The sequence below is a fragment of the Peromyscus maniculatus genome, chromosome 3 (genome assembly GCF_049852395.1).
Source record: "Peromyscus maniculatus bairdii isolate BWxNUB_F1_BW_parent chromosome 3, HU_Pman_BW_mat_3.1, whole genome shotgun sequence".
NCBI lineage: Eukaryota > Metazoa > Chordata > Mammalia > Rodentia > Cricetidae > Peromyscus > Peromyscus maniculatus.
Window position 1 is genome coordinate 157443992 of NC_134854.1, and position 144179 is coordinate 157588170.

Consider the following 144179-nt stretch of genomic DNA (forward strand, 5'->3'; position numbering starts at 1 on the left):
TTCCATTGTATAATTTTAGCTTCTTTGTCAAGAATCAAGTGCCCATAGGTGTGTGGATTCATATCTGGGTCTTCTATTAAATTCCATTGATCCACCTGTCTGTTTTTACATCAATGGGCTGGTTTTATTAGCTCTGTAGTACAACTGGAAATCAGGAATGGTGATAACTCCAGAAGTTCTTTTTTGTTCAGGATTGTTTTAGCTATTTCAAGTTTTTTTGTTTTTCTGTATAAAGTTGAGTATAATTCTTTCAAGGTTTGTATAGAATTGTATTGGAATTTTGATGGGGATTGCATTGAATCTGTAGATTGCTTTTGGTAAGATGGTCTTTTTACTATATTAATCCTACCAATCCATGAACATGGGAGAGCTTTCCATCTTCTGATATCTTCTCCAATTTCTTTCTTCAAAGATTAAATTCTTGTCATACAGGACTTTCACTTGCTTGGTTAGAGTTATACCAAGATATTTTATATTATTTGTGGCTATTTTGAAGGGTGTTGTTTCCCTGATTTCTTTCTCAGCCCATTTATCATTTCTAGATAGGAGGAAGGTTACTAATTTTTTTTAAGTTAATTTTGTATTCAGGCACTTTGCTGAAGGAGCATATTATCAGCTGTAGGAATTTCCTGATAGAATTTTTGGGGTCATTATGTATATTATCATTTCGTCTGCAAATAGCGAAAGTTTGACTTCTTTCTTTCTTTTGTATCCCCTTGATCTCCTTTCATTGGTCTTATTGCTCTAACTACAACTTCAAGTACTATAATGAATAAATATGGAGAGAGTGGACAACCTTATCTTGTCCCTGATTTTAGTGGAATTTCTTTGAATTTCTCTCCATTTAATTTGATAGTGGCCGTTGGCTTGCTGTAAATTGCCTTTATTATGCTTAGGTATGTCCCTTGTATCCCTGATCACTCTAAGACTTTTATCAAGAAGGGGTATCGGATTTTGTCAAAGGCTTTTTCAGCATCTATGAGATGATCACGTGGTTTTTTCTTTCAGTTTGTTTATATGGTGGGTTAAATCGACAGATTTCCATATATTGAAGCATCCCTGCGTTTCTGGGATGAAGCCTACTTGATCACGGTGGATGACCTTTTTGATGTGTTCTTGGATGCAATTTGCCAGTATTTTATTGAGTATTTTTGCATCAATGTTCATGAGGGGGATTGGTCTATAATTATCTTTCTTTGTTGAGTTTTTTGTGTAGTTTGGTTATCAGGGTGACTGTGGCCTCTAACATGAATTTGGCAATGTTCCTTCTGTTTCTATTTTGTGGAATGATTTGAGTAGAATTGATATTAATTCTTCTTTGAAAGTCTGGTAGAAATCTGCACTAAAACTGTTTGGCTCTAACCTTTTTTCTTTGGGAGACTTTTTTAAAACATAGTTTTTAATTGATTCTTTGGAAATTTCACATCATGCACCCCAGTCCTGCTCACCTCCCAGTCCCTCCACATCTACCCTTTATCCCTGCAGCATGCCCCCAAAGAACTCTTTCCCCAAAATTAACAAAACCAACCAACAAACAAAACACCTCACTCGGTCATCTTTCCAGCACCTCTTCATTCATCCTAGTGGCCTCAGGAGCTGTGGCGTGTCACACAGTATCCCTTTTGTCCAATCAACTGCACCTGCAAGATGTTCATGGTTTGGTTCAAGGCCTCTTGCACACCATCATCACTGGACCCTCACCAAAACTCCTCTCTGATACCCTGCTATTCCCATGAATCATGAGATTCTGCAGTTATTATTCTGCAGGACCAATTCCTTAACACATTCCAGCAGGTCATAGATGGGGTAGATGTTAGGGTGGGCCAACCCAGAGCCCAGGATGTGGGTCTAGGTGGTAGCCAAGCTGGTTGTTTGGGCCACTGGTATCATCCCCTTAGTCAAGAGGCAGGACCAGCTCTCCTAGACCCATGCCAGTTCTCCCACTTGTGGTGGGGTATGGAGCATCTCTCTGGAGTGAGGGGGTGGGGTTTAGGGTGGGAGGTGGGGGATGGTGGTGGTGATGCAGATGTGGGTGGGTGGCGGGACAGCTCTGCTTGGGAGACTTTTAATGAAATGACTGCTTCTATTTCCTTAAGGGTTTAGGTTTATTTAAATTTTGCCTGACCTTGATTTAACTTTCATAAGTGGTATCTATCAAGAAATGTATCCAATTCTTTTAGATTTTCCAATTTTGTGGAGTACAGGTTTTTAAAGTATGAACTGGTGATTTTTTGGGGTTTCCTCGGTGTCTGCTGCTATATCCCCTTTTTTGTTTTTTATTTTGCTAATTTGGATATTCTCTCTCTGCCTTTTAGTTAATTTGGATAAGGATTTGTCTATTTGGTTGATTTTCTCAAAGAACTGACTCTTTGTTTCATTGACTGTTTGTATTGTTTTCTTTGTTTCTATTTTATTGATTTCAGTCCTCAGTTTGATTATTTCCTTTTACCTCTTGGGTGAGTTTGCTTCTTCTTGTTCTCGAGTTTTCAGGTGTGCTGTTAAGTTACTAGTATGAGATCTCTCTAATTTCCTTATGAAGGCACTTAGTGTTATAAACTTTCCTCTTAGCACCACTTTCATTGTGTCCCATAAGTCTGAGTATGTTGTGCATTCATTTTCATTGAATTCTAGGAAGTCTTTAATTTTTTTCTTTATTTCTCCTTGTTCTAGTGGTGATTCAGGAGTGTTGTTCAGTTTGTAGGCTTTCTGTAGTTTTTATTGTTGTTTAAACCACAGTGGCATGATAAGATACAGGGAGTTATTCCAATTTTCTTTGATCTGTTGAGACTTCCATTGTGACCTCATCTGTGGTCAATTTTGGAGAGAGAGTTCCATGAGATGCTGAGAAAAAGGTATATTCTTTTATGTTTAGGTGAAATGTTCTGTAGATGTTTGTTAGGTCCATTTGGGTCATAACATCTGTTAGGTCCATTATTTCTCTGTTTAGGTTCTGTCTGGACGACCTGTCCCTTGGTAAGAGTGGGGTGTTTGTTGAAGTCTCCCACTATTAATGTGTAGGGTTTGATGTGTGATTTAAGTTTTAGTAATGTTTCTTTTACAAATGGAGGTGCCCTTTTATTTGGACATGGATGTTCAGAATTGAGATGTCATCTTGATGAATTTTTCCTTTGATAAGTATAAAGTATCCTTCTCCATCTCTTTGATTAATTTGGTTGGAAGTCTATTTTGTTAGATATTAAAATGGCTACCAGCTTGCTTCTTGGGTTCATTTGTTTGGAAAATCTTTTTTTCCAGCCTTTTACTTTGAGGTAATATCTGATGGTGAGGTGTATTTCTTGTATGCAGCAGAATGATGGATCCTGTTTTTATTTCCATTCTGTTAGCCTGTGTCTTTTTTATTGGGGAATTGAGTCTATTGAGAGGTTTCAATGACCAGGGGTTGTTAATTCCTTTTACTTTGATGTTGGTGGTGGCAGTGGTAGTGGTAGTGGTTGGTGGTAGTGTGTGTGTGTGTGTGTGTGTGTGTGTGTGTGTGTGTGTGTGTGTCCCTTCTTTTGGTTTTGCTGGTGTGAAATTATTGATTTCCTATGTTTTCTTGGGTGTAGTTAACCTCCTTGCATTTGAGTTTTCCTTCTAGTATCTTCTTTAGGGCTGGATTTGTGGATAGATATTGTTTAAATTTGGTTTTGTCATGATGTATCTTATTTTTCCCATCTGTGGTGACTGAAAGTTTTTCTGGGTATAGTAGTTTGGACTGGCATCTGTAGTCTCAGAGTCTGCAAGATATCTGTCCAGGTCCTTCTGGCTTTTAGAGCCTATGTTGTGAAGTTGGGTGTAATTCTAATAGGTCTGCCTTTATATATGTTACTTGGCATTTTTCCATTACAACTTATAATATTCTTTCTTTGTTCTGTACATTTAGTGTTTTGATTATTATGTGGCAGGGAGACTTCCTTTTCTGGTTCAATCTATTTAGTGTTATGGAAGCTTCTTGTATGTTTATAGGTGTCTCTTTCTTTAGGCTGGGATGTGGAGCCTAGGTGGTGGCCCTCCTTACATATTAAAAAATATTGAAATGAGGTAGATGATTTAGTGGAGAACCTCCTTGCTAGTGAGCCTAAGGACCTGAATTGAATCCACAGAACCCATGTAAAGTTGGTGAGGTAGTACACATTTTTAATCTCATCTCTCTTATAGTGATGTGATATGGAGACTGAAGATTCCTGGAAGCTCATAGGCCAACTAGCCCGGTGTTTGTGGGGCAAGCAATATAGAGACTTTGTCTCAAACAAGGTGAAATGGGCAGGACTGATACCCACAGTTATCCTCCCACCTCCATGTATGTGCTGTGGCGTGTGAGTTCTCCTACATAGACAGATACACATACACATGCAGACATCATACACACACACACACACACACACACACACACACACACACACACACATATATATTCATTGTACCTGGTATTGCATTACATAAAGGCATTTTTATATAAGGACATACTATACATTAAGCATATTCCTCCTCTCTCTTTTTCCTCCTCCTTCTACCCACCCATTAGTCTTCCTTGTTCCTTAGATAGTCTCTCTTCTACTCTTATTATGAGACACATACATATGTAATTTTATATACTTATATGAAATCTAGAAACCATATATAAAAGAAAACCCATGATATCCATCTTTCTGAGACTGGCTTAATTCACTAATATGACTATTTCCAATTGTATCCATTTATTTTGCAGATGACATGTTGTTGGAGCCCATCTAGACTTCCTAGTGTCTGTACCCAGCAGGACTGCATAAGAGGATGATTGGATCACAGGCCTGAGTACCAGGTGTTTGTAAGGGTCTACACTTGGCTGTAACTAGCAAGGGGGAGGTCATTTGCCCTGCCCCTTGGCATTATTATAAATAGTCCTTTGGAATAAAGTTCTGGGCCGGTGGATTAGGATCCAGGCCCACCTGAGGCTATCCTGCATTTCTCTCTCCTCTTTATTTCTATCTAAGTCTCTTATCCCTCACATACAAGAGTCCCTGAGGTAAATAAATGCAGGAGCTGGTGTCCCACAACATGTCCCCTGTTGATCCTCTACCCCTTGTCTTTTTTTGGGACAAGCTCTCTCTTTGTAGCTCTAGATGGTCTGGAACACACTATGTTGTTTGAGCTGACCCCAGACTCACAGAGATCTGCCTGATTCAGCCTCCTGAGGGCTCCAAGCCTGCCTTTCCATGCCCTTTTCAATGTTACTTGGTAGTGGTATATACTCTCAGAAAGTTACCTTTGGGAAATGCTCGTGAATTGGGCAGTCAGTGAGTCCCATGGTCTCTTCTACATCAAGATACACTTGCTTTGTGTATATATGCATCTTTTCTAATATATATCACCCTCTACTTTTCCATGCTATTTGAAATAGCACCATGATCTTTAGACATTTCTAGCCTGAGACTTCTCCCAAATGAAGGTGTTTAGTCAGGAGTTCAAGGAAGGGCAGCCTGGTTATGTCAGCAGAAAACTGAAGGATGTGTGAGGGGATGATGAAAGTTCTTTTTATTCTTTTTGAGATGCTATAGTTGATGTATACCCTGAGGAAAAGCAATGTGCTTTATATGGCTTAAGTATGCTGCTGCTGACTCTCTGGGGGAACTTAGATGAGATTTACAATATTGTTTTCCAGGGAAATTGCATTCAGCATTCCAAAAAGCTAATTTACCAGGAAATGTTAGGAGCACAAATTGTAGGTTGGATGTCAGTGGCACATAGATTGACTTTGAAGCTCAGGGAACAGATTCAGTCTTTCTATATTTGTATCTATGTAATACTTTACTTTTGCAATAATCTCTTGGCTCCCCAAACTCTGAGAAGATAGGGATAATGACAAGATGAAAGTTTTTATGAGCATGTTACGGGCTATCATGGAGGAACACCACGGAGCCCTCATCATTAAGAATCTTACTAGGTTACAATGGTAACCTTTGTCCTTCAAATCTTCCTTGGGGTTGGGTAGATGGCTCAGTGTATTAAAATGGTCTCTGTTCAAGCATAAAGACCTAAGTTAGGAGTTCTAGCACTCACATAAAAAACAAAATCTGGGCATGGGGGTATGCATCTGTCTTAGTCACTGTTCTGTTGCTGTGAAGAGACACCAAGGTCAAAGCAACTTATAAAAGGAGGCCTTTAGTTGGGGGGCTTGCTTACAGCTTCAGAGGCTTAGTTCATCATCTTCACTGTGGGAGGCACGGTAGCAGGCAGGCAGGCATGGTGTCGGGGAGTAGCTGAGAGCTCACATCTGATCTATAAATTGTAAGCAGAGAGAGAGTGAGGCTGGGTCCAGGTCAGACTTTTAAAACCCCAAGCCCACCCCAGTGACACATCTTCCCCAACAAAGCCACACCTCCCAGTCCTTCCCAAACAATTCCAATAACTGAGGACCAAGTGTTCAAACATTTGAGCCTGTGGGGGCCATCCTCATTCAAACCACCCCAGCACCAGGAACCCCAGTATTGAGGAACGGAGACTAGGAGATCCCAGGGTTCCACTGGTCAGCCACTACAACTAAAATGGTCAGCTCCAGATTTAGTGAGAAATGCTGTCTCAAAAAATAAGTGGGTATAATAGAAGAAGACATCTATCGTCAGCCTCTGGCCTCCAAACCAGCATGCACCAGTGAGTGCACCCATAGCACACACGCATACAACACACACACACACACACACACACACACACACACACACACACACTCACACACACACACACACACAGCTCCTTCATAGGAAAGTTATTTTCAGCAAAGGGGATTTAAGTAAAATTATTACTTTAGTTTAAAATATTGATCTGAAAAGATGTAAAATGACAACCCATGTGGATCCTTTGTTTCCAGCAGGTGTCAGGAGGCTGGCTCATCCAGCTGGCCTCACAGCAAGTGCCCTGTCTGGAGCCCTCTATGGGCAGAAGGTGCCACCGAGTCTCTAGCCATGGGCATGGACAGTGCAATGGTTCATTTCAATTTTCAGTTTGAATCAACCTAAAATCACCACCTGTGAACAGAATCTCAGCAAAGGGTTAGCTAGGTCAAGTTAACCTGTGGGCATGTCTATGGGGATTATCTGGATCCAATTGATGTGGGAATTCCCAGTCTACAGGCGGCACTATTCCCTGGGTTGAAGCCGTGGACTCTAGGAGCAGAGAAAGTAAGTTTGGCACCTTGGATAAATGCATTCATTTCTCTCTGCTCCTGCCAGTGGATGTCATGTGACCAGCCGCTTCATGCTCTTGCCTTGACTTCTCCGCAATAAAGGCCTGTAACCTGAAATCTCCCCTAAGTTGCTTTTTGTTCAGTATTTCATTGAAGCAGCAGAAAAGACACTGGGACAGAGAGCGACTGCATCCCCAGCACAGTTCATGTTCTCTGCAGATGCACACTGCTGTCAGCATATCCCCTTCCTGCCTGAAGACACCCTGCAACTTTCCTCATAGATAAACCTGTGGGCAGTAAATTCTCGTTGATCTCGTCTTCATGGGTGATAGTCTTTTCTCACCTTGGTTGGTGAGAAAGACTTTAACTTGTAATAGCATCCTAAGCTATTTTTCTTCTAATAATTTAAACAAAACACACCACTCCAATGTTCCTCCTACCCTTGTTCCTCTGGAGGTAGTGTGGATCTTTACTCCCTCAGCTTCTTTTAAAATTTCTCCTTATTGTCTTTCATCAATTTGATTAACAGTTATGCTATTAGTATTTTTGAATATTTTACTTCTGGATCCTTTTGAGTTTCTTAGATTTAAAAGTTTATAATTTGGGGTTTTTCAGCGATTATTTTTTCAATTATTACTAGTTATTTTATTTATTTATTTATTTATTTATTTATTTATTTATTTATTTATTTATTTATTTATTTATGTGTTTTTTTGTTTTTTTGAGACAGGATTTCTCTGTGTGGCTTTGGAGCCTATCCTGGAACTCACTCTGTAGACTAGGCTGGCCTCAAACTCACAGAGATTCTCTTGCCCTTGCCTCCTGAGTGCTGGTTTTAAAGGCGTGTGCCACCACTGCCCAGCTAATTTTTATTGTTTTTGTTGTTGTTAAATTATTTTATATGTATGAGTGTTTTGCCTGCATTTATGTCTATGTACCACTTGTGTGTCTGGTGCCCACAGAAGTAAAAAAGAGGATGTGGGATTCTGTGGAACTAGAGTTATAGACAGTTGTGAGATACCATGTGGGTGCTGGGAGCCAAACCCGGGTCCTCTGGAAGAACATCCAGTGCTCTTAACCACTGAGCCGTCCCTCCAGCCTGCTGCTAGTTTTTGCCCCTCCACTCACCTCTACTTCTGGGAGTCCAATCACATCATCTGTTGTTCTGCCAGTTCATCCAAGAGAGTCTGTGGTCAATGCCCTTTGTAGCTAGAGTTTTCCTGACTTGCCCACAGTCAGGACAAATCTCTGTCACCCACCAGTCCCACAGCCGCTCAGACCCAACCAAGTAAACACAGAGACTTATATTGCTTACAAACTGTATGGCCGTGGCAGGCTTCTTGTTAACTGTTCTTATATCTTAAAGTAACGCATTTCTACAAATCTATACCTTGCCACACGGCTCGTGGCTTACCAGCATCTTCACATGCTGCTTGTCCTGGCAGTGGCTGGCAGTGTCTCCTTCTGCCTTCCTGTTCTTTTATTTCTCCTCTCTATTAGTCCCGCCTATACTTCCTGCCTAGCCACGACCAATCAGGTTTTATTTATTGACCAATCAGAGCAACTTGACATACAGACCATCCCCCAGTAGAGCCAAGTGCAGACCATCTCAGACACCTGCACTCAGGCCCATGGTCCTAATCATCCTCTATGCAAACCTGCTGGGTAACGCCACAAGGAACCCAAGAAGGGCTCCCACAGGACATACATTAACATCCCACAGCAGCCCTTTCTTCCTCATTGTTTCGTTTCGGTTGTTTCAACTGCTGTGTCTTCTTTTTGATTGACATTTTTTCAGTATCCAGTCTGATGACAGTCGAACTCAGTACAGTACCTTTCAGATGAAAGTCACCTTCATCTCATGCTGATCCTTTTCATCTGTCCTTTCTATGCTCAGACTTTTCTTTACCTCCGTGAACACATGGAGCACATATCTGGAAAGCTGTCACAATTTCCTTGTTTGATAGTGACGGTGTCTCTCATCTTGGTCTGTTTCTATTGAATGCTTTTTAATCCTATATCTAGGGCATATTTTCTTACCTCTTTGCATATAGAATTTTTAACCTGATAGGAGTTTCAATCTTGTCAAATATAGAATTTGCTCCTATACTTCCATAATAGGATGTTGGATATTTTTTCTAGGACAAAGAAACGTTAGCTGGATTAAGTCTGATGAGCTTCAAACTTTTTAAAGCTCTATTAGAGTGGTGGTATGGAATGATTTAGACTCATAGCCAACACACCGTTCTTCTAATTCCCTGTGTGTTGACACAATGGTTTTCTCAGCTCCTGGGTGTGGTTTGTATATCACCAGGTCCTTTCAGTGTGGTTGACGTGAACACAAACTGTTTCCAGTCCTGTACATGTTTCTCCCCACATTCCTTGACACCCTGCTCTTGTTCTGGTTAATTTGCACTGTGAACTTGATTGGATTAAGGAACACCAAGAGCACACCTTTGGGTGTGTTCCTGAGAGCAATTCCCGAGTCCCCAGAGAAGATGAAGAAAGGATTAACTGCAGAAGACCACACTGAATATAGACAGTGTCATCCCGAGGGTTGAGGTCCAGATGTGAACAAGGTCCAGTCACATTCCCTGCCATTATGGACTGTATTCGCTTAAACTAGGAGCCAATAATAAGTCCTTTCTCCCTTGCATTCCCTCTTCTCGTGTGTTGGTCCCAGTGGTGAGGAAAGTAACCACTGACACCTTCTTCACCTTTTATTTCAGGCTGAGTCTGCCTGTCAATCTTTAGCATCTCTCTTGGGCCACAGATTCTGATGAACTTGGCCTCCTCCAGTTCTGATTTCTATATCACTGAGCTCTCAGGATCTATTCTATTGTTGGAAGCCATACTCTGTTTTTTGTTTGTTTGTTTGTTTTTCTGGAGTCAGTTACTTGACATTAAGTCGGAGCAGTCACAGGCATTTACCTTGAGAGTCTTCTTCATTCAGGAACACTACTAGCACCTGATTGCTCATTACTCAACGTCAGTAAAATTGTTATTACATATACTTTCTCTGGTTCTTCCTAGTAGTGTGAAATGCCAAAATAAATAGGGCTCTTGTCAGCCCCCTGTGGCTACACGGATGGCATCATTTGATGTGGAAAATCATCCTTACTAGTAAATGAAGCTTACGTCACTAGCGTAATCAAAATGAAGCTAACCTTCCAGACAATTGGTAGCATTAGTCTGTAATCTTTCTTTGTGGAGAAGCTTGGAATATGAGACAAGTTACAGTGGTGAACTCACGTGATCTTTAATTAAAAGATGGACTTTTTATGTTTGCCTGGATTTACTGCCCATGTCTATCACAGTTACTGCACCGACCGTGTGTTTGACTTCCTTACTTTTGTTTTATTTATTTTATTCCATGTGTTTCATACTTGCGTGGTGGCATGTATGTGCACAACATATGTGTAGTGCCCCTGGAGAGCAGAAGAGGGATTTGGATTCCGGGAACTGGAATTACAGTCAGTTGTGAACCTTCATGTGGGTGTTGGGGACCAGACCCAGGCCCTCTGTAAGAGCAGCAGGTGATCTTAACTGCTGAGCCATCTCTCCAGCTCCAACTTCCTTAATTTTTGACTCAAGAATGACATTCATGTTTTCACTGCCTTAAGAGTAGGCTTTAGTGGGGATTGCCTGAGCTACATTTCTAGCAAAGATACGTGAGGATGAAAGAGACTGGACCTAGAAGTTCTGTCCAATAACTGTCCCTGTTTCCTTTCCCTTTGGATTGTCCAAATGGAAACGATCCCCATGGCATTTACTCACTTCATTTTCAGCAGGTATGCTTGCTGGAATATGAGTTTTTGACTTCTTTCTTGCTTCCTACTCTTTGCACACTTTTAATTCTTTCCTTCACCTTTCCTATCCCCTCTTCCTCTAAAAATGATAATATGTGGCCCTCTGAACTCCTTGTGGACTCTGCATTCACCATAATATTCATGTCTCCATATTTTCATTCCAAGCTGTTTCCACTACTGAGAAGATTTTGCCATCTTTGTTTGGTTATTCTAATGTATTCCTCAAGTTTGGGTCATGCACCATCAAGTGGGCTATATAAAATTATGTATTTGGCATATATAAACAAATATGCAGTGAATAGATGAACAAGAGAATAAAGAAGGCATTTTCCCTTAATCACTTCATTTTGTGTCTTCACTCTTGCAGCCAAGGTTAAGAACTGTCCAGTGGGCTACAGTGTGGACCACAAAGTTTGACTTCCTCTAGTTAGTGTTCTGGATTTGCCCTATAAACACCCAGATAGGCTTGGTGACATCACTTCCTCTCTACCCTCTAAACACCAACGTAGACTTAGTGACATCATTTCCTCTCTTGTCTGGCCCAATATCTGTAACTCTACCATGGTTATCACAGCACTGTCTTAGGATAATTGTGACGATTTGGGGAGAAAATGAACAAAGTACCCCAAATAACCCTGAGTATTCTAAAAGTAGCAGCTATTATTATTAGCAGGAGCTAATTTCTCTTCCAATTGGGTTCACTGACTTTTCATTCTGCAATTCAATTGCTTCCCAATCCTCCCCTAAACTTACAAGCTAGTCCCAAAGAATTCTGACAGATTTTGAAAATTATATTTTTTATTATAGTCACATAAAACGAAGTCAGTTACACCAGGTTGTTCAAATACATTGGTGAATTAAAGCCTCCAATGCTTACAAATTTTATACACACTTATATGTATACATATAAATACATACATATGTAAAAGATATATATTTTCTTCTAAAATAAAGTGCCCAAATATTAATATGTGGGGCAGGAAATGGAGAAAAGAGCTGTAAACTCTTGGCAGTCACAGAGTTCCTTTTACCAGCTGAGCTTCCACATTACGTATACGCTCGTTCAGGGATAATGATTTGAATCACCCATTCTTTTCCCCAATTCTTCCAAGAGAATTAACCTTAGCCAAAGGTTAAAAGGCTAAGAAAGCATGTGGCCAACTTATTGAATCAGAGGTTGACTCTGCTGCCTGCGTGGGATTCAGCCTTGGTTTCCAATGAGGACTAACTAGGCATCATAATTGTCTTATTTAGAGGATTATCTTCCTGCTACAGTGTTAATAGAGTAATACACAAACCAGGTGTCTCTAATTCTAATTCCTCTACTAACATGCAGTGAAGTCAAGCTTTGGTACAAAGATTCCTGCTGTTGTTTTTTTTTTTTTATCACCCAGGCTTCAGGGAGCCAAGACACAGCAGGATGTGTGTGAATTGTGGGTCTTGTTTTTTTTTTTTTTCTTGTTATTAAGGAAATTATAATAGAAGTGGGAGTGTAAGGACTGATAGAGATCATTGAGAGAACCAACTTGAATTGAAATGGGCAATTACATTACAGAACAAAAATCAGTGATAACATTTCAACCTAAAAATGAAATAAAGGGTTAAAGAAAAACTGTACAATTTAAGTAAGATAACATTTTTTTTAAAGTCCTTACTTCAGATGGGAACTAGAGTTCTATTCCCGTTCCAATCACGCAACTACGCTTCTCAAGTTCTCACTAGACACCACAAAATTTTATGGTGACCCCTGTAGTATTCCATAAGAAACAGAATCTTAAAACGCCTTTGAAAAGACTTCAACTTATTAAAGCAAGGCAGGGATGCCTAAAATTAGCTTCCGTGAACCCAGCCACTTCAGTATCTTTGGTGGTTACATTACAAACTATATTAGCACGGATCCTACGCAAGCGGGAAAGGGGGAGACGGTTACAGCATCAGGACCGAGAGGACACTGGAGAACTTCCCAGCATGTAGCAGACCAGGAACCATGAGAAATCCCGACATTTCCCAAAGTCAGAATAAGAGTGGAATATTTTGCTCATGTTTGGAAGGGCAAAAGAAGAGCCAGGAAAGACTTCTCAATTTTCAGCACATCTTGGCAGGGCCTCTAACTACTGATCTTGGTGAGCATCTTGTTAATCGCTTGCTTGACGTGTGTAGTGGAGCTGCGTCGCCGCGTCTTGCCTTGCACCATCCTCCTGCGACGCACCTCTCGACAGAGCTCGTAGAAGACCTCGGTGATGTTCCCTTCTCCCGTGCAGGCAGAGCATTCGTAAAATGCACAGGCCAATTCTGTAGCCAGCTTCTCCCCTTCTTCGGTACTCACTTGTCTGGAGTGGTCCAAGTCGGCTTTGTTTCCGACCAAGATGAGAGTTACGTTTTTGGGCTTTTTGACTTCATCTAAGATGTTCTTGAGTGGCAGCACTTCTTCAAAGCTCCCTCGATCAGTGATATCGTAGACCAGCACGAAGCCTTCACCCCAGCGCATGTGCCCTTCCCTCTGGATGGTGTCTTCCTGTGGGCAAAGAAAGACCCGCAATCAGGAGACCTGGGCCTCACCCCAATGTGTACACTGCTATTGCCATACTAATCCCTTAATTACACCTCCTCATATCTGCTTGTCATTAAATGTCTTGGCTGTTTTCCTGGTCGAGCTTATTTTCTTCAGTAGTTGGAAAGTAAGTACAACCCACCCCCATTTGTTTTAATATCCTCTCTGTTCTGATTAGAGACAATTGGTAACCCTAGGGACAGAAAAAAAAAAAAAACATGACATGTTGTATAAAGTACACTGCTTAAGCTGGAAATTAGGATCCCCACCCACACACCCCAATGCCCTAATTTGTGTTGTATGGTGGTAGTAGTAATGATGAAAATTCTCCTGCAGTGACCCTCAGAGGGGCGACTACTCCTTCCTGAGAAAACCTGCACAGTTTGAAAGGTGTTGCTCGCTGGGTCTGGAAGTACACACACCTGTGGTCCTAGTGCTTGGGAGGCAGGAGTGGGAGGATGTCATGTTCAAGGCCAGCCTTGGCTATGTGGTGCTGTGGGATGGTCTGTATGTCAAATCTGTTGCTCTGATTGGTCAATAAATAAAACACTGATTGGCCAGTGGCCAGGCAGGAAGTAGGTGGGATAAGGAGAGAGGAGAATTCTGGGAAGCAGAAGGCTGAGGCAGAGAGACACTGCCAGCTGCCACCATGATCAGCAGCATGTGAAGACACCGGTAAGCCACCAGCCACGTGGCAAGGTATAGATTTATGGAAATGGATTAATTTAAGCTATAAGAACAGTTAGCAAGAAGCCTGCCACAGCCATACAGTTTGTAAGCAATATAAGTCTCTGTGTTTACTTGGTTGGGTCTGAGTGGCTGTGGGACTGGAGGGTGACAAAGATTTGTCCTGACTGTGGGCAAGGCAGGAAAACTCTAGCTACAATGTGGTGAGATGGCAAGACATTGTGTGTGGGAAGAGAGACAGAGGAGGAAGAGGAAGAAGAGGAGGAGGAGGAAGAAGAAAAAAGATGAGAGGGAAAAAGAGAAAAAAGCTTTGTTTTCATAGGTTCAGCTGTCTTCTAGAGGCTTCTGCCTCTCTTGGTGTGTTCAATACTGTGTGAAGGTCCATGTATACGGAAGGAGTACTGAGAAGGATAGGGTGTCATTAATTTCAGGAGCATTTCTTAGATTAAACACTTCAAGTCTTCTTGGAGGTCATGGGTCATTGTCTCAGTACCATGGAAATGCCTGGCCACTCAATCATCATCCCTATAGTCATTTCTACATTTGGGAACTGAGACTATGAATCCTTTCTAAGACTTGATCTGACTAATGTCAAAGGAAATTTGCCAGCCAGATTTACAGGCAAGCATCTCCACATAGGACAGTGTGAAAGGCACAAACAAACCTGAATGTGGTCATAGAGACTTGGAATGCAGTGTAGACCAGAGCTCTTTCTCAAGGACTCAGCCTGCACATGAGGATATTAGTAATTCCTTTCAATAGAGATGCTTATTTAAATTCACTTGAGCATTTCCAAAGCATGTTTGGCTATAAAAAACACATGAATACATTGGCATCCCCCCAGATATAGAGGGAGGTCTATGAGTTTTGTAATATTTCTAGTACCTTCTTGAAGCACAGGGTCACTTACACAAGGATCAAATTACATATGCATTAATGTATAAAGTGGTGAGATAATGAAAGGTATAAGCTTTTAGTCATATACAGAAAAATTCTTTGGCTTTATTTTTTTACATTATGCATATCTTACATATCTCTCTTTTTATTTAATGTAGAAAATACTTAGCTGAATTCATATTTACCTGACCAGCGGTATCTAGGATCTCCATAGAAACAACTTCATCATCGATGGTTGCCTGGTGTCGGTAGGTTGACTCTGAAAGAATGAGAGAATGAAGATGGCATAAAAGGCACATGTGAGAATTAATTTGATCCTTGAAGTCAGAAATTAGGCAAGGGAAGAGTATTTCTGCCTTTGTAGCTGTGGGGGGACTGTCCAGGGAAGAGAGGAAGGACAAAGAAACAGCACCATGCTCGCCAGAGCTTTACAAGGCCCCACACTCCAGCCATCAGCCCCTTGGTCCTCTATCTTCTCCTCAAGGCTGCATCTTGTTCTCCTGTGAGGCCAGCCCCCTAGCACTCTTATCCATTTTAACTGGATGAGATACCTACATTCCAAAAAATTAAAAAGTCATTTTCCATACAAAAATACATTCTGCCTTGATATTCCTACAATTCAGGGTTTTTTGTTTCTTTCAGAAAACCCCATTGTGTCTCTTTCTAACATCAACCCTGTAAAGATCACAGACATTAGAGGGAGGTGGATAGGACTGAGAGACAGGGACTTAGACAGACAGAGTTTACGACAGGCAGACAGACAGAGACGGTGAACTTCCAGGCTGGCTGGCTTCTTCCTCCTCACCCTCCTGACCTGAGACAAAAGCCTAGCAGCTTGAAACAAAGGCTGGCACTGGCTGATGGACCTGACAAAGCCAGACTGATCAGAACATGTTCACATAACAGTTGTGGGCTCACCAGCCATCCTGTCCTGTCTTTGTTCCCCTCTGCTCTGCAGATAGCTGGTCTATGTTTGCTGTGTTGTGTGTGTTTCCTCACCTCTAATAAAAGCTTTTCTTTACTGCCTGATTCTGTCCGCTGTGTTTGGGAACTTCCCTATTGCCTCCTGTCACACTTGAGCTTCTGGGTGTTTTATTTCCTTAACTTACAGATTTAAAAAAAAATGAAAATACAAACCTGATCAAGACCCCTAGACTGTAAGAGGCTGGACATGTGCTGTGAAACTGCCGGGACCTTGAGACAGTGAGAGGCAGCTGAGCTTGTTTTTGGTGGCTGGTGAAGAGCGGTAACCCGAAGTATAAAGGTTCTGAGCAGATGGAGGGGATGGAATAATGCAGATTCCTCCTCATGTTGCCTGATCAAAGCAGGACATAGCAGATGTTCTGTACCAGCTGCAATTACTGGGTCCTTAGTGGTCCCCAAACCCCAAGAGATGAGAAGGTAGCAGGTACAAGAAGCCCGGGCAGTCTGAATACATCCCTCATCGTGTAAGTGGAATCCCAGAGCAGAGCAGTGTCAGCCGTAGCAGCAATCTTAAATGGTCTTTTTAATAAAAACAAACCTAGAGCCAGGTATTGGGGTTAAAGCTGGAAGATCAGAGAAGCAGAACAAGCCACAGCCACCTCACCTTGCCAACTCCTCAGCTGATCCTGTTTTCTCAGACTGGAAGCCTCTCAGTCCTCATCCGAATGGATCTCAGCTGAACTGTGCTTCTCGAAAACCTGAAAGCTTAACCAGCTATAGTTCCTCATCCTCATGCCTTAAATACCTTTCTGCCTCCTGCCACTGCTTCCTGGGATTAAAGTCGTGAGTCACCATGCTTGGCTGTTTCCAGTGTGGCCTTGAACTCACAGAGATCCAAGTGGATCTCTGCCTCTGGAATGCTAGGATTAAAGGCGTATGCTACCACTGCCTAACCTCTATGTTTAATATTGTGGCTGTTCTGTTCTATGACCCCAGATAAATGTATTAGTGTGCACAATATTTGGGGGAACACATTATCACCACAGTCAGCTGCTGCTGCCATCTATGAATGCAAGGCAGGCAAAGGAGCCAAGAGTGACTGACTGAGTTGGTGAAGGTCACACTGAGGGGTTTTCTCAGGAGGCATCACTAGCTCGTAAGAAGGAAAGCAAGACTGGAAATTTTAATAAGAAATATGTATAACACATCTATAAATCTTATTCTTTACAAAATAAGCCTTGGCAAAGAGAATAAAATCTCCAGGGTTGTAGAAACAGCTGAGGTTGTAATGACTGAGAATTTCCAGGAACAAGAGCCACTGAAGGTCTTAAGATAAAAATATCCAACAGAATGTACCCATTACAGTGAAATTTAAGGACATTGATAATGTGGGAGGAGAGCAGATTAATACAGTACACTTCCCACGAAAGGGTGTGGCTCAGTTAACGCTGAGCTTCTTCTCAGTGAAGCTGAATTCAGGACGCCAGTGGCAGAACAAGTCAATGAAACCACATCAGGAGCAATCCGGAATTGTGGTTCACGCCAGCTGATGCTCATGTGTCCCTTCAGGATGGTGAGGTAAAGATCAAAGGCAAGTGTAACTAACAAACATGTCAGGAAAAAAGGGGTGGGGGCCTAGAAGAGGTGAGCTAAGTACTCCATTCTACAGAGTCGGAGAGAAACCAGGATGAATCGAAAATGATGCGGGCACAGAACTCAAAGACAGCACGGCACAGGTGCCCACCCCACCAGATGCTGGTACAAAGGCAGCAGCAAGAAAACACAATTAGAAGAAAACTGTAGGCTCCTTCTGTATCTGATCATAAAACTAAGAATTCGAACTTAAAACATTTTGTTGAGGGTGCTGGAGAGACGGCAAGACATCTAATACAATTACTAACTGGGTATTTGTGCACACTGATCACCGGAACATCTACCCAACCAAGTGCACGAGCCTGGCCTTGCCTCTCTTGGGGACTAGACCAGAAATCAGCACACCTGATTCTTCATTTCTTCAGTACACCTCCCTCCCTCCCTCCCTCCCTCCCTCCCTCCCTCCCTCCCTCCCTTCTTTCTTCTTTCCTCCTCCCTTCCCTTCCTTCCTTTCTTATCAACTACTTTTTGCAGCCTTTGGGGACCACTTTTCCATTTTCTTACAGTAAACAAGTGCCTATCCAAGGTATACAATGCAGAAAGGAAGCTTGCTATGGGCAGGGCTTAGCCATCCAGCAGCAATACTGTGAATGGTAACTACTGGAACCTGCATAATTCAAGCCTTTCTGGAAAAGTTGTTGCTGTCAATATCACCCTGTATAAATAAAATGCTGATTGGACAGTAACCAGGCAGGAAGTATAGGTGGGACAAGCAGAGAAGAGAATTCTGGGAACAGGAAGGCTGAATCAGGAGATGCTGCCAGCCGCCACCATGAGTACCAACATATAAGACACTGGTAAGCCACGAACCATGTGGCAAGGTATAGATTTATAGAAATGGGTTAATTTAAGATATTAGAACTAGATAGCAAGAAGCCTGCCATGGCCATACAGTTTATAAGTAATATAAGTCTCTGTGTGTTTACTCGGTTGGGCCTGAGCAGCTGCGGGACTGGCGGGTGAGAGATTTGTCCTGACCGTGGGCCAGGCAGGACTAGAGAAAACTTCAGCTACAAGTTGTCGTTTTAGAATGAGACTACATTCAATATACTTGAATAAACGTGCTTTGCATCTGCTTCATGTCCTTGACCTCATGATCCACACATTGAGAGCATGTGGACTCTCATCTGCAGAGCGTCCCAGGCCTGCCCCCTTTTATGCTAAACAAGAGGGTATAGTTTGGGTGACTCAATGCTCCACCATTTACAGGAGTGACCACTTTGCAAGTGTTTCCCCAATAGTTTCCTTTCTTCTTCTTGAGTCCTTGGGCCTGAGGAGAAGTCCAGCTGGCCGCACACATGCTGGGCATCCACGCCCTTCTGTTCCTCCCCCCAGGCTGTTCTTCTGTGCCTTTTGTACTGACTTCCCCTTTTCAAATGGCTGGTATCAGCCCTGCAGCCTGGAAAACAGAAACCCGGGCTCTCATCCATCTCTTTGCTCCACAATCTGTCTCAGAGAAAAGGACATTGCTCTTTGTGGCTCCCGTGATAAACAGGCTGTGGGTCTCAACTGCAGAAGGCCACCACAGGGGGGAGTGGAACAGAATGAAACATGCATGAATTTGTGCAGTTCTTCGGCTGTTTGTTAACTGAAACGAAAGGGATGAAATGCAGGAAATGAGGGAATGTCTGCTGCAGACACAGCAGCGGGTGGCACTGAACCAATTTCATCCAAGATAAGCACTCTTTTCACACTGTTTTGAGCATTTCCCCCACTTCATGTGTCTTTCTCTCATTATGAATTCATTTTCTCTACATGCAAGACATTGAAAATATTAGATATATATAAAATATCTAATATAATATTATAAAATATATAATATATATAAGATATATTATAAAATATAAATATAAATAAATAATATATATATAATTATATAAAATAAAGAGGTAAAATATTAGATATGAGTTTGTGAGCTTGTTTGAGATAACTAACAAAACACATAATTTCTGCTCTTCATTTCAAAATGCAAAAGAAATCTGGGTTTGGTGAGGCCAGCTTGGTCTACATAGTGAGTCCCAGGACAGCCAGGGATATTTAGAGAGACCTTGTCTCAAAAATCTAAAAAAAACAAAACAAAACAAAAAAAACAATCAAAGGATGCACATGTGTTTGGAATCTTTACATATGTTCTCTTTTCTTTATACTAACAAGAATGGTAACATGAGTCCTTTCTTTGGAGGGCTGGGGGTATATTTGACTGATCTATGGCCAAAGCCATTCAAGAATGTATATTCTAAAACAAACACCAGTTTCATAATTAAATTAGGTATATTAAAATTATCTTTAAGATTCCCATATATGAAGGAACATGACTTAAACGTGCCTTCAGGGCCCTGGAGAGGTAGGTAGCACAGTGGTGAAGATACTGCTTTTCCAAAGTATCCCCGTTTGGTACCAAACCCCTACTTCAGGCAGCTGACAAGCTCTTTTCCAGATCAACCTGATGTCTATTGCCTCAATGGGCACGTGCACTCATGTGCACATTCCAGCCTCCCCAACGGATAACTAAAAATAATAAAAATAACCTTTGAAAAACATCCCATGACATTTCTGTAAAAAGTATATTTTTCACACTCTAGCAAGGTTGGACACTCGGCTGTTTTGGACTAAGCTGTTTTGCCTATTTCAACATATTGGTATGGCCTCCTGGCCAGTGCTGTAACAGTAGTAGTAAGCAACATGGCTTTCTGCTAGAGTGGAAACTGTTCTGAGTTGGATTCTGGCCGGATCACAAACCCATCATGTCATCTTGGATGGAGTCTGGTTTCTCTGGTCCAGTTCGTCAAATGCTCATCTCCCATTTCCCTGCAGTATTGTTACTAAACAGTTCTGTGGCATGCCTGCACTTCTGCTTCAGCACCCGGTTGAGAGAACTTGTCTCTGCCTGAGCCTGTCCAAGCAGAAGCACCTATGAGGCAAGGAAGAGGAACCTAGAACAGAATCAATGAGCCAGGGGGTTCTTACATCTCCTGACTCCTTCCCCTATTCCTGGCTGAACTTCTCCCAGGCACAGGGACAGCAACCCTGCATTCAAACACAATATGCATCATCTCTTTTTGTCCCAGGACAGTAGTACTATACATTAAGAAGCGCCCTCTCTTTTGCTCTCTCCAGGCCTCCACCATGCACCCATGAGCAGGGACACACACACAATTACGTGGTGTTACAAGCCTCCCTCTGCACTCTTGTGTCCCGCAACATTCTTTGAGGGTAACATGACTCTAAAAGGCAGGGATTCAATTCTTGATTGGGACTAGACATTTATAGATTCTGTTTAGTCTATAGCCAGAATCCTCCTCCTACCATCAAGGTCGTTTCCTGATTAAATGGGCCACATCCAAAATCTGATGAACTTCAGGGGTAGTTTCTGTTGTTATTAACAAACCAGGGCTGAATCTGGCAAAGAATCCACTGATGAGATGAGAAAAAGCTAAGGGAAATGAAAATCATTCCATATAAAGGATTGTGAGATTTTCTGAGACTACATCCATCAAAACACACACACATATATAAAATCCCTCTTTGTAAAATGGGACTTTAAATCGGTGTAGGTACAGTTCCCTTGCTTGTACCTCTAATTAGAATCATCATGAAAGATCCTTTCATAAACAAATTCAACAAAACCCAACAGCAACAAAAAAACACATAGAAAATCACTGGGTCTGAAATCTGGAAGCCTGGAACCACTGGCCACTATAATAGTGCGCTGATTAGACATTGTAAAATTGACACAAACCCAGCTGTCTCTAGGGGGAAACTCCAGTTGAGGAATTGTTTCCATTAGATTGGCTTATGGGCATGTCTGTGAGGCATTTTTTTCGATTGCTAATTGATGCAGGAGGGCCCAGGCTACTGTGGGTGGTACCACCCCTAGAAAGGGGGGCCTAAGCTATATTAGAAAGGTAGCTGAGCAAGCCATGGGGAAGGTTTATGCTTCAAGTTTCTGCCTTGATTTCCTGCCTGGCTTCCCTCAGGGTAGAATGTGATTGGGACACATATGCCAAATAAACTCTTTCCTCACCAAGATGCTTTTGGTTATGGCGTTGATCACATCAATAGAAAACCAATCTAGCACAAAGGGCAAAGTGTTTCTTTGTGGGATCGCTTCAGAGCAGTAACTATTACATTTTGTTAATATGTGGGGTGGTGTTCATAGTTTCCAGCTTCTCTCAAAACAACAACAAAAGTCCAAAATCAAGAAACCCACTTCCTCAAGTTCTGAGGAAGGGGCTGAATTTCGAATTCAAGAAGACAACTCCTGAATCCTTCCTCTTCCTCCTCCACAAACAGACCACGCTGCTTTGTAACGTAGCTACCTTGGTTGCTGCTTGTTTTGGAACTTGTAAAGTAACCATCACTTCCACAGAGATCCAGTCTTTCCCTATGGGAGTGCGAAGTTAAGCCCAAGAAATGCTAATTTCTCTTGAATCCACTGGATTGAGGTTTCCTGTATGCTGGAAAATTAACGGGCTTTCAATGTACACGCCCACACAGCCCCAGTCTGCAGTGTGCGAGCTAATGACAGCATCACCTGCCAGTGAGTCATGCACCTGTTCCTGCTGAAGTAGAGGAAGGGCTCTGGTTGCTTAGCAGCCAGGGTCCTCACTGAGCAGCCCGGGGCAGGTTACTGTGTGGTGTCAGGCTTCCTAGAGGAGGATGCCTGCAGATAACCAGGGCAGGCTCATCCCTATTTATAGTTGTGGCTGTTCAGAATGAATAAAAGAAAAGGAAAAGGCTTCACCAAAGACTAATTAAAAATAGTTACGTTAGTTACTAGAACACGCCCAGAGAAAGTTAAAAATGTCATTTTTTTGTAATCTTGATCTTTTGTTGTGATATGTGGACAGAATGGAGAACAAGCAGCTTTCAACTGAACTCCTATGGATTGTGGAAAGTATCAAATAATCACTATAAAACTTACATAAAGGAGAAAAACACGAGAGGGACTACGTACACAGCTGGCGAGACAATGGGTAGTGGCTCCTTCTTAAAGCCAGGTTCATCTTTACAGCCAAATAAACCACCTCAGACTCAGACTATTGTTATACTTGTACACATGCTGAAGAATGTGATGAACAAGGTATTTAAAAGCATCTTTTCTCAAGAAATAATTATTTTTCTCCTTCCTAATCCCTAAGTAATATCAGAGAATATACTGGGAAGAACATTACTAATCAAAGTGTACTTTCTATATGTTCCAACTGATAATTATTCCATAATGCATGCCTATAAAATAATTTTAGAAATTTAAAATATTAAATTTAATTCTTTTTATACTTAAGCCAGGTAAGTATTGTGTGGTGGTTTGAAAGAAAATGGCCCCCCAAAGGGAGTGGCACTATTAGGAGGTGTGGCCTTGTTGGAGTAGGTGTGGTCTTGTGGGAGGAAGTGTGTCACTGTGGAGGTGGGCTTTGAGGTCTCATATATGCTCAAGCCACACCCAGTGAGACAGACCACTTCCTGTTGCCTGTGGGTCAAGGTACAAGGACTCTCAGCTCTTTCTCTAGCACCCATGTCTGCCTGCATGCTGCCTTACTTCCCACCATGATGCTAATGGGCTAAACCTCTGAAACTGTAAGCTACCCAATTAAATGTTTTCCTTTATAGGAGTTGTCACGGTCATGGTGTCTCTTCACAGCAATATAAGCCCTAACTAAGACACATTGTATTTCAAATGTGGGTCTTTTTGCTTGTTTCTTTTCCTGTTTGTGTTACAAAGATACATTTAGATAAGCAAAATCAGAAAATATTATCTTGTATTCTCATCTCATTCAATAGCTAATGTTACTGTCTTGGCATATAACCTTTCATTATTCCTTACATCTTCACAGAGGTATCTGGTGATATTTCTATCCAGATACAAATCTGGATAAGTATGATTATGTATTTACTAATAAAGTCACTTGTGATAGTCTATTTAAAAGCAAAGGCAGAGGAGGACCCTTAAAAATGGATATAAGTCAAACTCCTGTTTAAAAGATTGACTATCATAGAATATGAAGCTTCAAAAATAATTTATGATTTCAGTCAATTCCAATCAGTCATGCCATGCTGTCACAATTTCTGAAACTGACCTAGATAATGTTGTCAGAGAGTGGAGGAGGAAGATGCTCTCTCCCATTTGTCAAAATGCAGAATGGAGCTGTAGAGGGGCTCAGTGCTGTCAGCAATGGCTGAGTCATGGGAGCAAGCTATACACAAATAGCTTGTGTATATACACAATGGGATGCTTTCTGCTCACCCAGGAGAACAGAGGTATGCCGTTTTCAGGAAAATGGATGCAACTGGAGAGGACTGTACTAAACAAACCAAGGCATCCTCAGAGATAGAGCCATGTGTTTTTTTTTTTTCTCACTTGTGGTCCATGGATTTTATATAGATGTATAGAATCGTGTAGGTCGATATGGCGTGGAAGTAGGGGTAAGAATGTCCAGAGGAGTGAGGAACGAACGGGAGACAGGAGTGCTTACAGAGAAACAAAAGGAGGAGAGGAAATCTGGTGGGGATATGGTCAACGCAGTGCGTAGACCTGTGGGAATGTCCACAGTACCACAGCCAAATAGCACGTTGATGAAAATCAAGAGAGATGAGCAATAAGTAAAGAGGATGGCATTGGATGTTTAGACTGCATCCTACTACAAATGACTTGGTATCTGAAGATGGCCTCAGAATGTAACTAAAGACGGGAATTCTGGTCAATGATTCACAAACAACTGCTGAGTCCTCACTGTCTACTATTCACTAAAGTAAGTTTCAGATAGATTCTAAAGTTGACACTAAAGAAATAAAGCAACAGGAGGGTCTATCCCTTCCTTGTTCCCTTCCACCACAGAATCTGACTCAGTGGATGAAGTGTAGACCTGTGATTGTATCCCTAGAACCCATGCAAATATCCAGGCACAGTGGTGCAGTTCTGTAATCCAAGCACTGGAGGATGGGGGACCAGGCAGGAGGATCCCGGGGGCTGGCCAGCTGGTCTAGCAGCCGTGGTAAGCTTCAGGTACAGTGAGAGATCCTGTCTCAAAAAACAAAGTGGAGAGGAATAGAGAAAGACACCCAACCTTTGACCTCTATGTGCATAAGGAAGTGCACCCCGCCTCAGATCAGAGTCTGCTAACTGGTCTCTCTATAGCACCTGAACTACAGGGCAGATGCAGAGAGGGCAGGTTATAATATTTGTGGAATGAATGACTAAAACAAACACAGGGTAGGGGGCAGCCTTCCTTTAGAACTGCACACGTAATCTCACGCATGACACATCTGCAGGGAATTGCCATGTGAAACTCAACACTATGCATAAGGCATAAGCATCAATAAACATGAAATCAAAACTGTGGGACTGGCGAATGGCTCAGGGGGTGAAGGCACTTTCTACCAAGCCGAAGAACCTGTGTTTGATCCCTGAAACCCATATGGTGAAAGAGAGAACTGTCGCCTGTCAGTTGTCCTCTGTCCTCCACACATACACTATGACACATGGACACTACCACCCCCAACACACACACACACACACACACACACACACACACACACACACACACACACAGAGAGAAAAACATCAGAAAAAAAAAAGTGCCTAGGAATAGTCTTTACCCATATTTCTGCATAAACAGTTTCTGCCTTCTTTACCCATAAATACCGCTTTGGTCTAACCATTGGAAGCTAAAGGGATGGGATAAGGTTTTCTGCTTACACATCCCCTGATCAGTGTGCAGATGTTTGCTTTTACAGTGACACTCTTTTCAGCATACCCGTTGGTCCCACCCCAAATGCTGCCGGAATCACCCTTTCTCCCAGTAGGGCAAGGTTGCATATTGAATGGGAGAGCAAGCAACCCGCTGAACCCATTTGCTTCTCCTCTGAGGATGGATTTAACTTCTTCATTGCTGCACAAAGTCCTGCAGGGCTCAAAACAGGATGTGCTGCACACCACAGGCCTCTAGGAGGGCTTCATGCATGACAAATGAAACATTATGCTTTCAAAACAGTCAAAAGGGGCTTAACAAGAGTGCCACAGACTTGCTGTCCCCTTTTCAGGGTCCTATTGAAGGAGGATGTGGTAAGGACACAATGTGTAACATACCGAGTGTTGGATCATATTCCCAGATGAATCGTTTGGTCAGAAATCTCACTACAATGGCTGTGGAAGAAAGAGAAAGAACATGTCAAACGTCAGCTCTTGCTAGAGTTCTTGTCCTTCGACAGGAGGAGGAGAGATTCATACAACACCATACCCATTCGGTATTTCCTATAGGAGGAGGAGGGATTCATACAACACCATACCCATTCGGTATTTCCTACAGGAGGAGGAGGGATTCATACAACACCATACCCGTTTGGTATTTCCTACAGGAGGAGGAGGGATTCATACAACACCACACCCATTTGGTATTTCCTTGGCTACAGACCCAGCTCACCTATGATTACTTCAATGCACTTTGCATTCATGTGGTGGCCTCAAACTTGGGTGGTGTTTTAATATGCTTGTCGTTCACAAATCTACAGCTTAGATTTATTCTTCTCGTCACAGGCTTAAACTCAACCAGCACAGTGAAAATGCATGCACAAAAATGTCAACAAAGCCTTTAATTCAGATGCAAATTGCCACATTACAAGTCTCTACAGTTTGAATATTAACAGAGGTTGACAAAGGTGAGTTAAAATAAAAGAGATCACCATTACTAGGATGAAAGGATATAAGCTGACAATTATTGTTGGTTGTTATTTTACTCTTTTGGCTCTTTAGAGGACCCACCATCCAGCTTCCAAATAAACCACACATGGAGGATTATTATTACTTATAAATGCCTGGCCTTAGCTTAGCTTGTTTATTGCTGTTTTTTCTTAACTTAAATTATCCCATCTACCTTTAACCTCTGGGTGGTTTCCTTTTCTTACTTCTATGTATCTTAGTTTCACTCTTATTCCATGGCTTGCTGTGTAGCTGGGTGGTTGGCTCCCGAAATCCTCCTCCTTCTCTCCTTCCTTGATCTTTTCTTCCCAGATTTCTCCTATTTATTCTTTCCAGGCTATCCTGAGCTAAATAAATGGATGCTATCTTAAAACAAAACAAAGGAAATATGTTTAAACATGTGGACATGGTTGTCCTGACAGTTGATGAGACTCCTGTCAGAGCATTGCACTCCTCTGCAGCTCGTGAGAGCACTTGTCAAACTTGAGAACACTTTTGAAGGAGGCCGTCACAGACACTAAGAATAGACAAAGAATATTGGATCCCTTCCCCAGAAAAAAAAAGTGCATTCGTACTATTTAGCAAAAAGCTGCAGCAGCACAGAGCTCTCTGGAGGTCCTTGATGGCCCATCTGAGACGCCATTGAACTTAACTCAAAAACCATGGCTCCTAGTTTAAAATGTCGATTATGTCTTTCCTTTTACAGAAATGCCTTGAATGAGCTGCTTGCAGGGACAAAGGTGGAAGGCTATGGCCACTGTGTCTGTGATCTCTTTTAGGATCAGCAGAGAAGCGTGCCTCTTTCTCCCCTCCTTTCTCCTGTGAGCTGTCACAGTGGACATCGCCATGTGGACGCTGTCAGACAGACCACAGCTGTATGGGACCTCGCTGCTGGTGACTAGAAGGAAAATGGTGATATTCTTTCTAATTACAGAGCGTGAGACTTAATTTGAGCCAATATATGTTCAGAGCCTGAAGTAGTGTGACCACTGCCCTGTCATCCTTCCCACAGGGCAGGCATTTGTGGTTCCAGCTGTGCCCTCAGTCTGTCACTGCGAATGCTCTTGAGAATAAAGCTTTTAGTTTTAAGTTGGTTTTTTTTTTTGCATGTATAAAATAACAAGTACAGACAGATACTTTTCTCTTTTAAAAATAAACAATGTTAGCCAGGTATGGTGGTGCATACCTTTTATCTCAGCACTTGGGAGACAGAGGCAGGTGGATCTCTGTGAGTTCTGGGCCAGCCAGGGCCACATAGTGAGAGCCTGTCTCAAAAACAAAATGATGTTAGTAAACAGAGCTGGCCAAAGTATTTAAAGGGCCCCATCTTTAGTTAAAATGCTTATTTTAACTCTAAAGGCCAATCTATAAAAAGTGTTTGTGTCTGTAAGGAATGACTTATTCAACTGAGCTACTTAAAAAATATAACTGGTGTTTCTCAATTCCAAATCATTTAAAATTCAATCATTTTTCAAAATATTTCTGAACTATATTAGACAGTCCACTGCCTTTCAAAATCAAATATACTGAGTATAATTGCATCATTTGATGATGTCTGGGTCTGGCAATATGGTTTGAACACCAAGGAAGATGTGCAAAAGACATCCAGAATGCTGGTGCTTTTGAATATTTGAAGGTTTTGAATATGTGTACATGAATTTTACATAATTTTACTTTGTCCTTCAGCTATGGTCACTGGGACCATTCTTAATGACAAACTGCAATTCCATGCTGTCACTTTTATTACCAACCTATTAAGAAACTTGTATATAGTACAGGAGGAATTTGGATGTGTTAACTCCAAAGAAATTTCTTTTTTTTTATTATTATTGCACCTTTATTTTTTTATTATATTTTATTTTATTTTACAATACTATTCAGTTCTATATAACAGCCACAGATTCCCTTGTTCTCCCCCTTCCTGCCCCCTCCTATGATTTTATGATTATAAGAAATTTCTTTGATATCCAGAATATACAAAGAAATTTCTTATAATCATAAAAACATAACTGGGCTGGCAGATGGCTCGGTGGATAAAATAGCCTGTGGCCCAAGCCCCATAACCTGAGTCTGATCCCTGGATCCCACGGTGGAAGGAAAGAAACAACTTTGGAAAATTGTCTTCTGACCTCCACAAGTACACCATGGCATGTGCATGCACACACACACACACACACACACACACACACACACACACACACACCACACAACAGCAACAGTAATAAAGTACAGCATTCATCTACCTTCAGGACATCATGTTTGGTATTGGTAAACTGTTCCTGCTGCCTTCTGGGATACTGGCTGAATTCCTACTGCCAACCCTACAGAATAAGCTACCTCTGGTAGTGTAACCAATCTCAACAATGTCACTATTATATTCACACAGATGCACACTGTGATCATTTCTAATGACTGGAGCATGCATTTAAAAAAATTATCTACTCAAATACAGTAAAGCCCACAGAAAGAGTGGCAGGCGTCCTTCAGTGCTCTCAAGTGCTTTTCCTTCTTTTCTTATAGATTACTTTCAGGAATGACAAAATGATACATTTTAGATTTATAGTTCTATAATAGTTTAATTTGATTAACATAAAGAATAAAAATGATAATTTTACACTGTGCTGTATTGTCTGTTAAATGTTTTATTATTTTTTCAGCTATGTCCAAGATGCTTCAGTCACACCACATTTCAAGGGTTACCAGTATTATTTAGCCCCAAGATTTTTTTTACATATTTCATTATGGAATATGATTTTTATATACTTTTACATGTTTGTGTGTGGGTCTGCATGTCTGTTTATCACAGGCATGAAGGTACCCAAAAAGACCAGAAGAGGGCATCAGATTCCTGGAAGAGGAGTTATAGGCAGTTGTGAGCCACTTGATGTGGGTGTTGGAAACCAAACACAAGAGCAACAAGTGCCCTTACCCACTGAGCCCCTGTAATCCTTGTCTAGAGGGATATTTGAAATGTGTAAGAGAAGATACATGAAGGGATAATACTCCAGACAGAAAGAGAGCAAGTGCAAAGGCCCTGAGACAGGGAAGTGTGGGTGGCCTGATCCCATAGCATGGACTGGGCAGGGTGGCTGGTGCCAAAGGAGCAGTAGTGGGCACAGCTGGAGGCAGGGCAGTGTCGTACCATTGTCCCATAAGGCACTGCTGCTCACGACAGAGCCATAGCTGCCATGAACTACCACAACCACCTACTAATATTCAGAGGACCAGAACAACTGGGATCCTACACAGCTGTTACTACTGTTACTATTATTGTTGTTGTTATCTTGCTTGGCCATTTCTTTAGAGATACATATTCCATGAGAGCATGGGATTTGTTCTATCCGTTTTCCGTTGTCTAGAGTCGTTCCTGGTAGACTAAAAGATACTTACTAGGTAGATGAATAACAAGGATCAGTGATGGTAATAATGACGACTCATTCTTAACAGGGAAATAACAGCCAAGCATTGAAAGACAGCAGAAAAACCAGCCTGAGAGAACTCCAGGCAGTACCATGCCATCTTTGTATAAATCTTCCCTTAAGAAGTGACCTGGATATATATATGATGGTGGGGGCTCTAGCAGCTTGGGGGAAACATATAAGGTCTTTTTCATGATCATAAGAAAACTTGGTATTCTATAGTTTATTGATATGTACTGTCTGGGGCTAGAGAGACAGCCAGTGGGTGAGGGTGATCGCTGTTCAAGGCTGGCAAACTGTGGTAGAGCCCTGGAACCCACTCATGAAAGTGGAAGAAGAGAACCAAGTCCACGAAGTTGTCTCTGACCTCCATGTGTGCTGTGACAGGTGCCCTGACACACGTGTGTACACACTAACAATAAATAGCATTGAAATATCTTTTCAATGTTGTGTAAGAGTTGGGGGTGTGACTCTGAGGTAGAATGCTTTCCCGGAATGTGCAAAGCCCCCTGGACATAGTTCCAGCACTGCCTCCTCTCAAGAAAGCTACTATAAAGATCAGTTTAATTTTCTTGATTTCTCTATTCTCACTATCTCAGGCAGAGTTTGAGTTTGTTTGCTTTTCTGAAGCACAATATGACACTGTGACCTTCGCTTCCCACAGAAGTCTGATGGAAGACTTTTCCTCCTACAGTTTTGTGTTCTATGTGATATATCTTTTTAGATGGAAATAGGCTGATCCAGCCACATGCAAGCTAACACTCATACTTACAAGAGTTCAAGTCAACAGCAACACAGACAGAACCTTCAGATGGTACTGTTTAGGCTCCTGCTAAACAGTAAGTTCATGAAGTGACCCTGATCGGCAGTGTCCGCACTGTGTGTTGTTAAGATGCACAAATGCGGGCAGTCTCCTCCAAAAACGTGATTGCTCATCTCTGCAGGGCCTCAGGTTCACAGCTGTAGCTATGCAACAAACGGACTCTAATCTCAGCAGCAGGGGAGAATAAGCATTTATTATAGAGTGGCCGAGAAAAATAACACAGACTGATGGCGCTGAAAGTGTTCAAAATACCAGGCCAAAGTTTTGAAGGTTTTCACTCTTATCTATTTATGGTGTGTGTGTGTGTGTGTGTGTGTGTGTGTGTGTGTGTGTGTGTGTGTGTGTATACACGTGCCACACAGCACATGTGAAGTTCAGAGTGCAGCTTGTGGTAGCCAGTTCTCACCTTACATTCATGTAGGTTCTGGGGATTGAACTCAGGTCTTCAGGTTTGGCAGAAAGCACTTTATCCACCAAGCCTTCTCGTCAGCCCCCAGGTCAAAGCTTTTATAACTGTTGCTGCTTTCTGCTTCCCCCTGGTCACTGTGCACCCCAGTGGAAATCCTTAATTTAATTTAGGCTCTCACATAGTGTTTATACTTTCTAACTCAAATAATGGTGAAAGGTTTGGTTATAGGGAAATGAATTCTCATATTCATTCTATAACCTGCAAGACCTTCCTGAAAACACTCAACCTTCTGAGACAACATAATATCACATCACTTTGTAATGGCTTTTACACAGTTTACTAACTGCCATCATAAAAAACCTTCAAATGTTCTTTAAAAAAACACATTTTTTTTGTTACACAAAATAGAAGGGAAACTTGTTTCCCAGCACCTTTTGTGGTCCATCTGTCTTGGGGTAAGAACTCTTTATTATTTTTTATCAATTTTTCCCAGTTTAACTTACAACCAAGTTTGTTACTGTTCAACAAAAGCCTTAAGTTTAAAACTACACGAGGACATTATAACGAGTTTACACAGTATCCCAAATGTGGAGTTTCTTGAAATGAGAGTCTGCCCACAGAGGTCCTCTCTTCCCAACTCTCCTCCTCAGCACCTACTGCATGATTATTTGACTTCAATGCAGCAAATACCTGAGGCCATGGTGTCTATCACCAAGCCCACATAGGTTGCAAGATCAATTTGAAATTGTTTTCACATTGAATCTATGATTTGTAGTTACAATGTCATAATAAAGCAAGTACTAAAAATAATGTGAGAGAGAAAGCTGAGTTTCCATATCACCCTGAATTGTTTGCTCATTTCACAAAGCACAACCTTGATTGAAACAGTGTCATAAAAATTCTAATGGGGAAAGTTTAAGAACGCAGCAGTATTAACATCACCCCCTCTAATGTACTGAGCATGCCCTGTGAGCTCAGACGCCATGCGAGGCCTCTGCAAGCACGTCTCTCCTTCCTACTTGCTCACGGCAGAAGAATATGGATATATGGGGCTATGTAGCATGAAGAATTAGTGTTCAGATCATTTACATATTTATTTTTACAGTTTTTAATTACATTTTATTTATTTCTATTTGTGTGTGTTCTCTGGCTTCCCTAAATGCACACACGCACACACGCACTTGGGGAAGCCAGAGAACTTTTGAGAGTCAGATCTCTCCTTCCATCATATGGGGCCTGGGGATTGAACTCAAATTTTTAGTCTTGGCAGCAAGCTCCTTTACCCACATCAGCCATTTCACTGGCCCCACATTCCTTTCTCATATAAGGCAGGACCATCGGCTTCATTGGTCCTCGATTTTCCAGTCACTGGGGTTCAGAAAAAAAAGGTGCTACCAGAGATTGCTGCTGTCACTGTGTTCTCTGGATGGAAAGTTTCTGGAGGATGCCATATGTAAGTTATATGTACAAGTGCCTTACATGCATGCTACCTGCATACACTGTTCCATCTTGCTCGGGGGGGGGGGGGGGGGGGGCAAAACATTGTTTGGTTTTGCTCAACACGGCTTTTGTTACAAAAGAAACAAACCCATGATGAAAATAAAGCCTGAAGTATCTCTAAGAAAAGTCATTTTTCTAGACATAAGGTTGAGTATTTGTTATCACTGTGTATTTTCAGTGTGGAGCAAAGACATGGTTTTTCCTTCTGTAACCCACAGTGCACTAACACACACACAGGTGGTGTGACCGTCCTTCCACACTGCTTTGCCTCATCAGCTTCATTCAGATGACTCAATTTGTTTTCTTTGGGGTTGAATATTTTAAGTATAGCGCAAGAGAACTGTGGTGGTGGAGGGGTGGGGGGTAGAGGGGTGGGGGTGGGAGTGGAGGGGTGGGGGGTGGAGGGGTGGGAGTCGGGGTGGAGGGGTGGGGAGTGGAGGGGTGGGAGTGGGGGTGGAGGGGTGGGGAGTGGAGGGGTGGGAGTGGGGTTGGAGAGGTTGGGGGTGGAGGGGTGGGAGTGGGGGTGGAGGGGTTGGGGGTGGAGGGGTGGGAGTGGGGGTGGAGGGGTGGGGAGTGGAGGGGTGGGAGTGGGGGTGGAGGGGTGGGGAGTGGAGGGGTGGGAGTGGGGGTGGAGGGGTGGGGAGTGGAGGGGTGGGAGTGGGGGTGGAGGGGTGGGGGGTGGAGGTGGGGGGAGCGGGAGGCTGGCGTCCAAAGTCCTCTCACGCCAACTTTATTTTAGCTTGGCTTCCTTCAAATTCCAGCAAGCTAATAACTGATTAGCATGATGAGTAGGCTGTAATGAAGACAGGACCATCACCGACGAAAGGAAGACTAAGGACAAACAGGACCCAGGTGACTCGCAGACAATGTTATTATACAGCAGACAGCATGTCTATCTACAGGAGGGCTGAAGCAGTCATCTCCAGCTAAAAATTTTCCCTGGCCTTGCCAGGACATCACTTCCTCTCCTCTGCCACGACGTTGTCATTCATTTCTTCCCTGTTACAGAATATACCCAACAGCTTCGTAAATATTTAGTATTCTTATGTCCTATTGAGAGTGAATGATCTCGTTAAGTCAGAGATGAAACCTTGTGCACATTCATCTCCACTCGTTGTAAATGTCTAACATAACATTACCTATTTAAGAAATGGATGAGGATACAATTCATAACTTAAATCATTGGTTTGGATAAGTAGGTCTGTATTCTGGTGTGTTTATACTGTTGGAGAAACATACTCATTAAAGAGGAATTTCCATTTATCAGCCCCTTCTCAGATCTGATCCCTGGTTCCGATGGCCATCTCGTCCACCTCCTTTGCAAATCTAGTTGATCTGAATTGCAGGACCCAGTGTGCCTCTTCCTGTAGGTCAGAGAGGAACCACCATCATTGCCACCCACAGCTGTTAGCCTTACACCAGCCAAGGGTTTTCAGAAAAGAAAAAAAACTGAAATGAGTGTTCATCACAAAAAACTCCCACCGAGGACCCAGGGGATGATTGATTGTGGATTATCGTGACTCAATTATGTGAAGCTAAATTTCCATTCATTAATCAGATTAGCTGGTGGGCTGAAGTGTACACACTCCTTGAACATAGCATTAGAGAGGTTCTAGGAATGTTTTATATTAAACACCAATGGCACTTTCTGAACATTCAAGGGGAGCCAAGCACATAATGGATATTGATTATAAGTGTATTTATTTATCATACAAACTCTTGAAAGTAGGAATTAATGGCCCTATTTTATACAGAAAGAACATGAACAGTAATCAGATTAACTTTCTCTGTTTGTTAAATGGAGGAGCCAAGGCGAATCCAGTAACTTTTTAAATCTCAAAGCACATACTTTTAGCAATATGCAATAGTTCCTACTATATTTTAATATTTCCACACATGACTTAATTCTACATGGTTGATATTTTTTTCTCTATGAGTGGACTCCCTATTGAGAAGCAGGCTTAGGGAATTGCATTTTTGGTTCATGACTGGATTTCTTCTTGACTGGAGAAAATCACCATGACCCAAAACCATGGCAACACAGTGAGAGATTATAAATTTTGAGAAGCAAAAAAGGAAACTTTAAGATAAGTAAAATTTTTGTTTCTCTCTTCAAATGGCCTTTTATTTATGCAACAGACCAGGAAGACAGGAAGTACGTAATGGTGCAGCTATCAGGCAGTGTGGGGTAAGCTGCTGTCTCCTGGCCAGTTTCTTTCAGAAAGAAAAAATGTCAGGAACCATCTTAGGCAACCATCTCAGCAAAGGAAATAACACATGGTTTTTATTCTTAAAGGCATGCCTGGGGAAAATCTAAGATAGAGGTGATGGTGGGGAGGCGTTGATCTGGAATATGATCAAACTAAACCCCACCCCGAGTCCTGCGGTCACGTGTTCTTATGGAAAAGACTGAAGACAAGAAGCAAGGGCAAATGGTGGAGAGCTTGACTCACAGTGGTGGCCCAGAGGAACGACATTGTGTTTTCCAGAGCGTAACACATGAGAGATGAACCTGGAGTCACACTTTTAGAAGGGCTAACTGATGCTTCTGCTCTGGCTTAGAGTCAGAGGCCGGTGACTGGTAATTCTCTACCTACAGCTTTTGGTACTGTCACATGTTCAGTTCAGCATCAAGGAGACTTAATTAATTTCCTTATTATACTTCTCCTCAAATAACAATAATAAAACACCTTCATAGTTATTCCTCTCCTCTCTTCTCCTCTCCTCTCCTGTTCTCCCCTCCCCTCCCCTCTTCTATCCTCCCCTCCCCTCTCCTCTCCCCTCTTTTCCCCTTCCCTTACCCCCACCTCCTCTCCTTTTTCTTTGGAGGCAGAGTCATGCAGGAAACTCAGGTACAGCAATCCTCCTGCCCCAGCCTCCTGTGTCCTGGGATCAGCATTTCATTCTATGGAACGCATCCACTCACCTCTTTCCTCCCCTCTCCACATCTAATTAGTGCACATCTCAGGGCCAGCTCAAATGCAGCCATCCTCTACTCAGGACCCCTGCACACCCATAAACTTCAGATCAACATCTGAAGCTCACCTCCCCTTCCCTTTCACTTGCACCTTTGACAATCCCGGTCAAACCAAAGCTCCAGATTGAATGCTCCTGCCTCCTCCTGCTCTGGGCCTGCTAGGTCTTCTCTTCAGACCCGGGTCTTTTTTCTGCCCCACCTTCTATACGCACATTCTTCCTTTGGGTGAGACTTTCTATGGCTGCTCTTTCTTCCTACAAGACATAGCAGCCACTGTGGCTCATCGGGAGGACAGAATTACTGATGTCCCAGCACAGAACCTGGTGTGGGCTGCCATGGAGAGAGCTAGGGCAGCTCTTTCAAGTGTTGGGTTATCAGGCATTGGCAATGGTTGAGACCAATGTTATGCCAGTTTGAAATCTCATAGACTTTTGTCAAAGGAAAACAAAAAATAATTTCTGAACTGATGAACTGTTCTGGAAGGAAACATTTGCTGGGCTGGGGGTAGAACGGTAACAATTGCATGATTTGAAGTGTCAGGACTTAAGGAGAAAGGCTCATCGAAAAGATATAGGCATGAAAATCGAATTTCAGATGTGTGTACTGATAACTAATTTCAGTCCTTTAAAAGTTCTTTAGGTGAGTGGGGCAGTGGTAGCGCATGCCTTTAATCCCAGCACTCAGGAGGCAGAGCCAGGCGGGTCTCTGTGAGTTCAAGGCCAGCCTGGTCTACAGTGTGAGATCCAGGACAGGCACCAAAACTGCACAGAGAAGCCCTGTCTTGACAAAAACAACAACAAAAAGTTCTTTAGGTTTGGGAAGATGGCTTTGTAAAGTGCTTGCTATATAAGGATGAAGACCTGAGTTCAGATCCCCGAACTTATACGAAAAGGTGGTACGCCGGGTGGTGGTGGCACACGCCTTTAATCCCAGCACTTGGGAGGCAGAGGCAGGTGGATCTCTGTGAGTTCGAGGCCAGCCTGGGCTACCAAGTGAGTTCCAGGAAAGGCGCAAAGCTACACAGAGAAACCCTGTCTCGGAAAAAAAAAAAAAAAGGTGGCATGGTGGCGTGTGGCGTCTCTACCTCTATCACTAGGAAGGCAGAGGTAGGTGGATCTCCAGAGCTTGCTGGAGACCAGCCCAGCTTAATCAGTGAGCTCCAGGCTCAGTGATAGACTCTCTCTCTCATTCTCATTCTGTGTGTGTGTGTGTGTGTGTGTGTGTGTGTGTGTGTGTGTGTGTGTGTGTGTGTGTTGGGGGAATCTGGAAAGATGGCTCAGTGGTTAAGAGCACTAGCTGCTCTTCCAGAGGAACCAAGTTTCATTATTAGCACCCAGACGGCAGCTCACAACCATCTGTAACTACAGTTCCAGGGGATCCGATGTCCAGACATGCATGCAGGTAAAATACCATACATATAAAAATTAGAATAAAAATTAGTAATTGAGGAAGACATCTGAGGAATGCCATACATTGACCTCTATATAGACTCAACACACATGAGCACACAGATGTGTATTCATACTCCCCACATATGCACGTGAGCACACACATGCACATACCTTTTTATTAAACTTTTCTTCTTCCCATATGCAATTTTCACATTTAATCAATACACACTCATTGAACATCATGCAAAGTACCAAAAGAAAGCAAGACAGAAAATTCCACAGGCAAGATGACATCATATTAGAGCTAAATTGTGAGCTGAGGCTTGGATGAGTTGAAGCTTGCTGACTTCTAGAGAGAAAGTCAAGTAGACACTTGTCATGTCTAATGATGGAGACGAAGAAGAGCCAAGCTCAGCTAGGAATCACATGTTCAGGGATAGGTAAAGTGCTGTGTGGGTGGAGCTGTGCATGTGTGTTGGGGGTGGGCTGTGAAGTTCTCTGAGCCCAGGATATGAAGAAACTCATATGTCACATCAAGGAGCTTTGGTTTACCCTGGAGTTATGGGCATACACACAAGTTCCTGGGGATGAAGATGAATGGACTTGATCTAGTCCAGAAATGTTCACTGATTAGAGTTGAGAGTATTGGAGAGGAATGAGTACAAAGATTTCATAAAGAATGACATTCTGGAAGATCAACGAGTCTTTTAAATAGAGACATCAAAACTTGAAGATGATGGGCACGTGATGTTAATGAAAATATTAAATAGAGTTACCATCTATGCATCATTTCATACACACACTTACTCATGCATCATCTCTTATTCTTCCATTCACCCACCCATCTGTCACATAGTCAACATGTGTTTATTTCTTTGCTGTCTGTCCTATCATAGTTACTGTCAGACTTGTCCCATAGCTGCCAGCCAGCCCTGCAGCTGGAGGGAGTGAGCCTTGTCATGGTACCACTCTGCTGAGCTGTGGTGGGTAGTTTAAAAGAGCAGAGACTGTCCATAATGCTGTCTTTTCCTAACTATGGCAGCCCTCTGCTTCCTGTGTTCTCCACCTAATCTCAAATCTAACTGCACTGAGAGAGTGAGTGAATCCAGATCAGGGTAGACATTTAAATAATCCCGTCTATGACTGTACTCTTCGAAGTGGCCCCATTCCCTCCCCTTATCATTTTGGCCCCTCGCTGTCTTTCCTGTGAAGCTCAAAACAAATTGACACAAAAATCCTCAAGCCTCATAAAAAATCGAAATGCAGCAACTTAGTGGCTGTGTAAAATGAGTGCAGCATAAAGACGCATGCTTTATAAGCTAGGAGTGGAAATGTGAGGTAAATTAGAGCCAGATGGGGTTGAAGAATAGCTTTGAAATGACTGTTTGTTTAAGCCTGAAAATGTGGACTTGTCCTACATTCTGAGAAGAATACCACCCCAAAGGAAAAGAGTTATCAGGGAAATGTGAGTTTTCTGTGAAAGGCTCTTCTTAATACAGTTTCCAAGAGCTGTCAGAAAACATTTTGTTTATGAAACCCGAGCTATGGAGTCTCACTTCAGTACATTCAAATCATGAATAATGACTCACACTGCTGTGGAAGTGTTGAGGTGAGGATTAATTTGATAATGGTAACTGTGTCTTAGAATGACAAAGGAGAGTAGAAAAGACTGGAAGCATGACTCAAAATTCCCAACATATTTGATAAGAAATTTGGGAATGTTTATGAAGATTATAAGATGAAAGCAATTAGCTTCTCAAGAGCAAAATTAATATGTAGTTTTGCCTGGCGCTCTATTACTGCTCAAATGAAATGGAAAGAACAAATAATGGAGATCAGTTTGGAATATTGTGGTGAGGTCACTAGGTTTTGCCTTTGAATCTAAAGGTTAATTATATCAAATTTCAATCAAAATCTACACATTCTTGGTCCAAATCTTCCAACTAGCTTCATACAAATCAAAAATTATTATTTGCTTTGATTATAAGGATGGCAATTAAGAAATAATGGCAACTTTCCAATATGGGGCTTGTATTTACAATTTTTCTAGTTTGTTGTATGTTTATTAAAAAACAGAAAAAACAAAAACAGAAAAACAACATTTCATTCCAAGGCAACGGGTTTCACCAAAATCATCTACAAGGAATTAAGTATTTGTTTATGTTATCAAAGGAGTTGAATAAAAACTGAGTTTTTAACTTTTACTTTTTTGCTAGAAGAGGAAATACATGTGGTATTGACGTCTATTTCTTTTTCTCCTTGTGTCTATAGCTACAGAACAGTAGAAATTGACAGCTGGAAATATTCAGATTTTACTGCAGGCATGAAAGAGATTCCGAATGACTAAGTGCCCCAAGGAAGCCGAGGAGACTCTGGCACAATGCTCATGGGAACACCAGTTACAGAAAGACCCATGGGCCTCACCGGCTCTGTCCAAAGAAGTCCTTTGGCCCACTCTGGTCTTGCTTCTTGTCTATGTGACACTTTGTGGTTTTAACTGGCTGTGGCTGGTGATTAGGTATAACTGTAGGCGGCAGGGAGTCTCCTGTGAGCCTCACACGATCCTGAAACTGTCTTCACAGCTCCATAAAAACTGGATCTAAAGGTCCACTGTGAAGGGAGCTAGGGCTCACAAATCTAAGAGTGTAGGTGAGAGAAACTGTGGGCCACAGGGCTAGAGAACCACCCATGAGGAGCTTGTAAGACAAACCACAGTGTGCTCAAAGTACATCATCATGTGCTTGCATGAAGATGTTGTGAGAGTCCGTTCCATGTACACTGAGTAAATGCCAATTAAAATTATAAAAGTAAAGAAAAGCATCATAAACGCAGAGAGGACATGGTCGTATTTTGATTAAATCCATGCGGCTGCTCTTTCAGCACCAAGGTGAACTGAGTGGGGTGAGTGAGACTGAAATGCTCCCAGCACTACATAAGGACAACGAAGCTAAGATGGAGTGGTACCCGCTTCCCCCCATTATCAGTAACTGCAGAATCGGGCTTAGAAATAGCCACGCGTGTCTTTATCAGACTAACTCCCTCACTCCGCAGCAACACTAGGATTCATCCACGTCACTGTGGGGCTCCACAGCTTCCATCTTCCCATTGCTAATAATCCAGTCTATGAACGCACAGGCCTTTAAACCAGCCCTTATTTGAAGAATACCGTAATTGATCCCATTTTGGGACGGATAGGGTTCAGTAAAGGGAATTCACATACAAGAACGTCATCAGAATGTTTGGGTAAATATTCAAGAGCACAGTTGCTGGATTATGGTAAGACTATACATTTAGTCTTATAAGAAACTGCCCAAGTGTCCTCTAATGTGTCTGCATCATTCTATATTTTCAAGAACGTGATTGACAGCACCCTCGGGTCTACAGCCTTTTCAGCAATAGGATATCACATTATCTAAGTAGGGCAAAATGGCTAAAACTTGTAATCCCAGCACTTGGGAATCCGAGGCAGGGGAATTTCTGCTAGTTCAAGACCAGTCCAAGCTACATTATTCATGACTCACACAAGGGCACAGCTTCTGCTACCAGTGATGAACCTCCTTCCAGGCCTCGTCCACTCAAATCCATACTCATTCACTCCTGCAGATCCATGTATAGTCTATGCATTTCTTTATTCTATACATTCTGTGGTGATATTTCATTGCACTCTAATAAAACTTGCCTGAAGATCAGAGGACAGAGCCAGCCACAGAGCTAAACATAGAGGTCAGGCAGTGGTGGCACACACCTTTAATCCTTGCACTTGGGAGGCAGAGATCAGTCTGGATCTCTGTGAGTTCAAGGCCACACTGGGCTACGTGAGATTGACTCAGTCTAGGAGAGAAACAGAGCCAGGCAGTGGTGGCACACACCTTTAATCTCAGTACTGGGAAGCACACATGCCATTAATCCCTGGAAACGTTGAGACAGGAAGTGAAATGGCTGGGCGGAGAAAGGCACATAAGGTGTGAGGAGACAGGAACTCGAGCCCCCTTTCTGCTGAGGACTCAGAAGCATTCAGTCAGAGGATTCATAGAGTTGGCGAGGTGAAAAGTGGCTGTGGCTTATTCCTTTGTCTCTCTGGTCTTTCTGCATTTACCTCGATATCTGGCTCCGGGTTTTTATTATAAGACCATTTAGGAGTCGTACAACACATTCTTCCTTCCCCCTTTTCATAGAGTCTTTGGTTCAATTAAGCATCTTGCACCATTTTAATTTTGAGTCTCAGGGTTGGAGAGATGGCTCAGTGGTTAAGAAAGAGCACTGGCTGCTCTTCCAGAAGACCCAGGTTCAATTCCCAGCACCCACCTGGCAGCTCAAAACTGTCTGTAACTCGAGTTCTGGGAGACCTGACACCTTCACACCAATGCACATAAGATAAAGTTATATTAAAAAAATTTATGAGTCTCTCTTAGTATGTCAACTATACTTTTAAAAAGGGGGTGCTTTTCTTAGAGCTTGTAACATACAACACCCCTAGGTCAGCTTCCGAGCAAAAAGCTCTTCCTCAAGTGTAGACTGTCATCCACCCTTCCCCTGTGTCACTACTGTCACCCATTTTAATTATACACATTGTTACTATAATTGTTTGAACAAGGGTTATCATTAGATCATTTAAAGAATAAAAACACAAAAGATTTCATCTGCATCTTCTCCCAAGTTTCAACCTAAACACATTTCTTTTTTTAAATTTATTTTATTTTATTGTGCATATATGAGTGTGTATGTGCGCGTGCGTGCGTGCGTGCGTGCGTGCGTGCGTGCGTGTGTGTGTGTGTGTGTGTGTGTGTGTTGTGGGTGTTTGTATGTGTGTGCGTGTGTGTGTGTGTGATAGGTGTGTGTGGGCACTCACAAAGGCTGGAAGAAGGTATCAGATCCCCAGTAGCTGGAGTTATAGGAGGTTATGGCCCAGTGGGAACCAAACTCTAAATTGCAGTATCTTGATTGATGAGTGATGTGGGAGGGCCCAGCCCACCGTGGGTAGCGCTACCCCTGGACAGGTGGTCCTGTTGTATAAGGAAGCAGGCTCAGTAAAAGCAAGGGAGTAAGCAGCATTTCTCCATGAACTCTCCTCAGTCCCAACCTCCAGGTTCCCGCCCAGAGCTTTTTCCCTGGCTTCCCTCTATAATGGACCATAACCCATAAGACAATACACCCTCTCCTTCCCAAGTTTTATCACAGACACAGGAGCCTATTAGGACAACCATTATTTTTGTTAGGTTTATTCCTATCTTTTCACATTAAGCTTAACATCACAAATAGTATTTGAATACATGGTTGGTTAATATATCTATATCTCTCTCTATCCATCTATCTTTACATATCTCTTTATATAAAACCAATGACTATGTTTCATAATGGACATGTGTTATATTTTACACTTCATGAACCATGTGCTGCCTTTTAGCCATTACAACCAGAACTGTGGCTTTGTTCAAATCGGAAGCTTCGCTTCAGAGTCACACAGCTAGCTTTCTTTTCAACACAAATAACACCAAAGATCCTCTTTCTAGAAATTCAGAGGGCAGGTTTATTCCAGGGTAAGTCACTAGGATGGAACAGCTAGAGCAGCATCAGCAAAGGGCGTGCTCCGTGTGGTCCTCTGGAGTATTGGGAAGATTTCACTTCACGCCCCATCTGTTCGCCTCCTTCCACTTCTCTAAAACTGAATGGTAAATGAATCAGGCCGCTGTTGTGTCCATTCACGGGATCCTAACATAGATATGTTCCTGATGAGACTCATGTGGTGTGATGCAAATGTCAATGTAGTTTCTCGGTGATGGTCTGTCAATCAGTCTCTGAGTCATTTTGCATCTGTTTTCCTTAGCATTTCTCTGAATAATAAGACTATTTGGGATCTCAAGGGAGAGAGAAATAAGAGGGAAAATAAATATGTAACATTGATCTCTCTCATTGGGCTTTTAAGGTAGTTAAGCCCCCTTAACAATCCATTGGAATATATGTATGTATGTATGTATGTATGTATGTATATTTACCCAGCTTTTCTTTTGACTGTCTGAACACTCTTTTCATACTATGAGGTAGGAAAGCAAATTGCACTGAAGGAGAATGTTTACACACAGGAGAGTACCATGGGACTCTTTTTTTTTTTTAATATAAGCAACAGCCCAGGCTGTGCTGGGGTGTCTCTGGGGTGCACACATGTGCTGGGCACAGGTAGCTAGCATACATCCTCTTGCCTTGTATGCATACCAAGGTTTTGTTTAAACACAGTAAAGACTATCTCCATGAGAGTAAATGAGTCCTTTCTGAAAAAAAAATCAAAACACAGACAAAAAACCTACAGAAAATATATATTAAGTGCTCTGTGTATGTGCATGTGCTCCTGTGAGTTTTTGAGTTCAAGGTAATTGCTCATATATTTAACCCATTCTATCCATTCATCCAACACACAACACATTCTTACAAGTAACAATTGAGTAACCACTGGAATGGTTGCTGAGGAACTCTGCTGGCCCTGAGTCTATTTTGCTTATTCATTCATTCATTCATTCATTCAACATTTATCAAGCAACTATCATACACCAGGCTCTGTTGGGTCCTTGGGGTGTAAACAGACAAAAGCTTCATCCCAGGAGTTTCATGATCCTTAGATTTCAGGAAAACACTATTAAATCAGAATGTAAGTTTCAAAATGCTGTGCTTTATGGTGACGTGTGCAGAAGAGGAAAGGGAAGAGGAAAGGGAAGAGGATCAGGGAGAGCTGGAGCAGTGGACGGATCCTAGACAGTCACAGAGTCACTTTCCAACACGGAGAAGGCAATCCAAATCCTGGCTCCACAGCTGACAGAACACAGGTGCACACAGATGTGGCAAGAGTCAGCCCTGTGTTGCTGTAGCCCTAAAAGGTATTAGTTACTTTTCTCATTGTTGTGACAAAATCAATCTAAGGGTTTGTTTTGGCTTACAGGTCAAGGGGAATACAGTCCATTATGGAGGGGAAGGCGCTGGTTGCATGGTGCCAGCACTGTGCTAATGGGACCCCTCACTTCTGCACGTCTTAGGCGAACAAAAAGCAGAGAGTGATTGGGCTATTAAACCTTCAAGACCAGCCCTCAGTGATCTAACTTCCTCCAGGAGGTCTCTACTCACTAAAGGTTCCACAACCTTCTAAAATAGTAACACCAGCAGGGTCTCACGTGTTAATAAGTCAGCCTATGTGGAATATTTCATATTTAAACCATAAATGTTCCAACAGATGTGCTCAGAGTCTGCAGCGGTTGGTGGCATAAAGGGCAGTGAGGCCATTTTGCTGCTGAGCATCAAACTTCAGGTTTCACAGCACCAGTAAAGAGATGGCAGTGGGAACTACAGTGACTGAGTTATCATGTCAGTCAAGAGGACCCGGAAGCTTCAGAAGTTTCAGGCTGAATCCACATACAATGGACTCCTTTAAAATGAGAATGCAACCTGAGCTCATAGGTTGTGTTAGTCACACCAAAAGCTGCCTCTGTGGTTGACTGAGACCTTCACACCAGCCATGTGCAGCTCTTTGGCAAATGAAGAACAGAATTCTGTCCCTCCAAGAAGAACTAAGTTTGAATCCTACCTCTACTACTCTTCCCAGTTCCCCAGCAAGGGAGCCTTGCTGAGTTCTAGCACTCTGATTTACCAAGAGAAAATTGACAAATAATTATACTTTTATTAAATGCCATAGTGCACAAAGTAGTGTTTTATCAACCATAAATCCTCTAAAGTTAGACAGAATCCATCCAAAGTTTTCTTGATAAAGACTGAAAACAGGTAATATAAACTCTTCTTGGCATAGCTGGGAGGAGAATGCACTAAACAGAAGGATGGGTGGAGCAGCACTTATATGTGGCCCATTGTGGGTGGGGCCACCCTTGGGATGGTGGTCCTGGGTGCGATAAGAAGGCAAGTTGAGAAAGCCACTAGGAGAAAGCCAGGGAGCAGCATTTCTCTGTGGCCTTTCCTTGAGTTCCTGCTGCAGTGGTCTCTGTGACCCCCAAAGTCAGTAACGTGACAATCTTTGGGACACAAGAAGGCAGCTCAGTTCAATACCACTAAGTAAGCCGGTGTTGGCTCAGACTTCAGGAGTCTGACCCTACATAGTTTATTTTAGGCATATTTAAAGCACAGCACAATTTGGTGAAAACTTTTCTAGTGATAATTAACTCAATCCTGTATGCACAATAAAGTGTACATAAATCTCTTTGAGAAACAAAGTAAGATGGATAAAGATTGGATGTAACCACATCAAAACTCTTTGTAAAACATATGTGACACCTTCCATAAAGATGGGTTCCATAGATTGACTGAGAAAAACAAGCTTATGATAAGGGTCTAGGAGAGGGCCCAATGTGGTCTCTGGTCATACAGATAGAGTAAAGGTCACCAGGCTATTAAGCACATCCACTCCCAGCCTCCTGGGCAAATAACAGGTTGTTCCTTCCCTTGAAGGAACAACCCTGTGTGCTAACATTCTAGGTTCCCCTAGTGCTTACATCCTGGCTTCAGGATCCTGCCTTGAGTTCCTGCCCTGACTTCCCTTGCAATGGACTGTGATGTGGAAGTGGAAATTGCTTTGGGTCATAGTGCTTTATCATAGTAATAGAAACTCTAACTAGGACAGATACATTACATATGATAGGGGACAGAAATGACAGGTATGGGCATTTTAATACTCTATATCATAAAGAAATATGTGTACTTACTCCATATTCTAGAGAGGAATTTGCAGGTACATGTTAGTAATAGCTTAGGGTTTACACAGTGTTGGTAGGGTGTTGGCATTACTCTGCCCCTCCCTCAGCCAGATGCCCCAGAGGAGCACAAGGTTGATACCAGCAGATACTCAGGAGCCTTGGTGTGTCAAGAAGAGCCTGAGTCCAGACATCAGAGACCAAGGGAAGAGTGAATGGGATGATAACAAGAGAGCCACAGCCACTACAAGTCTCAGACATGTGACTGGGCCCTTGACCAGGGTAAGACAGCCTGACTGACTGACTGCTCTTACTCCCCAAGCTCCTCACCCTTTTTAGGATCTGCTGGCTGGTGATGAGATGCAAGGCAGATATTTTGCTTTTTAAGGATGTTGACTTGCTGTCTTCTGAATAAAGTATGGCTGTAAAAAACTCAGTCCCTGCTTCTGCCCATTGGCCTTGGCCATGACAGGCACCCTGAGCTGTGGCATTTTAGTCCTATATGTTATCATATCATTTTATTTGATCCTTGGCTTGCCTGAGAAGGAGATATTTGACTGATATTTTACTGGAATAATTTAAATAATTTCCATTTTATTTGTAGACATTTTGGTTGGGGTAATAAATTTTATGGGTCCTTTCCCTGTCTTGTAGCCTTTCAAGGCAATGCAAGTGTGTTTATGTTCCCTTTTCAAAAGTGAGGGTCACTAATGCTCTCCCGGGTTGAATAATTAACCTGCCGCTGGTCATACTGCCTTGTGACCAAGCCAGTCGGGTCTCCCGTGTGGAAGGCCTGGCTGTTCCACTGGGAAGCTGTAGTACAAGCGCCAAGATGACTCTTCCCATCGGCATTAGAACCTTGTGGTATGAACTGAGCCTCTTTCTCCGAGGTGCAGAGCAAGGGCCACATCTGACCGAGCCTCACAGGCTGAGAGCAGGGTGAAGGCTGGGTGCTGAATTCCTGAGCAGGCCCTGTTTACTTTAAGGATCTGGCCAAAGCTTTGGCAAGCGGTCCAAACGGGCAGACCGACTTGACAGGAAATGACTTAGGAATACTGCATGAATGACTCTTTACTTTAGTTTAATTTTTATTTGGGTTTTCTTCAAATATTTTTAAATAGAAAACCTGTATCTCCTTTAAATCTGCCCTTTTCATAGTATTCTGAAGATCCTGTGTCAGTTTCTAAAACAAAATTATTGAAACTTAAACCTGCTCTCTCTTCCCCTCCCATCCTTCCCTGACACTCTCTCTCCCCTCCCCTTTCCTCCTCCCCATCCTGTCTCTCCCCTCCCCTCCCCTTTCCTCCTCCCCATCCTGAATCTCCCTTCCCCTCCCCTCCCCTTTCCTCCTCCCCATCCTGAATCTCCCCTCCCCTTTCCTCCTTCCTCCTCCTCTCTCTCCCCTTCTCTCTGTCTTTGTTTTAAGGTTACATTCAGCTCAGCTGACATTTAATGCTGGACACTATTTAGAAAAAAAAAAAAAAGACTTCATTGTCTCTCTGTAAACTTTGAATGAAACTTATACTGGTGGTCAGAGTAGCTGCTTGGCTTCAGTTCCTAGAATTATGTGATCCGCACTCTAGCATCATAAATCCAAGTGATTAAAATCTGTGTCTATGGTGAGCATAATTCCTATTGGAAAACTTGCTTTCAGGGGAAAAAAAAAACATTTTATAGTGTTCTCTCACTAAAATCGTGCCTTTACGAGACGGAGGAGATGGAAACTGAGGAACAAGCTGCCTTCAATACAGGCTGAAACAATTTAAGCAAAGAGAGGAAGCATGAGGCTATTTTTTAACCACTGTGATTTTTAAGAAGAGTGGTGACAGAAATTAACTCCCCTTTATACTAATAAATGACAAGAAAAACTGGAATTTGAGTTTAATACACATATTCTGTGGATGACAATGGGTCACTGGGTAAAGGAGCTTGCTCCCAAGGCTAACGGCCCCGAGCTCGGTCACAGGCTCCACACAGTGGAAAGAGAGAATGTCTATGGGTGGATCTCTGATGTCATGTGTGCCATGGCATGAGCACACACACAAACATACAAAATACATAAGTGTGAAACACACACATACACACATACACACACACACATACACCCTAAAGGTACAGTTGTGCCCACTGGTCAAGATTAAGGCAGGAAACAGTAAAGGGCAAAACTCCAGAAAAAAGCGACAAATGAAGTCATCAGGGGAAGGACTGGCAGCTGCCCCACCCCATGCTCTTTCAGCCAATACAGCATCACCTGCAATAGCCTGCATCACAGGAACTTGGGAGAGGCGAGAGAGAATTATGTGAATGATACATAGGAAGTCACTGGGGACCTTGCTCCATCCTCTCTCTCCCTTCTTGCTCTCTTGGAGCCAGGCCGCAGCTCAGAAGGCTAGACACATCTCCATCTCCCTCTGGATCTTCCTCTCTATAAACTAGACCCTTCCCCGCACTTATCCATGTGAGCGTACAATTTGTCGAAAAGAGACACTAGAACCTGGAATGTCTGCTTTCTAGACTTATGTCTCAACCCAAAACAAAACGAAAAAGAAAGTAGCAAGAGGAACTGTCCAGTGGCACTCAGCACCGAGCAAGAAGAACATTACTCCAGGCAGATGAATGAAAGCTGAGATCTGGATGCATTTGCAGGTCGACTAAATTGTCTTAATATGCTGTTCAAGAAAGAAAGACCAATGAACTACTTTCCGCTTGGGAGAAACTCATGCTTACTTTAAACTCAAGCTAATACTTTGATCATGTCTGTCAGGTCAAAATTAAGTCTCAAAATTAAGAGTTGAACAGTATACCATACCCATGAAGCCTGATGGGTAATAGCAATTAGCATGTGTGAGCTATGAGCTGCAGCTCCTGTATTAGTATGTCTATTGAGCACTGAGATTTTTGACCATCCATACTTTGGACAGTGGTTCTATCTATCGTTAGCCATCTCTTTCCTCTATTTTTTTGGTTTGTTTTTTGATGAAATAGGCTCTCATTCTGAAATCCACGCTATCCTTTCATTTTACTACAGTCAAGGCTGGCCTTGAACTCCTGATTCCCTTGTTTCTAACGCCCAAGTGCTGGGGTATGGTGTGTACCACAATGCCCATTTTAACAGACTGTTTCTTTCTAATTGGTAATGTTAGTTTCTAATAATGACTATGAAAAGGGGGGGCTATGTTTATTTGCTTATTAGGTGTTTTAAATTTTTTATTATAATGTGTGTGTGTGTGTGTGTGTGTGTGTGTGTGTGTGTGTGTGTGTGTGTGTGTGTATGCATGTGCACACCCACCACAGCATTTTTGTGGCAGTCAGAGGAGAACTGGTTGGAACTGGCTCAGCTCTCTTGTACATGCATCCTTGGGATCGAATTTAGGTGGTCAGGCCTATGACAAGCACCTTTGCCTCCTGAGAAATCTCACTGAATCCTGGATGTTTCTTAACAGTCATGAGAACTTTCAGCTTTTTGTTTTGGTATGTTTGGACACTGAGTACTGACTCAGACTCCTTTACATGCTAAGCAGTTGCACTACCCCTGGGTTACAACCCCATACCATTTTTTAAAAAGTCTTTTAATTGCAGAAGAGGAATTTGTTTCTTTGTTCATTTACTTACTTATTTTTAGACAAAGTCTTGCTATGTACCTGAGGCTAGCCCAGAACTCACTATCCTCCTGTCTCTGCTTCCAGTATTCCAGCACTCAAAGGCTGACTTTAGGAAATAAAATACTTAAAAGAAAGTGTGCAGGGAAATGTATATTAATGATGTCTGATAAAAGCTGGCAGATCTCCGCCATCCTCATTGGGTGCCTGTACTGGGCATTATTAGGTGATTATGGCATACTTTCCTCCATGTTTTCCCACGGTCTTAGGACCTCTTTTTGACATAAAAGGGGGAATCTGAAACCTAGTCTGTACACTGCTCATCCAAGAAGTCACAGGTAGTAGATGGGAAGGGCAGATTGAAATTCAGGATGTGTAAGATTTTATGGGATAAGGACCTAACAAGATGTACTTACCACTATTACACAAACAAATCCTGGTGTTTAAGGACCAAAGAAGTTGAACAAGCTCTGGCAGGGCTTGTGGCAAATGACTGACCACGGTCTGAGGGATGCTCCCCAGGAGATAAGGGGCCCAGCCGAGGTAAGGCTTTGCCATGAATGAGCAGCTTCTACAGTTAGTATGCTGATGATGCCATTCCTAATTTGAGACAGACAATGCGCAAAGGCAAAGCTCTCGATGGCTCTTGAAATCAGGAGAAGCAGCTGTGCAGAGGTAAACGAGCTCAGCCCATTAAATCCTGCAGGGTACATTCCAAGAAGTAGCCTGCACCACTGGCTACGTCCCAAATCAGTCCTCGCTTCAGTATTACTGCAGTCAAGCCCCTCCCCCTACACTGTCAACATTTCCTATGAAAATCACTTCATCTCACAGTGGAAAACTAACTTTAAAAATAAAACGAAGAGAAACAAAACCTAATCTCAGGAAGGCAATAAGAACCACATGCCTTTGAAATGAAAAACATTCTTATTTCTCCTTTGTTCCTCGTAAGCAGTTTGCCAGAGACACAGTCCACAGCTTTGAACCATTTACAAACACATAGCGGAGGCCCGCGCTTGCACGCAATAGCCAAATTGCACCCACACTGACCAGGCCATTTTAAGGCAACGGTAAAACCTAACTTTATCATAGATGCTCCTCACAGACCACGGACCAGGGACATTTGCTGTGGTCCATCTTGCCACAGAAATCTCCTGGCGAGTGCTTTATGGTAGCAAAGGATATAAACACAGTAGATGAAGCAAATGCCCCCCAAATTAAGGGGTGTCAGCAGAGCTTTCCATCCATCCACCAGAGGGCACCACCAGAATGCTCCAAGCTCTCTGAAGACCTGTTGAAAGCCCTCCCCACCTTTCCCCTTATGTGAAAAGAAAGCAAGCAAGGTGTCACGGGAATCCTCCTTTACTGTTCTTGGCTTTCCTGTATAAGTCAGGTAAGTGGTTTTCTTTCCCACTTACAAGAGATTGGTGAATTGCATGTTACCCTTATTGCTAGGGCCCCCTTCAATTGCTGAAACCATTTGGTTGTAAAATCTGCTTTTACAGTAAATGCTGAGTGTCATCTCTACAGAATTCTGACTTGTTTCATGATGGTTTAAATGAACTATAATAGCAACTTTCTGCCTGCACTCTGGAGATGAATAAAGGTTTTCTGAGATAATTACAAAACACACCCAATGACTCTGGGATTAGAAAACACAGAAGGCAGGGATTGGTTTGTCTTGTGCTCTAACTACCACTGCTGTCCACTGTGAGGACAGTGGCTACAGTCGTCTTGGCAATGCATACCAAAGACAGGGAGAAAACCTCATCCTCTTTGGAAACAGGAAGATTGCAAAAAAAGGCACCAAGTTTCACAAGGAAATAGCAGAAAATGATAGTCTGTCCTACAGAAAGCACAGAGGCTGGGCTACTGGGGTGGGCAGAAAGGGGAGCAGAGAACTATTAGCAAAGATGCAACGAAGTTGAAATCACATCTTTAAGATGGCTCTTCATCGGTGCTTCTGTCCCAAGATGACTCAGATGCTTTGAAATGTAATGGTGCACCTGCTTCGGACACTGACTGGCATTTCTGCCCCCTCTACCCAGGCATATGGGCTATCTCCTGAAGTTATTGCGCACAGTGCCCACTCCCTCCAACTTCAAAAGGCCAGAGAAGGATGAAACAGAAGGCCCTTGCTTTGGACAGTGCTGGCACCTCGTGGAGACGGCAGATTATTACTTCACGCTCCATGATCTAGGTGGGATACAGGACAGTCTTCTGGAAGGACAGAGGGCACGTGTGCTGTCCCTTCTGTGACACTGTGCCCAAGTTTCCATATTGGAAACAGTGTGATGACTTGACCTGGGGAAGCCAGCGCAGGTGGGATTTCTGCCTCGTGGTTCCTTGTTACTAGGAATAGACATCTGCCAGAATCAAACTTTTTTTTTCTTAATTGACTTCACATAGTATTTGAAGTTTAACAGGGCTGTTTTTGATTAGAACCAGATTTAGCTTGCATGCTTTTAGGTATTAAAGCCTAATGCAATTATATTATTATCTGGAAAAAAAGATTCTTCTATTAGTATAACTTTTCTTTGAAAATAACATTGCTTTTCAATGACATTCAAGTTTCTGTTGTTACTTAGAAAAAATAGGAAAGTATTTGCTCATCACACGTGGACTCAACCTCTTTGTAAGTCCTAATATTTATGGTGTAGGAGTGAGGCAGTTCAGTGACTCATAGATTTACACTTAACAGATAGATTAAGAATAAAAATTAACACCACAATTTCCCTTAAGTAATGGGGAAAATGTGACTTGTCACACATTTATTTTCTGGGTCAGTGTTTTTCCAGCCACTCTGCAGTCTGAGGGTCACCCAGGGTTTCCTTGAAGGAAGGGGGGGCACTATGATAGGTGTTCATCTTGAATTTTAAAATTATCTGTTGTTTATAGACAACACAACCAGCCACTGCTGCTCTGGAAAGGATCAAGGAGGAACCCCGAGTGTGAGCCCCCCCCTTCCCCCCTGCTCCCCCCGCTCTGCTCCCCACCCCTGCTCCCCCCGCCCTGCTCCCCCCTCCCTGCTCCCCACCCCTGCGGTGTGAGCTCTGCTCCTTTCATATGAATGCCCCTCCATTAAATTTCCCTCACAACAGGGCCAGAGACACATACTTTGTTCATAAAAGAAACTCTTTATCCTGATCTTTAGACGTGTGTTTAAAGAGCAAGAGAGACTCTATAGTTTACCAAAAGGGAAAAGATATCACTCAGAAGAGAATGCTAACAAGTTCTAGGAAGAACTAGCAAGAATCAGTTCCGGGGAAATGTGAAATTAAAGAACATTTATAATTTATAAAGGAAAAAGAGGTCCATAATTTGATCCTTTTGGCATCCCCTCACCTACATAAGGCATCTAGAATAAATACATTCACTAAAGGCAAATTATCTGAGTCTACACACTCCACCAACAGCTACAAATTATCTTCTTTGGGAATTTTTCAAGATGGATAATGTTACAGGTTGAATTGCGTCCTCCCCAATGTAAAGCCTTCACCCCCATGAATGTAACCTTATCTAGAAGCGGAGCCTGTGCAGACTTGACCGAGTTAAGATGGCTTCATCGGCTGTTATCAATTACAACTGTGTTCTCTAAAGGGGGAATTTGGTCCTAGGGACGGAAGCACACAGAACAAGATGATGTTAAGACATGAACGGAGGGGCTAAAGCAATGGCTCAGGACTTAAAGGCACTTGCTATGTAATCATGAGGACCGGAGTTTAGATACAGCATCTGTGTAACAGCTGGGTGCCCTGTGTGTGCTTATAACACCATTCTCCAGAGAGGTAGAGACAGGATAGCTAGGGTTTACTGATTGCCAGCATAGCTGAGAAGGACCTTCAAGAAATGACCCTGCCTCAAAAGAATAGAAAAGATACCCAGTGCCCTCTTCTGGCCTCCAGGTTCATGCACAGATATACATGTGTACATGTGCTTGCGTGCACACATGCAAAAATGAACAAATGAGAAAAAGGAATGAGAAAGACATGGATAGAAAACCACCTAGAAACCAAAGCCCAGGTGCACTCAAGTTTATCAGAAGCTAGCAAAGAAAGATGGAACAGATTCTCCCTTAGTCGTCACAAGAAAACACGTACTGGCACTGGACTCTGAAAGTCTCACCTCAGCACTGCAAGGGAAACATTTCTGATTCTTAAGCTACCTGGCTCATGGTACTTTGTGATGGCCGCGCTGAGGCTAGATGCAGATTATCTCTCAATGTGTCCCCGAGTCTCCTTGGCACTCTGCAGAAAACAGCAGCTTTGCCCAGCTTGCCTTTGGATCCGACCACCTGGTCCACTTCACGTTGCCATCTATGTGAGGCCAGTTCCAGATTTTGCCAGATCAAAGCAACCAGGAAGGAGAATCTGTTATAAATGTCCACACAGTCCATTATGAAGCCAAACACAAATTTTGCTTTGAATATAACTCAAAGCAGAATGAAGGGGAACCTGATAATCAGAGAAGATTCTGAGTTTGGTTATGTCTTTTGGCCAAATAGCTCTGTAGCCTGATTAATAATTTGGTCAAGAGGAAAAAAAAAAAAAAACCCATGGGAATTTCAAAGAGCTGTCATGGTCATCTACTGCTGGTTCCAGAGCACAGAAAGGCTTCCGCTACTTTGAACATAGGGCAGTTCATCGGTCCCTGTCAGATAGTGTAAACAAGAGTTAGCAGTCACCCCAGCGATCCTTGGAAGTTGTGTTTATAAACACCATCTGTGCAGCTTTTGGTCTCTCTGCTTAAGTGTTGATGATGCATTATAACTATCCAAAAAATATGCACACACCTGGGGCCACCTGGGTAGATATGTAGATGTGACCAGGCTCTCCCTGCTGGAAAATGAAGGATTAAAACCAGGGAAATCAGAGAAAATGTCACACCAAAGGACAACATGAGCTTCCAGTAAAGGGAATAGATGAACTTGGTGGATCAACCCTCCTGAGGCCATAGGCCTCCTGAGCTGTGTTTCCACAGGAAAATGGGGGTGGAGAGAATCACAAAAGTCTTGGCTTCCATCCACCCGCTGGGCCTGCTCATACAGGCCTGGCTTCCAGAGCACTGGGTCTCACTGAGCTCCAGAAGACATACCTTCATTCAAACTGAGTAGGCAGGAGAGGAGGCATTGGGGGTGGGCAGAAACTGGGATCCGGAAGGAGTGGGTGTGGTGATGGTGTCTTCCTTCTTGTGGCTGGGAAGTACTTGGATGTGTGTTCACATCTAACTACTAACTTCATCTGGGATTTCAAATGTCTTGTACTATAGAGCTCCCAGAGGGCTCTTGGAGCAGCTTGGGTTAAGCCAGAGGATGCCCCCCTACACACACACACACAAAAGAAACCTTCCAGTGTGGTCTTTGCTACAGAATCCTTAACCGCTTTTCTTCTGTGGGTCATGTTTACAGAGCCTGTGACTCATATCTCCCAGTAAAACTTTATAACATATATGATAAGCATAATTACAAATAAACCGGCTATGTTGAAATACCATAATAATATTTATAATGATATTTTAGAATATAATAATATTTTACAGAATATATTATGTATAATTATAGATAACACCAGCTATGTTGAAATACCACTATTACATTGTTTAAAACACTGACATAATGGTAAAAATAATTTAAAAATGAAACACAGTAATTGTGTCTTCATTAGCTTCTTAAATAGGATTTAGTTTTGAATTTAATAGCTACCATAATTTTACCTTCATGGAAAGTATAAGTGACATTTTAAGATAGCAACTATTAATGTGATGGAAATTAATAGATTTTTCTGGGTGGCAAAGTCACAGGTTTGCTAACAACACTGGAATGATTTTCGGCTTCCATAGTGCAGAACACCCCACATGTCGTGAAGGTTAGGAGAAACAGAACATGTTCCCATAAAAACTGTCCATGGGCTCCTCAGTAGATCAGGACTTCAGATTCAGAGTCCCACTGAAGAGGTCTGTCTTTCCTCATTGTCTTAGTTAGCTTCTACTGCTGTGAAGAGACATCATGACCATAGCAACTCTTTTTTTTTTGTTTTGTTTTGTTTTGTTTTTCGAGACAGGGTTTCTCTGTGTAGCTTTGCGCCTTTCCTGGAGCTCACTTGGTAGCCCAGGCTGGCCTCGAACTCACAGAGATCCGCCTGGCTCTGCCTCCCAAGTGATGGGATTAAAGGCGTGTGCCACCACTGCCTGGCAACAACTCTTATAAAGAAAAACATTTAATTGTGGTAGTTGCTTACATTTCAGAGGTTCAGTCCATTATCATCATGGTGGAGAGCATGGTGGCCTACAGGCAGACATGGTGCTGGCTGCATCTTGATCAGGAGGCAACAGGAAGTGGACTGTGTCACACTGAGCTAAAGCTTGTAGAAAAGAGACCTCAAAGCATCCCCCTCCCCCAGTGACACACTCCCTCCAACAAGGCCACACCTACTTCAACAAGGCCACCTGTTGTGCCAACTCCTGATAGTGCCACTCTAGGAGTTTATGGGGGTCAATTACATTCAAACTACCACACGCATCTAGCTTCTCACCGATCCCACATCAGCTTTTGCAGCTGCATCACTGAGTACCAACTTTGCAGTCATTGTTCACTGGATGTCTCATCTCAGCAGCTTCAGAAGAGAGAGACCGTGAGCATCAACCACGGTGGCCCTCATGCCTGGTGATGATAACGGTGGGTTCAGAGAAACTCGAGCTGATGTCGGTTTATTTCTAAACAAGGGTGTGCAACACACTTGGCTGCAAGGTGTGTTGCAATTGTTGCCTCCTGAGTCCCCAGGAGAGAGAGGTGGAGTCGAGTGATGAACTCATCACAAGGTAAAGGGCAGCCCAAGCTTGGCAACTACACACACATGCGGCAAGCTGCTGCTCTAAGCTTCAGGTATCGGAGCCACAAAATGTGCATAAAAATAGTGTTTATCTCATGGAGCTTTTAAGGAGATTAAGTGAGATAACACTTGACGAAGTGTTAGACTTTGCAAAGTGCAGTAAAATATCCATTGCCCATTATAGTGAGAGAAGGAGGGGGGTCGGGGAGGGGGACCAGCTACAGATCCACCAAGCTTCTCTGGCCTGTCTTCTCTATCAGGTTCTTTCCTTCTAGATGGGTCGGCTGTGTTCCTGGCTCTGTTCTCTAGAACTCTTCTGTTTAAGAAAGCAGGGAAGAATCGACACCAATCAGATTGCACCCGCAGGCAGATGCCCAGGCATACCAAAATAGTTTAAGACTATCTACAATCAGCAGATAAGAGTGTAAGTCTGGTATCAGCTTTCAAATATTTTGTAATTTGGGGAAATATTTTACAATCCAACCACCCTGAGTGTTTCTATGACAAAATGTCACGTGGGACATGCAAGAAGCTTGAGAAGCAAGTCATTTTTCAAACAAATTCCCACTATGTGAGACCAACTTGAAGGGTGGAATTTATGGCCATTTTTGGAAACAACCATATCTCTCTTTCATGAGGATGTGCTGCTAAAACTTGCTATCATCTTCCCATCCCTGATGCAACACTAACTTTGCTGATATTTCTCTTTTTGGTTTCCATCTTATACTTAAACATGAAAAAAAGAAAAAAGTGAAACAGAATTTTAGCTCCAAAAATGCACAAAGGTTATTAAGGACTAGAGAACAGGAAATCCAGCTGCTCACTTCAGGAAGTCGAGCATCTTTCTCTTTGTGCTGAGATGGACCACATGGTCTCTATTGTGGGGAAATTTTGATTTCCAGCATTTTCTGTTTCTTTTTCTGATGCACTTTCAAACAAATCTATGAGAAGACAACAAATGATTCTGATATTCTGTTTGCCTAAATGTTAGATTTTTGTTCCATTTGTTTTAGTATTTACTCTCTTTCTCCCTAAAGCTGTATGGCTGTATATTGGCCACACAGATCACAAATATCCATTTATACATATATATGTCCATATGCACAAATATATACAAATGATATGATATGCATACAATTGCACATGTGAAATTTTCTATGCTATTTACACTTCTTTTCTATATACCATTTGAAGATACATTGGAAATATTATGACCCCTTCACTCTACAACTTTCCCACAGGTAACATGGAATCTGTGAGAGATGCTCAGATGTTTGGTAAACTTCCTGATTCTCATCAGCCCCTCCTCCCATTGATGATGGCATCCTATTGATGGCCTTCTGTCATTCCTACCATAGCTGTTGGTGACACAGTAGTGTAAGGAAGACTTATCCTTCTCTTCATTGCCTTATTTGTTCATTTATTCCTCATATCAGTGAGGACATAGACACTCTTGGGTGCAACTTACTATGATCACACTTACACTTGCATTCTCAATTTAGTCATTGAGTGCAAGACATTGCTGCCATTATTTATTTTGCACAGGGACTGGATAGTGAGAGTCCTCTCAAGCTGGCCTCTTGTGTCTTCTGACAGGACCTTGTTTGTTTGGCACGGACCCTCAGCATTTCATGGTATTTGCATAATTTTCTACATTGATAATGCAGAAATAAATCTTTAGTTCTTACATAAAGCTGGATCATTTTAATTTAATAGCAAGCTGAGTTGTTGATTTTAACATATATTCACTTGCATTTTGTATTTTGAGATTTTTACTTCTTTACTGGCTGTTGATTTTGGATATTTCCTTATGCTTACTGGGAGAATAATAAATCAGACCCCAAAGAAAACAAACTGCAATAAAAAATTTCAAACTAATTTATCTTCCTGACAGCAGAGAAAATGGTGATTGAATGGGTCTAGTTCTAAGACAGTGGAGAATTTCAGCATTCCATTATCTCTATGTGACAGAAGAAAGCCTCAGAGACAATCATAAATGCTGGAAAACAGAAGAGGGAAAGATCAACACAACTACACACGATCTACAGCAAATTCCTTTTTGTACAAAATTGCAGGTGTATTTCAGTGCAGTGGTTTATACAGTTTGTAGGCAGTATACTCTGTGTGTGTGTCTCTGTCTCTCTCTCTGTCTGTCACTCTCTTGAGATCATAGTTTGATCATTTGTCTTAAAATCTTTTCTTGATGCATATTAAACCAACAGAGGGGTAGTATTAGGCTATGTCCTTTGCTGATGATAGGGTCAAAGCTCTCTCACTGGCTGTAGCAACCTCTCTAGGTATAAACCAGCTGACCTCAGGAGATGGAGTGCAAGGGTTTGAAGATGTAAGGCCAGGGCGGATTCCATAGAAACATGACTTTTTCTAGTCCATGCTTTGGGAACCTTTGTAGGGGCTCCATCCATAACGCAAACCAAAAGGAATAATATACTAGAAGGTGTTTGTGATCTTAGCCATGCTAATCCTTCCATCTGACGCTCATTACCTGTGAGAGAGATTGGGTAGTAGCGAATTTACCTCTCCACACACCTTTGGGTGAGAACATGAAGTGTAACACAGATAGGAATATTGGGGTGAGAGAGGGAGCAGAGAACGTGTTTTCCTGTGCACCCGAAGGCCTCTTTTGTTCTCAATGACAAAAAATAAATCACAAAGAAATAGATTTTTAAAAACAACAAACAGATTTACTTTACAGTTATAATTTTCTGTTCATGGACTCTTAGAGATTATGTACCCAGCTCTTATTTTTAAAATGGCCCCGTGCCTCTCAGCACACAATTGATGGCCATCACAGTGAAGACCTGAGCCTGGACTTCCCGATGGCACCGTGTCAGACCTTGGCATTTCACCTGAACAGTTTCAGCTCCTCTGTTAAAAACAGCTAAAGCCTTGGTCAGAAAACAGTTGTGCTAAGAATTGAGAGACTTGGCTGAAGCGATGGATGTATTGCTTGCTCTTGCTAATGAGGACCCCTATTTCTGCCTTTTGTTGAAATAGCTCAGAATGAGGCAGGGATCATGAGTAGTCTCCCTGGCTGTGAGCAGAGCCATAGTATCAGGAGCAGTGCATAAAAGCCAGGTGGGTCACCCCGCCAGGTGGCCTGATATTCAAAGAGGGAGAGAGAGAGAAAGGAACTCCACAGTAGGAAAACTAGATGACTAGACAGCAGGGAACAGAAAATAATCCCAATTAAGACTCTTAATTTCATCCTATGACTCCGAATCATGCATCCTGAACGATATATCAAATAGTGCCTGCTAATTTTCAGATGAAAATACAGATTTGAGTGGAAAGGCAAAATGCCTTGAGAGAATGAAAGTTCAGCAGGAATGTGAAGGAAATAAATGGGTTAGAAGGAGGAATATTTGAGGAAGGAATAGGCACAGATATCTGTTGGAGAAAAAGTGGTGCTTTAGTGGATGACATCTCCTGCAAGTTGAGATTTTTCCAGTAGAGGGAAATGGCTCTGGGTTTTCCAAATAGAGGCCATTTAATACAGGGGCATTATTATCTAAAGTAAGGAATGACCTGAGGGCCCAGCTCAAGACTAGGAGGTTACCCAAGTCATTTTCCTCAGTGCTATGACAAAATACTAAACAGAAAAAAAACTTCAAAGAGAAAGAAATTTTTGTTTTGGCTTATGATTTCTCAGGGCTCAGGGTTCAGTCAGTGATGACCCAGTTCCCCACACCTGGGTGGAACGTCGTAACAGTAAGAATTCGGCAGAGGAAGCCACTCACATCATGGTGACAGGAAGTGGAGCTAGGGAATGATGGAATTCAGGGGACTGGCTCCCCCTACCACCAACACCACCTGCTCGTGGTCTGTTCAAACCTATGCCCATTGGATGGTGCTGCCCACATTCAGTATGAATCTTTACTCTCAGTTTTGAGGAAATACCTTCACACAAAATCATCTACAAGAGCACCTCTCTAATGTCCTAGGCGGGTTTTAAATCCAATAAGGTTGAGAGTGACAATTAACCATCACAGAAAGTCAAGAGCAGAAGGGAATTGATGCATAAGAAGTGGGATGGTGGTGTGAGGAGCTGGGTAATCAGAGCACAGTGTTGGAGTTTCTCAAAAAACCTGGGGCCAGAGGAATTCACATATGAGGGAGAGTTTTTATTTTTTTCAGGTAATTAGCCAAGATGCAGATACTGCAGGAAATACCATAGGAAACATCAAGAGAAAGAAACATCCTGGTTCTCCCCCTTTCCTCCACCCCTCAGCCTTTTGCAGGCTGCCTCTCACCTAGCACGCACACTTGGAAGAAGGACCAGAACGAAGCTGCAAAGCTGGAAACTGATCAGAACTGCCCAGGTATCTGCCAGCACATGGCACAATTAATCAGGTCTGACCCTCATGGACCTGTGGAGTTCTGATTCAAATCTGACTCCAAGTGTCACACAAAAAAGCTCCACTACTGTTCCGTGAGCCTGGATTCCTCCATGTTCCTCTCTCCTGCTTCTGGAAGGAAGCTCAGAACTCAAAATGTGGTCACCAAACTTTTGAGTCTCCGCCATGGCCCAGGTGTTCAGACTGTCTCTTGTGCTCACCACGGCGGTTTATTAGGAAGGTACTGCTTTCCAGAGCCCACAGCAGTCTAGGAAGCTCACGGATACCCCTTCCCAAGCAGCAAGAACTGAACCTTCTCCTTGGGGACAAAATAGGGATCCACAGTGGACCATCAGATCCTCAGTGCAGCCACCTGGCTGAAGCCCAGTATCCCGAGAGGCATCTACTAGACTGCACATCTACTGGCCAGGCTGGATCTCAGTCAGCAGCAGAATCCACCCCAGCACCCTGCCCTGTACTCTAGAAAAGCCACTGTCACTTTCCTGGGCATAGACCTCACTTATCTCCAACTACTCATGTTTCCTTTGCTTTCTTTCTCTTCATAATGAGCCACCCACAAGAGAGTGATGACCGGCACGAAAGAGTCAAAGGTGTAGGAGAATGAAGCAAAAATGAAGTCAGATTTCCATTGGAAGCTTGACCTTTGTCCCCTGGAGACAATCCAGAGATGTCTTATTGAAGTTTTCCAGGAGAGTGCTGCCTTCATTAAGCCACAGTGCCACTCTGAGAATTTTCACATAAGAGGAAATTGTGAATAATCCTCCTGGCACAGAGGAGTACACACGCTCCCTTTGAGGCTCCAAACTGCTATTCTTCACAGCCAAATGAAGAGGAACAAACTGTACCAAATCCAAATTGATTCTGAGGACACGAGCAGATTCTCCATCATTTTGCGCGTGGTTCTTCAAAGTGAAGGTTAGGGCAAGGAGTGTCTCTGAGCCCGGGTGCATTAGTCACAGCAGGGTGGTGACCACTCCAAGTCTGGAAACCGGTGAAAACCGGTAGACGACTTGCTGCCTCTGCCTGCAAGCAGTCACGGCACAACTACAGAAACCAGACTGGGAGCCTGTATACCAATCACTCGAAACCAGAGAGCTTTTAACTCCGGCCAAGACTTTTTTTTTTCTAAAATAAAGTTGCACAGGCTCCAAAAATAACATCTGTTGCTCGGAGTAACATTTTCAAACAACATAATAAACTTTACTTCCAGAAAATATACACTCTGTACTTCCCTTGGGGAACTCACAGAATGGATAAGGAGTAATCCAGGGCTCTGTCATTTCAGAGGCCGACTGCCTTTGGGCAGATTATTTAGCTGATATGGAGGTGGTAAGACATACCACATACCAGCTACGTTCATTTGCAGTGTGCAGCAACTGCAGTACCTTTAAATAACAGCCCTACTCAGATGTGTCCTGCCAGCATTCATGGGCAGAATGCATTTTCAAACTGGGGTCACGCTGGCCTGGAGTATGTACCAGGACGATGAAGTAATGACTGTCACATTCCCAGTGCGGCACATTTTCAGACTTTCTGGAATTTAACTGTAGTTCTAGGGCTGCCCATCCCTCTAACTCCCAATATTACCCTGTGGATGGAAGGTCGGCCTTTACCCTCTCTATCGCCTCTCCCCCCCAACCCCCGCCACCGCCACTGCTGCCACCAACCTTCTGGAGGTGGGAGATGGACAAAGCTTGGGAGTGCTTGGATCACAGTTGGCCTTGTGACCGTCAGGAGCCCCCACGATTATCCAGTAAGTCACTCCTTACAGGAGACTACAGGGCGGTGTGCAGGTGGTATGCTATTATCACTACAGGAAACGGTGAAGAAACACATTCTGGGCCAGTGAGATGGGAGCGAAAGCAGCGCGTCCTAGGTCAAGCACTGAATCACTACTGCTAGATTTTGCAGGACCTCCGTTCTGTTCTCTTTGGCACGGGGACTCTGACTGAGTCCCTGGGAGTAACAGTGATGAGAAGGATGCTTTTATCACAGTCACGAACAGGAAGTCCCAACAAGAAGGCAGTGTGTCGCCTGTGGCCGCAATCCCAGGGTTGTCTGAAGCTGCAGCATAACCTCACCCCCCCTGATTAAAATGGACACGTCATCAGCATGTTGAGGATCAGGAGTCGATCTCACGTGTGAAATGCCCAACAAAAGAGCTTAATGAGGTGGGGATACGTTGGTAAAGTACTCGCTGAGCACACTAGATGCCCTGGGTTTGAACCCCCTCTACCGCATAAAACCAAACTTGTGCATGCATGCCTGTAATCTCAGAACTAGGGAGGCGGAGGCAGAAAGATCAGAAGTTGAAAGTCACCCTCGGCTACTAAGCAAGATGAAGGCTAGCCTGGGCTTCATGAGAACCTGTTCTAAAAGATAAAGAAAGGATGGGGGGCGTGGCAGGGAGAATGCATATATAATGGGGTGGTAGGAAAGTGCCTCATTTTCTCTTATAAGCAGGTTTCGATTTAACGACATAAATACGTCTGACATGAAAGCAGAAGGGGACCAGCTAAGGGGGAGCAAGGGGGCTGGGGGAAGGTGTCATGTCGGATGTACAAGAGTAGAGCATGGTGGTGCATATGGATGAAAATGTCATAGGGAAATCCATTATTTTATATGCCAAATAAACTACTTTTAAAAAAACCGAAATACTCTCTTTTTTTGTACTCACAGAGTGAAGAAGGACTTAAGTTTGGGAAATAAAAACTTCTCATCTGTGAAGGAATTTTAAAAGGGTTTGTACTGTCAGCATGGTATGACCCCACCGGCTGCTTGGGCAGTGAGGTAAGGTAGAATTGCTACAGGAGGGTGACTGGGAAGGACAGAGTATCAATAGTTAGTTCCAAGATTCTGGCAGCTTGAAAGATGGCAAAAGGGATCAACGCTTTTCTGGGCTTGCATGGGGGTGTTCTAGAAACAAAGCCTCCACCATTTGGTTCATCTTACCATGCTATGAAGGTGCGATACAAAAAGGATGAGAAAACACAGCTTAGCCTTATCTTCTATTTCACACAGGCTCTGGACCTGCCTCCTGATGGTGACGATCAGGATGATAGTGAGGACGGTATCTCTGCCGTACACTTTCCCTAGTATGCACACTATTTAAAAATCACATTAACACGTATGAATAACTTTATAAAAGACACAGTGTTTAGAGAGTGTTTATTACTGTCACTATTATTATGAACGCTGTAGTCGACCACTAGACTCCTGACAAAGGGCTGGTGAGATCGCTTTTCAGCACACGCTGTGTGTGCATGCGCCCTTTCATCTTCTAACTTCAAAACACCAGTGATAAAATAATGCCATGCAGACAAGGTATGGCTTCTTAAGGGAGACAATGTGGAGCAAGCCTTGGTGCCGAAAGATTTTCTTGACAAGTGTAGAGTACACATAACTATGTCTGGGGGTTTCTCTCACTCCTAGGTGAGTCCAGCTGGACAAACCAGAACCTTCCAGAGACTAAATGTCCCCTATGTTGAGGACTCAACCTCCAGACTGGCCCTACAGAGAAACCAGAGGGAACAGAGATTTCTCCAGTTGAGAAACTTGATCCAAACTGTAGCATAGGCCTGCCTTTCCTGGAACAGTGTTCTCCAAGTGCAGCAACATCAGAGACTTCTGGGAACCTATGCCACATAGATGCCTCAAGCCCCACCCTCCGAGTTTCTAATTTAACAGGTCATTTGAGGACCCGTGTCCTGATCATGCTACTGATAGGTCATCAGGCTACACCCTCAGGCTCACTCTGTAGTGAGCAGTCTCCACAGGAGCGCCCCAAGTTCTACCATCTGAAATAACCCATAAATACGCCACAGAAATAGACAGTCCCAAGAGCTGGGTCTCATTGACCTTAGACTAGATGACATTTAAGAGGTGGTAGAAATGGATTTTAACGTAGAAAATAGGCTCGCTATGAAAGCCACACCTAAACAAAGCATTTTGTGTATACAGGCATCTGTTGCAGAAGACACGAAGTTACACTGCTTTACTCCCTGTCTCTACTCTCCCTTGGGCTAAAAAAGTTTTAAATGGTTCTTTGTCCAAATCAAGACAGAGATGTTCAGACTGGTAACACAGACTTATAAATGTCCTTTGAACATTGGATAATAACTGGGAAATGTGTCTCAGAGAGGGTGAGACCCACATCCTCTCTAGCCTCAGCTTCCCCTGCATTGCATCTGCTGGTCGGCTTGGGACTGCTTTTCCTGTCACACAAGGAACTCTGAATGCCTCCACTCTCATACTGGAGTCGTTAAGGCTTCACTAGGAAAGTACAACACCCAGCTTTCCTAAGAAAGATTCCCTTTCCCAAGAGCCACGTGCTGTTCGCAGGTTTGTTAACAGTGACTTGGATCCAGTTCCCGCAGCCTCAATCACACAATGCGATCCTGACTATTGTAAGCCACATTCAGCCTCTGGCGTACCTCAGCGGGCCATGTGAGTCCCAGGGTGTTACACAGCGAGTGTGCCGCACTGAACAAACCCACTGACTCCACTTCTGTCTCAGCTCTGATCCGTCCTGGCTCGAGAACCCAGAGGCATCACCTTGACTCCCCAGGAGATTTCTATTGTATGATGGAACCAATAATAAAGTGGATCACGTGGCGGGGGGCTGTTTTACTGACCAGAACAAGGTGAGATAACATGAGCAAGTACACTTGAGACTTTGATCTTTCCAGGAGTCAATGCCATCTTCTTGCTGTCCTGCTATGGGTACGGTGTATTCCCTATGATGGATGGATGGTTAGTTTGCCCCAGTGCACACAGGCTGCTCTGTTCCCAGGGAGCATTTTCTCAGGCATGTGCCTCTCTGTTCAGACTTGGAGATTGATAAGAAATGCTGACAGCCCCACACTAACTTACCTTCATGATTACCTTCATTGCTCACACTACTCTGCATCTACAAAGCCATTTCCAGATGCATGCTGTCAACTGATAACCCTGTACAGCTAGGGTTTTCCCCTAGAAAAATGCAGATGCAGATTCATATAGTACCTTCTTTCCTTTTTATGTCATGACATATCACACACACACACACACACACACACACACACACACACACACACGTATGTATATATTTGTGGCCTTGTTGAGAGGAGGTGTATCACTGGGAAATGGGATTTAAGGTTTCAAAAGATCTCACCAAGCCCAGCCTATTTCTCAGTCTGCCCCAAGCCTGTGGATGAGATGTAAACTCTCAGCTACTGCTCCAGGGCCCTGCCTGCCTATCTGCTGCCATGCTCCCCACCATGGAGGTCATGGATTAACCCTCTGAAACTGTAGGCAAGCCTCTAATCAAATGCTTCATTTATAAGTTTCCTTGGTCATCATGCCTCTTTATAGCAATAGAAAGTAACTGACAATAACTAACTAAAGGGTGTGTCCTTTTTGTTCTTTCTGGTTCTTAAGACTGAACCCAGAGCTTTGCATTTGCCAGGCAAACACTCCTCAAACTGAGCTACATCCCCAACCCCAGGGTGTATTATTTAATACACAAACCATTCTTTGTTGAAAATTGTGTTATTTTAATGACATCTAAGGAAAGGTTTTAAATCAAGGAGATACCAAGGCAAAAAAAAAAAAAAAATCAAACAAGAGAGCGCTATCCTTCTTTAAGTGTTATGGACACTTCTGAGAAGGCACCCTGTAAAGGCAAGTCAGCAGTATTCCTTCTGGCTATATAAGGGTGTGGTTTAACTTCATTCATTAACCTGACTTGGTTAAAGAGTCTCCAGATAGTTGCCTAAATGCTGTAATTTGAGGTATGCCCATGGCATTGGTTTCAGAAAGACTCGGGGTTTGAATTAAGAGTCTGAGCAAAGACAAACCAACACTGGAGAGATGGTTCAGGCAGTAAAGTGTCTGCTGTACAAGCATGAAGAACTGAGCTTAGTTCCCCGGGGCCCCCAAGAAAGCTGGAGCCATTACTGTGGGCCCTTAGTAATCTCACTAGAGGTTGACTGCTGGATTTCAGACACAGGTACGAACACATGCACACACACACACACACACACACACACACACACACACACACACACATGCACAAATATATACACACACACAAAAGATCACCCTCACCTATCCAAGTGGGCATCATCTAGTCCATTTGATGAGGACAAAGGAGAAGAAAGGAGACTTTTCTCTTCTGTCTGTTTCTGAGCTTGACATGCAACTCCTGTTCCTGGTGCCTCTGGTCCACAGGCCTTCAGGCTTGTGCGAGAGTCTGAACCATTTCATGAGACTCCTGGGTGGGCCTCCAACTGCAGATAGCTGACCATGGAATTAATTATGTAAGCCACTCCTTGTAATTCATCTCACTTAAAATGTATATCTTATTGGTTCTATTCTCCAGAGAATGCTAACAGAGCAAATCCCTATGTATACAGAATTCTTATTTTTATGAGCTCCTAGCTGGGCAATTATGTGACACCAATTCCTGGTCATTGCCAGACTTCCCTTCTAAATGATTAACTCATAGTCCTTACAGAGTCCACGAGTTAAGGATATTAAAAGAAGCCATCCACAGGCACGCACCCACACGGAGAAGGTACATATCGCTGACAAAAGATTCTGTGTGAATGTGTGTGTCAAGTCAGAGATCTGCAGCTCAAGAGCTCAGAACAATGAGATGTAAGGCAGGCTTGCAACATGTTTTGTGTTTGCATGTGTGTGTTATATCCGTGTGTGAGTGTGAGTCAATGTGTGTGTGTAGAGGTGCATGAGTGTGGGAGTGTACATACACTTGTGTGCATGCTTGTGGAGGCCAGAGGACACCTTAGGTGGTGTTTCTCAAGAGCACTGTCCACGTTATTTTCAGCAGAGTCTGTTACTGGTTGTCAGTTAAGCTAGGCTGACTGGCCACTAAGCCTCAGAAATCTATCTGCCTGCCTTTCTCTAGCTCCCAGCTTGGAGATTACATGTGAGTTCCATAAAATCTGGCTTGTTTTCTTCCTCTTCTCCTCCTCTCCCTCCTCCTCCTCCCCCTCCTCTTCATCCTTCATCTTAAAGTAAATCTGTGGTGGCAGTATAAATTAAGGCAGCCCTTTGGAAATTACTATGAAGGTTCCTAAAAAACAAACAAACAAACAAACAAACAAACAAACAAACAAACAAAAAACTCCTAAAATTAGAACCACCACAAGACCTCACTATACCACTCCTGGGAATATATCAAAAAACCTTCCAAGTCAGCACACACAGACACACATGTTCATCATGTTTACTGTGGCACTGTTCACCTCGATTGCACTATGACATTTTATACAAGCACATATTCTTTTATATGTTGTTCTTATTCACCTACCCTACCTTTTCCCATACTCTTTTGTTCCCTCCGATCACCTGCATGCCACCTACACTCATCTCCTTCATCCTCTCTGGACTTTCATATCACATGTACTCCATGACATTTTCACATTCTCCCTTCGCCCTCCATTTAGACTTTCCTCTCTCCCCCCTTAGTCAAGCTTTTACTCTCAGATCTATACATTTAAAACTAGATTCCTCACGTAAGAGAAAGCATGTGAGATTTGTCCTCCTGAGGCTGGCTTATTTCACTTAACATATCAATCTCTAACTCATCTATTGTCCCAAGAATGCCAAAATTCCATTGGCTATATGTACCACATTTTCTTTACCCAATCATGTGTTCAGTAAAATTATTCAGTTTCCTTGAACACACACAAGAAAATTTTGTATGTGTTGTATTTCCTGGGAAAAGAATATTGACACATAATCAAAGTATAATCCACTAGAATAACAGAGGTCATTGCTCAAACATCCTTAAAATAAAGCATGTTGGCCAGGCGGTGGTGGCGCATGCCTTTAATCCCAGCACTCGGGAGGCAGAAGCAGGTGGATCTCTGTGAGTTCAAGGCCAGCCTGGGCTACCAAGTGAGTTCCAGGAAAGGCGCAAAGCTACACAGAGAAACCCTGTCTCGAAAAACCAAATAAATAAATAAATAAAAATAAAATAAAATAAAGCATGTCAATAATTAGATAATCACATTTGCTCTTCTAGTTTTTATAAAATGAAACTTGTCAACTTGTACTTGTGGGGAAATCAAGAAATTCATTAAAATTAAGTGAAACTAACAAAACTTATTCAAGGAAAGAATTTTATAGAAAAGTGCCTATATTTAAAGAGATATCTCAATCAAATAACCTAGAGGTACAGTTTGAGGTCTTGGAAAAATGAGAATAAATGAAATCAAAATTAGTAGAAGGAAAAAGTTAGAGAAGAAATAAACAAAAATAGAAATTAAAATAAAAATACCAAAGTTCAATGAAGCAAAGAACTGAGCAGATACTAGATTTGAAGAGCAGTAAAACTTGTTCAACTTTCAGCCAAACTAATCTTAAAAAATGAGAAAAGACAGAAATAAATAAGATTAGAGACTAAAAAGGTACTTTACTATAGATACCCCTGAAATTCAGATAATCATTAGCAAATATTTTAAAAAATGTTATGCCACTAAGTTGGAAAATAAAGAAGAAATAGAGAAATTTCTAGACAAAGATGATCCACAAACATTGAACCAACAATATATGAAATCTAAATAAGTCAATAATAAATAAGATTAAAGTTGTAATAAAAATCTTCCATCAAGGGAAACCCCCTGACTAGGTGATTTCACAGATACATTGTTCTAGACTTTTAAAGAAGAACTAACAATAATATTTCCCAAAACACCCCATGAAGTAGAAAGGAGATGGATCCAAACTCAGTCTATAAAGTCCACATTACCTAATATCTAAAAGCAATAAAGATGTAACAATAAGAAAAAGAAAGGAGGAAGATAAAACAACAGACTAGTATTCTTGATAAACACAGACACAAAAATCGTAATTAAAATACTTGCAAATTGAACTAAAAAAACATATTAAAAAGATCATATACAATGAATAAGTTGGCTTCAGTCTGGGGATGGAAGGCTAGGGCAACATACACAGACCGATGAATGTAATGTATCTCAGGCACAGACCCAAGGGTGGAACCATACAGTCATCTCAGTAGATACAGAATAAGCTTCTTACAATAAGAGCCATCATCCCTTCACAGCAAAAAGAAGACACACGGTATAGAGGGCAACCCCATCACATAACATAGGTGTGTGTGAGTACCAGGGAATAAGAAGGGACGCTAATGTGAGGAGGAAGGAGAGGATGGGAGACGGCATCAGAAAACAGCATGACTGACGCCTGACATGTTCGTGTCTGAAACTGTCTCGGGGATGCCATGAGTATACACAATTAATTTATTAGTATGCACAGTTAATATGCACAAATGATAGGTTATAAGTTGTCATGGCTAGGATTTTATTGCTGTGAAGAGACACCATGACCATGGCTACTCTTACAAAAGAAAACATTTAAATGGGGCTGGCTTCCAGTTCAGAGGTTTAGTCCATTGTCATCATGGTGGGAAGCATGGCGGCATGCAGGCAGACATGGTGATGGAGAGGAGGTGAGAGTTCTACATCCAAATTGGCAGGCAGCAGGAAGAGACCAACACTGGGCCTGGCTTGAGTTTCTAAAACCCCAAAGCCCCTCCCCTCCCAGTGACACACTTCCTCCAAGACCACACCTCCTTATAGTGCCACTCCCCATGAGCCTATGGGGGCCAATTTTCATTCAAACCACCATAGATGTACAATTAGTATCTTAATATATGCAACTAGTATTGACACACACAACTAATATCCCTTACTAATTATCTCAAAAACACTAATAGCTCTTATTCTTTTTGGTGACCGATGGGAATGTCATTCTGTATGCTGTGGATGTGTGTTGCTCTGATTTGGTTGATAAATAAAATGCTGGTTGGCCAGTACCCAGACAGGAAGTATAGTATAGGCAGGATAAGCAGAGAGGAGAATTCTGGGAACAGGAAGGCTAAGTCAGGGGTCGCCAACCAAACACAAAGGAAGCAAGATGTGAAGGCAGAACTGAGAAAAGGTACCAAGCCATGTGGCTAAACATAAATAAGAATTATGGGTTAATTCAACTGTAAGAGCTAGTCAGTAGTTAGCCTGAGCTAATGGCCGAGCAGTTTTAATTAATAAAAGCCTCTGTGTGTTTACTTGGGTCCAAGCAGCTGCAGGACTGGCTGGAGAGAGAGATTTGTGCTGACCATGGGACAGGTGGGGCACAGGAAAATTCCAGCTACAGGAGACACTTACAGTGTCTAAATAGCTTTATGAATTAGATGTAGTGAGCCTAGTATGGTGGCACATGCCTTTAATCCCAGCACTCATGAGGCAGAATCTGGTGGATCCCTGAAGGCCAGCCTGGTTTACATGGCAAATTCAAGTCCAACTAGAGCTACATAGTCAGACCCTGTCTGAAAAATAAAATAAAATGGACATAATTAACAGAGCACAAACTTCTCCTACTCAAGTATACAAGTCAATGTTTTTAATGTATTCACAGTTGTGTAATATCCACACAATCGAATTTTATAGCCATCATCCCCAGAGAAACTTCCTCCCTGTTTAACTGTCAGTCCTTATTCCTCCCTCCCTCCTCCCTGCCCCAGGCAGCTACTAACCCTTTTGCCTCTGCTTTGCCCTCTCCAAACATTCCACCTACACGCTAGCATACGACATGCAGCCCTTGTGACTGGTTTGCCTCACTTAGCATTATGTTTTCATGATTCATTCATGTTACAGCAGGTGCCAATGCTTATCACGTTATATGCTGGCTAACATCCTATTCTGTAGGTGTACAGTTTGTTTATCCACCTATTCCTGGACAGTTCGGCTATTTTCAACTTTCAGGTGATTTTAAATACTGCTTCTACAAACATATGTATAGAGTATTCTGTGCAGATATGACTTTTCTTTATACTGCTTTTGTGTTTATGTGTGTGTGTGGAGAGGGAGATGGAAAGAGGGAGGAGATGAGAGAGGCAGGGACAGAGGGGAGGAAGGGGAGAGGGAGAGGAGAGGGAGAGGGAAAGGGAGAGGAGAGGGAGAGGAGAGGAGAGGGAAGGGAGAGGGGGGGAGAGGGAAAGGGAGAGGAGAGGGAGAGGAGAGAGAGGGGAGGAGAGGAGAGGAGAGAGAGGGGAGGAGAGGAGAGGAGAGGGAGAGGAGAGAGGGGAGGAGAGGAGAGGAGAGGGAGAGGAGAGGGAGAGGGAGAGGAGAGGAGGGGAGAGGAGAGGAGAGGAGAGGAGAGGAGGGGAGAGGGGAGGGGAGGGGAGGGGAGGGGAGGGGAGGGGAGGAGAGGAGAGGGGAGGAGAGGAGAGGAGAGGAGAGGAGAGGAGAGGAGAGGAGAGGAGAGGAGAGGAGAAAGAGGGGGAGGGAGAGAGAATGCACTTTGGTTGCATTCAGTATTTATTTTAGGGGAATGTAAAATTGTTTCCCAAAGTAGCTCCACATTTACATCCTTCCAGCATCCAGAGACCAGTTTACTTCCCACCCTTCTCTGCATTATCTATGGATATTCTCATTGTATTTTCTTAAGTGAGTGTGTTAAGTTATAGCTTTGTCCCCAATGATTAATGATGTATTGTTTTATGTACTTACTGGTCCTTGAGTATCTTCAATGGAAAAGAATCAATTTAAATACTTTGTACAGTTTTAACTGAGTTGTTCATCTTTTTACTGAGTATAAAATTACTTTCTTAAATTCTGAATACACATCCTTAATTGATATTTCATCCAAATGCATTTCTCCTATTCTATGACTTGTACTTCCTTTCCTTCCTTTCTCCTCCTTTTCCTTTTTCCCTCTCTTCCCCCTTCTTCTTTTTGTTCTCTTCAGACAAGGCCTCACACAGCCACAACTAGGCTGGCCTCAAACTTTCTATACAGTCAAGGGTGGAGGCTGGCCTTCACCTCCTAATCCACCTGCTCTCAGTCCGCATCAGTTGGGTTGAGGTGTATGTACACACCAACTGGATCGATCTCTCTCTCTCTCTCTCTCTCTCTCTCTCTCTCTCTCTCTCTCTCTCTCTCTCTCACACACACACACACACACACACACACATTCCTATGATGCATTAAGTCTTAATTGTGACAAGGTGAACTATCTCTTTTGTTATTTGTAATTCATCTCATACGGAAGAAACATAATCAAATCAGTCTCAGGTTCTAACTCATAGGGTTTCTTCTTAGGATTTGTACTTAAGTCTATGGGACACTTTGTGTCAAATTTTGTATACCTGAGGAATGGCTCCCACTTCATTTATTTGCATGTGAACAGGCAGCGGTAATAGAACCACTTTGAGGGAGCATACTTTCCCTACTGATGTATTTAATACCTCAAGAGATAACTGTTTTTAAACATAGAGGGATGTTTCTGAACCATTCTGATCCATTGAACTAGATGTAAGTCCCTACCCGGTACTCTATGATCTTGATTACTGGGTCTTTGTAGGAAGTTTAGGAATCAGGGTGTATGCATCTCCAATTTTATTCATTCTTTTCAATATCATTTGTATATCCTGGAACCACTGAATTTTTAATAAAATTTAGGATTGTTTTGTGGATTTTGAAAAATGTTGGGTGATGGGGCTGAGGAGATGGTTCAGCAGTTAGCGTAGACCGCTCTAGCCGAGTACCCAAGATCACTTTTCGGCACCAAGGTCAGCTGCCTGTTTTTATGTGTATGTACCAGGTCATTCTTTTAGTGCTCAGCTAGTCAATTTGACTCCATTTCTTGCTCATGCGTGGCTTCAAGGCCATTGTTCAAGACTGGGGTCCTTCCATGTCTTTGTTGAGCATGTACTCAGCCTTAAACATGAACGCCCAGGAATATGTCAGAGATTTCCAAAAGTCCTCGGTAGACCTTCCCCATGTCCAGCCATCACCCTGTTTGTCTGTGCTGTTAAACAATTACTACTGTTTCTCATGAGTACCCTGAGGACAGGGCTTCTCCTGAGATTGTGAATCACATCCTACAACAACACCTTTTCAATTATGTTGCTCAAGACTATAAAATAGGCTTTAGTGACGGCGTTCAGACCTGTAGAATTAACTAAAGGTCTGTAACTATCTTAAAAGTGTTTATGCACTAAAATACACAAACTAACTGCTGACTGCTTACAGCACTTGACTGTCTTCTACTGTTACCAAATCCTCCCCAGCCCTACAGCAGCCCTGAAAGCCAGCAGACCCACAACCGCAGGGGCTGCGAGAAACGGGAGCCTCGTGGATTCCAGAGGGAAGGATGCCCCTCTTGCACAGGACTGTCACTGTGTCACTAAAGCACTGAGAAGAACTTCATTCCACACTGAAATTAACTTGGAGAGGAACTCTGCCCTCTCTGCAGATGGCCACCCTCTTCTTATTCATTTCAACCATCCTCCCGAGATGTGCTACCTCCAGTCCCACTGCAAACAGCACCACTGGGCTTTCATGGAACATTTCCTGTTTCCTATTTATTTGTGTTGCTGTTAGAAACGTGAACACTAAATGAATGGAACTGGCACATTGTGTGAAATAAAGTATCAGAAATAAACAACGCACAGTCTAGGAAAAAGCCTAAGACAACTCCTCTTCTTCCCCTTAGCTTTTATATTTGCAATTTCTTAATTTTAGTTTCACTGCTTACTAACTAAATTTTTACATATATTCTTATTCTATTTAAGCCAAAATTTCCTCCATTGAAAAATAAAGAAAAATAAAACATTCCATGAGAACCCAATGACAAAGATAAATGGAATGACTGAAAGGAGAGTTTAACATCTGTGAGCCTCCAAGACTTTCAGTCAGGACACACGACAGATACATCCCCCAAGGTCGTCGACCTGCGTGTAGATCCAACCAAGGGTCCCTAGGACTGTGACAAAGGGGTCTCCAGGACTGTGACAAAAAGTGCATTTATCAGAAGAAATTCTTTCCGTTACTATAATAATCATTTTCATTTCTAGAGTTATACTTTGGAATCAGGCTTTAGAGAATCAGGCCAGCTGGAGAGATGGCTCCATGGTTAAGATCACTCACTGGTCTTCCAGAGGACCAGAGTTCAGTTCCCAGCACCCACGTCAGGAAGCTCACACTTGCCTGTAACTCCAGTTCCCATGGATCAGATGATCTCATTTGGCCTGCACGGGCACTGTAGTCACAGACACAAATATCCATGCAGACGCACATGCACATACAATCTAAAAGTAAAAATAATCTTTAAAAAGTCAGGTCAGTGCAGGGAAAGATGGTGCTTTTTGTAATCCCAGCACTTGGGGGTTGGAAGCCAAAAGATCAGGAGTTCAAGGTCATCCTCAGCTACATAGTGAGTTAGTAGTCTCAGTCCTTATTAGTTAGGTCAGCAGTTCTCAACCTGTGGGTTGTGACCCCTTTGGGGGTCAAATGACTGACCCTTTCACAGGGTCACCTAAGACCACTGGAAAACACAGACATTTACATTGTGGTTCATAACAGTAGCAAAATCACAGTTATGAAGTAGCAACAAAAATAATTTTATGGTTGAGGGGTCACAACATGAGAAACCACATCAAACGGTTTCACCATTAGGAAGGTTGAGAGCCACTGAGTTAGACCCACTGCTTTTAGGTAGGTGTGCCCCTCAGTAATGGTGGGGTGAGTGTGACAGAGGAGAATTGCTCACCATGTAGTAAAGAAAGAGCGAGGGAGAGAACACAGAACTCCCTAAGGCCCTCTGAAACAGTGACCCCAGCGCCTTTCCATGTTAAAGTTTTTGCCATCTCACAATAGAGCCTTGCTGGGGACCAAGTGTTTAGGACAGAACTTTCCAGAGACACTTCAGATCCCCCTGGCAGAGTGAGTTGGTATTATAAATTACGGCTTCTTCTGCCTACTATGCCGCTCAGCATGAGAGTGCCCCCTCTGCCCACGTTAGGGAAGATTTGTTACTAGAGTTGCACATGTGTTCTGTTTGGAAACAAGAAGCAGAGACCAAGGGGAAGGGCAGCAAAGAAAGCCTGTGTGTTTCGGAGGCAAATGGGGAGAATACATGAGAGCTGGTGTGCGGGGATTGGTGGGCAGGGCAGGTTCTTCCTAGCTAGCCAAGGTCAAGCTCAACTCTATGATTGCCCTTTAATTAGTACAATGCATTCTAAAGACAGTCCTTATGTAATCAGCCATGACGTTTTGAAGTCTCAAAGGTGATTCAGAAGACAAAAAGGTCATAGACCAATGAAGTACTTGACTAAACTGGGGTACAGAAAGGCATTAAAGTCCATCATCAGTCACTGCTGACATTCAGGGTGAGGGGTCTATACCTGATCCAAAGTGATCTTCTATGCCAAACTGCTCCAATTAAAACAAAATTTACACCAAAAACTTTTAAAGTTTCTGGCTTATTCTCTTGAATACGTTATCTTCCATATGCAGACTGCATTTTTTTTTTCCTCAAAAATTTGTTAGGAAACATTTGCTGGCTGCCATGTAACATCCCAAAATACCGAGGCACTAAGAGACGTGTGAGAAAATGCCTCCAGGGCTTCTCATTCCAGTTGTCATCCCTGGAAGTCACAACAGTGTGAGTCACCACATGTCATAGGCCAAGTTACCAATCAACAGAGAAAGCAAAATGAGACAGTGCAGAGAAGGAGCGGGCTGCTTCAGTGAGATCAAACATCCCCAGCTCACCCACCAAGCACAGGGAGCTCAAAGGGTCCACCCAGCTTTTTATGGAGAACACAAAATAGGACTTCTCATGCTCAGATCCAGAACACCCGGGGTTAGGGGCCAGGCCAAAGGTGACCTGAAAGGAAGGTAGATTGAGTTTAGAAATTTGAGGAGGAGGATGCAGAAACATGAGATTCACTCATCTGAATCTATTTTAGGAAAGTGATAGAAGGTGAAAGAAAATAAAATCTCTTCCGTAGAAACCTAACTTTTCCTAAACATGAAAAGTCACAGAGTGCAATGCAGCAGAGCCCCACCAAACTCAGAATATTATTCTGCTAGCAACTGAAGACTTGGAATTTTAGTATAAAGGACTGACATGTGAAATTAACAAAAACTGCAGTTGTAAAACCCAAAGGAAAGATGTACCTATTTCCAGCACGGAGGGGGCCCACCAGCCACATCCAGTCAAGACTCTGGGAGTGGACACCCTGTGTCAGCTACTGCCCCAAGCGCCTTCCCCAGAAAGCCTTCTGTCCTGGAGTGAGCGGCAGGGCGGCAGGGCCCTGGGTGGAAATGGCTCCGACTTGGCTGCAGTGTGGAGGGGCCTGGTCTCTCTTCACAAGCTCAACAGCTAGAGGCCTGCTTCCTGCAAGCAGTAGCTTTGAGCACTGTGGCCAAGAATGTTCAAGTGCCACACCCACACTCATGAGACGGGCCTAATAAATCATCCATGGGACCCTCTGACTAGACTCCCTGGCCCCGAGACAGAAGTTGCACTGGCTGAAGTCAACAGGGAAATGGGAAACCCTCCTCTCTGCTAGGAACCAGCAGGGCCATTACATGACTTATTAATTAAAAAAAAAAAAGAACCCTGCGGTTCATCTGTCAGCCTCGTTCCTGGCTCCCCTGGGATGCAGTTTCTCCCGGTTTTGATGTATCGGGTACAGGACAGATGGAGCTCCCAGCTTCATGAGTGGAAAGCAGACTTTTCCCAAAATTCTTTCTCCAAACTGAAGACCACACAGCCAGGTTGCTGCTAGTTGTTAAGATATTTCATGTGCTCCCGATCTCAGTTCTTGCGGCATGCACAGATGATTAACGGTAGCAGGTCTCCTGAAGACAAATATTCGATTGTTTTCCAATTGCTTCCTCCTCCCCTAGCCCTAGCAAGAAACCAAACCCAGAAATCAACAGCTTTTCAGGCTATGCTTTTGCTTCGCCTTCTGCAGCTGGGACTCCAGTTTCATTCAGAGCTAGCAAACAACATGGGAGTCCATGGAAAGCCTTTAGTCCACCCAGGACAGTAGAGGCCCCCAGGGAGTCTTATGGTGACTAAGTTATGTGGATTCCATCCAAGAACTCCACAGTTGGCAAGCTTTTTTTTTTTTTTTTTGTACCAGGAAAGAAAGAAAGAAAGAAAATCTTAATAACCCAAACAAGAGACGAAATATTAAGGGTAGATAACTTTTATGAAATTCCATATTTAATTGAAAAACTAGGCTGGGGTTTATTCTTTTGCTTGTGTTTGCAGATGTCTCATCGGTCAAGGATGCCGATGGCTGTGCTTTGCAGACATAAGGAAGACTGAGTTATTGTTGAGAAGTTAGTGTAGGGTGCTGGCAGTCCCCGGTGCTGGTTTACAGTCCCAGCCCTTCGGTTCACTAGTTGGGTGACCTTGGATAGGATGCCTAACCTCTTTCTCCTCAGTTTCTCCACCTGTGTGTGGGGTCAACATTACTTGTTATTACTCTTTCACCAGCTGTTATGTGTGTTAATGAACATATGTGAATTCTTCAGAACTCTTCCTAGGCATCCTAAGAATTCAATAAATATGAGGTCTTATGATTGGCCACATCCAAATCTATTCTGTATCCATATAGGACCAGAGGCAGTAACTGGACAGAGAAAGAAGAGAATGGAGGTGGAAGGCAAGCAAGATGTGAGGTCACATTACAACAGGTGAAATGTTTCCTGAGGTCACTGTCACACGTGACCTCACAGCTTTGCTATTTATAGAGTAAACTGGAGAATATCACAACAACTATTAGGAGCCATCTGGAAATTCATTTTCTGTTTTTCATATCCTGAAGGATCAAAATATAGTTCGTGCCACAATTCTATCTCAGAGAGGAGAAAAACCTGTAACAGATTAAATTCTAAAACCCATACTGGAATTTAACTCAGTTATGAGGGTATCAAGATGGGAGATCTTTCAGGAAACACGGGTGTATTCAGTCTCTACAGGCATGGAGAGAGTAATGCAGTTATGGAGGGAATAGGTTAGTTATCACAGAGTTCAGACTCATTTTTTCCTGTTTCTTTCCAACTTACTTGCTCTTCCACCAGGTTACGACCTAGCAAGATCGTCTATGCCATATGCCAGCACCACCCTCTCAGAGCCAGAATCATCCGCCACACCACCTGCCTTCTTTATAATTTACCCAGTCTGTGGCATCCTATCACAGCAACAAAAAACAGACTAAGTAATGTTTGAAAAGGGCCATCTGGGGCTACAGAGATACATCAGTGGTTAAGAGCACTTGCTTTTGCAGAGAACTGAAGTTTTGTTCCCAGTACCCACATCATGCAGTTCACACCCACTCATAACTTCAGCTCTGGGGGCTCTAATTCCTATACAGGCCTCCAAGGGCACATGCACATACTCTTACCCAGACATACACACATACATACAATTAAAAATAAGTAAGTCTTCGGATCTCTTAGTTTTCTGCTAAAAGAACTCTTTATCCTTATCAAGGGACTTCTCCTTAAGCCTTAGTCATGAAGGGACCTATGGACAACAGTAGGCAAAGGTTTCAGAGGTCAAATAATTGAATTTGGAATCATACACAGCATCATGAGGCAAATAGGTTACCATTTCTGTCTTCATTTAAAACTACCGAACATTGCAAGAATTCTAGGAAAGAGGAAACAATTGCTATTTCAATTGTAAAGTTCTAGCCGGCAAAGCATCTGTCTTCTCTATATCCATGTTGATTTCAGAGTGACAGCAGCAACATCAACCACGCATCTATAACAACCTGCCTGAGTCCCTTGAAGATTCGAAAACAACTAACTGACATTCACCACATTAAGAAAGTATGAGAGACACTCTGGCCCAAGCATCATACAAAGATGGGATGAGAGAAGAAGGCCTGAACTGTGGCACATCTTTGAGATGTCATAAAAATAACCCATTATCATGTCAGCTTTCATGGTCCAGAGAATGCCTTCTGATGCCCAGTACCATTAGAATCTCACTGTGTTTAGGCAGGAGAGCTTGAGTGGAACAAGATCTACTAGGCACCAGGTTATTGAAGAATATTAAATTCTCAACTTAGAATTTTAAAAATTATAGATGTGAAATCTAACCTTAAAACTATATTTATCACTTTATACATATAGATGTCCACATACACACCTATTTATATGAAAAGTCTGTGGTTTGGCAACCAAAAATACTATCTCAATTTTCATCAAAAGAAAAAAATCAATGGAGACATGCAATATGGCCTTCAATTCAAACTTCCTGGTCACAGAGAATATTTTTCCTGATGCTCTACAAAGTTCAATGTCTACAACATGTTTATTTCACAGTCTGTTTTTCTGAGATGTCAGGAAACTAGAATCTATTAGCATATCTCCTTCTCTTTAAGACACAGGTCTTCTCCTGTTATTTTAGAGAAACAATTTTGGTGTATCTTAGATCAGATGCTTGAAAGTAGAGGGACATTCTGACTCATCCCAGAGTTCAGTGTTTGGGGCCTGACCTGCTGTGAACTCTGCTGGGATGAATGCCTGGTCTTATCAGAGCTGTGTATCGCTTCACCAGCCATACAGAGGAGGAGGAACCTGTAAGCAAACACTTGATATTTCTGTAACATTTCTAAAAGTAAAATGCAGGATGTGAAAAGCCACCTGGCTGCTCCTGAAACTGGCAGCACACATGTCAGATCAGAAGGCAACAGGGAACACAGTTGGAGAAGGAAAAAAAAACAACCGAATCCCTTCATGTCCTTGAATCTATTTCCTCACCTCACTACAAGTCTCCAAAGGGATGCAAGAAGGAACCATTCAAGTTTGTTTGCATTGATTTGAATGCCATCCTTTTGAAATTTCTATACTTTATTGGGGGGTTGGGGTGGAAGTTGAGGCAAGGTCTCATGTATCCCAATGTGGTCTTGAACTTGCTTTGTAGCTGAGCATGACCTTAAACTTCTGATCCTCCTGCTTCTACTTCCCAAGTGCTGGTACTGTAGATGTGCACAGTACTTAGTTTTGTGCAGTGCTGGGAATTGAACTCAAGGCTTCCTGCATGCTAGGAAAACACTCTACCAACTCCACTACATTTCTCGTCCTTTGTACTTTTATAACATGCATGATATGCTAGTGCAGGGGTGACAGGTAGTGATCCTGAGTGCACCTAGTTCCGACAAGAGGGGGAGATGTTTTCTTTGTGTAGGAGACTAATATTGTGTGGAAGGCAGCCTTGCTCCTGCAGAAGATACTGCTTGATTTTTAAAATTAGCTGATTTAAGAGAGAAAAGAAAATGACATCCAATGAAGAGACATTGGAGTTTATGCATCAAGGTAGAATATCTGAGTTTTTTTAAACCCAGAAAGCCTTCCCAATACATATTATGTGATCATGATGGGCCTCATTTATCAAGAATGCAGAAACCTTGATCGTTATTACAAGCTATAAACCTAGGAACACAGTGTATTTGAAATGATGAATTTAATGGCATCCAATGGTAGCAAATCATGCTGTCAGAGGGTGTGTTCTCCAGGCAGCTGGGGATGAATTATGAAAGATGAATATTGCAGAGTCTGTTTGTGGGTGACAAAGTGATTTCCCTCATACTTCTTATTTGGCCCTTGGGGGCTCTTTCAGAACATATCTGAGGTACTTAGAGGGTCTTTAGATGGTATAATGTAACATATCATCAGAATGGGAGCAGGCAGAGACGAGGACGTTCCATTTTACGGTAACTCCATTTTCCCTTAACCTAATAGAGCTCTCCGATGGAAATGAACAGAGAACAGCCACAGTTGTTTGTCAAGCGCAGACATAGCATGGCACAAATTGCCTCCATGTCACTCTCCCAGTTCGGTTTTCATTCCCTGCCATCAAAGTCACGGGACAGTGTGTGCATCCCTAGCCTCCCCCACCCATACCTAGGGTGTTCATTAGCCCAGGACACTTAGTTTCTGTGAGAACACCACAATTCCCAGAATATACACAAGTTAGACCCGGTTTCTCCCATATTTCAACAACTATAAATCAGAGTGCAAACTACGTAGTTTCTTTTGTAAATGAGAGGTGGCCTGCATTCCTGAAATACTGCTGGTGAATATCTCAGCCTCAAATAAATTCCTCAGAGAAGGATGATGCAGGCTGGGGTGAGAGTCTATTACCTCCTTTTTCCTAGTCTAAGATCAGCTCCATCTAAGACTTCATCTCTCCACACTGATAACGCACGTCCCTTTCATGTTTTTCCTGGGGAGGGGCGAGGCTTATGGTAACTATGGTAACTCCATTTGTTTGATTACTTTTCCCTTCTACATAATCCAGCCCTGGGAGATTCAGAAGGAGGTTGACCCTGCCTATAGGAGTTCACACTCCAGGGAAAACAAGCCACAAAGTGCTGTTTCCAGATAAACCACAGCTCAAGTACTGAAACACTGAGTCACAAGAAGGACTTACTCTTGTTGGCTTCTCTCATTTAACAGTGTGTATGTGCCCACACACATTCAGACAAAAAATAAGTCTTCAAGACTCCAAAGGAGCCCCAGACTTTTTCTTACTCAAGTTTTTTCCAAGAAGAGCAAACACCAGCTGGCCCCTAATGAATCTCCTAGCAGAGAGTATAATAAGCTGAGTTCAGACTCCTGGCCCATGATGATTCAGAATAATACATCACTAAATTTGGAGTAACTTCTTATGCATTAGTAAAATATAATATAAATGGTACTGTGTTCTTCAATGCATGGGTCTCAGGCACACACTGTGCAAGTCACTAAGTTAAACATCCTTAAAGGGAAGAAGTGGACTGTTTCCTCTGAGGGAATCACTCCTGAGCCATAAGCGGTCATCTGCCTCGTGACTATCATCAGGGCCAATTCATGAGAAACAACCTTTCCACCCCCTCGAGGAACACTGCTTGAAAGATGAGATTCTGGAAATTTCCCTGTAAGGTGTGCCAGTGTTCCAGAAACACACAGCAAGGCTTTTCTTGTCTCAACCTGAATCCATAGGCTCTGAAGTTTGGGTGAGAGTCAGTGTTGTAGCTCTGATGTAAAATGCTCTCCACAGGCTCATACGTCTGAGAGCTGGGATCTATCTGGAGGAAGCGGGGACTCAGGCCTTCAGCTGTACAGCCTGGCTCTATTTCCTGACCTGACTCGCTGGCCAGTCCACTGCCTTTGCTGTCACTTAGCCACTCATGTCTGTACCTTCTGCGACATGATGGACTGTAGTCCTCCAAACCATGGGTCAAAACAAACCTTTAGTCCAGTGTCTGGTACAGCAATGGAAGAAGTAATGGATATAGACACTGTGCCATAGCTTCCAAGATAGGAGGGGGATAGAGCTCAAGACGGCCCTTGTCTCCCTCTTCCTTCACCTCCCCCCCCCATCCTCAGGGCATCACGAACACCTTCATATCTAGGCGAGAAGGCTATAATGATCTTCATGTCACAGATATCACAGAGTCTTTCCTTCATCACGTGAGTGTGGTACGGTTCCACACTGAGACCAACAGTTAAGTTTAGAGCAATGGTCTGAAGAATACCAAACAGGCACTCTCTAGCGATGGATTCAGGTGGGAAGGGTCATGGGCCATCTCTTTTCCTTGACTAGGGTAACAAGACATCCCAAAGGTCACTTGGCAGGAACAGTCAGCTCATCATTTTGTTTCCATCCCTACAGCACCATTTTCTGTCTCCTTCCTCAGTAGTAGTGGGGTTTTCTAAAAACTCTAAGAACTTTTCGTCAGTTTGACAGTGAAGATTGGTTTCCACCAAAAATAGGAATAACAAAGACTCATGACTTGAGGCTACAAGTTAGTTTTCTTGTCTGTTTTGAAGACTCATAGGAATGATTAATTCAGTATTTGGGAAACACTGTGATTTGCTCTATTCTCAGCAGTGATAACGAAGTGGGGTAATGAGTGAAAGGTGCAGCTAGTTATGCAATCAGAAGCAGATGCTTAGCTCCTGGGGGCAAGAACCTCAGACAGGCTCTGTGCTAGGCAATGCATCCCACCCCCCCCCCCACCCCACCCCCACCTCCGGCTCTGGCTGAAGTCACCAGGGGACTATCAATAAATGCTGACGCCTGGATCCAGGGGATGATGTAAGATGCTGGGTTCAGCTCTCAGGTGATTCCAGCGTGAGTGGGCAGTCAGAGAGCGAAGAAGCTCCTTGGGAAACTGAAATTCATTTCAGTTTTATGAACTAAATTTTGTGAACAAAGGCTTTTCCATCAGAGATTAATGGCACTGGAGGGATCTTTCTCTTCTTTCTTTATCGTTTTCCCTCCCTCCCTCCCTGCCTCCCTCCCTTCCCTCCCTCCTTCCTTTCCCTTCCTTCCTCCATCCCTCCCTCCCTCCTTCCCTTCCCTTTTCTTCCTTCCCTCCTTTCTTCCTTATTTCCCAAGCTTCTTTTTTCTGACTATGACCCAATCTCAGCCTTTTCAAAACTGGTTTTCAACATCTTCCTTTTCCAATTTCCAATATTCTTTCAAATAGTCATAGCGTATGTCAGAGCAAGATGCTCTCATTAGTTAATTCACTAGAAGGAGATTTCACTACTTAATTGGTTCCCTTTGTTGTCCTCTTATTGTACTCTAGTGCAAGAAAAAAAATCACTAGATAAATGCCACTTTTATCAACTAATCCATCAAAGAAAAGATGCTTATGATTAGAAGGGGAAAGAGGTAAAACTATGGAGTTGCTGAAGAGAACATGAACACAGGCCCACCTGGCACAACTGTGTGGCAGAGAGGAAGTGTGGGCAGAGAGGGGGCAAGGCTTTAACAGTCACCATGGGTCTTAGTTAGGGTTTTCATTGCTGTGAAGAGACACCATGACCACAGCAACTCTTATAGAGAAAACATTTAATTGGGGTGGCTCACTTATAGTTTCAGGGGTTCAGCCCATTATCCTCACAGCAGGGAGCATGGTGGCATGCAGGCAGATGTGGTGGTGGCTACATCTTGGCTTGCAGAGAACAGGAAGTCAACTGACAGTCACACTGAGGGAAACTTGAGCAAAGAAACCTCAAAGCCTGCCCTTATAGAGACACACTTCCTCCAAAGGCCACACCTCCTAACAGTGACACTCCCTTTGGCGGCCATTTTCTTTCAAACCACCACATCATACTAGACAACACCTTAACCATAACTATCACTTGTTGAGTTATTAGGAAGTACCTGACTCTGTCTTCACACTTCAAGAATGTTTTTTTAAACTTGATGACATACATATGGAATGAGCAGCATTATTTTGATTTTTTTAAAATGAGAGAACCAAGACCTGAAAGTCAGCAGGGTCAAACTTTGCTAAGATATGACCCCAGGGAGCAAGCATATCTGCCCCTCCATGCCATCTCCCTTTAAAAAAATGAGGTTTCCAGACAGATATCAAATCCAAGGCTGGCTGTGTGTCAGCTTGTAATAGAAGCGGGAGCTTTTAGTGCTTTCTCACAGTGAATATCTCCTTGGTTGTCACGGTCTCCCCAACACAGCACCCCCACCCCGAACCCCAGCCCTCACATCAGTCTTGGGTGTGGTTCCAATTGAACTGCAATGTCCCCTCAAAGCTTGAGAATCAGTGAGCAAAGGATTTAAACATAGGTGGGAACTTCTTTGGGAATGTTTGTTAATTCACAGTGGAGGACTATGTGCTTCTTGAGAGTCATCTTCTCCCACCAACCTAAGACACCCACTTTATGATAAAAATCTCTTCCTCGTGTGGAAGCAGCTGCATCATTTGTGGTAACTGAAGGTCACAAGAGAAAGTTTTATTCCAGGTAAAAATACCGACATTAAGCTCTTTCTATACTGTAGGACATGGCCTTTGTTGTGACGATTAAGAAATTACTAGCATAATGACAACATCAGGAAGTCAAATAGTTGTTTGCCCTGTTCGAAATTTGTCAGTTTGTAGTATCTGGATATTTGGGGGTCATGTGCTTAAGTTAAAGATTAACCTTATGGGTGGCAGTAACATGACCACATAGTTAATTCTAATGTTGTAAATCTCATTTCCTTCTCCAAGGAGACTGGAAGGAAAAACTAGAGAAGACACTTGCTGCTGACCTAATGCATTAGAGAACCTGGCTTTGAGTAAGAAAGATGAAGAAGAAGGTACAAAGGCAAAAGGCATGGTCAAAGTACATCATAGACCTGTGTTAAAACATCCTTATGAAACCCAGTACTGCCCACGTACAGTAAAGGTGTGTGCACACTTGACCCCAGCACTCAGGAGGCTGTGAGTTCAAGGCCAGCCTGGTCCACATCGTGAGTCTCAGGTCAGCAGCGACTACACACAATGAGACCTCACTTCAAAAATGAAACAAAACACACACACACACACACACACACACACACACACACACACACATACATACACATATACATATATTTACGTATGAACAGATGGAAGGAGAAAAAGAAGGAAAGAGAGGAGAAAGAAACTGATTCAGAAGAAGCAGGGACAAAGGAGGAGGATGATGGGAAGCCACCTCTTCACAGCCATATGGAACACATGACAAACAACAGGCCCTGCTCTTAATAAAAATACGCTGCCAAAGCACGGGGCCATGCAGAAAACAACAAAGCATTTAATTATTCAGTGACAGTTGCAAGGCTGGGGATTTCCCGGAGATTAATGGAGCAGCTGGGACGAGTGGCTGGCCCTGGGGACAGTCGAATGATTCCCAGCCAATGCATAATACCCAGGAAAGGATCCTTGTCAGTTTCACTGCTAAGCAGAACCTAGAGGAGGGTTTGGACTCCGGGTCTGGCTTCCTCTTTTTCTTCCTATTAGGAAAACATTAACATGGAGAACGAGTTTGGTTTCAATTAAGATCCCCACAGAGATAGTTAGACTGTCTGGGTCAACTCTCACTCTTCCCGTCTCAACCCAGGAGAACTTTTCCACTATCTGAGGCCAACTTGGGCGTCGGGACCAAGATGGCTGTTTGAAGACAGGAGGGGAGAACACAGACTGTTAAAAATTGACCTCCGAGAAGCAGTGGGGCCAGCTCTGGAGACAACAAACAGCATCAGGCACACGGGTGAACAGTAAGTGAAAGACACTGCTCTGGTGGCCGAGCAAGGCTTACAGTGTGCCCCGGAGTAAATGCCGTGCCAAACACAAGCGAATGCTGACCAGACCCACGCAACCACATCCAGTGCAGACCACGGGGGTTTCACTGGAAGCCCGCCGGTCTGCCAGCTCCGAGGTCTAAATCCTATTTCGAAGTCGCCTGCCCTTCAGTGACCAGCGCTGATGCGTTAACCCTGAAGTGTGAGTCAGGCACAAATGCAAATGAAGCTAGTGAATATTCACTGCTTCTTCTTGACCATTTGACTACTTTCAACAGGAAATCTAAGTGCACTGATGCTTTTTTAATTGAGTTGTATGAGGCGAATTCCATGGAAATGCATCTTAAGTACAATTTTATAAGACTGCATAGTGATCTCTGCATGATCATGAAATACGTAAATAACAGTATGATGAGGGCCTGGAGAACAGGACACAAAACATCGTGCTGGGTTATCCAGTACTAGAACCAGAACTGGGGCGGGTCCCTAAACCAGAAATATTTGAAGGATGAGCCATAAATATTTAAGTAGAAGGATCACTTCCTTCACTAAGGGCACAAGTTTAATCAGTGGTCAAATAGAGAATATAACTTCCCCTCACATCTACCCTACGCAGGGCTCACATATCTCCACCGGTATTTTATGTCTTCTTGGTACAGGTCTATCCCCCTGGCCAGAGATCGAAGCTTGAATAATCACGATTTCTTGGAGATGGTCACGGGGTCTCTACAGTTATATCCATGCAACTACACAAAAGCACAGGCCTCCTGATCTTGACTTTCCTTTAATCTGCCAGGCATGAAGGAAGGAATGCCCAGAGACAGGCAGTACAAAGCATATCCTTGAAAAGGGGTGACTTTTGGGAACCGGTCCCTGCTCAATGCTGGCTGCTACCCTGAGGGTTTCCTTCATCCTTGAGCAGCAGCTTGGTACAAATGGAGATACAGTTTACATGATTAGTGTGAAGATAAACATGAAAGCATTGTTAACATTGGAAGGGTTGCATGCTTATACCAAAAGCATATGAAAGTTTTATTTCCATACAGCAATGAATAGTTTATTTCTGCTTCCTTTAAAGGGTTTTTCCAGCTAAAATTACAGCCTATACAGACATACTTCTTGAGCAAAGGAGGGCCTCTATTGTCCCTCCTAACATTTTCTTTACTCCATTGGTAGTAGTGAAGAGAATGTTCCAGACCACCATGTCCTCACAGAACAGGGAGAGAGATGCTATCATTCAAAAAGAACAAACACTCCCATGTGGTCCCTCCTGCCCCACAGTCCAACAGGACCTTCTGCGGTGATGGAGACATTCTGAATTTATTGCATGTTATGGCAGTAGTCTCCAGACAGTGCCTGTTTCTTCCTTTGTCTTCACTCTCACTCCTGCAAACATCGAAGGTTTGGAGGTTGCAGCACAGCATCGGACGGAAGCCATTTCTCACTCTCCGGCTTACAGTCTTCCAGGAGCCTTGCATCTTGTTCTAGGCAGAGCAGCATGGCAGTCTAGACATGTGCGTGGTCCAAATACTCCAAAGACTCCTCTCTCCAACCTCTCCTCTTGTCTCTGTCCCACTCTGGTCCCTTCAGCTGGCCTTCCCCTGTGAAGACACAGGACCTCTTCACAGGGTTCCCTTTGCGTGGGACAACTGTCAACCATCCACTCCCTCGCTCTCTTCTGATAGTTCATTAAGTCCACTGTTGCCACTGGAATATTTCCTGACCTCCCTGTCCAAACTTGTAAACGTCCACGCTCTTATTTCTGGTCTCATCTCTTGCTTTTGCTTATTGCAGCCATCACTTCTGAAACACTGTGTGCTGCAGCTATTAACTTTCTCGTGATATATATCTCCATTTTACAAGACAAATTCCACGGAGTTCAAGCAGCCTGTTCATTGCTGTATCCCCAGAGCCCCAGGCAGAGACTGGCTTAGGGAGAGTGACAAATAAACATGAGCTGAAAACTATTCCATCCAGAGGATTAGGAAAAGGGTCTTTGGGGAGATAAATTCACACGGCCTTCAATAAAAGCGAGGGCCAAAAATAGCTTTGGGGTTTTTTTCCTTTCTTTCTTTCTTCTTTTTTCTTTTCTTTTCTTTTTTTTTGTTTTGTTTTGCTTTGTTTTTCCCAAGGAGTCTCTTGTTAAATCTGTCTTCATTAATCCATGGAAAAGTCCAAAACCAATGCCTCGTGGCTGTCACCAATGTCAGGGAGGTTCGTGGATAGACATGTGTATGAATTCTTGGACTTTGCGCATTCTCAAACACACTCTTTTCATGATTTCCTACCCGTTCCCCGGTGTTAACTCACAGTATATCACTCTTCTCAGTGGCATGGGAATTGAGGACACTCAGAGGGTTTGCTAGGGATTAAAGAGGGGTTTATGAAGTACAAAAATTAAGGGGATGGCGGTGGTTTACATAAAGCCTTGAAGGACTCTAGGTGCACAGGGGCCGTGGCAAGCAAGGCACCAAAGAGAAGATGGGGCCAGCATGGGTCAATGATGGCTTCTCGGGGTATAAGCAGCAGGAAGACACAGCGGTGCTCTAACACCTGGGAGCAAATGTCCCATTTTCACACCACCATTATAGGCTTGTCCCACAGTGGTAACGATGCTTTTTAATCTGCAAGTCAGCCAGTTCTGATAAATAGAGCCAATGGGAGTTTGCAATACTTAGAACACCCAGACTATGTAGCTAAAAACATAAAGGGTAAGTGAAGGCCAAAAGGAAGAGCCCCCGGGTTAAGATTCTGATTGTGCATGGAGATAGAGGAGTACAGAAGAGAGAGAAACAGAGTGAGCAGGACTGTCCCTTTCTGTTGTTACATAACAAACTGTCACCAACTCAGTGGCTCAGAACAACAAACTTTGTTATCTCAGTGTTTCTGGCTTTCTTTCATGTATCCTAGGCTACTCTTGAACGCACTGTGTAGCCAAGGCTGTCCGTGAACTCTTGATCCTCCTGTCTCCATGTCCCATGTGCTGGGATTGCAGGTGCACCCCACCAGACCCAGCATCTCAGTTTCTGTAGGTCAGGGGCCTTGGCTCTGAGCAATCAAAACATCTGTTGGAAGTACCATCGCCCTGGGGACTTGGCTTGGGAAAGAGTCAATTCCAAACTTCTTCATGTGGTTGGCAGAACTCAGTATCTCAAAGTAATTTTGTAGGTTTAAGGTTTCATGATGGCGGTCACCCATGGCCACTTGCAGAGCTAAGACCTTACCCATAATCCTTTGCCATGCAATAATCACCTTTTCATACAGCACAAACTTCAAAGACAGCAGGAAAGGCTTTTCCCATGCAGTCAGCTAAAACACAGTTTCATATAATATAATTTAAATACAGAAGTGCCACCCTACTGTCCTTGTCATTTTCCTACTGGTTAGACACAAATTATAGATTCTGCTTGAACTCAAGGATGGAGGACCTGACTGACAGGGGCCATGGTAGGTATGTCTGACACACCTACATATGCTCATATTCATCTCCAGAAAGCCACGTATGAGTCACACACCACTGCCACATGCAAAGTTTGAATGTATGTGTAGATTAAATAACTTATAGGCCCTAGATGTGGAGATGAGTTTTCTAAACAGTAAATCTTCCCCTTCCTCATCACTTTTATCATATCAGACATTGGCCTCCATCGACTGTGCGTTCTCGAGTCTCCTTGAATCTGTCCCCATTAGTTCCAAATCCTTTGTCAGGGTGCCAAGGCCATGACATTGTGCACTAAGACTGTTGCAACTGCTCTCTCACTGGTCTCCTCTTCTTCTGCCCCAAGTAATCAACTTCTCCCCTAGGGAAGAGGTCTTGAATTTGGCCAAATAGAATTTTTTATTAAACTTCCTGATTCAATCCTTCAATCCGTGTGTGTGTGTGTGTGTGTGTGTGTGTGTGTGTGTGTGTGTGTTTATGTCTGTGCACAGGAGAATATTTGTGTGCACATATGTGTGTGCATGTGCAGGCCGGAGGTCAACATGCTTAGTTACTTCTCTAACTTACTGTTTTAACACAGGCTCTCCCACTGAACCTGAAGTCCACCACTCTGATAGACTGTCTAGGAGGAAATTTCCTGTTTCTACCTCTTCAGCACAGTGAGTGCTCACTGCCTTGCTCAGCTTTGAGTGCTCACTGCCATGCTCAGCTTTGAGTGCTCACTGCCATGCTCAGCTTTGAGTGCTCACTGCCTTGCTCATCTTTGAGTGCTCACTGCCATGCTCAGCTTTGAGTGCTCACTGCCTTGCTCAGCTTTGTGAGTGCTCACAGCCATGCTCAGTTTTGAGTGCTCACTGCCATGCTCAGCTTTGAGTGCTCACAGCCATGCTCAGCTTTGTGAGTGCTCACTGCCTTGCCCAGCTTTGTGAGTGCTCACTGCCATGCTCAGCTTTGTGAGTGCTCACTGCCTTGCTCAGTTTTGAGTGCTCACAGCCATGCTCAGCTTTGTGAGTGCTCACTGCCTTGCCCAGCTTTGAGTGCTCACTGCCTTGCCCAGCTTTGTATGTGAGTGTTAGCCTGTGTAGCATCACCCTCTTACAGAACCATCTCCCTAGGCTGCTGATTCAAGCTCTTCGTTAGATTCCCATCACATTCAGTTAAACCACTAACTCCTTAGTGTAATGTAGCCTCTGCTTATCTTTCTCGCTTCCTCTGCCCTCTCACTGAACTCCATAATGTGGACACTGTTGCTTCCCTTTGCTCCAACTCCACACCTCCATCTTATGCTCATCTCTGCTGCACTCTTTCTTCTGCACCAGACACATTCTTACCCCACCTCCCCTCCTTCTTCAGTCAGGGCCATCTTGGCCGATCATACCCATTTTGCAGCTCTGTGGTATCTGGTCCTCTGAGCCTTAGTTAGCTTCTTCTGTTTTTCTCCACAGGCCCCCGAACCTCCCTAGTCCTCCTACCTATAGCTTTGCCAGGGTCTGCCTAACGTGTGAGCTGTTCAACTCAGAAGACTGACCGAGCAATCCATCTATTGACTGGTGACCAATGGATGACAAGTTTCACTGGACGCAGCTACCTTGACACCAACCTGGGTATTGTGTGGTCACTTACTTCCTAGTGTTGAAAGGTGCAGAAAGATAACAAAGTATCAACCTACAGTAATTCATTTCGGACCAGTAATTCATTTCAGACTTGGAAAAGGTTTGTAGGAACAGTGTAAGAGTCCCATCTGCTTTTCAGCAGGATTCACGAATGTCAACATCTAGGTAACCATCATATACATCAAAACTAAGAAATTAACATTAGTAGGCTGCTATCAACTCATCAACAGATTTCTTCTGTAATAATGCTCTCCCCGTACTCCTTTGTGACATCACAGACATTCCACATTAAGCTTTCATCTCCACACAGCAACCTTACAAGCAATCAGTTCTCTGTGGAATCCTGGTTCTCAAACTTTAAAAACACTTTTAATTATCCCTTTCATTTTTTGAGATTATAATATAATTACGTCATTTCCTCCTTCCAAGCCTCCCATGTACCCCTCCTTGCTCTTTCAAATTCAGAGAGTCATTTTGCATTAGTTGTTGTTACACACATATGTGTATATACATACATATTCCCAAATACAACCTGTTCAGTGTAATGTTACTTGTAAATGTGTTTTCAGAGCTGACCATTAGGTATTGGATAACCAGTTGGGGTGCCTCTGAAGACTGTGAGAATTTCCACTCCATCCTCATTCCTAGGCTCCTCGCAAAGGAAAACAAGCCAGAAAACTGAACTTTATGAATATATATGGTTCTATGACTTAATAACAACCACGTACGTAATACAGCCAAGTGTGTGCTGAACTCCAAGCTTGGGATATACCCAATGATTTGGCATTTTGACTCTGTCTGGTGTGCCTGAAAAAACTATTCTGTCAATAAGAAGAAAAACAAAACAAACCAAAACCATGACTATGACTGTAAATGGGAGAAACTTCCCCAACCCTTCGGCTACTGTTTCACCGCCTGTCTCTTCCGGTCCCTAAATTTTGATGCTAGCAACGTTTCTGGTTATTGCCGCCTTGAGGAAATCGCACCAGTGGAGGGGGGTGGGGGATGGGGTGGGGAGTTGGGGTGGGGGATAGTTCTTCTTAGTCTCAGTTTTCCCACCCCTCCCCCCAAAGGGGGTTGAATCTGAGACTTGGCTGCTAGAGGAAGAAAAGAAGTGAAAAGCGAGGCCCTTTAGAACAATCAAAACAATGAGTCACCGCTTTAAGATTATTTCCCCCTGGTGAGGAACCTGCAGGGGATTATGCAAAATCGCACGCAGGAGGGTGGAGAGGAGGTGGCTGGCTTGGGGCGACGACGCAGCCTGCCTGGCTGACTTTCACAGGGTGCAGGCTGAACTCCGACTAACAAACACAGACTTCCTTCTGCAGCACATTCCAGGCCCTGCTGCTGGGGGGTGGGAGGGGAGGCAGAGGCCTTTCAGCAGATCACAGGGGATCATTCAGAAGTCTCTAAAAACTGGCCTAGTTGGAACTACATTCTTCTAGTCACTCACTCACTTTCCCCCTGCAGCTTCCCAGGTCTTAAAAACGGATCCCTGTGTGTGCCAACATGTGTGTCTCTGCGTGTCTACGCCTCTTGTGCTTTCCTTCCGTTTGTTTCTTTTGTCCTCTTCTGGTCTGTATGCTCTTGTTTTCTCTTATTTTATTATTATTCTTTAGATATTTGTTTGCTAATGAGGGAGAGAGAGGGTGTGGGTTTGGATGGGAGCAAGGAGGATCTTAGAGGAGTTGGGGGGAGACCATAATCAGAATATGTTGTATGAAAAAAATCCATTTTCAATTTTAAAAAAGAGGTATATCTTCCCTCTGAACACAGGCTTTGAAATATCAGCTTTATTTAACTAATCATTTATGATTTTAAATGAAAGGGAGCACAGCCTCCCTAATGCAGTGGGGTTTCTGTTAGAGAGGAACTCTGTGCATATTGCTAAAAGACCCTTATCTCAGATTCTCACTCACTGTGTATACAGCCTCGGTGCTGTTTAGAAGACTGGATGGAGCCCATCTCCCCCAAGAATTCTCAACATCTCCTCTAGTCGCCAAGAAACCCGTTTTCTTTGCAATTCCAGTGAAGGCACCAGGGCCCCGGTTTTTCCCTCTGGTTGCTGAGTTTGGGTTCATTGTGTCTGACTGCTGAGAACTTGCTAAGGTCCTGAGGAAAAAAAATCTTACTGAGGGGTGATAAATTCCCTAGGCATTATTTTTTTTAAAACAGGTTTCCTTTGCTTTTATAAGTGCAGGTGCCCAAATTCCAGAGGAGGGGTCTGGATCCTCTGGAGTGAGTCCCTGGCAGCTGCTGTCTGATGGGGATGCTGAGAACTGAGCCCAGGTCCTCCGGAAGAGCAGCAAGTGCTCTTCAATCATCAAGCCACCTCTCCAGCTCCATGCTGATCACTTCCCCACCCCTGTTGTGGGATATTTGTACACTGTGCGAAGATGTATTGCTGTGATTGGTTTAATCAAGAGCTGAATGGCCAATAGCTAGGCAGGAAGCGGAGAGAGAGGAAGTACGAAATGAATGTACATACTCTCAAAGATGGCAGGAGACACAGAAGATGCAAGATGGGTGGTATGTAACAGAACGTAGATGAATAAAAATGGGTTAGTTTAAGTGATAAGAGCTAGTTAGAAACAAGCCTAAGCTATTGTCTGAGCTCTCATAATCAATAATAAGTCTCTGTGTCATTTTTTTGGGAACTGGCTGGTGGCACAGAGAAAGACTATTTATACACCCCTCTTTCTATCTCAAAGACAGTCTGGAACTCTCTATGTAGACCAGGCTGGCCTCTGCCTCCTAACCTCTGGGTATCAGTTTAATAACCACCCCAATGTCCACTGTGTCAACAAAGCTGATTTTCAGGTTGCCTAATGTCACAAAGTAGTTTCCACTGAGGGTTCAGTCATTCACTCCCCAGAAGTGGAGCGTTTTTGTGCTGCTAATATCTGCATCAATTATCTCCCAATGTATAATCTGTTGGAACACTGAACCTGTGGGGCTGGAGAGAAAGCTCAGTGGTTAAGACCATGTACTGCTCTGTCTAGGCCTTTCCCTAGCACACATATTAGCTTGTTTGCAAGCATCTGTAACTCCAACTCCAGGGGATCAGACACCCTCTTCTATTCTTTGTGGGCACCCTCACTCGTGTGCCTATATTCCTATGCATACTTACAAGAATAAGATAAATCTTTAAAAATGTTTTGACCCCCAGCCCCCACAGTTGAAAAGCTTGTGAAGTTACTGTTGGCCAAGTTTTGAGACGCAGAGCCTTCATGAGCACCACTCAGATCATGACTAATGAACAAATAACTGTTGACTTAAGAGTCTAATGAGCTGTGGAGAGATGGGGAAGGGGGTGTGGAGATTTCCATGGCGGCCTTTACGAGGGTTGATTTGGGCAAAGTCCAACACCACTAAGGGCTGAAACAGACTAAGGGTTCTTCCTCTCTCCCTCAAGGGCAACTTCTCAGCTTGCTTAGGAAGCAGAGTGGGAGCAAAGAGAAAGGTCACCACTAATCTTTCTTTGCTGCCCACTCATTTTTCTTCCTGCTAAGCAGGCGGCTTCCCACAGCTCTGTGAACGATGATATGTCCTGCTTCTGTAACCTATGGGAATTTCCCGCTCGGCTCCGTAAGGCACAGCAAGCCTAACTGGTTTTGTCTCTCCTTGTTTGTTTCATTAATTGCCCAAACCCATTAGCATTTATTTGTTTAGAATTGAACAGAGGTCAAATGAAAACCACTTCAGGAAAGTGGGTGGACATCAGCAGGGCCCAAAACTGAGGTAGGCAGAGACGGAGAAGCTGCGCCACTCACAGGAAATACGTTAATGTGCTACACTCCTCCCCAGAAAACGCAGAGCTTCAATGTCCAGCCTGTTCTCAGATGAGGCATGAACTAAAAGTTAACAATAGCCCAGTGCTTGTTGCTTTGTGTTTGCAAGTGGTACACAACCTAGACGGAGAAGCCTGTGAAAGGAGAGCTGGCCAGTCATGAAGTACGCCCAACACAGACCCATGAGGTGTTCTAGTCTACTAGCACTCCAAAGCCAACCACGTCATCTTTGGCCAAATGACCTTCCTCCCCCGTCCATTTAGAAAAGGAGAACAAAACTGTGTTGCCGTACAAAGCAGTGTGAGTGAACCCTCCCTGGGCAGTGACTTCTTCCTAGAACTCGTGGTTGGTCCTAAGATGGAGCAGTAACAAGCATGCGGGGCTGACCACAGTGTGCAGTCTTGTGAAACAGTATAGACATGGCATTTTTATTCATGAAAACAGGAAGAAAGAACATTTCGTCCTGTTCAGGCAAAGCTTTGCTGACTGAACAGACATGATTAACCTTGTTACCTTATTACAAAACTGGCATAAACGTGCTAAGAAAGGATTCCATGTCTCAACCATACTCTGTTCTGGGGAAGGTATTTCTCAAATACATGCAGCCTCAAGCTCCGGCTTTGTGTCACCCGTCACCTGTGCTCAAGTCTAAAAGCCTGATGTGATGGTCAATTAGGTCCTCGCTGGAAAAACAGTAGATCTTGCACCAAAACTATGCTGAGGGTCACCCCAGACACTAGGATAGGGGAAAGCATTTGGTACCCCGTGGGCTTTTAGTTGTTTTCTCATTGTTGTGCTAAAATACTTTACAAAGCAACTTGAGGAAGAAAGGGTCTGTGTTAGCTCATGGCTTGTGGGTACAGTCCATCATGCCAGGGAAGGGGCATGAGGTGCCTGGTCACACCATATCCACGATCAAGCTGCAGACAGGAGTGGACCATGGCACTCAGCTTGTTTTCTTCTTTCAGTCCAGGACCCCAACCTGTGGGATGGTGCCACCCATATAAGGGTGGGACTGTCCACCTTAGTTAAACCATGTTGGGAAACTCTCACTGACGCCCAGAACTCTTTCCACTGTGATTCTGAATCTAGTCAATGAAGGACAATCATCACAGAAAACATGAAGTCAATACAAAAAACAAGACCACATCACCTCTCTGGGCAGAGAATCCATTTATAAAGATCTCTAAAAGGAATGATTCCTACTAAGTTACTGCTGGCAATCCATTTTTTTTAAATACATAATTATAGTGGAAAGGAGAAGTTATTCTTAAGTATTCATAGCTGAGCTTATATTTTATAAACACTGTATGATCCTACTTAAATGCTGCCACTGAAACAAAACAGTCCTGGTGGGAATGAGAGGTGAGAAAGGCCAGGAACGAGAGAAGGTTCCAATCATGAAATAACTGTAGCTCCTGATGGCGGCCGTCCCAAGGACCACGGGTCCAGCCAGTTGTGGATGCACAGGTCTCACTCTCAAGCATGAGAACAGCTTGTGCTGCTCTTTCCAGAACTATTTCCATGGGTTGTTCTACAGGACACTTACAGTGTCAATGTGAGGCAGTCTTTCCTTCTCCAGGTATTTATTATGCACCTTCCACAAACCAATCAGTAATCACGCCAGCTCCTGCACCCATATCCACCTTCTGTAACTCATATTCTAGGGCCACAGTGAGGCCAGGATTTGAATCTGTGAGTCTGGTCCTTGGCTCTAACCTTATCACTGTGATTGGGCATCATAGGATCAGGCTCTTCTGGAATCCAATGGGAACCTCACAAATAATAAGCAGACTAAGGGGAGACAACTGGGAGACGCTTGTGTTCTGTGACTTGCGGTGCTTAGTGTCTGAGCTGAGCTTTGTCACCATGAGGTGGAGGGAGACGGACCTGAAACTACAGAGGTCTGACTGTGAGCTGCACACCTCCCTCAGGTTCCCACTTTGTCATTTACTAGATTCATGCATTTGGGGGGTTGTTGAAAACATCTAACTGTCATAGGCCTTTCAAGATTCAAAAAAGTCTTTTAAAGAAACCGTTATGTTTCCAGGTCCCTTACATCTTAGTCCCATCTTCCCCTGACCCCGGCCTCTGACCCCGGCCTCTGACCCCGGCCTCTGACCCCAGCCTGGCAAGGTCCTTCACTTTTCCACTTTTAGGTTTGGTTCCCCTGGACACATCTAGGAAAACTGCATCTCTGCATCCATAACCTCAATCCCATCTGCAAAGTCCCCTTTGCAGTGGAAGGCAACATATTCACAAGCCTGGCCAAAGTGTCACCAGCTCAAATGTCCAGAATCTCAGCATCTACTTCCTGTAAATCCAACATGTGAGACCCTGGGTGGCAGCGCCAGGTATCTTCCCCAGGTGGCTGTTTAGAGATAAATGAGTTACTATGATTGTACACATTTTACAAGATATTTCCATTGTGCGATGGCATTCTCAGGCATTTTTATTGAATGCTCATGAGTAATTCTTGTTCTTGCTATTGGTTTGGTTTGTATCAGGCTATCATAGGTCTAGCACAGTCCCAGCATCTAGGACAGAGGCGGTTTCACATTTTTCTTATATCTCCATATTCTAGACCAGGATTTGCCTCCCATGGAGAAATAAAACTAAATGTGAAACTAAGTATTGACTTTCTCTATATTTCAAAATCTTCTTTTTATTTACAAGCTAGAAAGTATAATTCACAGACCACTTGGTTCCGAGAACTTGGAATTTTAGCTTTAACCATCATACAGACACACACTAATATATACTCATTCATCACAAACTGTGGAAATTAAAAAAAAACAAAACCATTCTTATGTATGTGTGTGTGTCGGGGGGGGGGCAGGGTACATCTTGCAGGAGCTGGTTGTCTCCTATGTGGGTCCTGGGGATTGAATTCAGCTTGTCAATTTTGTCATCAAGTGTCTTGATGGCCCATTCTCCATGTCACCAACTTCCAAACACTAGAGTGTTGAAAAGCGTACAGTGAATTTACCTTAGGTGCTAGTTGAACTGGTACCTGAGGGGTTGGACTTTGATTATGCCTGTCTGCATCAGTGCCCCTCCATAGCAAAGCATCCCAGGGTAAAAATGAACTTGCCATTTCTTAACAATTCCTTTCCTTCAGTAAAAAAGAAAATTTTATCATCACAATAAAAGTTAAAAAAAAAAAAACTGGAGCCATTCAAATTACTACTGTGGGAATGATGTTTTAACTTCAAACAAGGGTCACAGGTCTGCCAATAAACTTGACTGAGCAGAGACAATGGTATCTGGTATAATGAATATCTTACAGATGATCAAATAAGACAGAGACTGTTTACTTATATACTAAAAACAATGGGATTGCTAGATTGCACAAAGATAATTTTTAAGGGGTTGGAGAGATTGCTCAGCCTCTTGCAGAGGACTAGAGTTAGGTTCCCATCATACTGAGCAGCTCATAGCCAACTGCAATTCTCGCTCCAGAGAAACTGATGGACACTTCTGGCTTGGAAGGGCACCCATGTACACACATGCCATACATACAGATAGGCAAATAAAAATAAAACAAATCTTTTAAAAGATATAATTTTAAAATTCTTGCTTCATGAGACTTGACATTTTTTTTTTAAAAATCCATTCACAATAGCTTATATGGTCTCAGTGATGATTGGTGTGAAGTATCTCTTAATTTGCACTGAAGAAATTTCCTTTCTACTTTATTTGGTGGGGGAAGCCCCCAAAGAAGCATCTAGTACAGTTTCCATTTTGCCATCAAGAATCTGCATGTCAAATTTTCATTAAATGTCCACACATTATAACTTTGAATATTCAGTTATAGAATCCAAATATTAATAACAATAAAAACAGTGATCCTAGGTATTTATAAGAAGTATCATAATTTTTAAAAGTACGCATTGACCTAGAAGGCCCCAGCAATAATTAATCATGAATGATTCATGATAGATAAAAGATCTCAGCTATCTGATGGGATCCAGGCCTAACCAGTCCTGGATCATGAGCTGTTGGAAGCCCGCTGGCACTTTCCCCAGGGGAGAGCTTGCTTCTCCGAGCCCTTGGGTGACAAGACCATCTTGCACCTCACAGAAGGAACGGATCCCTCTTCTATTATGCTGAACAATTATTTTCAAATCTTTGACTTGACTACATGTTTTCCTTAATATTAAAAGGATGGACTCTCATGTTTTTGAAAAGCTACTAATGTTTTGCTTCTGGGGCTCATTAGAGTCAAATTTTAGCATATCCTTTCTTTCTTTTCCAGTGGGGATATTTAACAAGCTCCACATTTTTTGCACAGTAAAGTTCTACTTTTCCATCTTTTTTATAATTTCCGTCTTCCTTCCCTAGCCACTCACTTACTGTTCAGCCTCCAAAGCCAAATAAGAGGTTTTAGCATGAAATCATAGGTGAAATTTGGAAGAGAAAAACTATTTTTAAAACGGAGCTGAATGTTAAAAAACAGGGCTCTAAGATCTCTTAGTTTAATTGCAGCTTCCTTTGTTCTGGATCTCCATTTCCTCTAGCAATTTTCAAACACAGTAAAAAACACATTTTCTTAGACACTGTTAGAGCCTGAATCAGCCTTCTTGGGGCTGTGTTTACATGCGAAATGTCCTCCCAGGCTCAAGTGTTAGCCCATGCTCCCAGCTGGTGGACCTGTGGGCCTTCGGTAAGGGGAGCCTGACCCACCCACCTGAACCACAGTCAGCTCAGCTGGAGAGGAGGGGATTTGGGACTCAGCCTTTTCCTAAAACTTCCCAGCGCTCTCTCCCTCATATCTGTCCTTAGCATTCCTGACCGGAAGGATCCACGGTGAATGTACACAAACACTTGCTCAAGGTGAAATTTCCTTAAAGAAAAGGTTACTAGTTTATTTGTTCTGTGTCTGTGTCACAGAGAAAGTGTGGCAGTCAGAGGACAATTGCAGTAGCCAAGTGAGTGTCCATCCAGATGACGGGTAACTGGGAAGATGGACGACACATATTCAGACTGAAAAGGCCCCTGACAGACAGAAGAACCAGTTGTATCTGACAAAAACAATACTGAGGATGGCAAAAATAAACTTCTCCACCTGGGTTAGACGCACACACCCTGCTTAGGGAATATTTAGCTCAGCAAGAGTATACATTAAAAACCCAAACCACACACCGAAAACCCAAAAGCCTTCATTTGCAGTGAAGTCCCCAAAGCCACCGTCACATCTCCTGCCACCCTGAGAGCAGCAGTGACCTTTGGCTGTCTTAGCAGAGTGTGTATCTAGAAGGCAAAACTGTTTCACTCCGGTCTGTTTGGGGCAAACCAAGTCTCCAATGGCTGCAGTCCATCCTAGGCCCGGGGGCTTCAGAGTCGCCAGGTTGCACAGGTCAGCAGGCTGTGACCCAAAGCCATGCTCTCTGAGGAGTGAACGAAGTAACTGTCAGTAGACTAGGAAAGAAGTGAGTGAGGCATGCTAGTTGTGAAGGACTGTCAAATGGAAGAGGGCATCAGCATGCTCTGTGTGGTGCCGTGAGCACAGGCTGAAAACATCTCTGATTCCAAAGGGGCAAAGCAGCGAAGAGCAGGGGCTGCTGTGCCTCGCAAAACTGCGCAGGTCCAGACAGGCTACGCGGGAGCCGAGCACATGCTCACCACTCACTCACCTCAACGGAGGTGACCTTGCTAGTGTGGGTGGTCTTCCTCCAATTACTGGGTCTGTACCCCAAATGATTGACAACACACCTGGCATTCCCAGGAATGGTTGCCACACACCGGTTATTCATTGGAAATTTCTCGTAAAACAAAACATTGGCTTTTACGAAGGTCGTATTGTGAAATTCTGATGATCATTTTGTGAGAGAAAATGTTTGGGAGGACGTGGAGAATAGCTGGACGGGGCAGAATGAAAACAGTCCCAAGAGCTTTGCAAAGTCCTCAACTGGGGTTCTATCTCCCTCAGCTCTAGCACCAGGGAGCGGCAGGACAACCAGGCCGTCTATTTGCATCTCATGTATATGTATATCAGCTTTGCATATCTGTTTACGAATGCAGCAATTACCTACTTCAGATTGCCTTGCTTCTGCAATATTGCACTCCTATTTTTAATAGGATGGAAGAAATTATGGTTCTTTTCTTTTCTTTTTTTTTTTTTCCAGAAACCACATCAATTTTCAAAGGCAGCTGGAGCTACAGAGATGCATTTGCCCTGGAATTTTGGCTTCAAGGCCGGTACCACCTTGAAAAGTTGGCTTATTTCCCCAAACCCGTAAGTTGGAGGGATACCAAGAAAAACAAGAGAAGAAAAGGGATGATTCAGAATTTTCTTCCCTCCTCTTAAAGTTAGTCCTCATCAGCGGCAAAGAAAAAAAAATGTCAAGTTCAATCGGAAGCAGCAGAAGCCTGACACTTAACCACAGAGACGGCATTCCAGCAAATGAAGTAGCCGGCAGCTCAAAGCAAAGGAGGATTGAATGTAATAATATATTACATTAGAATAAATGCAAAATATCCTTTGACTTTTAAAAAGAGTTCATGATTTAATTCGGTTTTGTTTCCCTGTATTGTTTTTACCATAAATGTATATTTCTGCCTCTTTCATGTTCCTGCCTCCATTATTTAAAAAAAAAGAAAAGAAAAGAAAGAAAGAAAGAAAGGAAGGAAGGAAGGAAGGAAGGAAGGAAGGAAGGAAAGAAAGAAAGAAAGAAAGAAAGAAAGAAAGAAAGAAAGAAAGAAAGAAAGGAAGGAAGGAAGGAAGAAAGGAAGAAAGAAAGGAAAAAGAAAGAAAGAAAGCTATTTTCATGGAATACCGCAACAATTCTTCTTAAGTGGAAAGTGTAACTAGGAATTATCACTGCCACGACAAAGAGCTTATCTGTTCCTCACCACTCAACTCCTGCTGCTTTTCTTTCCCTGGGACTCTTAAGGCACAATTCCTCCTCTTCCTGCTGCAGGATAACTACCTTTCTGCTGCCCCCACAGGCTCGAGGGTTTGAACACTTGATCAGCAGCGTGTGGTGCTGATTTGGAAGGCGTGGAACCAGTAGGAGAGCCTCGCTGGAGGATGGAGGAAGAGTGAGGCCAGTGTGGGCAGGCCCCAGGTCTGACAGCCCCGCCCTACTTCCGGTTGGAGCTCTGCAGCTGCCTTGGCCAGCTCACTCAAGCTCCTGCTGAGGGGTGCCTTCCCGGCCATCATGAGCTGCACCTCCTCAACCTGGATGCCAGAGGAAGCTGGTCTCTCCCTTAGGTTGCTTCTGGTCAGGTTTTGAGTCACAGCAAAGAGAGAAGAAACTGACATGCTTTCCTTGCTTGGGCATGCAAGAATGGCCACGCATGACTTGAACCTATACACAACTCTGGCTTTATATACATCCCTAAGTAGAGTCCTGTAACTTGAAAATATTCTTTGGGTGCCGTTCAGATGGATAAAGCAAAGATCCATTTTCATTCTCTTACTTCTTTGTCTGTGTAGATGCAGGAAGACAGACTTCCCTGACAACTCAGAAGTTAAGTTGATTGCAGGCCATTTGCCCCCCTTTGGCTTAATCCTTTAAAATCTGTTCTTCTAACCATCAACTGCAGGAGTCATCAATGGACCTCACTTCTTGTAACATTTTGAGGGAAGTGAGGGGTGGTGGCTCACACCTTTAATCCCAGCCCTCCTGGAGCAGAGGTAGGAGGATCTGTGTGAGGTCAAGGCCAATCTGGTCTGCATATGAGTTCCAGGGCAGCCAGGGCTCTGTAAAGCGATCATATCTCAAAGCAAAACAAAACAAAAAACAAACAATGACAATAACAAAAAAAAAGCAAACCAAAAAGGAAATGAAATATCTACACATATGCACACACACACACACACATACACACACACACACACACACACACACACACCTTGCAAGTTGTTACACAGGAAAAGGAAACATAATCTACCCTTTTCTTCACCTTGACTAATGTTTTTAGAAAATTATCACAAAGGTTATATAATCTATGCCTGCACTATTTTATTTGTGCTGAAATGAGGTGATATTTTATTTGTGCTTTGATAAATAAAGCTTTCTTGGAGAATCAGAGGAAAAAGAAGCCACTATAAGTAAGCAAAGAAGTCAGGCAGTGGTAGCACATGTCCTTAATCCTGTCACTTAGCAGGCAGAGTCTCTGGGTGTTCAAGGTCACATTAGGGAACAGAGCCAAGCATGGTGACACATGCCTTTAATCCCAGTACCAACCGTAGAGGCCTGGAGGTCTGTACAGACAGACAGAAAGTGACAGAGCTGTGTAGGAAGAGGAAGTGAGGTAGCTGGGCTAAGAGAGCCAATGAGAGGGCAGAACAGCAAGGCAATAAAGGTGTGGGTAGACAGGAAGTAATTCACATTTGGAAGCTGCAGAGTTGGTGAGGTAAGAAAGACTGGCTGGTGGCTTTCCCTATTTCCCTGATCTCTCTAAGGCTTTCACCCCTATATTTAGCTTTGTGTTTTTTATTTAATAAGACCATTTTAGAAATTAATCTACACTACACTCCCAAATTCACAATGGCATTATTCTCAATTACCAAGATATTAAACAACCAAACTAACTAGCCACCAATGGTCAATTAAGAAAAGATGTTTATATAACAGAGTACTTTGCAGCCTAACAAGTATCAGGGAATCCTGTTCGTCCAACAACTTTGACACCAGAGGACTTCATGCATAGGAAGAACAGCCAGACACAGAAGGACAAAGGCCATCCCAACTAATCTCCATGGAAAACATAAAAGAGCCAAACCCATACTCAGAAACAGAAGCAAATGGCCTTTACAGAGGCCAGGGCAGGGGTGGGGACAGGGAGAGAGGAGGTGCTGATCAAAAAGCACCACACTGGATTTATTCAGGAGACACAGGTCCTGGTGGCATATTGCCCACCACAGTGACTTTAATATTTTATTACTAACATGGTAACTTTATTACTAACTTATTAATAAGTTAATTATGTATAACTCAAAATGTCTGAAAGACAATTTTACCTGTTCTCACCGTAAATGAATGATGAATATTTGAGGAGATAAGGGCTGGGGAGATAGCTCCATGGGTACAGTGCTTGCTTCATAAGCACAAGGACCAGAGTTAGAATCTTTAGCAATCATAGTAAAAAATCAAGTGTGGGACAACCATCTGTAATTCCTATTCTGGGGGCCAAGGGCAGAGACAGGAGAATCACTGGTCTAGCTAATTCTTGATCTCTAAATTCAGTGAGAGTCCCTGTCTCAAAACATAAGGTGGAGGCACAGCTGAGTGATTAAAGTCATATAAAGAGAACATATGTATTCTTGTAGAGGACATAAGTTCAGTTCTCAGCACCTACATTAGGTGGCTCACAACTCTAGATCTAGATGATCTCTTCAGGTCTCCACGGTGTTATTTAGCCAAAAATCAACTTGTTAAATTCTCCTGAGCAATAACAAACATAGCTAGACCATATATTAATATTAACCTGCATGCATTTTATGTGAAATACAAAAAGAATAAAAAGATTATGAGAGGCTAACAAGCTGCCCAGTCCCCTACATCTTTCTTTTCTTTGGTCATAAGTACCTTGACAACAATGTTTAAGAAGCAACATTCAAGTAGGAACACAACAAAGTCAAAAGACAAAGAATCAGTGTGATATAGCTATTTAAGCAATCAAAACCTTCTTGGTAACCTAAGGAGACTGACCTGATCGTACACAGGACTCACAAGTAAATTCTGGTCATAATGTGCACACATATTTTCCAATAGTTTAGTGTGTATACCAAAAATCACATCTAAAATCAGAATCATTGAGATAGGGATGTGACTCACTTGGTGGAGTCCATGCTTAGCACGCATCAAGTCCTGGGCTTCATTCTTAGCCCTGCACATAAAACTGGGCATGGTGGCACACACTTTCCATTCCAGAACATGAGAGGTAGAGGCAGAAGGATCAAGAGTTCAAGGTTATCCTCAGCTATATAATGAATTTGAAGCCAGCCTGGGCTACAATGAGACCCTTATCAAAAAACTAAAATAAAATAAAAATTGTTGCTGTTTCATTAAAGTAAAAAGTAGTAGACAAGAACAAGAAGGAGAAAAGTACCCTTGTGCTAAGGGATGGAAATATCACAAGCTGTTTTGATTTGGCAGCCAGTTTCTAGCCCAGAAATCTGAGTGTACGAATTTAAGCTTGCACGGATGAGTGCATCAGTTGGCTTTTGAATTAGAGGATGCATTACTCAATCAACTAGACTAGCCCTTTCAAGAAATACATTTTGTGATGGTGCAGAGTGTTTCAGTTCTGAAATGAGGGTGTCAACTGTGAAACCAAATTTAAATTTTCAGTTGTTTTTCTATCAACCCTTCCCACACTTGCTACAATCTGAATAATGTGAATCTAGGAAGCATTTAATGAAGTGTGTGTCTGGTGTCTTCTGGGCTTTGGCAGGTCTTTTTGCTTTAATTACTTGGAGCCTGTCAAAATATAGACTGAGAAACTCAGGAGGGAGGTGTGAGTGCCATGTTTAGTCATGGTCTACCATTGGCTAGTGAAGGAAAATGTTTACCTTGCTGGGGCACAAGACTACAAAGCTGGGGAACCAAAGCCTCCACTGAGTCACACCCGCCCTGTGCTCAGCATGCTTTCTGAGCTCATGTGAAGACAAGCCTGCAAGGTGAAATTAGACCGGATAAAGAGTCTGTGCCCTACACCAGGCCATGTGCATGCTGTCACATGCGTATCATACACACGCCCCTCATTTATGATATTGGTCTACCCTAGTAAGTAGCACATTTTTAAATTGTGCCCTTGCTGGTGTTTCCATGGTCAACCTGTCAACTAGAAAGTTCAGTCCATTTTTTTTTTTTTAAACCCAGAAGACATAACTATCACTTGGGATTAGAAAGTCCTTCACTACATACTGGAAGTACTTGCAAATGGAAGAATGTCAATATATTAGTGAAATTAATATATTTCTGATTATTTTCCCATGATTTAATATAAAGTCATTAAGTATCATTATAACCATCAGTGGCCAAGCTGTAATTGATGAACTAGGCTTTGGATTCATAAAAGATCTCTCTCTCTCTACCTCTCTCTCTCCCCCCCCTCTCTCTGCAAGTGTCTCTGTCTCTCTCTCTCTCTCTGTCTCTCTCATCTTTCTCTGTCTTTGTCTGTTCTCCCCCAACCCCTCTCTGTGTGTATGCACATGTGTGTATCATATGTTGCTATTACTGAGGAAGGGTATAGTTTTACCTTACTTAAGCCTTTTGATTTTCAATGAAAAAACAAAATACCCAGTAGAATACATGTTTCTCTTTGATTTAATTTATTCACCAGGGAATTTAGAAATCAAAAGCATATATGAACCGTCTTAACAATATGAGCAAACATATGCGCATCTGCTCCGTGCCATGATCTGTACTAAAAGACTTGCATGCAGTAACTCAGTCTTGATGATGATGGGACTGAGATGCTGTGTGTCACCCATAACTTTAAGAATTGAGGAGTGACTTGCCTCACACTGCCAAGTTCACGGAGCTCAAGACTCAGACTGATATACATGTCTTATAGTACATGGACAATGTGGTCTACATACCCCACAATACATCAGTGAGTGGGTGAGAAAGCAGAGGGGGGACTGAGACCGAAGCCCCTTGAGCAATTCAGACCAAGTCAAATCAGAGATGTTCCGTCTCTACAGACCCGAATCTCAAGCTGGCTCCCTGGGAGGTACTCCAGTGACCTGGAGAAAGATCAGATTGTGCAGGCCCAAGGGAGGATCACAGTTAGGTGCTGGAGGCACCTGAATAAGTCACGACTACAGTACACTCCAGTATGTACGATTTCTTACAGACTTAAAAGAGTTAAAGTTGGCCTGGTGAAATGGCTCAGCTGATTCAGTCCTGGTATGCAAAGGAAGGAAGATCCCCGGCTCCAGACTCAGAGCAGTGCCCTGGTGGCATAATACCAGCATTGGGGAGGTAGGAACAGGCAGATCCTGGCCCACTGGCCAGCCGGCCTAGCCAAATGGCAAACTCCTGGCCAACAAGAGAAACTGTCTCAAAATACAAGATAGCTACCAACTGGAGATGTATAAGGTTGATGTCCGAACTCCACATGGGCCCACAGGCACGTGGGGGCGCACACACACACACAGGGGTGGGGGGAGCAAGCAAAGATTACTGATAAAACAAACGCAGGCTTTAGGGCCGAAGGGTGGCTATGTCGTATCCTGACCAGGCAGAAACCAGGTAGGACAGTTTAAGAAACTAGAGTAAACATGAGCTCTGTATTGCTACATGGTGTTTTCAGAACTGATAGACCAGTCTGCGGTTGTTTCCACTGAGCTGTGGCAAAGTTCAGAATTGTCTCCCAGGCCTCCATCTGTGAGGAGATTGTGAGACTGTGAAGCCTTCTCAACAAGGGGTGTGGTTCAGGTCTTAAGAAAGCATTCAAATGTTGAAATAGGAAAACAGAGTCTGCCTAGAGAACAAACAAGTTATGTTAAAGACAGGTTGTCTGTTATTGTCATTTTCACTGCAATGGGAAGAAACAGAAGTGGTAGAACCTGGGCCAGCAGGGTGGCTCAGTGGGTAAAGGCACTTGCCACCAAGCTTGACATCCTGAGTTCAACTCCCCTCTCCAACCTCTCCTTTAGGAGAGAACTATGTCTCACAAATAGCCCTTTGACCTCCACAAATGCAATGTGCTCTCTCTCTCTCTCTCTCTCTCTCTCTCTCTCTCTCTCTCTCTCTCACACACACACACACACACACACACACACACACACACACACACACGCATGCACACATGCACGCACTATAACGTTATGTGTGAACAGTGGGAGGAACATCTGCAGGGGAGATGGAGAAATGGATCCAAGATGACTTATTTATTCACCATCAAGACACAGACTTGGTAAGGACCGACATGAGCAGTCTCAGCCTCTGCTTTTAATATGAACAATAAAAAGCTCAGGTCATCCAAAGTTGCTCGTCTAGAGTGGGTGCATCTTTGCCCTGGATGTAGAGAATCACCCACAGGAAGTGGGAACAACCTGGGGGGTCTTAGTTATCACACAGACTCTCAGAAGACAGAGGCAGGCAGAACACAACTGGTTAGAGCCCACAGACTTACCCAGAACAGCAGGAGGGAGGGTAATGCCCCGACCCATTGGGAAGGAACCTTGGGGGAAGAGGGGTTGTGTGGAGCCGATAGATAAAAGAATTCTAAGAGGATCACAGGATGACAGGTTTGTTGACTCACTTTCTTGGGAATTGATGGGTCGAGACCTCAGCAGAGGCAGTTTCTGTCGAATAGCTACAGGGGCAGGTCAACATGTGTAAACAACAAAGGACTCAAACAGACAGGAAACTCAGTGCCATATTCATTGACTTTGAGAAGAGACAAGGATGGCTGGACACAGATAGGTGGACTTGAGAAAAACCCGTCAGGAGGGAGAGATGGGAACAGGTGCTACAGTAATGGAAACCACGTCGGAGGTCCACAGCTCAGGCAGTGATCAGCAGGGTAGGAGGGTCTGGTTCACGCCGAGGTGCCGAGGGTGGGGCGTGATGGGCATTCACAGACCGGACACTTCTTCCCTGGGGCTGCATCTCCTGTCTATATTACTTCTACTGTCCTAAAATGAAGATGTTTATTTATTTGGGGTGTGGTGTGTGTGCCATCTGTGTTGGGATGTGTGGTGTGGGGGATGTGCAGAGGCTCCAGCAGGGCATTGGGTGTTGTTTGTCCACTATCTAACTTCCTTGAGACAGGCTCACAGAGCCGGGTACTAGGCAGGCTGTCTGTCAGCAAGCCCGGGCAATCCTGCTCCATCACTTATAGCTAAGGCTGGGAATGGCACAAGCCACGCCCAGCTTTTTCCACCAGTGCCAGAGATTCAGCTCAGGCACCTCATGCTTGAGCAGCAAGCCCTCCTGCCCTCCCAGCCCTCCTGCCCTCCCAGCCCTCCTGCCCTCCCAGCCCTCCTGCCCTCCCAGCCCTCCTGCCCTCCCAGCCCTCCTGCCCTCCCAGCCCTCCTGCCCTCCCAGCCCTCCTGCCCTCCCAGCCCTCCTGCCCTCCCAGCCCTCCTGCCCTCCCAGCCCTCCTGCCCTCCCAGCCCTCCTGCCCTCCCAGCCCTCCTGCCCTCCCAGCCCTCCTGCCCTCCCAGCCCTCCTGCCCTCCTGCCCTCCTGCCCTCCTGCCCTCCTGCCCTCCCAGCCCTCCTGCCCTCCCAGCCCTCCTGCCCTCCCAGCCCTCCTGCCCTCCCAGCCCTCCTGCCCTCCTGCCCTCCTGCCCTCCCAGCCCTCCTGCCCTCCCAGCCCTCCTGCCCTCCCAGCCATCCTGCCCTCCCAGCCATCCTGCCCTCCCAGCCATCCTGCTGGCCCTGTGTTCAGCTTGCTGAACCACGCAGAAAGACTTGGAAGAACTCTTCCTCTGATTCCTCCTGTTGGAGGTGGGAAGAGAAAGAAAGAAGGAAGGAAGGAAGAGAGAGGGAGGGAGGGAGGGCGGAACTGTTAGCAACACAGTCTTCCCACCAGCCCTCTCCCCAACCCCGCCCTCCACCCCCCCCACACCTTTCTATCCATCCCACAGATCCCTTTCCTGCCACCAGAGACACTCCCTGGGGCAGTTTCCTCATTCTCCAGATCTTTCTACCAGCTACAGACGGAGGTTCTCACGCCATTGGGAAACCGAAGGAGATTAAAGGGGGAGGAGCATGGGCATCTTCAGCCCTGGCCCACAGTTTTCCTTGTTCGGATTCTGCCAGAGGCAGGAACAGTGGTGGAAAAGCAAGGTTGCAGAGGCAGAGCCCAGAAAACCCAACAGAGACAGGACTTACAGCAGAGCAGAGCACTGCTGGGACAGCAGGGAGACAGAAGGCCACAGAACAGAAGGCGTGTGTGTGCTTGCGTGTGTGTGTGTGTGTGTGTGTGTGTGTGTGTGTGTGTGTGTGTGTGGTCTTTAAAAGCATATAGATTACCTGTGTGGGGATTAGCCGGTTTATTTCCTGGCAAGTTTCTGTCTACCCACTCACACCCACCAGGGGCGTTTGTGTTCTTGCTGACAGCCAAAAGCTCTGTGTGGCTTTGGTTCCTTCCCGTCAGACACCAAGCAAGCCCTCACCACTGGCAAAGTCACGGGGTGTTAGCATTTGGGGAACATCTCCTTCAGCACACCTTTAACTTAAAGCATAGGGAATAAGAGATGATTTGGGTCACTGTCGTGAGACTCTGCCTCAAGGAACCTAGGGCTAGGGCTATTGCCCAGGGATGGAGTGATGGCCTAGCATGGACAGGAACCTGACTTTAGCACTGCCGAAGAAAGAGGCTCTACATTATTGATGTTAATCAGAATTGCTAATTTAGTTCACCCCAGGGGCCTGGCCAGAGCCGGCTTGCTTAGAAGTTTGCACTCCTACTTCTCAAGTGTTCTTCTCCTGCTAGAGACCCATGCACTGGGAGGAAAACAGCCCTGGCACTGACAGACAGATTCCTTCAACAAGCACTTACTGGGGCCCCAACATCTGCTTGACCTTGGACCGTTTTGTTGAGAATATACAAAGAAATGAGACATATAATCGACCCCTTGAGATCTTCCATTTCCAGGAAAGAAGGGACATTTTATGAAATGTCCACAATTTGATTTCTTTGCAGGCTGTTTATGATCTACCTAGTCCTTGTACGTCATCAGCAATGTTACTTCGTCATAAATAAGCAGAATTCATGAGTTGTCTGTGAAAAATAAAACTTCTAGATACCGAGGAAGGACAACAGGCAGAACATGAAAAATGCTGACTGCTTACCTGCCCCATCCCCAAAGTTGTCACAAACTCACAGATCTTATAAACGCCATAAGAAGGACCTCACCTGACTTGCCCACACCTGCTCTCCCAAATATGGCCAGTTTGACTTCCGCGCTCTTCGCCATGGTTGCTGGTGACAGGATTTATTGTTCAGACTCGGGATGTAAACAGATGGCTTCGGTGGCAGCCTTTAGACTCACTGCGTCATTGTCAGTTACGAAAAGGTCCACAATCCTTAAAAGAAAAGAGTTGGAATTCTAAGTGAGAAACGAATCCACATCTGTGGAACGCCAGGTACACACCAGTCACCCTCCGTCTTAGTTTCTGTTCCTGTCGCTGTGAAAAAATACTGTGGCAAAAGCAACTTAAGGGTGAAATGGTTTATTGTCGTGCCTAGTTCACGGTGTAGTCCATCATGGCAGGCAGGAAGTCATGACAGTAGGAATGGGAAGCGTTGGTCACACCACACCTACAACCGGAAGACACTAAGGGATGAAGGCTGGGGCTGCCGCTGCTGCTCACCTCACAGTGGGTGGGGCTTTCCATCTCAGTGTCACCAAGATAAGCTCCCACCGGTGGGCTCAGAAGTCTACCTCCCAGGTGATTTCCAGAATTCCACCACGCTGGCAGTTACCACTGGCCATCAAACCACCCAAGTTATGCATCTTCTGATTTGGTTTTCACCAGGCCCTGTGAGAGGCCCTGGTAACGCACTCTAAACCACTCAGTAGGTACAGCTGGGACTTAAGAAGTTAGAACTGGGGCTGGAGGGATAGGTTAGTGCTTAAGAGCAAAGACGGATCTTTCAGGAGACCTGAGTTTGGTTCCCAGCCCCCTCATTGGGTGGCTCACAACTGCCTGTAACTCCAGGGAATCCAAAGTCCTCTTCAGGCCTCCGTGGGTACTTCACTCACATGCGCACACCTCCAAACACACATTGCATAAATAAAAATAAAAATAAATCTTAAAAAAATAATTTAGAACTGTTTGGTTTAAAAATGTGTATACATAGTATACTCTTTCAAAGCACGTCTATGCTTTCTATGGATAGAGTGTTTCTTGGCATAATTGATAACAAATGCTATGTGAATAAATGCATTTATCACCTGCTTATAAATCCTCAACATATAAATACACATTGTCTTAGGGTTTCTATTGCATTAACAACACATCAGGACCATAAAGCAAGTTGGGGAGGAAAGGGTTTATTCAGTTTATGTTTCCTCATTACTGTTCACCACTGAAGGAAATCAGGACAGGAACTCAGAGCAGGAACCTGGAGGCATGAGCTGATGGAGGGGTGCTGCTTACTGGTTTGCTTTCCCTGGCTTGCTCAACCTGCTTTCTTATTGAGCCCGGGACCACCAGCCCAGGGATGGCACCACCTACCATGGGCTGGGCCCTCCCCCATGGATCACTAATTGAGAAAATGCCTTACAGTGGGATCTCATGGAGGCATTTCCTCAGCTGAGGCTCCTTCCTCTCTGGTGACTCTAGCTTGTGTCAAGTTGACACAAAACCAGCCAGTATACACATGATGGGAGAGGCACTTTGGGATCTCTTTAATGAGGAATATACATTCGTCTCAGTCAACTTCATTGCCACACAATTCAATTTTCTATTTCCAGGTTAACTCTCAGTTCACACTACATCAACTGGGTAAATTATGTAACAGATACACATAGTTCAAAAGCCAATAAATACATAATATCCAAATAATTCTTCTATGTTTTGCTGGGTGTGATACCCTAGTACACAAAAGGTATGAAACACGCTTCACATTCAGAGTCCTCTTTAAAGATGACCTCAGGCAAGTTGGTTTATCACACTGTCCTAACACTCCAGCATGGCATTGTGTACCTTTGCTCATTGTATATAGGCTGCCACTTAGTCATGACATCTGGGGTTCTTGTGAACTGAATTTTATGCTGTGCTGGGAATTGAATGTAAAGCCTCATTTATGACGGTAAGCAAGCATCTCTATCACAAGTTATACCGTCAACTCAACATCTGGGTTCTTAATACTGAGGAAGTATAAACTTGGGAAGGGCCTTGGGTAGACCAGTCAAGGGAATCTCCCAGTTATTGTCCAAAGATTTTCCTCTGTCAACTCACCGTTCTGTGTCCGATTGGTCAATTCCAGGTGTTCGCGATCTGTTTATTTCCTTTGTAAGTAGTGTCAGTTTTTTCCAATGAGAACTTCCTTACCTACTGCACTGGGCTCTGACATGTCTCCTTGTCAATTCTGCCTGTGCTGTCCTGGTTCTTCTCCATAAAAACAAGGCATTTCTTTCCCTCAGATCTGGCTGTGCAGCCTGACGGCCCTCAGGACTCTCCTCATCCTAAGCTTCCACTTTCTAGGAACGCGAGGGCCAGCTGTTCACACATTCTTTGGGGGACAAACGAAAAAACTTGCCTAAGTTCTTGACGTTTCCCTCTCCCTATCACCAAATGCACAGTTGTCCCTGGGCACTTGCTTTTTTAATGACTCTAAAAACATGGAGTTCCCTTCTTCACAACTTGCCATACAACCTGACAAACTGTCACGACAGAAGTTCCCTATGTGTTCGCCGTGGTGGCCCTAGCACAGCCAATCATGGAAAGCCTTGCACCTTTCCCACAGGCTAAGGGCTCCCACTGTGGGAACTTCTCCACCCATGCTTCAGCCACAAACTCAAAACCGCACTTTTATATACGTTAAACTCGGTGGCACTGGTGTTCAGAACTCATTCACTGGTCTAGTTTGTAAAGTCATGTTTGTGCTGGGCATGGGGGTGCACACCTTTAATCCCAGGATTTAGGAAGAAGTCCAGAAGTTCGAGGTCACTCTCAGCTGCATAGCCAACTTGAGGCCAGCCTGGGCTACAGAACCTTTCTCAACCACGATCTCACAATCTGTTTCCTAAATAATTTAACTGATCTTGTCCAGTCCAGTATTTTGGAAAATGCAGATTTTAAAAAACAGCCTAAGAAAGGGAAAGAGGAAACAGAACTCCCTCTGAACACATATCCCACAAAGAGGAGTTAGTTCCTAGTTCCCTCTTATCCCTCTTTTTATGTGTTTGAGCCATTAATGTGGACCTAACACATTTTGATGAGCACATCTCTAAAGCGTGGGTGCTTCTGAGGGAAGAAGAGGTGGGTGCTTCTTCCAGACTTTCCTTCCAGCTCCAAACAGGAAACGAGAACCAGAACCTTGCAGTGATCCTCGGAGATCTTCCAGATCTGACCCCATCCTTTGTTGTTGTTGTTGTTCTTACTCTTTTTTTTTAATTAAGAGATTTTCTATTCATTTTACATACTAACCACAGATTCCTCCTCCTCCCTCCCTCCAGCCTTCCCCCCCAACGCACCTCCTCCAGGGCAAGGTCTCCCCTGGGGAGTCAGCCCAGCCTGGTACATTCAGTTGAGACTGGTCCAAGCCCCTCCTCCCTGCACCAAGGCTGCGCAAAGTGTCTCACTATAGGCACTAGGCTCCAAAAAGCAGGCTCAGGCACTAGGGACAGGTCCCGGTCCCACTGCCTGGGGTCCCCCCAAACCGTTCAAGCTAAACAACTGTCTCTCTTATCCAGAGGGTCTAGTCCAGTACCATGGGGGCTCCTCAGCTGTTGGTTCACAATTCATGTGTTTCCACCAGTTTGGCTAGTTGTCTCTGTACCTTTTCTCAATATCTCTTGCTCATAGAATCCCTCTCTCTCTCATGGATTGGACTCCTGGAGCTCTACCTGGGACCCAGCCATGGATTTCTGCATCTTCTTCCTTCAGTCACTGGGTGGGGGTTCTATGATGACCCCATCCTTCTGGCTAAAGGTGTGTACTTCCTTAGGTACTAACCTGTAACCCCAGCATTTGGGAGGCTGGAGTGGAAGGATCTTGAATTCAAGACCAGCTTGGGCTACATCATGAGTTTCAGGCTATTTTGGGCCACCTAAGCAGAGAATGTGCCAAAACAAAGCAAATTCCTTATCTGTCATTTTATACGTGTCCACTAAGAAAAGGCCTTATATTTAAGGTTTACATATTAAATTTGTTAGCTATATTTTAACTTACGAATAGCTGCTGACTTGTATTTCTTTGAAACATAGAACGTGTTTACATCAGGAGCATTCACAAATGATTTGCTATTTCATATGAAAGTGTCATTCCTATATACCTAAAATGTGGTTATACTCTTAATGCTTCATAAAAGTAACCATCAAATGTATTTTTTAAAACCAACTCAAATATTTCAGCAACTCCTATTGGCCTGTGAAGCTCATGGAAAGAGAAATTATGTGGGTTAATCCCCCCCCTTTTAACATAATAAAGATCCAGCTGGCTACTATCAGCCTCATGCTCTGTTTAGACAAATCAAAGGGAAGATGCAAAGCTGACCCCTAGAGATGCCTTCACATTTTATTTCCACATGAAAAATTGACAGAAACCATCAACGTGTCAACTGTTGTCATAGTAACGTACAGGCAAGTTCCTGTTGAATTAGGAACTGGAGACCTTCTAGCCTTCAGATCTGAGAAAACTCATTGGTCCTAACACATGGAACTATTCCTACCATGGCCAGAAGTTCACTCTCAGAGCAGAGGGCTTCAGTGGGGGCAAAACAAACAAACAAACAAACAAACAAACAAACAAACGACTTTCAACTTCCTATTATTCCCAATCATAAAGTCACACTTACATTTTTAGGATATGAAAGACGGAGCGTTTTTCTGTGCATAAAGTCATTAGAGCAAATATTAGGGTAAAGGAAAGAAAAGTGGTCTTTTATTTGGTACTACTGATTCATTAACTCACCCCACACAACTATATACAAACCCAAGTGGCTACCTGTGGGGATTCTGTTAGACCTGTGACATTTGTATTTCTAACGCTTCATTCATCTGTTTATTTACTTATCAAAAGGTTTTGCTCCCAATAAATCATTTCCCAGACCGTGCTTATCAAGGTCAGTGTTTTCCACTTCCTCTGAGGGGGGTGGGGGCAACTTTATAACTACATTTTAGTGTTTTTATGGCTTCCTAAAAAACAACAACAACAAAACAAAGTGCAGCTGCCCAGGGCAGCTAGGAGCCCAGTCGGATGGTGGAAGTGAGCTTGCCTCTGGGCCAGACCTCTCCTGAAATCAAGATTTCTCAGTTTCTCTGCTAGGAATTTTCCTTCATCTTATCACAACGCAACACCCACATCAAAGAAGCTGTAACTGTGCAAGCCCCCGGGGCTATCTCGTTAACCTGAAATCAACAGGTTTGCAGCAAGAAGCAAGCCCACAGTGGACTTCAGATCTTGCAGATTTCAGGCTCCACAGCAAGGAGCAGATGTCCCCTACATCAGAAGGACGCCCTTAGCTCAGGACGCGCTGTCAAGCCTGGTGCTGGCGTTCACATCCCTCTCAGAGAACCCCAAAGTCGCCTTTGGCGAGGGACCCCGCAACCTGGAGGAGGAACCCAGGGACTGAGCTCTCGGGGACTAGCACTCTGTCCGCAGGGAGCCTCCTGGACACGTGTGTGTCACTCACCTGTTCACTCTCCAGGCCGGGGAGAGAGCCGCGGTCCTCTCCAAGTTCGCAATCAGGCTCCGGAGACCAAGAAGCCCTCTCGCGCGGACCCACGCAGGCTGCGGGAGGCGTTTGAGAGCCAGAGGGCGGCGATCGCGGGTGGGAGTTACCGCGGCTGCAAGTGTGGTGCCCGGGCGGGGGTCTCCTCCGTTGCGCTCGCACAGACTAGCTGCCGAGAGACTGCGGCAGGACGCGAGTTCCTGCCGGCCGCTGCGCTCCGCCGCCGGGATGCTGCAGTGAGGCGCTCGGGCGTCCCCTGCTGGACCAGCCTGCTAGCCGAGCGCCCCACAACCCAGCCTAGCTCAGCGCCAGGCCTGCAGGCTCCAGCTAAGTTCTTGCTTGATTAAAAAGCATCACTTACGCAGTGTTCTCTACGCCTTGCTTCAAAGGATCTTGTCAATACGCTTTGGGAATGTGTTCAGTTATTCTCATGATAGTCAAGAGGAAGCAGAGGATGGGGGCGGGGGCGGCGGCGGGTGGGGTGGGGGGCGAACAGGCTGGTCCAAGGCTAGTAAATGACTGGGAGAAAATCCGGACCGGATCGGAAACAAATATACTTCGAAAGATATAAACACCAAATTCAACTGCAATTCATGTTAAAAATCCCCAGCGCGCTCAGCTCTCTCGGCAAGACCAGCATTTATAAGATTTGCCTTGGCGTCCTGTCTTACCCAACTGTGTTCAAACCCCAACAAAGATAATTAATATTCATGCTATGCTAAGCTATGCAAGGCTTGCTTATATCCTTCATCTCCTTTGATATTCACCTCCCTTGAGGTAAGCAAGGCCATTGTAATTGCAGTCTTTGACAGGGGAAGGGGAACTCCAGAGAGGTTAAAAGATTCCCAAAGACAGTGATACGCACGAACAAAGCAACAGGAAATGCCTGTGCGGGTCTCTTGCCTCATTGCAAATCTGGGCTTTCTTACTAGGGCATCTGGTGGCTTACAGAAATCAAGGCAACAGGAGGAGGCCAAGCCGGATGGACGGGAGGTCACTATGGAAGCAGGACTTGCCAGGCAGGCTGGATAAAGACGGTTGTACCTGTGACAGTCATGGGATGTGTCCCCTTCAGTTGGCTGTCTTGACACACCTCATCCACCACGAATTTCCCGGGCACCCCAACATCCCCCTGGACCCTCACAGCAGACACTCTCTTCCACATCTCACATCACCCCGCCAACATCGTTTCTCAGTTTTCCGCTAAACCTCGAAATTCCAGAGGCCAGAGAAGTGGGGAATATACTGTGCGTGTGCGTGTGCGTGTGCGTGTGCGTGTGCGTGTGTGTGTGTGTTCTCTTCCTCTGTTGTAGGGCCTGCCACACAATGATCAAATGAATGCAACTTAGAAGACCACTTGAGACAAGATACATCTAAATTGCTTGTATCCTGATTTAGGATGAACTAACTAGTGTGGGATTGAAGGAATGGATCCTATATTTGAGACAGAGATTTCAGCATCTCAGAATACAGACTACCTTAAAGCCTACAGTGAGAAGATAATTATGTAGATAGTATAGAATTCTATAAAATTCAAATTTTGTGCTATTTTGTAGCATTAATATGATCAAGTTTCAATCTGCTTTCTTTTCTCATAATGTTTGGTAGAGCAATATTTAATAAAAAGTCTATGAATGTATGATGCGTTTTGACAGTATCTACAAATATATACTTTACATATAACACAAAATTTAGATTACACACACACACACATATAATTTTACAATGACTTAAGTTTGAGTTCGTATTTTACCACTCCTATCCAATGGATATTATTGAAGAAGACACAGGCCCACAAGCAGGGTTTCATGTGAACAATCCTTGATTATCTTGTCCCAGAAGCTGTTTCTCTCTATTCTCTTGGATAGTCCTTATAAAAGAGAGCTCATCACTCAATGCAGGGCTGCATTAGTGTGCACCCCTGCGACTTTTTAAAAACCTGTATTGGTCTACAGAGAATCAGGTGGCATTCTTCAAGCAAAATTCCCGTTGTTCCTTCCCCCTCCTCATTCTCGCTCCCTCCTTTGTGCCCTCCAATCCCTTTCCACGTCCACATCACAGGTGACCTTTTGTCCCTCCAACACCTCTCTGCTCCCTTTTCAGGATCTCCTCTCTAGCTCCCTAGTCTAGACCCCCTCCCTATCCCTTATTCACATTCCTATGAACATAAGGAGTTAGGACCCACATGTGAGAGATGCACATGGTTTTCATCTTTCTGAGACTGAGCCAGCTCCCTTAACAGAATCCTTTCAATTCCATCCACTTTCCTGCAAGTTTCATAATTTCATTTTTCTTGACAGATGACTAAAATTCCATTGTGTGTGTACTTGCATTTTCGAAATCCATTCTCCTGTTAATGGGCATGTAGGCTGGCTCCATGTTCTTGTCCTTGTTACCGTGAATAGAACAGCAGCAGACATGGATGTGTAAATGTCACACCTGCATTTCTGGACACACTGGACCAGGAAAGACGAGCTAGCTCCACTGGAGCCCGCATCTACTGTACTGTTCTGACCACGTGTCCTCTGTTCTATAAAACGAATCTTTTATCAAAAGCCACAAAAATGCCCACTCCACCTGCCTTGTGGATCAGTTCCATGATGGCTGCCTCCTGGGCAGTCTCTCCCCTGGGGACAGGCTTTGTCATCCATACTCCCTGGCTTCCAGACTTAAGTTAAACTTTTAACCTGATGAAAAGAAAAGAAAACCACACAGTACAATTCAAGCTGAAATTATACTCATTATAAATAATCAAAGCATGTGGAGAAATTTAAAGAAGTAGAAACTTGGCCCCAAGACCATAGTATCCAGAAATGGCCACTGTTAACACTAGGGACAGTAGTGATGCTCACCATCAGGCCAGGTACCATAGGACGTGGTTTTATTGGAAGATTTGTTAAATACCATCATACTGAAAATGGCATTTCCATAAATTAAAATGAACGCAAAGAGAAGAGGACTTGAGACGTGTTACAAGCCTCCCCCCATTCTTACAGTTCCTGAGTAGTCAAAATTATCATGTGACATGGCTCTGACTTCATGGTGCCTGTGCAGGTATCAGTTTTCTTCTGCGTCACGTGGTTTCTGCCGATTTAAAGGAGGGGGAGACTAGCTTTCTCATGTGCTCTCACCTCCCCTAGCCTCCTCTCTGGTTTTGCTGGGGTGTTATTGACTCCTTGCCAAGATGCACATCATTTGCATTTCACTTACAGCTCTCACTCTCAAAGTCATTTAAATGGAGTTCTATATTTAAAGGAAGAAATTCATTTAGTAGCTCTATTATCATGGTTTTTCTATTATTGGCTCTTTACTATGACTCATTAAGTGCTTCCCAGAAGGCCCTACAGCAAGCCTCTGTCTATCTCTCTGACAATGGCTGCCTCTTTTTGTTCGTATTTTCTTAGCTATTTTTGCTTCCAGTGATCCCACCATCATCTTTTCTTGTACAGTTGTGATGGCTATTCTTGGTTGTCAGTGTGACTACATCTGGAATTAACTAAAACCCAAGCAGCTGGGTGCAGCTGTAAGGGATTTTTTCCTTAGTTAAATCATTTGAAATAGGAAGACCTACTTTTAATCCAGATCTTTTAAGGTAGGATATTATGGAGAAGTCTTTTTGTACACTGTGAAGATGTGTCACTCTGATTGGTTTAATAAAGAGCTGAATGGCCAATATCTAGGCAGGATTTTGGGGGCAGAGGACACTGGTAAGAAAAAGCCAGAGACACCAGGAGACACAGAGCCAACAGGATGGGCAGTATGGAGATGAGGTAATAAAGCCACAAGGCAGAAAGTAAATTAATAGAAATGGGTCAATTTCAGTTATAAGAGCTATAAGAAACAAGCCTAAGCTATCAGCAGAGCTTTCACAATTATTAATAAGCCTCCACGTCATTATTGCGGAGCCGATGGTCCCAGTGAAATATCTGCCTACAGTAGGAAGATCTTTTATTCTGGGCCACACCTTCTACTGGCAGCCTAAATAAATGACGCGGAAGAAAGAAGCTTGCTCTCTTTGCCTGCTTGCTCTTGCTGGCAAGTTCATTTTTCCACTGGCATTAGAGACTACTTCTTTGGGATTCTGGTACATACTGAAGACCAGCTGAGACATCCAGCCTCATGGAATGAACTATTGTATTCTTGGACCTTCTGTTGATAGACAGCCATTTTTGGACTAGCTGGACCACAGCCTGTAAGCCATTCTAAAAATCTATATACATACAGATAAAAGTCTACATGCATACATAAATATACACACATATGTATATAGACATATACATGTATATTCATATATGTGCATATATGTATATATACATATATTCATTCTGCTCCTATATAGAATCCTGAATGATACAATAATATATTTCACATTTATTATATGATTTATTCTTTTTATCAGAAATCATATTGACCCTGGGAATGTAGCTCATTTGGAAGAGTATTTGCCCTTTCCAAATACACTCACATTGGGAATTACGGCATCAATGTATGACATTTGTGGGCACACAAACATCCATCCACAACACATCCAGGAAAATTTATTGAGCAGTAACAAAGTCCCAAAGACACAACAGCAATGATGAGAAGCTAACATGACAGAAGCCGGTTGACAGGTGATCTGGAGCTAGAGTCTAAGTACAGCTTCAGGGTTGCTGAGTTGTCTAGAGAAGGTCAAAACAATGGGAGAAAGAATGGACCAAAATCAGAAGAACCATAAGTAATGTTCTCAGGTATGTGGCTATCTCAACAGAGAATTGTGTTGGTTTGAATGCGATGCTCCCCCATAGTCTCAGGAATTTGAGTACTTGATCCCCAGTTGGTGGTACTATATGGAGAAGCTCATTAGGTGTGCCCTTGTTGCAATAATTATGACATTGGGGCAGGCTTTATATGTCTTTAGAGGGTTCTGTACTGGCTCTCTGCTTCCTGCTTGTGGTTAAAAACGTGAACTCTCAGCCTGCTGTTCCAGTGGTCATGCAGGCTTGTTGCCATGCCCCCCACCATGATGGTGACGGACTCCTAGAGCTTTGGAACTGGACATTTGAATAAACCCTCCCTCCTACAAGTCGCCTTAGTCATGGTGTCTTATCACAGCAGCAGCAGCAAAGGAACTGATACAGAATGGAAACAATGCAAATGGCTAAGTGAAAACCTTATAGATATAATACCTCAAATTAAGAACATATCTGGTGAGTTTAGCTGTGGAATATAGGACTAAAAGAAAGAATTAGTAAAATGAAATAAATACAACACTCATATATAAAATTACTAAAAATTAAAATTTTTAAAAGAAGAAAGAATAAGTAAATTCAAAGATGTGATATTAGAAAACACCTGGAAGAAACAATAAAGGCAAATAATGAATGGAAAAACCTGAACATCATGAGAAATGTGGACCGTGATGCTAGCACCTAACACAAGCATTGTCGTCCTACTCAGAGAAGTGAGAAAAAGAGAAAAGGAGGCATCTCAGGAAATAATGGCTGAAAGGCATTTTTGCAAACGTTTTGCAAATCTCCTGAGAACTGGGAATGCTCCAGTATAAGAAGCTCCACGAACACCAGACAGGCCGATAACAGAAGAACATCACTGAGACACAGCCTGACCAACTTGCAGAAATAAAAATGGAGAGAAAAGTATTCAAAGCAACCAGTGAAATAGCTTAAAAACTCATCAGAATGGATGATAAGATCTCTGCATAACTTGTGAAAGATGTAAGGAGACAGAGTGACTTCATTAAAGTTCCATACCAGGATTCTACATTGACGGAAATAAGTCATTTTCTCAAACACATTTTGTGTTGCTGGAGAGTGTCTCTCTAGGTTCCATCAAGCCCCGCAGTCCCACAATCCATGTATAAAATAATTACTCAGATGCTTATATTACTTATAAACTGTATGGCCATGGCAGGCTTCTTGCTAACTGTTCTTATATCTTTCTTTTTTTTTTCTTTTTTTTTTCTTTTTTTTTTCTTTTTTTTTCTTTTTTCGAGACAGGGTTTCTCTGTGTAGCTTTGCGCCTTTCCTGGAGCTCACTTGGTAGCCCAGGCTGGCCTCGAACTCACAGAGATCCGCCTGCCTCTGCCTCCCAAGTGCTGGGATTAAAGGCGTGCGCCACCAACGCCCGGCCTGTTCTTATATCTTAAATTAACCTATTTCTATAAATCTATACCTTGCCATGTGGCTCGTCTTTACATGCTGCTTGTCCTGGCGGTGGCTGTCGTGTCTTCCCCCTCTTTCTTCCTGTTTCCCCAATTCTCCTCTCTCCTTGTCCCGCCTATACTTCCTGTCTGGTCACTGGCCATCAGTGTTTTATTTATGTAGAGCAATATCCACAGCAAATTTGGGAGAGTTCACTAATTATTTGCAGAACAATTTTTCTTTAAGTTTATGACTCCAAATAGAAGAAAAAGAATTAAGCCATAATCAGCCACTTCAATTAATGTCAATACATAGGTCAAAATAAATGAACATTAACCAATTAAAGTCACAGCATTAAAATGTCTTATGGGTATAAGGTAACACCTGTAAGCAAAAAACCTATGACATTAATAAGAAGCACCAAGTAATACTGATGTAAGTCTCTGAGATGTAGAAAGAATATTAATGTAAAATACACATATAATTTAAGAATACATTTTGATTATTTCTAGGAAAATACTAGAAAATCTAAACATAAAACAGAAACACTAGGCTGGGGATATAACTCAACCGTAGAACACCTGCCTGTCATGCCTGTGGACATGGTTCATCAGATTGTGACAGAGCGTCCGGAGCACCCCTTCCAGATCCCACGCTGGAGTGCTGACGGGCTTGTTCTGGGCGTCTTGGAGTCTATGAGTGCAGCTGTTCTCGCAGGTCCAGACGACAGCTTTCCTCTGGTCTTCCTCACCCTCTGGCTTTTAACAGTCTTCCCACACTCTTTCAAGATGGCACCTGAGCCTTGGCAGGAAGGGGGTGTATATGTCTAATTTGTGGCTGGACACACAACCTCGTGCCCTTGACCCTTATAGCCAAGACTTTTATATTTCAGCTGAGTTCCTCTCCCTTGAGACTGTTCTCACCTTTGACAAGGCTGAGATCTTCCTTGTCCTTTCTCTGACCAGAGCACAAGAATGCAGGAGCCAATGTGTTTAGAGAAGCACAACCTGTGGCCAGTATTCTGTGTCTCTCTGGCTTAGACTCTTGCTTGAAATCCTTCCCAGCCCTCACCACATGGTGGGCAGGATTATCATAATCACAGTGATCTTTATTAGATTCCCACTGTGGAATGAGAGAACAGACTCCTCCCCAAAATGGTGTGTTCTCTCTTTCTCTAAGAATAAATACAAATTTAAAGTTAGAACATAAAAAGGAGTAGACAGCTCATGTTGTACGTGCCCACACAAGCAAGTTGCTGATGAGAAACCTTTGAGCCATAACCTCTGAATCACATTTAGTACTCCGGGAGTCCATCTCGTTCTTCCAGACCACCAGAGATTAGATTTTCATGATAGAATTACTGTGTGCTTATTGTTATGGATTGTATTGGCTTTTAGCTGGGCAGTTGAACAGTTTTAAGTGATGGGGGGGGGTACGGACACAAATTCAACTTAGTAACCACTATGTTTATAAAAAACACTTAGCCTTGTTATGTGTAACTTTGAGGAAATATACTCACATGGAATTGTAAGTTTGATTGTGTGTTAATATGCTCAGAAGGCACGAGTGATCTTTGTATGATAAACTTGCAGTAAGTTTGAAATACAATCTCAACATTTAGACAGTTTGTGGTACCCCAACTAACATATGAATAATAAATTGAGGCCAACAACCTATGGTTGGGGAAGCGTACGGGCTCGAGGGAACCTTCTATTATTATTTTGGTAAATGAACATGGTATCAAACTGCCTCTAAGTTCCTGTCTTTAGACCTATGAATGAGTACAGCCCCAGGCATCATCCAGAGAACTTTCTTTGTGCAGCAGACGGTGATTAATGAGGAAATTAATGAGAGTGCTATGAGCAGAGTGCTCAGTCACAAATGGGACATCTCTATCACCCTCTGCCACAGACAGGTTCAGGGACCATTTTGTAAGAGGTGGTGTGGAAAGATAACAGGCCGATGTTGGGGAAAACCAGAGGGAAACAGTGTCTTGTGGGTGTGAGGGAACCACTGCGCTCATAAACTCGAGGCACCAGATCAAGCCAGTCAGTACTCTAAGGAGTGGGAGGAGCTCATAAGGCTCCACCCTTGAGTGAGACGCTATGGGCTGGTAGGAGCATCCTACCAGCTTTCTTTAAGGCTGTGGTCTCTGGTAGGTTAGCCACACTCCAGTGGATGGCCACACACTTTGGACTCTATGGACATTATTAAAAACAAACAAACAAACAAACAAGAAAGAAGATACGAAGTTGGGAGTGGGTAGGGAGGCAGGGGTTGGATCTGGGAAAAGTTAGGGAGAGGAATGGAGGTGTGTGAATAAGGTCAAATATAATGTATGGGATTCTCAAAGAATTAATACAAATATTATATTAAAATAATCTAAAAAATCAACCTACCCAAAGGTCAATGTAAGCTTTTGTATTAAAAATATAAAATTAATGCGTGTATGCTGTCAGAAAAGTATCTCCAACACAAAATAAGATACGATATCTAAAGCTGTATGCAATTCATGTTAAAAGAGTCCATGCCATTTCTGTGTGCAAGTAGGCACTGTGACACAGAACATGTGTGAAGCCAGAAAACAAACAGATGGTAGACACTGGGGGGAGTGGCTGGGGATGGTGCTGGTAGACACACAGGAGTCAGGCTCACCTGGAATGCCTTCGTCTGTTTCAATTGTTCTGTCCTGCAATGAGGGCATATGTATTGCATGTATTTCATCAGCTGGAAAATTTAAACAATCACATTACCCCTTTAAAAACAAGCTATGAAGTGAATACATGCATAATGGAGATAGTTGGGAAAGCTTATCAAGAAAATTGGTCCATCTGTAGCAAAATTCCTTAGCATAAAAGTGGCAAATGGCTGCATTCTGCAACTATATTTCTTGCATAATCACTTCCAGGAGGTCTCATCTACTCTTGGGTGGCTATGTGGTGTGTTAACAGCTTGTTCGTGAAGGGTGATGATGGGCAGGCATGAAAGTACATTAAAAGATGCTGTCACTCCTGTCTCTGCCAGGGAGAGTGGCAGGCATGCTGCTGTCAATCATGCAGGTCTGTGGATTATTTAGGGGACGACAGCGCGCTGGAGACACCAAGGACTCATTTCTATCCAAGCCTCACTCTCTACCAGTCGTCATTAGGTGGCTGACTGTCAGTGCCTTTTTCTATGTTTGAGGAAGGGTTAATCTCTGTTTTTCCTTTTGCCTTGATCTAGAGGATAACAGTACATTGTACCACTAGAGATTATTTAAAAAAAAACAAAACCCCAAAATAGTAGAAATTAACTCTTTTGTAAATCAGGATAGAAAACCATCTCCTTGATTTTCCTGAAAATGGTAGAAGCAACCAACTTTCTCCTGTATTCTAGTAGCTTACAGAGCTATAGTTAAAGTCAATTTGTAGCTATTGCCAGAATTGAAAAAATCTGAAGGCTTATTCATTCAAATACACAGAAGGGAACAAGAGTAACCTCATACCAGCAGAACGTCCATGGACTGTGGACTGTGTGAGAAAATGAATCCAGAATGAATGAGAGAGAGAGAGAGAGAGAGAGAGAGAGAGAGAGAGAGAGAGAGAGAGAGAGAGAGAGAGAGAGAGAAATAGAGAGAGAAATATAGAGAGAGAAATAGAGAGAAAGAAATAGAGAGACAGAGACAGAGACAGAGAGACAGAGAGAGCACTGCCCCCTTGCCAAGCTGCCACAGAGCCTCCGACAGGTTCTCTAACAAAACTGAATTGTCAGCAAAGTGAAAAGACTACTGTGCAGAATAAGTAACTGCGTGGAGTTATTCCTGAGTCCATAGCACAGTGCTTATTAGATTATATTATATTCATCACAAAGCATCAAGTTTAAAGAGCTTCCTCTAAAGATGTAGACAAGGAAAACCCACCCAAATGTTACATGAAACCTTTGCAAACCAAATAAGCGGACAGTTTAACAAAACATCTTAGGTTTGTAAAGTATCAGTTAAAGAGATGTTGTTCATATAATCTGACACATGCACAGCAACCAGGACACGTTGGAGGCATTCCAGCTGATGCCGACTGGTGGAAAATAGGAGGATTGTTTATCAAATATTAAGAGACTTTGCATCCCAACCAGAGAACATTGGGAAAGACAGAAGCCGCACTGAAAACATGCAAATATTAAATTCTAGAGGACTGTCAAATAGTCAAAAGGCAGAGTGGTGGGTCTGATCAAAGCCAGAATACAGAGGCAAGAAGCTAAAGCTAATAAATAATCAGTTACTCCAGAAATGATTTACTGCAGGATTTCCAGCGTCTTTTCTGCTTCTCTTCAGAGTCGCAAATCCACATGTTTTCAGCTGTAACATCTGGAGTCTGCATCCTCTGGGTTGCATACCTGAGCCATGGTTCTGCACTGTTCCTTCTCCCTAACTTCATACATCCTTTACATGCATGTCCATGTCTCTTTCTTAGATCCCGAGAGAGTGACAGAGGTAAGTAGAAGTTAATTCTTACTGGAAGTTAATTAGGGCAACAGTATTATTGCTAAGGACAGAAGCAGGCTACATTGGAATCCAGGCTTGTGGACCTAATTAGTCCTGTATCTCTGATTGTGGCACTTATACCAGAAACGGAAGACTAACAGTGACAATGTCTTGATACATCCACAACAGGACCCTTACACCCAAGGCTCAGGGAACATCCAGGAAGTGGGGAGGAAGATTGCAAGAGCCAGAGGCTCAGGACTTCTGCTTCAGAAGTCTCATGTCAGTATTATAACAATGTTATCATCAGAATTAAATTAGGTGAAATTTTACATGGGCTTCCAGACAGGGATCAGAATGGAAAGGCAGAGGCCAGAGGTAACATTTGAAGTTGCTAATCACTTTAACTGCCAGATCCTTCTTATCCTAGGGAGGACAGTTTCAGAGGTGTTTGGGGTTAGATAAACCAGTGCAGCGTTTTAAGGGATGCCCTACAAAGGGAAGAGCATGCTTCTTCCATGCATTTTGTTTGGCTTTGCTTGTCTAAGGCCTGAAGGTTTGCTCAGCGCTATTGCACACGTCTGTAATCTCAGCATTTGAGAGACTGAGGCAGGACAGTCCAAAGTCAGAAGCTAGCCAGGGCAACAAAGTGAGGCTCTGTCAAGCTGCCACCTCCCACCATTAAAAAGCCTGAGTATTTCTCTCCCTTGGGAATTTCTATGAATCTGTGAATCTGTCCATATGAATGACAATGTATGAGATTATGGGGAAGGGATCTTATGAGGTAGCCTTGGTGTTTTTGAAGTTGAATGTTATGGAGCCTAACTAATGGGTTGAGGTGACCTCAGAGAGACCCCCAGACACAAAAGGAAGCAGAAATTGTCAAGCTATTGGGAGAAAGAAAATAAGAAACTGTAAGCATTGAGAAAACTGAGTCTATTGTCCAAATGTAAAACCAGTGCCCTGTTTGTGAGATGGGAAAGTTGTTCCAGGTCATGGCTCCCAGGCCACTGATAGTAGAAATCCTGAGAGAGCTAAAATCTGAAACGCTGAGGCCAGGGATCCTGGCTAAGGGAGGCCGGCAGTGGGAAGGAATGGTAGGGATGTCCATGTGTAGCTACCTTCTCCAAACATCTCTGCTCCTGGAGGGAGGATAGAGGCTCCGAAGACTTTCTAGGAAGCTCCAAGATTCATAAGGCCCTTCCCCAGGGTTTTGTAAGCAGTGAACAGTGGCTGGGAGAAGAGATGCTCTTCAGTAGAACTGCTTGCAAGTTGTGCAGGGACCTGCAGGGATGGAGATTTCACAAGTCACCATCCATGCTGAAGACTCCGTAGACAGCTGTCTTTCAGTGACATGTTCCTGAATACCCAATAGGCTAGCCTTGGGTAGCGAACTATTCCCTTGTTGTTGGTGCCCATGTGGAGTGAATCAATGTTTGCTCACATTGTCCTAGGGTAAGTCACACAACAGACATGCCTACCATTGCAATACCTCATATTCCCTGGGATGATTTTAAAACTAAAATCCTTTTTTTTTTTTTTTTTGGTTGTCTACATTTTTATAGATCCCAAGGAATTTGGGAGCTTTTCCCAAACTGGGTTCCTTTAGGAAAGGTTCTGAACAGGAAGTCCAATATAAGCAGGAAGCTATAAAGGCCTTGAGCATCTGTAGCAGGAGTCTGGTAACAGGTTGCTGCCTCCAGCTGCCCGGCAAGTGTATCTCTGGGTCACCAACTGTCAAGTAACATACTCCAGAGTTGAGTTTTCTGCGTTCTTGTGGCATCCCATAAGGAACAGACTGCAGCCTTTGGAGGCCAGCATGTTCCTCGTCTGCAAAGCTTGCCTTGTGGTGTGAGGGAGGCCTTCTATCGCTCTTCCTGTTGTCAGTCAGAGAGGCTTAGGCCTGCTGTAAAACCCTCTAGTGACCTTGCTCAATTACAAGGAGTCTGAGATGCAGATGCTCCCTAGAACATACATCCATTACTGACAAGAATGTCCACGCTATAGTGATGAGACCTTCAGCTTATAGATATTAATTATGCTCTCACTGGAACCTCAGGTCTATCCTATATGAGCAATAAATGGGCACTTTGGGTTGCTTTAAGGAATTTATTTTTAAAGCTTTGTGACAATGTACTTTAGAGCAGAGAATACGTTTTTTAGAGCCTTAAGTAAGGACAGAATACAGAATTCTTTAATCTGGAGTCATTATCCCTGCCATTAGATAAGCCTCATTAATCCATGTCTACATTCTGATAGAAAACAATGGCTTTGGAATCTGTAGCAGAGACTAAAATCACATTTAAATTACTTGCAATTTTGTTAACAGTCTCGTAGTATGTGGGCTAGGAAAAAATTCTTACCATAGATAGATGGTGTGATACACAATTGTGAGAAAGACTTGAACTGAGCCACAGAATCTCACTAGCAGATCTACATGACTCTCCTCTTAAAGGTAAAGAGTGGGAAGGTAGGATTTTCTTCCATGATCAGCAATTCAGGGGCCACAAATCAGGGAATGACCTCTCGTGAGGAGGTTTCCCCCTGGATACACTGCTTCTCATAGAATGTAAAGCCACTGCTGCAGGCTGCTACTGATGGCCTCAGAGGACACTAGTCAGACTATCAACCTCTCACAGCCCACACAAATAAAAACAACAATCTCCACAAGGTCAGAGGGTTTCTGTCATGTAGTCTCTTTTGTTTTTGTCCTTTCAGAGAGAAAAGACCAAGTCTCACAGAATTTCTTGCCTAAATTGGCAAAGGTGGCAACTACCATGCATTTGGTTAGGAGTCGGGAGGGACCCGCTTAGACCTTTCTGGCGGCAGGCAGACTCAGGCTGGGTGGTCAAAACGCCTGCAAAGACATCGCTGCTGATAGCTGTCAATACAGCAAGAACAAAATAACAACCAACGAAGCCCAAACCCGGCAACCTGACTAGATCATAGGTAACAAGAAGCTGTTTCCCTCCCGCCCCAGAGACAGATCCAGGTACCCACAGACTTGACTGGGGACTGTTGGCAGGCCCTGGGTGTCATCCTCCAACCACACCCCCACACCTGTGCCAACCAGCTTTGACAGCTCCGATTGGTCTCATCTTTTCACCTTGTTTGCAAACCCACAGGCCATCAGAGCCTTGCTGGCACTATACTTTTGTGTACCCTGGGGTTTGAAAACACAGAACAACTCTATAACTCTGCCCGGGGGAAGGCAAGGAAGACTACCGAAACCTGGTGCCTGGCTCTCAGCTCGGGCTTGGGCCTAGTCAGAGAACGAAGCCTGCAGAGTTCAGTCTGGCTCCCTGGCAGCCTGTGTACCAGAGAAGGGAGGCTGCCTTCAAGCCTGGCCAGGGATAGACACCTGGGCGGCTCTCTGTTCCCGAAGCTTCCATCCTGGGCAGAGTGCTTGATCAAGACAGCCCCTAGGATCCTAGTAGCAGCTATAGGAACTTCCTGTTCATCACACCTTCAATTATATCCATTGAATGCTCTAATATGTGCATGTAATTACTTATGCAAGCTTCAATTTGTAAATAAAACTAAAAGTATTAAAAGGTGTCATAGCCCATTAAAAACTGCTATTTTCTCCAGGCTGGAGATAGTTCTTCATCACTCCTCTTTCCTTCCATGTTTTTCTTGCTGATGTGGACCCTACAAGCAAGGAACCCGTTCCTCACCCCCTTGGGATTGAAATTGTATTGATTCCTGAAAACTTCAGGGACCTTGGCCCTGGTTCCCTTGTCAAGACACTAGTGTCTGACCTGTTCTGACTCCCTGTTTCCTAGCGGTTGAATCATTCAGATCGACTAAGCGGTCAACACCCCTCCTGCAGATTTGCCTCTTGTGCTGGGACTTAGTCCCAAGACTGAGAGTTGAGCCAGGTTTTCCAAGTGGCTGGTCCAAAGCTGCACAATGGAGACTATCTGCCAAAGCCACCCGACGTGTATGACCAGCCAATTCATGGCTGGAGGACAAAGGACATTGACGTCTCTGATGTGAGTCCCTGGGATTAAGGGACTGAGAGAAAATGAGAATCATGTTTTGCATGCTTATTTAAATGTTTATTTAAATCATCAGTTATTTTCATACTAGCTATCTGGTAGGTCAAGCTTCACCACAGACAGGACAGACTGACTCCTGCAGACATAAAAAATAACCTTGAATGGAAACAATTACCACTTTATCTGATCAACAAAGCAAATCTTTGTGCCAGGAAAACCCTTTCCTATGTGGCCAAGTCCTACTCATCATTACTCTCAAATACACAAATGATGTGTTAGCTGGAGTTTCTATATTCCAGCATTTAAACTTGCTCACTACAGTTAGGAAAACGCTAGAAATTGTCTTTCAGTCTAAAACGACTCCACAGATATTAATGAGTGGTTGTCCCAGCGATGCCTAGAATATTGTTTAAAAGTTCATTTTTGTCTTGCTTTTGAGCCTATAAGTGACAAAGTGGAATTAAACATTATAGAAACTAATCCTTAATTGTAACAACCTACTCTCCATGTAAAAATATGTATGTGGCCAGGCAGTGGTGGCGCACACCTTTAATCCCAGCACTTGGGAGGCAGAGGCAGGTGGATCTCTGTGAGTTCGAGGCCAGCCTGGTCTCCAAATCGAGTTCCAGGAAAGGCACAAAGCTACACAGAGAAACCCTGTCTCAAAAAACAAAAAAAAACAAAACAAAACAAAAAAAGTGATAGTTATAACCACCAAAAGTTAAAATAATCTGAACAGCTAGAGAATTTAGAGTTAAGAGCATAATTTTAGGCTCATTGGTTAAGCAGGCATACTCTTCTTGTGGAGGACCTGAGTCTGTTCTCAGCACCCACACCAGGTGACTCACAACTGCTGATAAGTCTCATTCTACAGGGTCCAGTGCCCTCTTCTGGCCTCTCTGGACACCTGTGCACATGTGACATACTCACATGCACATACACACACAAAATGAATATGTTTTCAATATATTTTGGAATATAAAATATATTAGACTAAATCAGATCACATTCCCTACCTAGAATATGAAGTCCTGCTTGGAATACAAGTGTAAACATGTACATTTGACTTTAAATACATTTTCAATTAAAAATTATATTTATATTTGCTTATTTAGTTTGTATGTGCATATGCATGTACCATGGAGGATCCACGTGGAGGTCAGAGGACAACTTACTGGGAGTCGGTCTCTCCTACCACCATCTGGGTCTGGGAATGAAGCACAGGTGACCAGGCTTGACATGGGCATCTGTACCAGCCGAGCCATCTCATTTGCCTCGTTTTATTTTTTCTTTTTGATAGTTTTTGGGGTATGGGCATATTGTGTACATTCCTTAAGTCATGTACATATTTATGATGCCAAAAAACAACCTAAGATTATTCATCTGAAACTTACTTGTCCAGTGAGAATGTCCAGGTCTGATGTGCTCGCTTCCCTTGAGCCTAGACACTATGTTTTAGCTCCAGCGAGAACTTTCAGAACAAATGACAGATCCAGGCACGGTTGAGCATTTAGGGAGGAGGGGAAGATGGACTCAGGCTGCCCTCCTGGTACTTTTCTTGGTTTGTTACTTGCTTTCGTTTTTTTTTTTTTTTCCCTGGTTTTTGGAGACAGAATTTCTTTGTGTAGCCTTGGCTGTCCTAAAACTAACTCTGTGGACCAGGCTGGCCTCGAACTCACAGAGGTCCACCTGCCCCTTTCCCTTAAGTGCTGAGATTAATGGTGTGCACCACTGGCTGGCCTTGTCATTTGCTTTCATTGTCATCATTTCATGTCAGTGTTCCTCTTCACCTTGAAAAATTTAAAAGCTGGAACATGTTTCTCTCCCATTGTAAGACCTGGCTGGTCTTTACATTTTGTTTTAAAAATTATTTGTATGTAAGAGGCCAGTTGGTATTTTGAAAGACCAGTGCTCTCAACCTCATTGTAAAATGATGCCACATTTCAACACAAACTAATGGATCTGGGTCTGGATGGTAGTGACAGCAACAGGAACAGATTTTCTTTAAGGCACAGAAGTATTTATTATGGTATTGCTTTGCACTTGTGATTTAAATTTTTTCTCTGTTGTTTTATGTGTCTGGGTATTTTGGCAGCATGCATTTCTGTGCACTGTGTATGTGCAGTACCAGAGAATCCCCTGGAACTAGAGTTACAGTTGTGAGCCACCACGTGGGTGCTGGGAATTGAACCCAGGTCCTCTGCCAAGAGGCCAGGGCTTTTAACCACACAGCCAACTCTCCAGTCACTCTGCTGTCACACTAATCTATTGCAGCTTGTCTCTGTGATTATCTTTCTGAACCCTAAAAAAGGTCCTCTGTCATTTACCTACAATTAAGTGGAGCTCCTAGGAGCCATGTGACGGGCTCTTCTTTCTTAGCCCCACCCCATGGTTTTAGACAGATCTGCTGTACTATCTCTGTGCAAATCCGGCACTTACATAACACCACATTACTTCGGAACATGCCTTTATCTGGGGCAGGTCACAGGCTGAGAACACAGTGTCACGCTGGTGTCAGTCTTAAAGCACCCTCAAAACTCATGCACTAGTTCAGTACTGGGGGTGGTGGAACCTTCAGAAAGTGGGGGTTGGTGGGAGGGAGTTAGCTCTAATACCAGCTGGCTCTGCAGCCGCTTAGAGTGAGAATCCAGAGCACTGGGGACAGAGCAGTGGAGGCTGTGTTGGGGTGAGTTCCAAGTTCAGGCACTCTGAATGATGTATATGTTTTCTAGGTTCAAAATATGGACCCGAATAATCCCCCCACCTCTTCGCAACAGGGTCTCATGTGTCGCAGGCTGTCCTCAAACTCCCTCTGTAGCCAACAATGACCATCCTCCCCCCACCTCCTGTTGCTTGGATTGCAGGCATGCGCCATCACACCCAGTTCAGTCCGTGCTGAGCATCTAAGCCAGGGCTTCCAGATGCTCCAGAGGCATTCTACCAACCAAGCTGCTTGCTCAGCCCCTCAGGAGCAATCTCGAAAGTGGTCCTTCTCCAGAAGTCATCTAGCCAGGGCTAAGGTGATGCCCTCCGATGGAAGTGGTGAGGTGTACATCAGCTGCTCACTTTTGCACTAACCAAAGGACACCAACTCCCTTTCAACTGTATCCTGTTCTTTTGCTAATGATTCTAATGATTCTAAGGATTCTAATGATTGTGGGTTACATGTTCCAGAACGTACATGCCCTCACTGTAGACTCAACTGATAGCTGCTGAGGGAGAAAGAACACCTTCCTTTGGGGATATGGCCTCTGGTAGATTGCTCACAGTAGTGGATGGCCCTACACCCATGTGCATATAGGCCACACTAACTGGACTTCGGATTATTAACAGCGGCCGGAAAGGAGGACAGGAAATTGAATGGGCTTCAAGCAAGACTTCCTGGGGTGAAGAGAAAAGTTTAGTGTAGAGAGTGACGTCATCTGCCACTTTACAGGGATGAAGGCATCTCCCTGTTTCCGTGGTGACTGGCTCCTGGATTCTTAAGCCATGATATGCACATGTGATAGTACTAGCCCCCTGGAATGGACATTGGCCAATTATTGTAACATTCACCTACATCTTTGAGCTGTGGCTGCCCCACTATGTTTTCATGGCACAGTCAACTCTCTGCCATAACCATAGCCCCAAAGCCTATGGATCATCATCCAAAATTTCTGCCGCTTTTGCAAGTGATGTGTGACCCAGGGTTTCATGTTAGGGACTAGGGCAGCCACGGATGCTTCAATGTGTATTTCTCTATATATGCAACTGCCTGTGACTCCAGCTCCTGGGGATGTCCAGTGCCCTCTCCTGGCTTCCATGGACAACACCTCCCCTCCAACACAACACAACACACATATACACACACCAGACTCACACATACACATAATAAATGATAAAATTAAGAAAGCTGCCTGTGACAGAGTAAGGAGGAAAGAAAAGGAAGAGCAAGCGAGAGAGTAAAGAAAGCATAAAGGCAGAGGAAGGGGAGGGAAAGAGCCAGCCTTAGCACAGACTGACAGTGTATTAGCATCTGTGCCCTGCCTGAAAGCACTTGTGTAAGATGACGGATAAAATAGCACATGAAGACTGAATTGCACGGCGTTGATTCTCTTAGAGGTAATGTACCCTCCCTCCTACTGATGTTCTTTCCGCCCTAACCAACTACACACCCACTCCTCTCCCCCACCCACCCGGCCAACTTCTTCATCGCCACACTGTCAGCCACCACAGCTGTCTTCCATGATGTTATTTGAAATGCTGCTTGAACTAAAAGAAATGCCAATCATCCTAGGGCTCCATGATGGTTCGTGTGGCCTTGATCGGCAATCCGTCTCAACAAATTCTTCGTGCTCTATTGACTTGTTCCCACTTTTCTTCACAGCATAATGAAATTGCATGCTCATATTTTTATGCTCTGCATTTTGCGGCTTATATGAGAAGTCTTCCTTCATTAAAAAATGTTCAGAAAGATGAATGCATCAGTAGGCATTGGTAAAAACAAGTACTAAGAGAAACAGAAAAATGACTTTGTAATGATGCTGTTATACATCTTTTCCTGAATATAATCTATTGGAAACTCTCTTGTTAATTAAAAGCTAAGGACACATTAATTAAAATCACTTGCAGGGGAACATCAAGATGGCTCATGGGAGGAGAGGACTGGCCACTTCATGTTGTCCCCTGACCTCCGCATGCACACTGTTCATGCATGCCAACCCCTCAAAAGAATCAAATAAATAATGCCATTTTAAAAAAGATCATTTGGTTTTGTCACAGTTGGGTTTTTGTGAATTTAGATGTACCACCAACAAGAACAAGCTTTGCTTGCAATCAGCACAGGGATTGTCTTTTAATTAACATTAATTTTCTCTTCCACACAGAGTACATAAGATACTTTATCTGTCTTCAAGATAAAACAGACTTAAGACATGATGGGTCTGTGTCTCCATTCTTTGAATAGCAATGCACAGAACATAAGGAATCTGCATAGTAATAGAATTTGACAAACAAATAAAGCATGCATTTTTACTTCATAGTAAATTTAGTGTCTAAAAATACACAACAGAAGTACAAATGTGTAACCCAGTGCAAAGAATCTAGAAATCGGGGAAGAAAGAGACAGCTAAGCCATGTAAAATGGAAGATGGGAAAGGACCAGGTGTGGAGGAAGGGGAAGGCAAGCCAGAGGGAGGGATGGATGAGGAGGAAAAGAGCAAGAGGAGGAGCTGAGCAGGGCCGGAAAGAGGGGGAGAGCACTAAGAGAGATGCTCCTGAGGGCTTTTTTTTCTTTTTACAGCATTTATGGGGTTAAAACATCTCCCAGTCCTCTGATTGTGTATCAGTTCATGCTTTTTCCCATACTTTTGAAAAGTCACCCCACTAAAGAAGTCTCCCAGCTTGTATCTCATAGCAGGTGGCTGGACACACCTCGCCTCTTCCGTGCTCACTGCAATCTCCTTACAGCTCTTCACTTCCGCTTCCCTTCATGCCTCTCAACAGCACAAACAGGTCATTACAGCGGACTGTATTAAAAACACGAAAGACTCCTTTATCCAAAACTCCATTCAGATAATAGACTACAACCCTGAGAGGTTTGCAAATACATACAACTCTGTCAAAAGATCCTCCTGTACAATGGCTATGCATTTGGGCTTAACCAGTTTTCTGTAAAAATGAATTGCAGGGGACTGAGGAAAACCATCGTGCGTTTGAAAACTGCCCTCTGTCTGGTGTAAACATTGAGTTCATATGCTGATAATGAACGATGCTAATGACCCTTCGGGTGGTTCCCCTTTACAAGCACCAACTAAAATGAAGGCCCAGTTGTCACTAAGAACATCAAAAGGATTTTAGTTGAAGGAGTAGATTTGTGGTTATAGTGGGTACACATGGATTGTGAGCAGATTCTTTGGTAAGAAAACCTGCTGGCTTTGGAACTTTCTTCTGGGCATCAAACAATAAATTGACACATACCAAACACCCACAGGTTTCCTGCAGCTGAATGAATAAATTATTTCACCATCCTGAGAAATATCAATTGGAAGACATTGCTGAACAGTGAGCATCAACCATCAGCAGGCAGGTCCTGTTTGGACAGTGGAGTGTCTCCATTGCACATGTTGGTCTGTAAGACAGTTTGGATCAGATGACCAAACTATTTTCTGTTCTCAGCTCTGTCTTCTGCTACCTGCATAATAGAAGCCGGCACCTGTCACCTTCGTGGGTTACTGGTTCAAGCTTAAGGTCCATCATGGTGGGAAGAGCATGGTGGAAGGAGCCTGAGGCAGGTATTCATTTCACATTGCGGTCTGGAGACGGAGAGATGAACCCTGGTGCTCAGATCTCTCTCCTTTTGGTTGAGTCTAGGAGCCCAGGCCATGTGATGCTGCCACCACATTTAGGTGGTTCCTCATGCCCCAGTTAACCTGATCTAGACAATTCCTCACAGACCCGTCCAGAGATTTGCTTCCATGGTGATTCTGAATCTCATCAAGTTGACAGTGGTAACCATCACAGCCCCCTGAATGCCCATGTGTCAGTCATGGTCCCCGGTGTGGGACGGTCAGAAGGTGGTGCTGCCACTGGAGGTGGGGCTTAGGTGCTTATGTTCTCCTCGAGGGGAAAACGGGGTCATCCTCCTAGCTTTGAATTAAGTTGTTTTGCCCAACTATCTGAAGAACTTGAGGCTAGTTGTAACCTGGACTACACTAACTCCAGTCTCTAAATAAAAAAATATTTACAGTTTTTTTAAAAACAAAACAAAACAAACAAACAAACAAACAAAAAAAATCTTTAACAGACCATGCATTGTTGACTCCCACGGGAGGCCTTACCCTTTCTGAGGGGGGGATGGGGTGAGTAGAAAGGAGGTGGTGGGAGGGAACAGGATGAGGAGGAAGGGGAAATTGTGGTTGGTATGCAATATAAATAAAAAATTAATAATAATAAAAAAGTCCTGTTTTGAATTTAAGGGACTAGATCCCTGAGGTAAAAGTCCTGGACTGCAAACACACAGACTTCAGTGAGGAGTTCATCTCAGAGGGAGAAACCGAGTTTTAAATGCATGTTTCTGCTGCAGTCTGGGCATCTGTGGAAAGAGCCCTCACCACCAGGCCGGTTCAGCTAGAGTGGAGCCATCGTGCTGTGTGTGGTCTGGGTCTGCAGACCTCTTGAAAGCCTTTCCTGGTTGATAAGATCAGTACTTAGGGAGACACTGTTAGCAGTGAAATTAGTGCTGAAAGTCAAACCTGTGTTTTCGGCAGGTGAACAGCCCAGATTAGGCAGGTGGTTTTTTTTTTTTTGTTTTTTTTTTTTTGTTTTTTTTTGGTTTTTTTTTTTTTGGTTTTTTTTCGAGACAGGGTTTCTCTGTGTAGCTTTGCGCCTTTCCTGGAGCTCACTTGGTAGCCCAGGCTGGCTGCGAACTCACAGAGATCCGCCTGGCTCTGCCTCCCGAGTGCTGGGATTAAAGGCGTGCGCCACCAATGCCCGGCTTAGGCAGGTGTTTTTAAATTGTCATTATACTTTAACCTTCAAACGAATTTGGCCTGAAATATCACATCCAAATAGCACTTCTTCAAAATTATTAAGTGGAAAAAATGGTAAGAAAGACTGTAACTCCTGAAGAAACGGCTCCCTGTAGCTGGCGTGTGGGTGTGTGTTGGAGGCCAGAGGGGCACTAAAACATGAGTTGTCTAAATTTTAATTTTAAAATTCTGACTTTCTTTAAAATACTTTTTACTAGAACTCAAGTATGAGATAAAATTCTGGATCCTGCCCAAAATCCATGCCCCTGTCACCCTGCATGTATCGCTTAGCTCTGGCCGGCCCGGGGACAGTACAGGGAATTTGAAAACATCTAGCTGAAATAAAGGTTTGTGGCTGGGGGTGCATCTGTGCTGTCACCTAGTGGTAGGCAGAGGTAATGACACTTTCAGGAGTCGAGGACTGGTTTGCCTGGGAAACCTGTTTCAGAGGTTTTCTTTAAAACTGAGATGAAAGAGTTACAGGTGGTAGTGAGCAGCCTGATGCAGGGTGCTTGGAACTGAACTGGGATTCTCTACAAGAGCAGGGAGCTCTCATAACCGCTGAGCCCTCTTTCCATCCCCGAATAGGTCTTTGATACTGAATAAAATAATTTGTCATATATTCTAATTTATCCCATTCCTCAATGCAGTAAGTGATACAGCCACACAAAAAAAGGACACTCATGCCGATGTTCAGCATTCTCACACACGCTGAATAGGACCCTAAGTTGCCTCCTTGCCTTTAATCTTCCACCATGGGAGTACAGATAGTCATTTCTTTGGTGATTAAATTCAGAAACTGCTCATATACACTGTACACACACACACACACACACACACACATATATACACACATATATATATTTGAAAATATCACTATTGATCATCTATCATCTCTCTCTGTGTGTATTTCTGTCTTTCTGAGTCTGTCTATCTGTCTGTCTCTCTGTATAGATATATACACACACACATATATGTCATAAGTGAGTAAAAATGTAGCAGAGAGATGCTCTCAGTTACTGGCGAGTTGTTTGTGTGTGAACGCATGTGTACACACTTGCTTATGCGTGCTTCTGTATTCTCTCCAGGTTTTCTTTGCTGATCTCATTATTGTTTTTCTTCCAGGGCCCTGTCACAGTTTGTAAAAGCATTTCGGTATGTCACCTGCCTCAAGATTTTGTGATCAGTGTTTTCAGAAGGTTGCTTTTCTCTAGGACATTCTGGAAAGTTCTGGCCGCCATTTCACCTGCTCTCCCAGAATGACTTGCCTCCGCTCTGGGCGCCGCAGGTCTGCACTGGGTTCTGCCTGTGCCGCTTGCATCCTGGGTCACAGGATGTGTCCGGGACATCACTGGGAGAAACAGGCTAAAACGTGCAGTAGACCACCAGTTCATAAGCACAGGCTTCAGACCCCATACTTAGCTCTGCAACTCACATGACCTACGTGGAAAACAGTTCGAGCCTCAACAAAACGCTGTTAGAAAGTGTGAACTGACAGCTCTCCCGGGCTCCCTTCCTTCTACACACCCCGGCCCCCCTCAGTCTTTTTAACTGAGCAGAAACCCTTCCTGAGGTTCTAGTTAGCCAGCTGCAGGAGCGCAAAGTCCACTGTGAAGTTCCTAGTAGTGAAGAGGAAGAAAGACAGATCTCAGGAAGGTGAAGACCACCTCAGACAAGTACTTCCTATCTACTGTCACCCTGTAGTACCTCTCTTTCATCTCTCACAAATGCTACCTCACCCCCACAACACCCTGTGCTTTCTGCCACCTATAGATGTGAGATGGAGAGTCTGCTCTGTCTTCTTGAGGGCGGTCTTTTAATGGACCTCTTCTAGAAACGTGTGTTTCCGGGATCATTGTAGAAGAGTGAGCAGCGTGAGTAACATGTTCTGGTAACCATCCAGCACTTGTCCCCATCTGACAGGTCCTTGTCAGAACGCATGTGTAGTAAAAATATTGCATATTTTATAATGACCCTGAGGCTGCCTGTGTGGTGTATGTATGAAATGCTAACACATCTTATGTTTAAACAGTTCCCCTCCTGTCCCAGTGTGCTTCTCTGTTGGTGTGATAAATGCCATGACCAAAAGCAAGTCAGGGAGGAGACGGTCATATCATTCTACAGTTTACAATCCTTCATCTGGTGAAGTAAAGGCTGGAACAGGAGGCAGGAGCTAGAAGCAGAAACCATGGAGGAACGCTGCTGACCAGCTAACTCCAGGGCTCACATTCAGCCGCCTCCTCATACAGCTTAGGAATGGTGCCACCCCCAGTGGGCTGAGCCTCCTCATCAACCACCAATCAAGCGAATGCCCTGCAGACAAGTTCAGAGGCCTATCTCATGGAGGCAATCCCTCAATTTAGGTTTCCTTTTCCCAGGGGTGTCAAGTTGACAACCAAGATCATCCATCATACCTCTCTAAGATATCTCATTGCATATATGCAAATATCCTTAAATTAAAAAAAAAATGAAATCTGAGACACACTGATCTGGTCCAAAGCATTTCAGGTAAGGGATATTCAACTCATATCCATCTCTAACCACTTCATTCACACAGTCATGTGTGTGATGGATATACCTCAACAGAGATGCCTAAAGGAAGTGAGCATGCCTACATGGTCCCAGGACACCCCCAGCTTATGCTGCCCCTCATGAAGGCTTCCTTCCCTAGCACCTTAGTCATTGTATGGAGAAGTGGAGATAATTATGAGATGACTCTAGGTCTATAGGAACCTGATCATGAGAACTGACATTGAGGTTAGAGCTAAAGAAGGAAAAATGCACATTATTAGCACCATGGCAGAGTGACAGTCAGGCGGACTTTAGTGCAGTGATCCATGGGATATGCAATCAAATAAACCTATACTACAATTCCAGATCTATCCTTTTAAATCAGATGATAATAACTACCATTCCAAGGAGAATCAGTTGAAATAGTACATGTAAGACACTTGGCTTAATGAAAAGTATGCAGTGTCTAATAAATCCTCATGTTCCTTTTCACTATTGTTGGAAGAGTCTTTCGTAGTGAATGCTACTTCCAACCATCGGAGAAATGTCTTTGAAATAGCTGAGTCATATTAGCTGATTTCCTGTTGTTCCATTAGATGTTTATAGTACTACAGAGTGAAGGCTGTGGGGACCCTGTGTGTAGATAAACATCAGTGGCTGACAGAGAAGAAATAGGTTTGTCTTCCTGTCATATTGATGAACAGTTAGATAGTAGGAGTTTTGAATGTTCTTGAGGATGACCACCTCTACCATAATCAGCAGCTTGTAAAATAGGAAGAAAAGCTGTAAGACTCTGGTCAGAAGAGTGGGGTCTGAACCATGTCTCATAGATGATTATTTAGCTGGGAGCTTTCTGATAAACCACGAAGACATACCTTTGTCTCCGTTCCCTTAAGCGTTGATACAAGTGGACACGGTGATCTCTTGGGCAAGAAAATGTCCCTCAAGGAAAACCATCAGTATAAACCTACTGAAAAAATGCAGATAGGTACAGTGACTTCTCTGGATATCTCCACAGTGGTTCCTTTGTCCTCTGTCCACTCTCACTCTTGAGATTGCTTTATACCATTGGGTGTTAAACTCTATCTATCTCCTGTAATACACTGTGTGTGATTCATCTGAAATTTTTTTTGATGTGTATCCTAAAAATCAGGGAGCAGAGAGGAAGCCAGATCAAGGATGGAGGATTAACTGTCTGGCAGTGGTCTTAGGGCCTAGGAGTGGTTTTGCTGAAACAGAAGTTCAAAGTACTTATTTAAAAACATTTCCATATCATCAATGAAGAGCTTATATCTCGTATCCATTATCAGCCATTCCTGGAGACCCCCAGGAAGCTAAACAAGAAAGAGATAAGCTAAGAACAGGGAAGATTAGTAGGATTTATTCAGTTCAGCCAGTCAGAGGAGTGATTCTTCTCTGAAATCACAGCAACCTCCCCAAAGTCACTAGAACACATTTGTTTCTTTTCCCAGAGAATTTGCAAATTTATTAACAATTATTAAGGAGTAAATTATTTTAAATTACTTATGATTATTGCGGTATGCATTAAACTGCTCACTCTTGCACCTCACAAGGGTGAGGAATATTAGTGGGGAGTTAAAAATGGAATGGCCACAGCTGTTTCTCCTTTTTATAAAAAATACATTATTGTGGATAGTTTTTTAAATTTTGCTTTAAAATATTAGTTAGCTGTATTATAATTGCTTTTGCATTTTGGAAAGTGTCCCACTGTCTACTTATCAAATATTAATAAAAAATAGAGAAGACTTGATTCAAAAACCCCAGGTCAGGCAGTAATGGAATTTGGGGCCAAAAAAAAAAAAAATCCTCTGGGATCCTATTGTTTCACAAAAGGGAAATGGGCCCGTGTGACCTATGAACCTTTCAGTGTTACACCAAGTAATCACCAGCCACTGGATATTGAGTTCTGCATCTACAACTTTGAGTCCCCCCCTGGCTGGCAGCTGCCATAGTGAGTATGCCGTGAGGCTGATCTGTTGGGCTGTTTCTGTCCAGCATCACATCTGAGGCAGAGGCAAGACTGTGCAGCCAGAAGCTGGGATGGAGCAGGATGCACTCATGGTTCCAGAGGGCTGCAGCCATGCTTGCTCAGCACGGCCTCGTGCCACCAGCCACCTTTTCTCAGTACGGCCGTTGCCTTTTCTGCTACTTTATCTGCTCTACCACTGCAGGAACCCACTGGTGTCCTAGTTTTTGTTTTTCATTTGTGTGTGTGTGTGTGTGTGTGTGTGTGTGCGTGTGCCTGTGTGCCATGTGTTAACGGATACCCACAAAGGCCAAAAGAGGATGCAGGATCTCCAGGAGCTGGAATTGCGGGTGGTTGTGAGCCTCCCTGTGTGAACGCTGGAGATCAAGCCCCAGTCCTCTGGAAGTGCAGCACGCTCTCTTAACTGCTGGGCGCTCTCTCCAGTCGTGTGGCTTTCTTGGATGGCTTTCCATTTCTGGAAGTCATTGTCATCAATGAAGAATGAAAGAGATCAGTAAGACGTTGTTCCCACAGTTCTTCTTCTACAGGCCACTTTCAAAACTTACAAAGCTTTGTTCCAATTTAGTATCAGGGGATATTTATTATCTTATATGTGGTTTCTTTATTTTTAATTCCAGAAAATTCCGCTAGAATGCATATTCTAATGAACACAGGGACTTTTTTCTGCTCTTTTTGGTGAACTAGAACATAGCTGAGCACATAATAGGTACATCTGGTAAATATTTATGGAAGGGTCAAGTAATCATTTATTTGTCATTTACCTTCAATTCAATTCTGAATAAATTATGTCCATAGATATGAGAGAATATTTAATATACTAATTTTAGTATATTTAATTTTAAATATATGAAATAAAATATGAGAACAGAAAGGAAGTGGAATGAGCTTCAGATTGGCTATCTCCAATTAAAGTTGATTAAACATTACATTCAATCTTTACCCTGTAGATGGCAAACATAAAGCACATTAAGTTTTAATCCTCAGTGTTTCATAAGTATGATTAATATTTTCTATAGGAATACCTCTTCTCTGTTATAGAGATCTAGAACTATTTTTTTTGGTAAAACTATTTATTATGAACACTATCTTGGATGGTGATTTAATAAGCAAGAAAAAT

General features: G+C 43.5%; 1 protein-coding gene across 3 annotated transcripts; it reads right to left on the minus strand.

Moving 5' to 3' along the window:
* Positions 1 to 11748: 11748 nt before the first annotated feature.
* On the minus strand, positions 11749 to 116532 carry Rerg (RAS like estrogen regulated growth inhibitor). 3 transcript variants are annotated; one of them, XM_006976505.4, is made up of 5 exons: positions 116397 to 116532; positions 110949 to 111118; positions 25767 to 25823; positions 15289 to 15362; positions 11749 to 13483 (listed from the first exon to the last, which is right to left on the minus strand). In XM_006976505.4, exons 2-5 carry the CDS (start codon positions 111007 to 111009, stop codon positions 13076 to 13078), a joined length of 600 nt encoding a protein of 199 aa, XP_006976567.1. In that variant the 5' UTR covers positions 111010 to 111118; positions 116397 to 116532; the 3' UTR covers positions 11749 to 13075. The 3 variants fall into 3 exon arrangements, with proteins under 3 accessions (XP_006976567.1, XP_076424230.1, XP_076424229.1); XM_076568115.1 differs by lacking the exon at positions 25767 to 25823; XM_076568114.1 differs by lacking the exons at positions 110949 to 111118; positions 116397 to 116532 and adding an exon at positions 66465 to 66498.
* Between the last annotated feature and the right edge of the window lie 27647 nt (positions 116533 to 144179).

Coding starts and splice junctions, on each gene's coding strand:
- Rerg (XM_006976505.4), bottom strand. CDS start 111,009: ATGGCGAAGAGCGCGGAAGTCAAACTGGCCATATTTGGGAGAGCAGGT. Junction 25,824..110,948: donor AGCAGGTGTGGGCAAGTCAG/GTGAGGTCCTTC, acceptor TTTCTTCCACAG/CCATTGTAGTGAGATTTCTG. Junction 13,484..15,288: donor TCCTAGATACCGCTGGTCAG/GTAAATATGAAT, acceptor CTTTGCCCACAG/GAAGACACCATCCAGAGGGA.